The 121,176-nt window shown below is 50.1% G+C and overlaps 2 protein-coding genes across 2 annotated transcripts in view; one reads left to right on the top strand and one right to left on the bottom strand.

Moving 5' to 3' along the window:
* The first annotated feature begins 12,351 nt into the window (after positions 1 to 12,351).
* Positions 12,352 to 114,089, top strand: CDC42BPB (CDC42 binding protein kinase beta). The gene is made up of 37 exons (XM_036265010.1): positions 12,352 to 12,900; positions 56,737 to 56,828; positions 60,808 to 60,891; positions 65,770 to 65,865; positions 69,616 to 69,764; positions 71,735 to 71,828; positions 73,923 to 74,123; positions 75,474 to 75,722; positions 77,097 to 77,176; positions 79,346 to 79,512; positions 79,602 to 79,721; positions 80,557 to 80,690; positions 81,927 to 82,169; positions 85,273 to 85,383; positions 86,629 to 86,873; positions 86,984 to 87,089; positions 87,321 to 87,445; positions 87,935 to 88,040; positions 89,049 to 89,197; positions 89,869 to 89,963; positions 91,471 to 91,550; positions 95,898 to 95,987; positions 96,576 to 96,653; positions 97,965 to 98,070; positions 98,911 to 99,047; positions 99,547 to 99,686; positions 100,998 to 101,079; positions 102,016 to 102,232; positions 102,409 to 102,471; positions 103,431 to 104,027; positions 106,516 to 106,613; positions 106,691 to 106,775; positions 106,897 to 107,014; positions 107,110 to 107,227; positions 107,734 to 107,839; positions 107,921 to 107,991; positions 113,886 to 114,089. The coding sequence occupies exons 1-37, from the start codon at positions 12,726 to 12,728 to the stop codon at positions 114,015 to 114,017; spliced, it is 5,139 nt and encodes a 1,712-aa protein (XP_036120903.1). The 5' UTR covers positions 12,352 to 12,725; the 3' UTR covers positions 114,018 to 114,089.
* A 3,068-nt stretch (positions 114,090 to 117,157) lies between these two features.
* Positions 117,158 to 121,176, bottom strand: part of AMN (amnion associated transmembrane protein) — a 6,791-nt gene continuing 2,772 nt past the window's right edge. Inside the window, exons 4-12 of the mRNA XM_036247413.1 lie at positions 119,279 to 119,366; positions 118,792 to 119,009; positions 118,497 to 118,634; positions 118,259 to 118,367; positions 118,072 to 118,154; positions 117,690 to 117,867; positions 117,419 to 117,608; positions 117,206 to 117,312; positions 117,158 to 117,171 (exon numbers count right to left, since the gene is read on the bottom strand). Coding sequence (XP_036103306.1) covers positions 117,158 to 117,171; positions 117,206 to 117,312; positions 117,419 to 117,608; positions 117,690 to 117,867; positions 118,072 to 118,154; positions 118,259 to 118,367; positions 118,497 to 118,634; positions 118,792 to 119,009; positions 119,279 to 119,366 — 1,125 coding nt within the window. The remainder of the gene's footprint in view (positions 117,172 to 117,205; positions 117,313 to 117,418; positions 117,609 to 117,689; positions 117,868 to 118,071; positions 118,155 to 118,258; positions 118,368 to 118,496; positions 118,635 to 118,791; positions 119,010 to 119,278; positions 119,367 to 121,176) is intronic.

Raw genomic sequence — 121,176 nt, 5'->3', positions numbered from 1 at the left:
ACCCACCTAGAAAACATTCATTTATTTGCCATCTATTCCCCCGTGCCCCATCCAGCCACCATTTCCTTGTTCACCATTCATGATCTACCTGTCAGTTGTATATACAATTACATTTATCTACCACCTATCTATCCATTCTCTATGGATAGATCCATCACAATCATCCCCTTACTATTTGTCCACCATCCATCCACACTTCTATGATCCAGCCACCCACCAAGCATCCGCCATCCACCATCCGCCATCCGCCTACTATTACTTGCAATTAATCCACTATAGATTCTTTCAGTATCCATCAATTCATCAATTTGGTGTCCACATCCATCTACCCTCTATCAATCAATCTACAATCTACTCTCTATCACTTAACCAACTACCATTACATAGATGCATTCACCATCCCCAACTTCCATTCACCCACAATCTAGCACCTCCATCTATCATGCTTCAGAGTACCTATCCAATCACTATACGCTATCCACCCCACATACACCTTCTACCATTGCATCATTCATCCATTAATTCACCTCCCTTTCTAGTCATTCACCCCCACCAATCATTCATCCATCTAGTATCTCACCTGCCAATCAACCTGCATGCATTCTTCTATTACCCTTGTATTTTATTCTTATGCTATCCATACACATAAACATCAGTTAACCATTCTCACTTCCATCTCTCCACCACCCATCTTTATCACTCATTCATCCATCTATCCCTCCATCTCCTCACCATTCTTTTGCCTATTCATTCATAAACTAAACATTTATTGATTGATAAATATTAATATTTTTTTATCCTCACCCGAGGACATTTTCCCATTTTTTCTTCAGGTAGAGAGGGAGGGAGGGAGAGAGAGAGAAACATCGACGTGAAAGGGACACATCAAGTGGCTGCCACCGGAACAACCAACCAGGGCCGGGGACAAACTGCAACTGAGGTACATGCCCTTAGCGGGAACCGAACCCGGGTCTCTTGGGACCACGGGCCGATGCTCTAACTGCTGAGCCAAACTGGCCAGGGCAGGATCTTTTTCATCTTGATGATCCCAGAACCCAGCCCCAGAACTAGTAATAAATGGTTTAATATTAATATTTATCCCCCTGGCCGGTTTTGCTCAGTGGTTAGAGCATCGGTCTGTGGTCCCGAGAGACCCGGGTTCAGTTTCCACAAAGGGCACGTACCTCGGTTGCAGTTTGTCCCCGGCCCTGTTTAGTTGTGCGGGTGGCAGCCACTCAAAGTGTCCCTTTCAGGTCGATGTTTCTCTCTCTCTCTCTTCCTCTCTCTCCCTCCCGCTCTAACTGAACAAAAAATGGAAAAATGTCCTCGGGTGAGGATAAAAAAAAAAAAAAGATGAAAAAGATCCCATCCAAATTCGTGGTCTGGTGAATTCAGGGTATGATGGTCCAAAAAGGGAAATAGATCAGACAGAGGAGCATCAGTGTAAAAATGGATATTGTGTCCAAATCTTGGCACCTCCATCTGGCCGCGGATGGCTGGAACTCTGCACAAGTTCCTTGCCAGGAGACTGGAGTGGGGGCGTCCCAGCAGGATCAGCAGAGACCTGGTCTGGGCACAGTGTCTGTGGCGTGGGAGACCTGATGATGCGGGTGTAAAGAGAGGTGAGACTGAAAAAATAGGCTGGCATGGATCATGCGTGGCTGGGGCTACCTGGCTGACAGCTGGGTCCCTGATGATGGGGACCTGATGACAACAGGGAGCTCTGGGAGGTTTCAGGCAGGCAAGTACTCAGTCAGCACTCCCCCCCCCCACTCACATACCTACTCTTGTCCACTCGAAAGCCCCTGACCAGAACCAGAAAGCCCCTGACCTTGTGGTCACAAAGCCATGCTGGAGGGGTCACTGTGGCTGCTCAACACCCAGACACACTCATGTCAGGAAAGTCCGCGCTGGCATGTTCCCCCTCCCACTCCTCAACCCCCCCCAAAGGCCAACCCCACGAGGGCAGGAGTTGCTCTCGTACTTGTTAATGAGGGTGCTAGCTGTCACGTAAGGTGTTGGATGTCATCCAAGGTGTTAGCTGTTGGGTGTCACAGCTCCTGGGGACTGCTCCTAATCGGGCTCAAGGCCCTTTCGTCATAAAGCTCTGATGGTGGAGCAGTAAGCTGGGGACAGGAAGTCTCTTTACAGATGGGCTTGGGGCCCATAGCTGAGCCTGCAGAGTCAGCCTTGAAGCCCATCTTTCCCTCCAGCCTTCCATCTGCTTCTCCTCCTCCCTCCAGTGCCCCCTACCCTCCATGGACCTTCCCACAGGGACCCGGCAGATCTGGAGGCAAAGAGCTGTGTCCTGGCCATGCCCAGCCTTTGCTGAGTGTCCTTGGGAGGCCCTGCCCCTCTCTGGGCCTCCTTGTCCCCAGTGCAGTAGGAGGGTGGAGTGGATTAAATGAAGACTGAAGACCAACCATCTCTGATATTAAAATTGTCCCCTTCCCAGCCCCGTCTCCATCTACACATTCACCCTCCAAAGCATGAATGGACCGGAGGGCACCATCCCTGGGCCGGGGTGCTCAGGCGGTGGAATTCTGGCTCTAGTCATGAAGGTTTGCTCTCGGCCCTCTTGTGGCCATCCTTGGGTACAACACCCCAGACTCCTTCAGGAAGGTCACAACTGTGCAAAGCATAAAGCAGCATTTGGTGTAGATTTGAAACATTTGATATTTTGAAGTGTGGTATGTGCATGGTCGTCCTCTATGCTGTCCTCACGTGCTGACCCTCTGGGCTGGTGGGCAGAAGGTCCCAAGTAAATGACCCCAGGGGAGCCCTGGCCATTTTGGCTCAGCAATTAGAGCATCAGCCCGAAGACCGAAGAGTCTTGGGTTTGATTCCCGGTCAAGGGCACGTGCCTCTGCCGGTGTGATTCCTGCCCCTGCTGGAGTTGTGCAGGAGGCAACCAGTCGAAGTGTTCCTCACATCCATGGCCTTCTAGAAGGGAAGGCAGGAGGAGTTTCAGCTGTCTGGCTCCCACACGAAATCCCCAGCACCTAAATACTGGTCGACTGCACAAAGTTTCTGTACATTTCTTCCTAATGTAAATAGTCAGGTTTCATAGTTTTAAAAATGCCGTAATAAGAGGCAGCCCTCCGGGAACAGGGCGAGCGCCCTTCCCCAGCGTCTGTGGGAACCCAAGACCCGAGGGCACTGCATCAGCCATCAAGCACCACAGCATTCCTGGGGGCCTGTGACGTGCCCACCTATGCTGAGCCACTGGATAAGTTGGAGGACAGATCCTGGGGCGCCCACCCCTCCGCCCTACTCCCCTCGACCCAGAGGGAAAGGTAGATTGTGGGCTCCCAGCCTAGGGGCCTGGCTCCGCCCCACTTTCCCCACGGACCTGATGGCTCGGAGCCTGTCCCTCCATCTGTTTCTGGGAGTGCCTGAGCCCCTTTCACCACATGGCCGGGCGGGTATTCCGGGTTGCACACATCAGAGGAGGCGGCCCTGGTGACATTCCTTCCCCACTTAGCCTGCCGCCAGCTGCAGCTTCTGCCCACGGCACAGCTGGAGAAACTGAGGCCCAGAGAGAGTGTCCCAGAGTCCAAAGCAAAGCTGGACAGGATCCAGGGCCCAGCGCCCTGCCTGTACTGACACCCACTTGCTGGGGAGGAGGGGACTTGCTCTCCACTTTACAGGCCTCAGGTACCTGTTCACTACCCCCTTCCTGCTCGGGGAGCTGGACCCGGGCAGAGAGGGAAGGATTGGGGTCGGGTTCAGCTGGGCTGGGTCTGGGGGACCTGTGGACTGTCAGAGAATTGTAGCCCTGGGAGAAGGGGTGGTGCTTGATTTCCAGCTTGAAAGACAGGTGACCTGGCACAGGTGGGGATGGAAATGAGAGGGACAGCCCAGGTGTGGGACCACGCCAAGGGAGTGAGCTGGAGCTGCTGCTGGGACCCCAGGCAGTACCTCTGTGGAGCTGGCCAAGGTGGGTAAGGGGCGAGCTTCCAAGGCCCCTCCAGCTGAAGTCACCCAGGGCAGAGGTCATCGTCCTACCCACCCTAGCCGGCAGAGAGCTCTGCCCACCCCACCCTGGGCCCAATCATCATAGGGGACAGTGTTGTCGCCTGCCCTTCCCGCTGCCACCCCAGCCCATCCCGCTGTGCGCAGGAGACTGCACATGGGCAGGACCCATGGTCCTGGGGGTGGGGCAGGGTTTTAATCTAGAGCCTCCTGAGGACACGCCCACTGCCAGGAACAGAGGGCAGGACCCACCTGGCCAGCCTTGGAGAGACCCCAGGTCTTGCCACAGGTGACCACTCCCACCCCACTCCATTAAGCTGCAGCTCCTGGTCACAGAGGTGGTGACAGGTCCTTCTCCAGGAGGTGTTTGTGTGTGAGCAGTGACTGTCATGAGGCACTTTTGTGTAACAAATATAAAGTTGAAAATATGTGCCCCTTTACACAAACGTAGGTTTGTGCAGCATGTAAATGTTCTGGAAGGATTCTAGGTGAACTTGCCCACACTTCCTGCATCCTAGGCACTGTCCAGGGACTTTGCTTAGCTCCTTTAGTCATGGGGACCCTGTGAGGATGGAGGAGACCAGGCACAGAAAGGCTGAAGAAGCTGCCCAGGTCACAGGGCTGGTTTTGGGAGTGGGCACCTGGACTGGGCGGCCTTGGGTAGGGGACGAGAGGGGGCGAAGGGCCACACCTGCCACTCTTCCCCCAGCTGGGGCTTTGCCAATCCCTTGGTTTGGGGATAGGAGCCTTTGACCCCTGTTTCCGGTACAGGCTCAGAAGCTGAGGCTCAGAAGGAAGCGGCTTGTCTCAGGACTCACGGTGCAGAACTGGGGGTCCTCCTGGCTTCTCCTGCTTTCCAAGACCAGCTGCCCATATTGGAGCCCTGGGGACATCCCTGTCCCCCTAACGCAGGGGCGCCGAGTCCTTGCAGACAGCGGGAAGGGTGTTAGGCCTGCGGGTGACGCAGACACTGCCCACTCCCGGATAGCCTCCTGGCCTCTAAAAGCCCCCACTGAATGCCCTGGGCGCCTGGGGGCAAAGCCGTGAGGGTGGGCCGGGGGAGAGGCCTGAACAAAATGGGGGCGGCCGAGGGAGTGGGAGGAACAGCCGTTCTGGCCCCAGTGGAGGTCAAGGCTGGGAGGCTTGGTGGGGCAGTGGCCCCGCGAATCACACCTGAGAGGTGGGGTCCGGTGCCCAGGATCCTGCCCGGCCTCTGAGCCCAGGAGCAGCGTTGTAGGGCGGGGGGTGCGCCCACCCAGGCCCAGATACCCTGCCTATCTCCCCCTCCTCCCCCTGGTCCCAGCACCTGTCTCCCCACCCCGCCTCCTAACTCTGAACTCCGGCAGGTCATTCAGCCATGCGGGCCACCATGTCCTCCTATGTCCAGTCTCCAAACCTGCAGTGCCACACCCGCTCCAGGCGCCCCTCGCAAGTGGGAGCAGAGGCCCCCACCCTGCGCCCCAGGGTGTGCGCTCCAGGCCGCGGGCTAGGTGGGAGGATGGGGAAAGGCCGCAGGAAACAGTGGGAAGGGCAGCCCAGGCTGGGCCCTGCGGGGAGAGGCCAGGCTTCCAGACTCCCCAGCCGCAGTTGGAGGGGGTCCCTGCCACCAGGTTTTAAAGGCCACTTTCAGGAGATTATCCGCTGAGCTCTGCAAGGGCTGTTAGAATCGCCACAACAGCCATTCTGATGAAGTGTCCTGTGGAGTGCCCCCTACGCCCACCAGTGCCTTCTCTCAGCCCCCAGCCTGGCGGGGGACATCACATCCACTTAGCGAGGCGCAGTCCACCCCGTGTCCCAGCTATCCCCAAAGCCTGGGCTCCTTTCCTCCCTTGTCACCCAGGCGGGAGCAGACTGGAGGCGAGTGCCCGCCCTGGCCCAGAGCAGAGGCCCACAGGGCTGCCTTGAGCACAGCAGAATCACAAGGAGGCTCTACCCCTGTGGTTCTGGGTCAGTGGGTCTGAGGCGCATTTCTAACAAGTGCCCAGTGGCCGATGCTACTGGTTGGGGGACAGAGGGACCACACTGAGATCCACAAGGTGGAAAGGGGGGACCAGAGGAACAGGAATGTTCTCAGTCTGCCCCTCCCAGTCCTCCTCTGTCCACACTCCCAGGCAGAACATGTCAGCTTTGCAGCCTGGGGACATCTCTGTTGTTCAGGGACAATGCTGAGGCCTCTGCTGGCCACACAGGCTTAGACGAGTCCTGGCTCCTTTACAGACCCCCCTGGTGCCCTTGAGGAGGTGTCTCACCCACCGTGAGCCTCAGTTTCCTTATCTGCCCTGTAGGTTGGGGACAAGGCTGTGTGCAGATAAGGGAGAGACTGTAGAAAAGGCTGGGCAAATAGGGGTCGCTGGGGTTAGTACTCCTCATGGGATTATTCTCCTCGGGAAGAGGACCTCAGCCCGTTAGGAGTGGGCACCTGCGGCTTTGGGGAAGGGGGCACGGATGTGTGGGGGTCCTGGGCTCAGATGGGGCCCTGCCATTGGCCGGCAGTCATTCCACTGCTCCAAGCCTCTGTTTGCTGTTGTGAAGAAGGGGGTGAGTCCTGCCTCTACTTATGTGGTCCAGGGAGGGTTGATCTGCACAGTGCTGTGCCCAGGGCTTGCTGTTAAACCTCAGTGTCCTCCTCAAAGTCCCCTCCACTCTGGGCACCTCCTCCCTGGCTTCCTGGTCCAGCCTCCATACCCACCCCTTCCAGGCCGCAAGCGATTCTCTTTGGCAGTGCTGTAGGCCCTGGAAGGCAAATCCTGTGTCAGAGGCTCAGAAGGAACCCTTTGTCCCTCTGAGGCCGTGGGGAGCCATGGGAGGCTCTGTGCCAGCCTGTGGGAAGACGCCTCTGGGAGCTCGTGGAGGGACGGGGGTGGTGGGCCGTGGAGAGCAGCGGGGCAGGGACAGGGGTGCACAGGCTGTGCTCTTGGCCACCTCCTCTCCTTCCATCACCACCGTCATCACTTACTACCTATCAGTGGCACTGCAGGGCTACCTGCAGGTGATGTACCCTGTGCGACGGAAGTCTGTGCCCATGACTTCGCAGACGCCTCAGAGACTCTGCAATGGAGGGTCTCCGTCTCCCTTTCAGACGAGGAGCTGGGGGTCCCAGGGTCTGGCTCCTCTGGGCCAGTCATGTCACCCGGCCTGCAGAGCATTTCTCGTGGGCAGCTGCTGGGCACTGCTGGATTCGTGCTTTTGGATGTGGGGGACAGTCCTGGCGGCAGTGGGGTGGTCCCTACAAGGACACGCATGGGGATTAGGAGGGCAGGGCTTGTCCCACGTCTGCACCAGGGTGGCAAGGAAATGAGAGGCTGCACACTGGACAGAGGCCTGTCCGACGTGCCTTCCCTCCTCCCTGCCACCCTCGCACACACAACAAGTGGGCGCCTTTTGTGTCTGATCCTGGTGGGGTACTGGCTCCTGCTGCTGACCTTCAGTCCTCCGCATTATCAGCTTGGAGGTTGAGGAGGAAGAGAAACACCCTCAGGAAGAGCTGTGGCCCAGAGAGTCAGGAGGCAGGAAACCTCAGGAACCACGGCCAGGGTCACAGCAGCCACAGGCCCGGGTGGCGGTGACTGACAGGCAAGGCTGAGCCTCTGCATGAACTCGCACTGACCAAGGCGCCCGCAACCCTCTGCCTTCTGCACTGGTCCTTCTGTTCCCTGTCTGTGCCTGAGAGTTTCCCACCTTCTCGTCCACTTCTCCGCTACAGTGTCACCGCTTCAAGGGGCCACCCTGCGTTCTCCATCGAGGAGGCACGCACCCCTCCGTCGACACCACGTCACGTGTCCGCTTTCCTCGCAGCCCTCGCTTTTCTCCGAAGTTCTCTTTATCCTCCGGTGCACTGTCCTGTGGTCTGTCCCCGGACTAGAGTAGACACGCCGGTGTCTGTCTGGGCCGCCACTGTAGCCTTGGCACCTAGAGCAGTGCTGACACGTAGCAGGCGCCCAGCGGCTTTGGGCTGGTTGAATGAATTCATCTACATCATTTCTTTTTTTTTGTTTTTTATCCTCACCCGAGGACATTTTTGCATCTTTCTACAGATAGAGTGGGAGGGAGAGAGGAAGGGAGAGAAACATCGATGTGAGAGAGACACATGGAGTGGTTGCCACGCACACGTCCCCAACCAGGGCTGGGGACAAACTGCAACCGAGGTACGCGCCCTTAGTGGGAACCGAACCTGGGACTCTCTGGTCTGCAGGCCGACGCTCCAACCGCTGAGCCAAACCAGCCAGGGTTCTACATCATTTCTCAAAGACTACACAAAGTGCCATATTATGTATGTACAGTTATTTATTTGTATCCTGATGGACATTTAGGTTTTCATTATTTTAATTGCAAGTAATCCAGTAATGACTATTATTGCACATACGACTGTGTGCATGAGTCCCAGTGGGGACACACGGAGGTAGGGCAACTGAGAGCATAAAAAGTGGCCTATTTACCAAGGCAAGGGCAGGAGCTGGATTAGGGGAGAAATGGGGGTGCTCCCAAGGCTGGCAGGGCCAAGGAGCTGTGGCCACCTCTGGGTCCCCTGGGAGCAGCGGAAGGGCAGGGTGGCCAGAACCTGGGGACAGCTGCTTCATGAAGAGGGGTCCCAGACAGGCTGTGGCTGAGTGATGAGGAATAGATAGTGACTCACTCTTCCCAGACCCCTACCCACAGGTACAGCCCATTTGGGGCACAAAACAGGTGGAGCAGGGTGGGGAGTGGACCTGGAGGGGTAGAGGCACACTCTCCACCATCATAGCCTTTCACCTCATCCTTGTCCTGTAGGGGAAATGTGTCAACACCCAGGGCACATGATATCCCACCAGCCTCTGATGTTCGTGGGTGATGCCAACCACAGAGTGAGCCAACCTGAAACCTAAGACCTTGGACATCAGAAGTGCTCTTCAGCCCAGCTGGCCAGTGTGGCTCAGTGGATTGAGCATCATCCCGTGGACTGAGGTCCAGGTTTGATTCCTGGTCAGGGCACATGCCCAGGTTATGGGCTCGATCCCCATTAGTGGGTGCAGGAGGCAGCCAATCAATGTTTCTCTCTCATCAATGTTTTTTTCTCTCTCTCTTTCTAAAAAAATCAATTAAAAATTATTTTAAAAAAGTAAGAAGTGCTCTTCAACTCTGACTGGTTTGGCTCAGTGCCTAGAGCGTTGACCCAAGGGCTGAAGAGTTTTGGGTTCAACTCCCAGTCAGGGGCATGTACTTGGGTTGTACGTTCGATCCCTGATTGGACATGCGGGAGGCAACCAATCCATGTATCTCACAAAGATGTTTTTCCCTCCTTCCCTTCTACTCTCTGAAAACCAATGGGAAAATATCCTCAGATAAGGATTAACGACAACAACAAAAGAAATGCTCTTCATATTAGTTTGGGGGTGGAGACCCACAAGAAGGAAAGTCCCATGACAGCGCCCACTTCCCCACGTGGTCTTCACTCCATATCCCTCCTCCTCCGCTGGCTCCTCAGCAGCACTTTTCTTGCCTTGGTGGGAGGACCCAAACTTTTGTTCCTTCAGGACAGGGGTCCTTTATGGGCCTGTCATTAATGAGCTTCTCTTTTTCCAATAGTTAGAACCACTAAGCACCACAGGGAAGTCCCGGGGCTCCTCACACAGTCCACCTGGCCCCATGTGTAAAATAAGTTTACGTTCCCTCTGATGCCTGGGATCAGTGTCCCAGGCAGCACAGGGACCCCTTCTCTGCCTGCTGGCTTAGTGGCAGGAGGAAGGAGAACTAGCCTGTGGGGAGGGGCCGCCTCAGCTCTAATTCACCAGAAGCAAGTTTGTTTCCTGATGGAAGCACTCCTTTCTTGCAATCTAACCCTTTGCAGAAAAAGTTGACTTGCCTCTGGTCTAAAGGAAAAGACAAGAATTTCTCTCTCCTAGTTTTAGTATAAAACATCCTAAAGAAGTTCTCTGATTGGTCTGGCTTGAGTCACATGATGACCCCTGATCAAGGGGATGGAGAGCTGACCATCTGGCCCTGGGGGACATGTCCACCCCCCCATGGCAGCCCCTCTAGGATCCCATGATCAAAGTGGAGCTGGAGTGAAGACTCACAGGGTGCGGGGAGAGGGGGTGGTGGTGGGGTGCCAGGCAGACAAACACAAGGACTGCCCGGCAAAGGGACAATGACCTTTGTCCAGTGTGCATGTTGTAAAATGTATTGAAATTTCAAGAGACAACAGATGTGGATCTCAAATGAGGTTTCAGGTCACCATATGTAGACTGTCAAGGGTAATACTTGAAAACCTGTCCCAGACCCAGATTAAGAGATGGAGGGCCCTGGTCGGTTTGGCTCAGCGGTTAGAGCATCGGCCCACAGTCCAGAGAGCCCCGGGTTCGGTTCCCGCTAAGGGCACGTACATCGGTTGCAGTTTGTCCCTGGCCCCGGTTGGGGTTGTGTGGATGGCAGCCAGTCGATGTGTCTTTCTCTCATTGATCTCTCTCTCTCTCTCTTCCTCCCTCTCTCCCTCCCACTCTATCTGAAGATAAATGCAAAAAAAAAAAAAAGAGATGGAGGAAGAGAGGAGATCCAGTGATACGGTCCTGCCGGGCATGGAGCATGGGAGGACGCCTTTCTTTACCTGAAGCCTAGTGATGGTGGCTTTTAAGGGATTCCTCAGAGAGCTTAAGACATGGCCCTATTTGGAGGTACAGTGGACTACGGATGGACCCCAGCAGGGAAAGAAGGGCCCACGAGCTGCCATGAGGCAGAGCCAGGAGTGTGCTGCCCAGTTGGGACCTGACAGCTCCCAAACATTTGTTAGGGGGTACGAGAGTGTTTCCGGTGGATGCATGTGAGCTGTGTAGACAGACATAAGCCACATGGACAGGTCATCATAGGTCCTGTCCAATAGTCCCCATAGAAGGGCAGAGGGTCCCCCGAAGCCCACAGGTAAATACCCACTTAGAAAGGCAACATGTGCTCAAGAGAGGGAGCAGCAAGGAACTGCCCAGGAGCCCATGAATATCCCCAGGAGAGGGCTGGAGGTGAGACCACAGCTCTCCCGAACACCTTCTTCCACTCTGGCAGCTGGCAACAGCCCCAGGTGGGTGGAAGGAGGGCCAAGCTGGCTGAGAGGCTTGAGGAAGGAACATGGCAGAAGCCAAGCACAGCCCCTTTCCCACCTCACCTCAGCCCTAAAGGGCCCAAGTGGGCACCAGGGGAAGAGCAAAGGTTAAATCAAGTTCAGAGGTTTACCTCTGTAGACCCGGACGCTTTAACTTTTGAACTGAGACATTATTTGCAGCTTGAAGTTCCATGTGCACATTTCTGTGTGCTGGGGATGAGGTTAGGCTTGGTGCCACTTACTTGTTGCAAAGACGAGAAACCCACTGGAGCCAGCCCAAGTAGGAGTTTACTGTAAGGATGTTGTTAGGGACTGAGTATTTCTGTCCCCCTAAACTCCAAGTGCTGAAATCCTAACTCCTGATGTGATTAGGAGGTGGGGCCTTGGGGAGGTGATTAGGTCATGGGGGTGGAGCCCTCGTGAATGGGATTAGTGACCAAAGAGGACACAGCAAGACAGCCCTCTATAAAGGGGAAGAGGGCACTGACCCTGACCCTGACCACGCTGACACCCCCATCTCAGAAGTCTAACCTCCAAAACTGTAAGAAATAAATGTCTATTGTTTATAAGCCACTCAGTCTCTGGCTCTTTGTAAACAGTAGCTGCAGATGGCCAAGACAGAGGGCGGAACCCCATGGGTGCCTGAGGACACGGGCAGCGACTCGCTGGGCAAACCCAAGCTGGAGACCATCAACCCGCCGCTTCCTACCAAACTGCCACCCCCAGACATTTGTTTGCGGGGAGGGGTAGGCTGCACGGTGGAACTGGAAGTGGCCACTGCGTGGGCATCGCGAATTCACCGGGCGCTGGGCCGCCGCCTCTCCGCAGGCCCGCCCTGTCCCGACCTCAGTCAGAGGTGGGCCCGCGTTTCCACCAGCCGCTCCGAGCTCAGAAGAGTCCTGCTTCTAAGTCCCGCCGCCGAGGACACCAGGGCTGCGGCTGCGGGGCGGTCCCGAAGCCCCAGGCCGGCCGGGTCCGCTCCGAGCCTCGGGATCCCTCCGGGACGCCGAAGGTGGGTATGCGGAGCGCTCGCGCACGCGCCGATGCCGCAATCTCGGCAGCGCACCGGCTCCTCGCTTGCCCCGCCCCCTCGCGACCCCGCCCCCGCCTTCCCAGCATCCCGGCCTCCCTACGGCGAGCGGCGAGGCTCGATCCCGCCGGGAACCAGGAGCCGGGACGCAGGGGCGGGGCGGCGCGCTGAGGTCAGCGCGGCGACGGCCGGTCCCGCCGTGGTTGGCTGCGCCCGCGCTGGCCGCGCCCTGGTTGGCTGCGGGCCGCGGGGCTGGGCCGCCGGGTCGGGTCCGGGGTCGGGTCTGGGGCGCCGGCCGGGCTTGCGCAGCGCTCCGGTCAGCGTCGCTCCAGGGCGGCGGGCAGCGGGGAGGGCGCGGCTGCGGGCGGGGCTCAGGGGCGCAGGCGGGGCGGGACGCGCCGGGCGGAGAGGGCGGCGGCGCCGAGGGGAGGAGACCGGTCCATGGACCCGCGGGGCCCGGCGCCCCAGACGCTTCGCCGCCGGGACCGAGCCCAAGATGTCGGCCTAGGCCGGGGCACAACGACGCGGACGGGGCGGCGACGAGGTGCTGCCAGGGCTCACGGCCGCCGGGTCCCCGAGGGCTCGCCCTGACGGACTGGCCGAGAGGAGCGGACGGCGAGAGGCCGGCGCGTGGGGAGCGGGCCGCGCGGCACCATGTCGGCCAAGGTGCGGCTCAAGAAGCTGGAGCAGCTGCTCCTGGACGGGCCCTGGCGCAACGAGAGCGCCCTGAGCGTGGAGACGCTGCTCGACGTGCTCATCTGCCTGTACACCGAGTGCAGCCACTCGGCCCTGCGCCGCGACAAGTATGTGGCCGAGTTCCTCGAGTGGGGTAAGTGCGCGCGGCCCTGACCTCAGCCCCCCAGTCCCCGGACCGGCTCACCCTCCTCCCCACCCTGCCGCCTGCTCCGCACTGCCCTCGCGCTTCCGTCCCACCCGCCGTCCCGTTCCTCCGGCCGCTCCTGGCGCTCCGGTCTTTCTGCGGCTCTTGATCCCTCCCTGCGCTCTTGGGCCTTTGCACGTCCGCGCTCGGCCGTCCCGCCTCCTCATCCTGCCCTTAGGAGCCACATCTTCGTCCCTCCCCCATCCCCCCTCCGGACCATCGTCCCTGCCGCTTCCTAGATCCACCCTTCGAGTCTGGATATCATTTCCTGCAGTTCTGCCTGGGATATCCGCCCCCGCCCCCCGCTTTGGGGTCCAGGATCAGCGTCCAGCGTCCCCCCTCCCCCGCCACGCTCTGCTGATTTGTGGGGGCAGCAAAGTGTGCTTTTTACATCTGCTTCCACACCGCCCCGTGGGTCCCCCACCCCGTGTGCGTCTCCTAGGTGACAGCCGGTCTACATCCCCTTCACTGGAGCACCTCCAAGGGAGTTTTAAGGTTAAACGCCTTGTTTTGAATACACCATGCAAGAGCAACTTGATTTTCTATTTGTGATTGCGCCAGATCCTTGATATATTTTGGGGTAGTTTGAAGTGTCAGTATGTGGAAGTCATTTAAAAACTTTCTTCACCTGATCTTTGCATGCCGCCTTTTCTTTATTCAAGGATCTATATTGTAATCGTTGGTCAACCTGTTATGCTTTGTTAGGGTATAAATCGATTAATCCATTTAATGATCATTAGAATCCAGAAGACAGTGTAAAGTGAAACCCTTTGGCTTCACCTTCTCCTAACATGGGCATTCTGTCATGACCCTCAGATTCACCTAAAATGACTTAGTGGGAAGACGTGCTTATGTTCAGGCCACACCTATGAAAATCCTATAGTTGCGTCATTTGTGTCACTGGGCTAGGACTGCAGATTGAACCAGTCATTTCTAATCTCTCGGGCTGATCAAGCTGCTGTATACCTGAGGAAATAAACAAATGTGTTCTGTAGTAAGGCCTCCTGCTCTGCCAAGATGGTAACTGGAATTGGAATTTTGTTTACAAGTCAAAACTTAAGTTGCCATAGTCATTAGAGGGCTTCTGTTTTTTGCTTGTAAGTGAAATGTTGACATGAGGTCTTGTGAGAGCAGCAGTAGAGGGAGGCCCAGAACCTTAGACAGCCGGTTATTATTTCTATGGGTACCACTATTCTTGGTTATACTAAATGTAAGTAAAAGAGAGTATTCGCTTTCCTGGGGTCCTTTATCAGTGACCTGATTTCCAGCTGAATAATTTACTGACTTCACAGTTGATTTGAAAGTGAGGTCTTTGGTGCCTGTTACATCTGAGCCTTCTGAATATCGTGTTTGCCATTCCTCTCTGAGCTTTTGATCTTGAAGTCCAGGTTCACCTTGGGCACAGTCTATGAGTAAAAGTGTGATTGAAAGGAGGAAGCAGAGGGCAGGTTTTAGTTGGTAAGGTGTGGACCAGGTGCTCTGGCCTGGGAACCAAGCCATGCCTGGATGGAGGTTAGTCTGAGGGCTGGGCGCCCTGAGGACCAGTGGTCCCGGTGCAGCCCCCTTACCACCAGACAGGTCAGCCAGTCTGTGAACTGGTGGGTTTCACTGGAGGAGGCTCTTCCAGCATGTGTGGAAGTATCTTATTGGATTTGACCTTTCCAAATCTAAACAGGAGCTGTGGGCTATTCAGATAAAAATATTTTCAAAATTGTATTCTGGCTCTTTGGAAATTATAAATCAGTTACATTATCCTAAAAACTTAATTTGCACAGAAGTGTAATCTTTAAGTTACAGAGACAAAGAATGGACTTAAATTTGGGGTGGCATTTTAATGAAATATATTTGAGAAACAGTGTTTAACCTCCTGTATGTTAACATATGTGCCATTGTAACTGCAGTGGTGTGTTAGTAGTTGCCATATGTGTGCGGTTGTATTTGTTATTACTTGGAATGCCTGGTGATTGAGATTGGAAGGCAAAGAATGGTCTTTTCAAACAGGATTGTTTGTTGAGCATTATTAGGTACCCTAATTACTTCTGCTCAGGAAACATGTATATACGCTATCCGTCTGTGGATTGTTGACTTTTTGGAGTCACACTGTTATAGTGTCCGAAACCTTTGCTGTGTTGAGTCCTGTCATGCAGAGGGCTAATCCCTCCCCACCTTCCAAATTGTCTAATGACAATTATGTCTAGTGAATGTATGTGGAATTCTTGAAACTTAAAATAACTGATTCAGCTCAGATTTTGAGACTTACTGGGAAATCTTTGGGGAAATCTGGAAAGTATAGGTAATAAAGCTTTTACGTTTTAAAAGAAGACTGTTTCTGGCCCTTGCCAATTTGGCTCAGCTGTTAGAGTGTCGGCCTGTATACCGGAGGGTCTTAGGTTCGATTCCTGGGTTTCGGATTTGATCCCTGGCCCTGGGTGGGGGTGTTAGGGAGGCAACCAATCAATGTGTCTCTCCCTCTCTCTCCCTGTCCCTCTTTCTCTCCCTTCCCCTCTCCCCTCCCCTTCCACTCTATTTAAAAATCAATGGAAAAAATATCCTCAGGTGGGGATTAACAAAAAAGAAGAAGAAAAAGATTGTTTCCGGCCCTTGTTTTCTTATTTCCACAGTGGTTGCATGGGACAAGAGTCATTCTTCATTGTAGGTTTTTGTTTTTAATTTTCCCTTCATTGTGTTTATAGTTTGATTAGTTTTCTGTTAAATTCTGGGCCTTCATTAAAACTTGGAAATACTCTGCTTTGCATATGTATTTCTTTAAGCTGTTTTTTTTAATGCAGATTTGATGCTATTTTAAGCAGAGCACATGAAACACTGAAATTTCAACCAGTAAACAGCAACAAATATGGACAACTAAAATGAGGTTGTTATATAAAAATACTTTTACATGTGTTAAATATGTAATACCACTTAAGTATTATGGCTAGTGTTTCATTCGGATGGAGCTGCTGCTTGGCATTGGATGGACCACAGTGGCCCTCTGCATTGGTTCCCACCTGGCCTGCAGACAGGGTGGGAGGTCTAGGGCTCACTGCTGGTGTAGGCACACCTCCTGGAGGCCGCCTGGGCTTGCCCCCCCCCCCCCCCCCCCATTCCCAGTCCAGGGCATCTTCTCTCACTCTGACACACTCCCTCTGTCAGTTTTTAATTTTCTCCTGTGTGATTTTTCCTATTGTGATTGCAGCAGTGCCTTCTCCGAGTTCTTTTCTGTGAATTCCCGTCCGTCAGGGTGGGGATACTCAGTACTAGGTGTGAGTGGGATGACACTGCCAAATTAGTAAGTTCAGGCTTCACACTGGTGCCAAGCGTCTCAAGATACAATTTAATCTTAGTGGTTTCTCCAGCTGGGATGTTTGTATAACATGGGAACAATTTTTTTTTTTTTTTTACAACTTTTTGTTGTTGCTGTTAATCCTCACCCGAGGATATTTTTTCTACTGATTTTTTTTTTTTTTAATATAGAGTGGAAGGGAGGGAAGGAGAGAGAGAGAGAGAGAGAGAAACATCGATGTAAGAGAGACACATTGTTTGGTTGCCTCCCAAACAACCCTGACCAGGGCTGGGGATCGAACCTGCAAGCCAGATACATGCCCTTGACCGGGAATTGAACCCAGACCCTTTGGTCCCTGCTGAGCCCAACTGGCCAGGGCTCTTTTTTTTAATCCTCACCTGTGGATATACTTTTTATTGATTTTAGAGAGAGAGGAAGGAGAAGAGAGAGAAAAACACCAGTTGGTTGCCTCTCATACACACCCCGACCAGGATTGAACCCGAGACCTTTTGCATCCAACTGAGTCATACCAGGGTGGGAACACTTTTTTTAAATAGCAGATTTGAGAAACAGGTCTTTTGAATAATAAGATCTAAATTGTAGGGGAATGTTGGGATTGCATAATAAAAGATTAGGTTAACATAATTTAGATTTTATTAAAAGTTATTTGAAATGCATCAACATGGAGCACATGACATGAGATGGGACAGTTGAAACTACCTAACATTACCAAGCGGGCTTTCCCTGTTCTCTCTTAAAATCTCCTTCATTGACAGTCAGACTTTAAAGTGACCAGCTGTGCCCTGGCCGGTTTGGCTCAGCAGTTAGAGCGTCGGCCTGTGGTCCAGAGAGACCTGGATTCGGTTCCTGCTAAGGGCATGTACTCGGTTCCAGTTTATCCCCGGCTCTGGTTGGGTCGTGTGGGTGGCAGCCACTCGATGTGTACCTTTCACGTCTATGTTTCTCTCTCTCTCTTCCTCTCTCTCCCTCCTCTGTCTGAATGAAAAAATGTCCTCGGGTGAGGATTAAAAAAAAAAAAAAAAAGTGAACAGCTGTGTCTGTGTTAAACTCAGACCTTCAGGAAATAAAATTGGAGTTGGAGTGATTTGTTCTCACTTTAGGGCACCACCGTGGGAACAACCTGAAAAAGTTGATATGTGCACTGAATTGCTCTTCAGCAAAATACTTGAATGCATGAATGCATGTAGGTAAAAATCTCACCTCAGGCAGGTTGGCAGGCAGCTAGCTGCCTTGCCTTTGCCCTGCCTTCTGCTGTGCCCATGATGTGCTCAGAAATGCCTCCTGTCTGCTGATGTTGATGATGGTGAACACAAGCAAACGAGACTGTTGAGTAAGGCCAAACTGTTGAATGCTTTTCTTGGTAAAGAGGCAAAGAGTATCCTTTGAGACTAATAAATATGGATCTTGTTGAAATAGACCAAATATGGATTTTTTAGCCTTTCTTTTTAATTGATAGGGGATAAAGTAAAATTAAAGGAAATTTTGAAAGAGTTAAGAAAAACAATAACATCATCCTAATCCCCATGGCATAACAATGTCCCTGTCCCGAGTTTAAGTTTGAGTCTAAGATTCTTAGAATATTCCAAAATGATGGTATGTTAAAGTTATCCTAAATGTGTGTGAGATTCTGCCCTGGCTGGTTTGCTCAGCGGTTAGAGCATCAGTCCAAGCCCTCGGAACAGAAGTTCTCCGGTTCAATTCCCAGTCAAGGGCATGTACCTGGGTTGTAGATTTGATCCCTGACCCCTGGTCAGAGTTGTGCGGGAGGCAGCCAATCGATGTGTTTCTCTCTCTCTGTCTTCCACCTTTTCTCCTTCCCTTCCATTCTATCTGAAAAATCAATGGAAAATTATGTCATCGGGTGAGGATTAACAACAACAAAAAAAGTATGAGAATCTCACTGATGAAAGTGGATTGAGAGGAAAAGACACTTTCTTTAAATGTTAAATCACAAATGATTTGACAATGTGAGCTTACGCTCTTGCTCATGTGCACGCACACTCTCTCTCTCCCTCTTTATATATGTATACATATGGACTTAAAATCTACCAGAGAAGTAAATTTTTTTTTTAATCCCCACGTGAGGACATTGTTTCTATTTTTTGTTCAGATAGAGTGGGAGGGGGGGGGGGGAGAGAGAGAGAGAGAAAGAAACATCAATGTGAAAGGGACACATCGAGTGGTTGCCACCTGCATGACCCAATCAAGGCCGGGGACAAACTACAACTGAGGTACGTGCCCTTAGCGGGAACCAAACCCGGGCACTAAACCAACTGAACTACCCAGCCAGGGCTCATAAATTTCAGTTGAATTTATCCTGTTTTGGAGTTTCTTTGGAGACCTGTGGAACATATTCTTCTAAGATGGTCCTTTTTCTGCTGTTAATTCTCACCTGTATTTCTCCATTGACTTTTTTAAAAAATAGGGTGGAAGGGAGGGAGGAGGGGAGAGAGAGAAACATTGATGTGAGAGAGACACATTGATTGGCTTCCTCCCACACGATCAAACCTACAAGCTAGGTATGTGCCCTCGAGCGGGAATTAAACCAGAGATCTTCTGTCTGAGGGCCGATGCTTCAACTGCTGAGCCACACTGGCCAGGGCTTCTTTTTTTTTTTTTTTTTTTTATCCTCACTCGAGGATATTTTTCCATTTTTTGTACAGATAGAGTGGGAGGGAGAGAGAGAGAGAAACATCGACGTGAAGGGACACATCGAGTGGCTGCCACCCGCACGACCAACCAGGGCCGGGGACAAACTGCAACCGAAGTACGTGCCCTTAGCGGGAACCGAACCCGGGTCTCTCCGGACCGCAGGCCGACGCTCTAACCGCTGAGCCAAACTGGCCAGGGCTGGCCAGGGCTTCTTAACACTATTAGGATGGTGATGGCATGGCCTTCTAGCCTCCAACATTACAGAGGCAAGGGTTTGATTTTTTATTTTATTTTATTTTTTTCTTTATTATTATTATTATTATTATTTTTTTTTGAGGAAGGGAGAGGAAGAAAGAGATAGAAATATCTATGAGAGAGAACATCGATTGGCCACCTCCTGCATGCTCCCTCACTGGGGATCGGGCCCACAACCTGGGCATGTGCCCTGACTGGGAATTGAACTGGCGACTTCTTGGTGTATGGGTCGACCCTCAACCACTGAGCTACACCGGCCCGGCGAGGCAGGGGTTTGAAAACAGGAATTTGAATGGTGACATGAGCTGCCCTCTATCCGCATCCCCACTCTCCCTTGGGTAAAAGCAGACTCTGGACATGTTCCTGAATTGTTTCTAAGTAAGCTATTCTCTAGCCAGGGTTTCTTTTCTCCACTGGATCAGGGTCAACCCTGGCCTCTTTGCTGGCACCTGCTTTGAAATATCTCAATTTTATTTTAGCCTTTTCTTTCCAATTTTATTATCACTGGCCTAGGTGAAGCTCTTAAGACCCCAGACTTAAATGAATGCCTTTCTCACGTGAAGATTTAAATAACCTCTGCTAGGTCCGTCTTAAACACTGCTTTTTATTTCATCAACTCCCCCTTTTCAAAAACCTCCACAATGATTTCATATTCTGTTGCTTTGAAAAAGTCAGGTCTGAACTCCATGGCCCAATGTTACAATTCAAAATTGACCTAAAAAGACATCTAATCTTAGTTTGCAGTTGAAATTAACAGCACTTTGGACCATAACCTCTGGGGTGGTTTTCTTTCTTTCTTTTTTTTTTTTAATTATCACCCGAGGATATTTTTCCATTTATCTTCAGATAGAGTGGGAGGGAGGGAGAGAGAGAAAGAGAGACATGGATGTGAAAGAGACACATTGACTGGTTGCCTCCTGCACAACCCTGACCAGGGCCGATGAGGAACAGCAACCAAGGTACATGCCTTTGATTGGGATCGAACCCTCAACTCTTAGGTTCGCAGCCGACACTCAAACCGCTGAGCCATACTGACCAGGACTATGTTTCTTTTTTTAATCCTCACTAGAGGATAATTTTTTTCCCCATTTATCTTCAGGGAGAGAGAGAGAGAGAGAGGGAGAGATCATTATGAGAGAGACACATCGATTGGTTGCGTCCCGCACGACCTCGACCAGGGCCAGGACCAAACTGCAACTGAGGTATGTGCCCTTGACCAGAATCAAACTTGCAACTCTTTGGTCTGTGGACCAAATTGGCCAGGGCTCATTCATTTATCTTTCTGTTCTGATTTTTCTGGAAGAGGTGCTTAACTTTATCTTCTAGTTCTTAACATTGAATTTTTATTTCTGCCATCATGTTTCATTTCTAAGTGTTTTTGTTCTCAGTATTTCTTTTTATAACATCCTATTTTTGTTTCATGAAGACAATACATTTTTTGAACATTTCTTCTTGTTTATAAATTTTTATTGATTTATGCACACATTTATGTTTTATAGATGTTTTCCTTGTTTCCTGTGATGTCTTTGCTTTCTTCTGAGTCCTTTTTCTCCTGTTTTTCACTTTGGTTTTTGATGTCAGAAGGTTTTGTTCAAATATCTGATGATTATTGGCTTTCTTTTCCTAATGAGTGGGCTGACTGGAAAAACTGTGTACGGAGAAACTTCAGATGTTGCGCCTCACCTTTAGGAAATAGGATGAGGACCTTGCCAATTGAGGGGATACCGCCAGGAGTTGCTAAAGTAATTATTTGTCCTTGGCTTGTCAGTTTCCCCAGAGAGGTGTTTCTCCTGCCTGGGTGGTGAGGAATAGTGTACATGCTGGCTGCCAGCTTTCTGGGGAGGTGGGGTGAGTGATGTGGACGAGGTCTGATGGGGTGGGGGTGGCTGGCCGGGGGGTCGTGGTGTAGCTGCTGCTCCTGCAGGCTTGGAGCTGGTTGTGTGTTCTGTGCATTGTTGTTTAGGCCTTCGGAGATCCTAGTGCTGCTGATGCTTCCTGGACCTTCTTACCCTGACCTCGAGCACAGTTATGCTCAGTTTTCTAGCTTTGCTTTTCCCACTGTGCAAAATTAAGTTGACGTTTTTGGTCTGCTGTCATCTGTCATCCATTCATTCAAGTCTTTTTTTAAGGACTTAAGACATGGCAGGCACTGCAGTGGTGACATGGATTCTAGAAAGGAGAATTCAACAGAGGAAAGAAACAAAACAAAACTCCTTTCTCCCAGAGCTCAGGAATCAAATTCTGCATTTTCGTAGGGGTTTCAGATGGCGCAGAGATAAGCTGGCTGTTCTGTGCACTGTACTTAACTGGAGGGGACCCAGTTTTTATCTCTGTATGAAGTCAGAGTGTCTTTGATTTGGATGCAGTGCCATTTCTATTCTCATACTTATTTATTAGAAATATTCCCCCATCGGTAGAAGGCAGAAGTGGGAATAAGGGGGGGCAAGTTTTTCTCTAGTAACTGCTTGGCTTTGAAAGGGAGGGAGAAGGGGAAGAAGAGGGTGAAGGATGTGAAGAGGGGGAGTGACATGATGGCTGTTCTGAAGGCAAGTAAAAGGGTGTCTGGAAAGTGCTTCCGAGGGAGACTGCGGGGAGGGCTGGGAGCAGCATGCCTTGGGAACAGGGTGATGCAGGTGTGCTCGTGGGCACACATAATGTGGAGATGTCGTAATGGGTGTTTGCGACTCAGGGACTGCATGGAGGAACTTTATCTTCCTTTAAGTGAGGTGGAGCTGATCCCATAACTACAAAGCTTTTGGTATGTAGGAAGAACTCATTAATTAAAAATAAAGAGCAGAATAAGAAATGTTTTTGCCACTCATGATTTTCTAAAAACACAGGTAACAAATGAAATGCAAAGGTAAATAGGCCTCCCTTACCATGACACCCAAACTACATTTGAAGGCTGTTCTCAGCTGTACTTTACCCCCCGTCCTGTGAAAGAACTGAATTGAAATACTTGAATTTCTCTAATTTTGTTTAAAACTTTAAATAGGGGGCTGAGTTTATTTTTTTTAACCTGTACATTATTTTTAACCTGAAATAGCATTTGTGTTGATTCATTATTGAGAAAGATTTATGAAGTCATTATTGATTTAATAATTAATGGGTATGCAGCATACCTTAAAAGATCATTTTGCAGCTCTGTCACAAGTGGTTTTGTTTCTTATCTAATCCTAAGTATTTGAAATTAGGTTGTTGAAACTAAATATGTTAACAAACCACCTTTCCGATGTACCTTTCAGGTGAATCGGCAAATGTGGATGGAGCACTGCTTTCAAGTGCATAGGAAGTTATTGGGAATGTTCTGTTTTCAATTTCACCGGTTAGTTAGGGTGTCAAAGATGGCATTTATATTAGAGTGTTAGAACAAGAAATGTTTCTCTAACATCAAGCATTGTTACGTTTGTTTGTTTGTTTGTTTTTTTATCCTCACCTGAGGACATTTTGCATTTATCTTCAGATAGAGCGGAGGCAGAGAGGGGGGAAGAGAGAAACATCCATGTGAGAGAGACACATTGATTGGCTGCCACTCGCACGACCCCAACCGGGGCTGGGGACAAACTGAAACCGAAATACATGCCCTTAGTGGGAACTGAACCTGGAACTCTCTGGTCCGCAGGCCAACGCTCTAACTGCTGAGCCAAACTGGCCAGTGCAAGCATTGTTACGGTTTTACATAACCAAAATGATAATCCTAAGATATGTTTCCTTCTACAGATATTTCATTTTTTAAAAAAACAAAATTTGTGTTTATGAAGTTTTGATAATCCTTGTGAAATAATATATTAAGAGGATTGTTGAACAAAAACCAGTTGTCAGCCTGGCTGGTGTGGCTCAGTGGTTGAGCATCGACCTATGCACCAAGAGGTCGCTGGTTCAATTCCCAGTCAGGACACATGCCCGGGTTGTGGGCCTGATCCCTAGTGTGGGCACGTTTCTGTCTCTCCCTCTCCCTTCCTCTATCCCTAAAATCAATAAAGAAAAAAATAAAAATAAAAAACAAACAGTTGTCAGCAGTATGAGAGAAGTGTAAACTGAATTACACAGCTAACTGATTAAGTTTGTTTATTTTAGTGGAAAAGAAAGGTTTCTTTGCCGTTTTCAGTTACCAGGTGATTTCTTCTCTTTATTTACTTACAGTATTTTTTGGTAATGACTTTATTGGGACATAACCCATATATAATTTACCCGTTTAAATTGTGTAATTTGGTGGTTTTAGTGTATAGAGTTGTGCAACCATCTCCACTATTTAATTCCAGAATTATTTTTTTAATTAGTATTATTTTTTTATTCTCACCCAAGGACATTTTTGCATTTACCTTCAGATAGAGTAGAAAGGAGATAGGGAGGAAGAGAGAGAGAAACATCGATGTGAGAGAGACACATCGAGTGGCTGCCACCCACACGACCCCAACCTGGGCCGGGGACAAACTGCAATCGAGGCATGTGCCCTTAACGGGAACCAAACTCGGGACTCTGGTCCATGGGCCGACACTCTAACCGCCGAGCCAAACTGGCCAGGACCAGAACATTTTCATCACCTAAGAAAAACCCCTGTACCCTTTAGCTATCGCCCCCAAGTCCTTCCTTTCCCCAACCCTAAGCAGCCACTAATCTACTTTTATTATGTAGTTGCCTATTTTGGACATTTCCTGTAAATGGAATCATATAATATGTGGTCTGTTGTGCCTGGATTCTTTTCACTTAGCATGATGTTTTCAAAGATATATCTGTTTTTTATTCCTTTTTATTGCTGAATGATATTCTGTTGTATGGGTAGCCAACATTTTGTTCATCTGTTCATCAGTTGATGGACATTTGGGTTCTTTCTACCTTTTGGCTCTTATGACTAATGCTGCTATGAACATTCATGTGCAAGTTTTTTATGGACATGTTTTCATTTTTCTCGGGTATGTACCTGGGGGTTGCCAGGGTCATTCATGTCTAGCATTTTGAAGAACTGCCAGATTGTTTTCTGTAGCTGTTACAGCAGTTTACATCCCCAACAGCAGCATGTGAGGGTTCCAGTTTCTTCACATTCTCTTCAACACCTGTTGTTATTTGTCTTTTTAGTCTCGTCAGTGGGTGTGAAGATACTTGTTGTGGTTTTTATTTGCTTTTCCTTAAAAGCTAATGATGTTGAGCATCTTTTCTTGTGTTTATTGGTCATTTGTATATCATTGTAGAAATGTCTGTTCAATTCCTTTGTTCAGTTTTTTGGGGGGGTTAATCTTCACCCCAGGATATTTTTTCCATTGATTTTTAAGAGAGAGTGGAAGGGAGGGAGGGAGGGGAGGAGAGAGAGGGGGAGAGAAAGCGAGAAAGAAACAGAAACATTGATGTGAGACAGATACATCGATTGGTTGCTTCCTGCATAAGCTCTGACCTGTGCCTGGGATCACACCTGCAACCTAGGTATTTGCCTTTGACCGGGAATCAAATCCATGACCCATCCATGCTTTGGCCGATGCTCTAACCACTAAGCCACAGCGACCAGGGCTGTTCACTTGTCTTTTTCTTGTTGAGTTCTAAGAATTTTTATTTTATTTCATTTATTTAGTTTTCTTTCTTATTTTATTTTCGTCACAGATATTTCTTCTTTTTCTCCCATTGACACCCTCCTCCCAATCCCACCCCTACCCCTGAGCATTGTTGTCTATGTCCATGGTTACGCATACGTGCATATAAGTTCGTGGTTTATCTCTTCCCTCCCCCACCCCATCCCCCTCTTCTGAGGTTTGTCAGTGTGTACCCTACTTCTATGTCTCTGGCTCTCTTTTGTTCATCAGCTTGTTTTGTTCATTATATTCTAAGAGTTTTTAAAAAAATTGACATTGAGAGAGGGAGAGAGGGAGAGAGAGAGAAACATCAGAGTGAGAGAGACACACATCAGTTAGTTGCCTCCCACATGACCCCCAATCGGGGCTGGGGATGAACCACAACTGAGGTTTGTGCTCTTAGACGGAATCGAACCTGAGACTCTTTGGTTCTCGGGCCAACATTCTAACTGCTGAGCCAAACTGGCCTGGGCCATTTTGCTTTCTTGATGGTTTCCTTTGAAGCAAAAAAATTTAATTTTGATGAAGTCCAGTTAAATTTTTCTTTTGTCGTTGTATCTAAGAGTACATTGCTAAATCCACCGTCACAAAGATTTATACTATGATTTCTTCTAAGATTTTATAGTTTCTCTTTTACATTTAGGTCTGTGATCCACTTAAAAAATATGTTTTATTGATTTTCAGAGAGGAAGGGAGAGAGAGAGAGAGATAGAAACATCCATCAGCTGCCTCCTGCATGCACACCCCCCCGCCCCCCACTGGGAATCAAGCCTGCAACCCTGGCATGTGCCCTGACCAGGAATCGGACTGGTGACCTCTTGGTACATGGGGGGATACTCTACCAACTGAGCCACACTGGCCCTGCAGGTCTGTATTTACATATGATGTGAGATGGGGAGTCCACATTCATTCTTTTGCACGAGGATATTTTGTTGTCCCAGCACCATTTGTTGAAGAGACTGATCATTCCCCCATTGAATAGTCTTGGCATCCTTGTCGAAGTCAATTGACCGCATATGTATGTGGTTTATGTCTGGACTCTCGGTTCTTTTCTATTGTTGCCTGAGTCTGCCCTCATGCCCGTACCACACTGTCTTGGTTATTGTTGCTTTGTAGTAAATTTTGAATTCAGGTAGTGTGAGTCCTCCAACTTTGTTCTTTTTCAAGATTGTTTTGGTTATTTTGGGTTTCTGGAATATCCATATAAATTTTAGGATCAGCTTGTCAGTTTCTATAAAGAAGCCAGCTGGGATTCCGGTAGGATTGCATTGACTGTAGATTAATTTGGGGAGTATTGCCATCTTAATATTATTTTTCTGTCCATGAATACAATGTGTCTTTCCATTTATTTATATGTTTCAAATATTTGTTCAAAAAATGTTTTGTGGTTTTGCAGAGTATAACTCATTTGTTTTTACTTTGTTGTTGTAAAATTTGTATGACAAAGTTTGTCATTTCAACTTTAATTGTTCCATTCAGTTCCATTCATTATATTTACAATGCAGAGTAAAAAATATGCGTTTATTTTGTTAAATCATTCCCCAGGTTTTTTGTTTTTTTTTTTTAAATTTTTTAAAATAGAATTGTTTTCTTAATCTCATTTTTGGATTGTTCATTGCAAATGTACACAAATATAGTTGCTTTGTTATATTGATGCTGAACTCATTTATTCTGTTTTTTTAATGGATTCCTTAGGATTTTTATAGAGAAAATTATGTCACCTTTGAATATAGTTTTGCTCCTTCTTTTCCAACTTGGATACGGTTTGTTTCTTTCTGCTGCCTTATTGCCCTGGCTAGAAACTCCATTACTATGTGGAGTAGAGTGGGCATTCTTGTCTCATTCCTGACTTTGGGAGAAGGCTCTGTCTTTCACCATTAAGTATGCTGTTAGCTGTGGGTTTTCATAGATCCTGTTTACCAGGCTAAGGGAGTTCCCTCCTGTTCCTAGTTAACATGTTGAGCGTTTTCTTCAACAGGATGTTGGATTTTGTCAACAGGGTGTTGGATTTTGTCAACTGCTTTTTTGCATCCTTTGAGGTAATCATGTAATCATGTGGCTTTTGTTTCTTATTCTATTGATATGGTGTATTACATTAATTGATTTTTTGCTGTTAATCCACACCTGAGGATATTTTTTTTTTTTGTTGATCTTCAGAGTGGAAGGGAGGGAGGGAGGGGGAGAGAGAGAGGAAGAGAAACATAGATTTGAGACAGAGATATTGATTGGTTGTCCCCTCCCCCCCCCATACCCTAACCAGGGCCTGGATCGAACCTGCCCTTGACTGGGAATTGAACCCATGACCCTTTGGTGCGCAGGCTGATGCTCTGACCGTTCAGCTCCACTGGCCAGAGCAACATTGATTGATTTTTGTGTGCTGAACCGACTTTGCATTCTTGGGATAAAGCCCACTAAATCATGGTTTGCAATGAATTATTTTTCTATGTTGCTGGATTTGGTTTGCTAGTACTTGTTGAGGTTTTTATTTACATTTATGTTCATAAGAGATATAGGTCTGCAGTTTTTTTCTTTCCTTGGATGTTTTTGTCTGGTTTTGGTATCAGGGTACTACTGGCCTCAGAGAGTGAGTTAGGAAATGTTTTCTCTTCTATTTTTTATTTTTGAGGTTTGTAAATAATTAGTATTAACCCTTTAAGTGTCTGGTAAAATTCACCTATGTAGTCATCTAGGCTTTTTTGTGTGTGGTTAGTTTCTGATTACGAATTTAATCTCTTTACTTGCTGTAGATCTTTTCACATTTTCTGTGTTTTTCTTGAGTCAATTTTCAGTAGTTTTTGTCTTTGTAGGAATTTGTCTATTTCATCTAGTTATTTAATTTGTTGGTATACAATTATTCATAGTATTTCTTAGTGATCATGTTTACTTTATCAGTACGAATGTCTCCTCTTTCATTTCAGTTCTAGCAGTTTGAGTCTCCTTTTTTTGTTGGCTAACATTAAAAATGGTAAAATTGCAAATTAAAAAACTGCTTTATTGATGTTTTGGAGAGAGAGAAGGAGAGAGATAGAAACAGCAATGTGAGAAAGAAACATCCACCGCTACTTCCTGCTTGCCCCCTGCTGAGGATCCGGCCCACAACCTGGACATGTACCCTGACTGGGAATCAAACCCAGACCTCTCAGTCATGGGATGACCCTCCATCCGCTCAGCCACATCAGCCAGGCTAAAATTGCAAATTTTGTTATACATATTTTATCATAGTGAAAAAGGAATTGCAAGTAAAAGCAGTTGGATTCCTCCATGCTGTTGAGTTGATTGCACTTAGTTCTTTCTGGTTGCTGGGTGGTATTCCACTGTGTTTGTGTATCACAGTTTATCCACTCACTCCAGACGGGCATCTGGGCTGTCCACTTTTGAGCTATTAATGAAGAGTGCTGCTACCAGAATATGTTTTGATTTTTAAAATTCTCCAAAGAGAATTAATGATTTCTTTGCGTATTATTAATTTTTTCTTTAAAAATTCCTCTCCAGACATTTCTTGAGTTACTGTCCCTTAACTTTGAATCCTGGAATAGATTGTCGAGGGTGGTGATAGATGGTCCAAGTCACAGTTATTTGTGATTTAGGATTGCCCCTCACACCAGCTGTACATCAATAAATCTCAGACATGACGTAAGGCAAGTACTTTTTTGGTTTTAAATTGTTTTAAAAATTATAAAAATAATTTTTGCTTGTGATCAAATAAATTCTAGCAGTACAGAGGGTCTGTCATAGAAAGTAAAAGTCTTCTCTAAGTCTTACTATAAACTCTTTGACTTCTTTCTTTTTATTTTAGAGCATATTCTAGACATTAAAGTTGAATATGGAATATTGATTTGAATGATTTTTTTAATATCAAAAAAGTATATTTCCGCCTGGGCGGTTTGGCTCAGCAGTTGGAGCGTCGGCCTGCGGTACAAAGAGACCCGGGTTCGGTTCCCGCTAAGGGCACGTACCTCGGTTGCAGTTTGTCCCCGGCCCTGGTTGGTCGTGAGGGTGGCAGCCACTCGATGTGTCCCTTCACATCGATGTTTCTCTCTCTCTCTCTCTGTTCCTCTCTCTCTCTCCCGCTCTATCTGAACAAAAAATGGAAAAATGTCCTCGGGTGAGGATTAAAAAAAACAAGTATATTTCTATTCATAATCATTTCAAAATGTTATAAGTTAATTTTGAAATATTATTATATGTCAAGAGTGTTGTGATTTTTGCCTTAGATTATTACTTTTTATTGTTTATAGTAACATACATAATGCTGTTGAATCATGCATGTATTCCCAGAATAAATCACAATCATGGCACTTTCGTCTCTAACTGTACAGGTGAACCTCTTGTATTCGTGTTTTATTTATTTTTAATTTATTTTCCCAGTTGAGGAGTAGTCTGTAGTTAGTCTGTGATTTTAACTTTTGTGTATTATCTTTGGAATATTTTGGTATCAGAGTTAAAGAATTTTATGAAAAATTAGGAAGTTTCCAGTCTTGTGTTTAAGACTATTTTAGTCCTGGCCGGTTTGGCTCAGCGGTTAGTGTGTTGGCCTGAGGACCTAAGGGTCGAGGATTTGATTCCCAGTTAAGGGTCAATCCCCAGCCCCAGTTGGGGTTGTGTGGGAGGCAGCTAATCAGTGTGTCTCTCTCACATCGATGTCCCCCCCCCCCTTCTATTCTCTTTAAAAATCAGTGGAAAAATATCTTCAGGTGAGGATTAACCAAAGGAAAAAAAGTAAACTGTAATTGAAAAATAAAAACAAGCAGACAGAAAAGGTCTGGACCTGAAGAGAGGGTGCCTGTCCTGTGTGCAGGGGAGTCCTCGGTTTCCGTGCAGAAGGGCTCCCCCGACTTGCTTCCTAACTTCCCTCACTGCTCTGGGCCACACTCAGCTGCCACTGTTCCTGATGTTAACATCACTCTCAGATTCCTTTTTGATGATTTGCTCAAGTTTTTTCTTGGGAAGTTGCGGGTGGGAATATATAAATGTCTAGGTTATATATATATCATATGCACACATGTATGTATATGTAACATTTTGTCCATTAATAGGGATCAAAGATGGTAGTCTTTCCAATTTATTGAATATTTAAAAATGTCTCACTGTGCCTTCATTTTATTGGTGGTTTGATTGAGTATGGAATTTGAGGGTTGAAATACCTACCTCCCACTTGAAGAGGCTGCTTCTTGATCAAGAGGAGGTGGCTGGCCCTGGCTGGTGTGTGCTTGGTGGGTTGGAGCATTGTCCCATACACCAAAAGGTGCTGGGTTCGATTTCTGGTCAGGGCACATACCCAGATTTCAGGTTCAATTGCCAGTCATGGCTTGTATGTGAGGCAACTGATTGATGTTTCTCTCTCTCCCTCTCCCCTTTTCTCTCTCTAAAATCAATAAGAAAAAAATGATAATGTGGCCGGTGGTGGGGGTAGGTGTCTATTATTTGCTCTCTTTCTGAAGATGCTAATCAGAATTTTTCAGTTTTTGTTTTCCTGATTTATCTGTTTCTTCTGGGGTCAGTTCTTTGTTTACCTTGGAACTTTTCCTTCTTGTGACTTTCCTTTAAAGATGTAATCCTTGCCTTGGGTGGTTTGGCTCAGCGGTTAGAGTGTCGGCCTGCAGTCTGGAGAGACCTGGGTTTGGTTCCTGCTAAGGGCGCATACCTCAGTTGCAGTTTGTCCCCAGCCCTGGATGGGTCGTGTGGGTGGTGACCACTTGATGTGTCCCTTTCACATTGATGTTTCTCTCTCTCTCCCTCCCTCCCTCCTTCCCTCCCTCCCACTGTATCTGAACAAAAAATGGAAAATTGTCCTCGGGTGAGGATAAAAAAAATAAATAAATAAAATAAAGATGTAATCCTTGAGTGTCCATTTTGCTGTGGATTATTTAGAAAATTTACCTAAAAAGAATGTAGAATTACTCATTGTCCCTATTGAGTGGTGGTATTTTGAGTACTGCTTGATCAGATTTTATAGTTTTTCTTTTCAGTAGCATTTTCTTTTTTCTTTTTTAATCCTCACTGGAGGATATTTTTTCCCATTTATCTTCAGATAGTGTGGGAAGGGGGAGGGGGGGCAGAGAACGACATTGATGTGAGAGAGACACATCAACTGGATGCCTCCCGCATGACCCCCGACCAGGGCCTGAGACCAAATTGCAACCGAGGTACATGCCCTTGACTGGATTGAACCCTCCACTCTTTGGTCGGTGGGCCGATGCTCTAACCGCTGAGCCAAACAGGCCAGGGTCTTCAGTAGCATATTCTTAACAGTTGGTTTGTAATATAAATAAAACTTCATTTAATATTAAGGAAAATACTTTTTTTTTTCTTAATTTTTCTTTATTGATTTTTTTTGAGAGAGAGAGAGAGATAGAAACATTGATAAGAGAGAACATCATTTGGCCGCCTCCTGCATGCCCCCCACTGGGGATCGGGCCCACAACCTGGGCATGTGCCCTGACCGGGAATCGAACCAGCGACCTCTTCATGCATGGGTCGATGCTCAACCACTGAGCCACACCAGCCGGGCAAGGAAAAAACTTTAAAAGTCCTTGCAATTCTCAGTTATTATCCCTTTCACAGCCCTACCCACATTCCCTTTCTTAGGGTTTTCTTTTCCTACCTGTAATTCTTGTTGGTTATTTTGCAAGTTTAACAGCGCTTAAAATATTACATTTATTATCTGAGAAAAATAATTCTGCAGTAAATGAACTTTAAATGTTTTTAAAATAAACTCTGGTGTGGAGAAATGTAACTTGTTTTTCATTTCCCCTAAAGTGTTCTCCAGCACCACATTTGAAAGGGAGTCTTTAGGTAAACATTTAGTAATAAGAGTGTGAAGATAAACCTTGTTCAAGTAGAGTCCAAAGTTCTGCTGGAGCAGTATTTCTAATCAGATTCAGGATACATACCTGCTATGCCGAATGCTGAGATCATTAGTCATGTCAACCCTGCAGAGTTTGCACACCATTTTCACCAGCTCATAAAACTGTTTTATGGCCCAGAAGGAATGCCAGCCGTGAGACAGACAAACTCGTGACAGATGCCTGGGCGGGCAGCACATTCTCATGCCCAGGTCCGCTTCCAGTGAGAAAACTCCTGAGGGTTTGGGGCAAGAGCTTGTAGTGATTCGGAGTCAGTCTCCCTGGCTGGAGTATTTGTACGAGGGAACTCATTTTTAAAAATGTGTAGCCTAGTTTCCTTTGTCGTGCCTTCAGTTGTCCTCCATTGAGATGTTGTGAAGTAGTCGGTGATCCCGGTATGAAAATGTCAGTGTCCTTTTTTGGAGTGGCTTAAATTTTTCATATGTTGATAGTGTTTATTTTTGTAATCAGTCCCCTATAAAGTGATAACAGTTGGTAACATTTCTTACTACAAATTTTTAATGTTTTTGTTATAGGGTATTTCATATATGAAAAATAGAGAGTAGAATAATGAACCTCCTGTCAGTCACCTGCTTCAACAATTGTCAAATCTTGGTCAGTCTCACTTCATTTCTTGATCCCCCCTTTCTCCAGAAGGGACTATTTTGAGGCGGCTCCTCGATATCAGTCATCTCATTTGTCAATATTTCCATATGCACCACAAGAAAATAGGGCTATCTTTAAATAGCTGCAATAACAGTATGACATAAAAGAAAAGGAATAAGACCAGCCCTGGCTGGTTTGGCTCAGAGGTTAGCGTGTTGGCCTGTGGAGTCTTGGGTTCAATTCCAGTCAAGAGCACGTACCTCGGTTGTGGTTCAGTTCCCCACCCTGGTTGGGGTCGTGTAGGAGGCAACCAATCAATGTGCCCCTCTCACATAGATGTTTCTCTCTCTCTCTCCCTCCCTCCCTCTCATCCTCACTTTCTCCTTCCCTCCCACTCTATCTGAAGATAAATGGAAAAATATCCTTGGGTGAGGATTAAAAATAATAATAACAGCAATTTTTCAGTCATGGTTTAAATTTCCCCTTGTTTTAATCTATTTGTTCTTTGGGAGTCGAAACAGCCTGCAGATGGCATTGGATTGACTGTCTCCTCATTCTCTTAACCCACAGGCTCCTTCTTCCTTTTCTCCTTTCTGCAGTTTATTTGTTGAAGGAGCAGGCTATTTTCCTGTCCTGCCCGTAACCATTTTACCTTATTACTAGCGTTGTCCTAGCTGGACAAATTTAGCTTTTGACAAATATATACTATTGGCCTAGAATATTTTGTGGTAAATAGAGCTATTTGGGGATATAATAGTAAAAATTTAGGTATTTCTTATTTTATTTGAAATGCCATTTTTATACACTGTTAAATATGTTTTCTGTCAGCACATGACTTGCTTAAGATCCTGAGTGTGGGCTGGGTGCCTGTCTGCGGTGCCTGAGGTCAGTGGTTAATGTGCCAGGCGGTGGCACAGGGCTGGGGAGGTGGAGGGTCAGTCATCACCTCCCTTCCTCTCCCCAGCACAAGCACAGCAGTGGGGACCGCCCTTCCTCCTTCCTCCTGGAGCCCGTGTTTTCCCCATGGGGCGTATTAATGAACACTGAACATTTAAAGAGTTGATTAATGTTTAGCTAAAATCCTTTTCTTTTCCCCATACTTCACATTGGCTTGTTCAGACTTTTTCCTATTAATTTCTTAGAACCCTGTACTTAGGGGGGATTAGCCCCTCTTCTATATAGTTTTTCTTAGTTCGCCTTTTGCTGACACTTGCTGGTGCTTTGTTCTGAGTTTATTACTACAAGTTGAAGTGAATGGCTCTGGGGCCTGAGTCTTAAGTGTTGTCCCCCTTTCTCACTGGACGGTCCTGTTCTGAGCTGGATGGCCGCTGAACTAGTCCCTAACTTCTGATGGCCATTGTGTGCTGCCCACCACGGAGGTGGAGCTGCTGTGTGGCCCTCTGTGGGAAAATAAAAAGGCCTCCTTGAGGTGACATGGTGACATGATCTGGAACGGCGTGGGACAAAAGTTGGCCTGAAGGCCTGGAGGAAGGGAGCTGGGTGTGACTGAACAGTGGTCCGAAGTTTACCGGAGGGTAGGGGTCAGGGCCAGATTAGGGTGAGAGCCATCCTTGGAGGGGTTGAAGCCATCTGGGAAATGGAAGGAGGTGTTCACAGCTGTGTGGTTTGAAAGACACTGCTGTCTGTCTCCATGCTGTGTGTGTGACAGCCAAGCCACCCCCTCGTTTCACTCCCAACCAGGTCTGTTGTGAATGTTCTAGGCTGGTCACATTGACCTCCTGCACAGAACTTTGAAGCAGACCTCCCCACCAGCCAGTTGGCCTCAAAGACACGTTCCGGCTGCTTCTGCACATGTACACGCTGGCCTTCCTGGTCACCTGGTGCCTTCCTTTGCACCCACACCCTTCGTCAAGCCCACTTACCCAGCTGGGCCTCCCACAGTGGGTGTTCACCTAGGGACACCTGGGGCAGGCGCTCTGGTCTCCTGCTCTGCCAATGTCCTCTGAGAGCAGCCCCCGGAGCTCTGGGGCTGTCTGTGTGGGCGGAGGGCTGCACAAGCTCCCAGGTAGCAGGTGACGCCAGGAGCATGCTGGAAAGATGACAGCGGACAGGGCTTAGGGGTTTGTGATGGGGCTCCAGGTCAGACTGAACAGGCTGCTGTGCCTCCCCTGCACCCAACGCCCGAGCATCCTCTCTGGGTCAGTCATCTGATGGCTGTGGCTTCAGCCTTCCTGAGCCACTCGTCACTTCACTGACCTTTCACTACAAAGCCTGCAGAGGCTCAGAAACAGGCTGTGGTTTCAGTTCGTCTGGGTTTGTGAGAAGTATTCTAATAGGGAAGTCGCAGTCACTCTCCGTGTTCTTCTCAAACTGGGGTTGGCGTGTGTCAGGGCAGATGAGGCTGTGTGTGGCCTGTAATGGAGGAAGTGGGGGCTTCCAGGAGGACCTCAGGCAGCCTGCGACAGCAGAGGGGTCAAGAAGTGAAAGATGTGTGTCACCTCACCAGTCCTTCGTGACCACCACAGTCTGGCTGTCTGAGAGCCCAGGGAGCCATCCTGGACAACCAGAGGTGCTCCTGTGTCTGCACAGTGACCAGTGGTGGCTCAGGGGACATTAGGCTTTTGTAGCATTTCTCTTGGAAAACACATAATGTGAGATGGTCTCATCTGTGACCTCTTTGTTCACTGGAGACACTGGATTGACACTAATGAGGACTCTAAAATGTGATCTTAAAGTTTTGGTTTTTCAGTTGAAATTAAGAAAAATGAGGGCATGCTTGCGTGCATCAGGGCGCTGCTGCCTGCATCTCCGTGTGGCCAGCTCTCACCTTTCTTCCAGTCCAGCTCTGCAGAGGTCACCTGTGAAGGGCGCGGAGGCTAAGCGTGGGACGGGTTTGGAGGGCACCCCGGCAAGAATTAAGTGTGGGAGTGTGCAGAGATGTTCTGGAAAGATGTGATTTCTGCGATGCAATAATAATGGTAATGTAGTCTTTCATTGTTACTGAAAGACTGGGCTAAGGAGAATGCAGTTTTGACCGTGTTTTGGTCTGCAGATACAGACTTCACGAAGCCAGCGTCCTGCTTTGAAGTGGAAAACATTTGCCAGCCGGTCAATACAATACCATTGATTTATGGAGTGCTCTCCTGGTCAGTGGGTCTCATCTCTAGCCACCTAGTGAGAAGAGAAATCGCTCACTGAGCCATGTGAAACCAGAGGGACACTTAAAAGTCTTACTTAAAATCAACTTCATTCCTATTTATTAATTAATTTACTGTGTGGACTAGAGGTTAAAGATTCAGGAAGACTCGCACCTCTTCTCTTTGTGTCCGAGTTTTTTTCCTCTGTGCGGACACCTTTATGTCACTGAGAACACTGAGCACAGAGGGTTTGCTTTCTTATTTATTTATTTATTTTATCCTCACCCGGGGACACTTTTCCATTTTTTGTTCAGATAGAATGGGAGGGAGAGAGAGGAAGAGAGAGAGTAACATCGATGAGAAAGGGACACATCGAGTGGCTGCCACCCACACGACCAACCAGGGCCGGGGACAAACTGCAACCGAGGTACGTGCCCTTAGCGGGAACCGAACCCTGGTCTCTCTGGACTGCAGGCTGATGCTCCAACCGCTGAGCCAAACCGGCCAGGGCTGCTTTCTTATTTTAGAGAAATACCTCAGAAATGCATAGGTTGGTTCTGTTGGATAATGTGACATACCACTGAATGCAGATAGTGTGGCATCCAGTCTGGACATTTCATTGTTGATGTTCAAATAAATAACACTTAAAATGAGTGAAACCCTGCCCGGCCAGTGTGGCTCAATAGTTGAGTGTCGACCCATGGCATCAAGAGGTCGCCGGTTCGGTTCCTGGTCAGGGCACATGCCCACGTTGTGGGCCAGATCCCCAGTGGGGGGCATGCAGGAGGGGGCCAGTTGATACACTCTCTCACTGATGCTTCATTCTCTCCTTCTCCCTTCCTTTCTCTCTAAAATCAGTAAAGAAAAAAAATTTAAAATGAGTGAAGCTCTTTACCACTCCAAACCATTTCAGCTTCTCAAACTTTATGAGCCTCTTAAAAAACAACAAAAAACAAACAAAACAAAAGCAAAACTAGAGTCTTCTGTACATTCATGAGCATTTTAATGAGGTACTGTTTCCACCTTGGCCTTGGTGGCCAGTGTGAGGACCTTGAACATGTGCCCTGAGCACCCAGAAGCGCGGGCTGAATGAAGTGGGTGCCAGCTGGTCCCAGGTAGCTGGCCCTCCTGTCGGGTGAGGCTGGCAGAGTGGCCAGGCTGCTCCTTGTTTCTTCTTTGGGAGGGGAGTGAGTGTGTCACTTGCCTAGCCTGCTGGGTTCTTTTCTCTGGTTCAGGAGCCAAACCTTGACAGTCATTAAAGACTGGAATCGCTGACCGGTTCGTGGTTGTTGGTGTGTGTGAATCTTCTTTTCATTTTCATGTTCGTGTCTGGCCACTGGGGCTGCTGTCTAGCACTTCTTTGTAGCCCCAGGTGTCTGGCACAGGATTAGGTTCTAGAAGATTTATATAATTTTGGTAGAAACTTTTTTCTTCTTCTGGAGACATTTATTTCCTGTGCAAAAATATAGAGCTTGTCACTAACTACAGTAAAAGCTTGAAGGAATTTTTGATGAGAGAGGATAAATAGGTTTACCAGTGGTTGGACCTGGATCATTCCCTGTGTGGCTTGGGTGGTTTTTATGAATGTTGATGAACATGATTCATACATAGAAGGTTCAGGAGCTCTCAGATAGGAAGGACTCCTGGCCTTAGGAGGTATGCTAGAATTCTTTCTTTATTCCCTGACATAAACTTGGTTTTCTGGTGTTTTCCAGTTCAGTGTGTTTAGAAATAAATAATCCTGTTAAACAAGAATTCCACGTTCCTTGTGTTTAGATAGAGTGTATGCCACAGAAACAGGTCTTGAACACTGAATGTAATGAAGGGGGTAGGTGATTGACAGAGCCTCCTTGGAAGCAGTGGGGTTTGTTTTATTCAAATTGGGTCAGTGTCTGAGTGCTGTTAAGGGCAGACCTGTGAAGTCAGGGGCTTTAGAAGTGGGTAAGGAGTGGACCATGCTAAATGCCTAAGGTCCAGGGGAAGAAAGTGGTGAAAGAAGTGGCTGGAAGGACTAGAGCTTCAGGCAGGGCGGGAAGGCAGTGGCCCAGGAGAGTGCCAGAGGTGTGGGATGAGGAGACTTGCTGTCCTTGCTGCAGCTGAGCACCTGACACCAGGGGCTACCTGTTCTGTGGACGGTTGTGTGTCCTGTGGGAAAGGAATTGGGGTGGGGGAAAGCACAGTCCTCCCTTGATGAGTGTATGATTTCAGCATGGCTGTAATGGCTCTCTGTGTTGACACAGTGCACACTGTGCTCATGGCTTATGTCCACTGTCTCGTTTGATCCTCCCAGTGACCCTCAATCCTGGGTTTATCCCTGATCACTCATGAGGAAACTGGGGTTCAGAGTGAGCGTTTTGCAATACGAGCAGGGTGGCCAAGTCTGTCCAGTGCCTGCTCTCATCCAGTGTCTTCATTTCGATAATTTCTTTAAGTACCCTTAATACCTTTTGAATAAATTCATGAATGAATCATGCACCCAGCAGGCTCTGCTGTGACCTCCTCTTCTCCGCCATGTAGAACCCCTTCCTTGAGTAGCAAGCACTATTGTGACAGATTGGCTGTGCCTGTTTTAAGTTTATTATTACTTTTAAGTGTACAATTCAGTTATTTTTAGTATATTCAGAGTTGTACAACCATTACTGCTGTCTAATTCAAGAACATTTTACGGCCCCTAAAAGAAACCCTAAACCCTTCAGCAGTCACTCCCCATAATCCTTTCCCCCAGACCTGACAGGCACTAATCTGCTTTCCGTTCCAGTGGGTTTGCCTGTTCTGGACATTTCATAGAAATGGAATTATGATATGTAGTCTTTTGCGATTGACTTTTTTCACTTACAGTGTTTGTGAGATCCATGTTTGTAGCATTTTTATGGCTTAATAATCCCATTGTGTGGATAGACTACATTTTGCTCTCCATTCATCAGTTGATAGGCATTTGGGTTTCTGGTTTTTGGCTACCATGAATAATGCTGCTATGAATGTTTGTGTGCAAGTTTTTGTGTAGATGTATGTTTTCATTTCTGTTGGGTTTATACAACTAGGAGTGGAATTGCTGAGTCACACGGTAGTTCCATGTTAGCATTTTGAGGAACTGCTAGACTGTGTCCCACCATGCCTACCTCATTTTCTAATCCTACTAGGAATGTAAGAGGGCCGGTCCATGTTTCTCCAGCTCCTTGCCAGCACTTGTTATTTGTCTCTTTTGTTCTAGTCATCCTAGTGGGTGTGAAGTGCCATCTCATTGTGGTTCTAATTTGCATTTCTGTCATGGCAGATGATATTGACCATCTTTTCATGTGTTTATTAGCTACTTGTATATCTTCTTTGGAGAAATGTCTGTTCAGATCCTTTGCACATATTTTCATTGGGTTGTCTTTTTATTGGGTTGTCTTTTTATTAGTCGGTTGTAAGAGTTTTTGATATATTTTGGATACAATCCCCTTATCAGCTATATGAATAAGCACATTTTTTTCTTCATTCTGTGGCTTGTCATTTCATTTTCTTAGTGGTGTCCTTTGAAGCACACACATTTTTAGTTTTGTTGAAGTCCAATTTAAAAACATCTTTCTTGCCCGTCTGGTGTTGCTCAGTGGATTGAGTCTCGTTCATGGAATGAAAGGTCCTGGTTCGATTCCCAGCCCGGGCACATTTTAGGGTTCTGGGCTCAATCCCCAGTGCGGGGGTATGTAGGAGGCAACCAATCTGTGTTTCTGTCTCTCCAAAAAAAATCAATAAAAAAAAATTAAAAATAAATAACTAAGATTTTTCTTGCTTGTTTCTGCTTTCATATTTTAGTCTGTTGCCTAACCCAAGGTCACAAAGATTTATACCTGTGTTTTCTTCTAAGAGTTTTATCTCTTTGATTCATTACGAGTTAATTTTATATTTGGCATGAGGTAGGGTCCATATTTATTCTTTGGCAGGTGGGTGTCCAGTTGTGCCAGCACCATTTGTTGAAGAGACTGTTCATTCCCCGCTGAATTATTACGTGGCCTTGACCAGGAATTGAACCCATGACACTTCTGTGTGCAGGCCGATGTTCCAACCACTGAGCCACACTGGCTGCGGTTGTAATCGGTTTTTGATAATTCTGAATAAAACTGCCCTGAACATTCTTGTATCTTTTTGGTGGGCGTAACTGGGTCATAGGTACACGTATGTCAGCTTAAGAGCTACAAACAAATGGCACGGAAGCATGATAAATACTCTGTTTAGAGGAGAGTGGAAAAATTGTTTACTTGGATTACTAGCTTTCAAAGAATTTGAGTGATACAGTTCACCTGTAACTAAAATGACGCTGGCCACCGTTGAGTGTCAGCTCCTCAGATGTGCTCATTGTGAAGTTAGGAGCAGCTGCTATTTTGTTCGGCAGAAAGAAAACAACACAAGTTTGATAACATACTGTCTACTCAATGATTAAGTCAAGAACAACAAGAAAAATAAATGGAGTTAATTTTCTCTCTATTTAAAACTTTTTTTTATTCTTTATTGATTTTGGAGAAGGAGAGAGAGAGAGAAACATTGATGAGAGAGAATATCAATTAGCTACCTCCTGCATGCACCCCCCCCCCCCATTGGGCTCTCAACTTGGGCATGTGCCCTGACCTGGAATCGAACTGGCGACCTCTTGGTGCATGGGTCGATGCTCAACCACTGAGCTACACTGGCCAGGTTTTCCTTTGGTTTTTAAAATTGAAATAAAAACAATTTCTTGAATTTATTGGGGTAGCATTGGTTAATGAAATCATATAGATTTCAAATGTAAAATGGAAAAATTTTAATGTTATGAGAAATATGGCCCAGCTGGTGTGTCTCAGTAATTGAGCATAGACCAATGCACCAAGAGGTCGCCGGTTTGATTCCCAGTCAGGGCACATGCCCAAGTTGTGAGCCAAATCCCCAGAGTGGGGCATGCAGGAGGCAGCCATTCGATGTTCTTTCTCATCGATGTTTCTATTTCTCTCTTCCTCTCCCTTCCTTTCTCTCTAAAATCAATAAAGGAAAAAAAAAAGAAATATGAAGAATCACATGTGTGGGGAATAAAGATAGATAAGGGAATAAAAATAGCAAGCATTTATGTGAATTTGGACTTTGTTTTCTCAGTTTGCTTATTTATTAAAAAATTTTTTAATTGATATATTAGACAGAGAAGGGGAGAGGGAGAGAGAGAGAAACATTGATGAGAGAGAACATCGATTGGTCGCCTCCTGCATGCCCTCCACTGGGGATTAGGCTCACAACCTGGGCATGTGCCCTGGCTGGGAATTGAACTGGCGGCCTCTTGGTGCATAGGTCAGCGCTCAACTACTGAGCCACACCGGCTGGGCTGCTTATTTATTCATCCAAAGCAGATAGTACTGTCTATCCTGCAGGTTTTAGAGTTTGTCTTAAGACATCTTTGACACACATGTAGATATCCAGAAAGTAGCTATGGGATGGATTTAATATTTCATCAAATATTTGAGGTGGAAGAGAGTAAAAGAAATTTAAAGTACACTAAGTCCTAACTTAACATTGCTGATAGGTTCTGTGACTTTAAGAAAAACAACATGTAACAAAACCAATTTACCATAAGCTAATTTATATAATGAGTTAAGTCATCAACACTATAAAGGAACAGTATTCTTCAAGGACCTGCTGTATTGAATCAGTGCAAACTTACTTTCTTGTGTCTCTTAAATGGGACCATGTCATACATTGAAGCTAATCATAACAGAAAGTTGGTGGATATTAATTGGTTGCTAAAAATTCCCCCAAATTATTGATCCCTGAAATTAAGTTGCCTTGAACATATGAATTTGCTGATGCTTTGCAAACTTTTTATTTTCTTTGTTATTCTCCCCATCCCCTGCTTACTTGTGGTTTCCTTTCTAGATACCATTTTATCAGTGTCCTTTGTTATAAGCCTGTGATCAGTGTCTTCTAGAAATGTGCCAGTAAGGCTCAGACTCAAGAGTTGGGGACCGGGAAAGAGTAAGTTAGGACTTCCTCTAATAGGAGCTCCTTTCTGTTCTTCAGTCTCAAACAGGCTAAATATGAGGCATCCTGGGAGGAAGGGATGTCGATGTTCCCTTCCTTGTTGCTCACATCCTTCCTGCCCTGGCTGGTCATAGCCCAATTGTAAGCGTGGTGCTCCCCATGTCTATTTAGGATAGTCCTGGCTTTGTTCAGGGAAGGGGTGAGGGATTCTTCCTTGATGTCTCAACCTGCTGCAGGCTCGCCGCCGAGCTCATTTCCTGTGTTCTCTTCCTGGTGATGGGCCAGGGCATCCCATTCTCAATGCTGGTCATGCGGGGTCCTGCCCAGTTGACCCATGGGCATCATCCACAGCCATAGAGTACCCAGCGTTGTACTGCCTTTTTGTCTTTAAAGTAACTAAACAGAATGCTGAGGGTAAAATTGATCACTTACTAAGATTCTTAGATACATATCTAGTTAATAAAGTCAGATTTGGAATTTGAAAACCATCTCTAGAGTGGCCGTGATACTGCATTGCCGAACTTAGCAAAAAGCCACACTCCCTTATAATAGTTGGTCTCACTACCTTGGTTTGGCATGCCGTGAATCATTGATTTTTACTCCCCCAAAATAGAGCCACAAGAGCCCGCGTGGGTACGTGTGTGAGGAGCCTGATGCAGGAGACATCTCCGAGTTACTGGGCGGATCCATGCCCACAGGGAGTGCATTGCCCTTCATTTAAAGACATGGCTTGTGTGCTGTGGATGGCTCATTGAAGCTTGGGACATTTATTTTGTAATCTTAGAATTGGTTTATTGTTAGCATCTAAGTCAGTGAAAATGAACTTATTTTTGTTTGTTTGTTAACCCTCACCTGAGGAAATTCCTTCCATTGATTTTTTTTTTTTTTTTTTTTTTAAGGGAGAGTGGGTGGGGGGAAGAAACATCAATGTGAGAGAGACACATTGATTGATTGCCTCCTGCATGCGCCCCAACTGGGGCTGAGGATGGAACCTGCAACCCAGATATGTGCCCTTGACTGGGAATTGAACTCACGACCCTTTGGTGTGGGAGCCAATGCTCTAACCACTGAGCAACACCAGCCAGGACTGAACTTTTTTTTTATAACCTGTGATGTGAGTAGCATTTATGCCTGTCCCCGTCCTCGATTGGGTTAGTTGATCCATGAGGTGTGAGTTCAGGTTTGGAGTAGATCAGTTTTACCTCCATTTCTAGATGGGTGTTTTTTAACAAAACATTTGTTGAAAATAATTTCAAGCATCTAATCCATGCTTTTTTTTTTTTTAATAGCAGCAAAACTCTTCAGAGTTGTCTGTTCTTACTGTCTCTACTCCCCTCTTCTCCCTTTCTCAGACTCAATCTAATCAGACTTTTGTCCCCTACCACACCCTCAAAACTGCCGCTTTTGTCAAGGTCGTTGTGGTATCCACAGGGCAAAAACCAGTAGTCATTCTAAGTCCTCGCTGCTTTCAGGATGGAAAGCCCGGCTGCCTGTGCGTCAGAGCTGGGCGCTCCTCTAGGCTTCGCTGGTTCTCTGTCCCCTCTCAGCCTCGATGGTGGAGCTCCCAAGTTCAGCCTGTGGTCCCTCCTCTAGCCCTTCTAACTCCCCCGGGGATCGCATCCAGGCTGTGACTCTGATACCAGCTATGTACCCAGTGCCCCAAATCCACAGCTTAAGCCCATCTCCACTCTGGAATCCACACCTGCATATTCAACTGCCTCCTGAGGTCTGGTTCATCCCTACTTCCCATCTCACTAGTTGGCAACTCCATCCTCTGGTTGCTTGGGCCAGCGCTACCGTACTGTGGGTAATCTTACCCTGCACATCTAGTCCTGCAGGAAGTCCTGTCGGCTTCACCTTCTAAATAGAGTCAGAATCTGCCTGGCTGGGGTTGCTCAGTGGACTGAGCTTCATTCCATGGACTGAGAGGTCTCAGTTCGATTCCCGGTCAGGGCACATGCCCAGGTTGTAGGCTTGATCCCCAGTAGGGAACATGCAGGAGGCAGCCAATTGATGTTTTTCTCTCATCGATCTTTCTATCTCTCTCCCTCTCTCTACATAATCAATAAAAAATTCAACTGCTTAAGTTGATCTTTAAAAAATAGAGTCAGAATTTAACCGTTTCCACCCCCCCCCCCCCCGTGGCTTCTGTCCAGACCACTGGCACCCTGGAAAGTGTAACTGTCCTCCTGCCCCACCACACTCCCAGTTTCCCTGATTTTTTTTTTTTTTAATCCAAAGGGTTTATTATTTTCTAAATAATCTTCTTGCTCCATATATATTTTGTTTCTTTTCTGTCTTACTCCATTAGATTGTAAGTACCACAGACAGGGATTTTTATTTGTTCACAAATCTGTCTCTACTGACTAGAATAGTTCCTGGCAAAAAGTAGATGCTTAATAAATACTTAATTGATTTTGATGTATTGAAAACCTGTCAGTAAAGCCTCTTAGGTATTTTAGATTAGGTAGTAGTCATTGTAGGGGTGACAGCAGCATTTTTATACAGTATTGCAGTTTATGAAGTACTTTCACATATGATCTCATTTATTGCTTATTCAGCAACTCAGACTTAAATCAGCATATATCCCCTGCACAGAATCCCTGGGTCCCTGGCTGTGGCCTCCCGCACGAAGCCAAGGTGCTGTGTCTGTGCTGGCCTGCCTTGCTTTGCTCAGCTAGACCTTTCTCCACATCCCTACATTTAACTTAACACGGCGACCAAGCCAGACCTTTTGTCTTTGGGATGCTCTGTGGTTCCCTTCTCCATACTTTTCTGCAAGTTGCTCCTTTTGGAACCGCCCTGCTTTTGAATGTTTGTGCACATGTATGCCGTTACCTAGCACAGCAGCAGGGCGTCAAGGTTGGGTGAGCTCTTACTGTTGTTTTGCCTCTACCTCTCTCCTCCACATCCTCCTCCTTCAAAAGAAAAGTTCCCGCCTTTGTACCCTCACAGGTGGTTTTTCTCTCTTTAACAGCTTTGTTGGGATAAAATCCTACCCTTACAGCTTGTCTCTTTAAATTCTTTATAGTTCTTTCCTTGCTCGTCCATGTGCAATATTCAGTGTGTTTCTGTCCGTGCTCTCTGTTACACCAGGAGGCCCCTGAGTGGCAGGGAGAGGGTCCCTAGTGTAGGCTTTCCTCAATAAAGAGTGACTGAGTTGGATTGGGACTGCAGGCCTGTACTCACCCTGCAGGGCATGCTGGAGGAGGATCAGAAAGCAGGGCCGCCCCTCTCACGGGACTGAGAAATGACTAGGACAAAGCAGAGGATGCCCATGAGATGGCACTGCTTGTAGACGAAGGTGCATTCCAGCTACTGCCTGCAGCAGCAGTGGTCCAGGTGTGGGTCACAAAGGATCTGTGGGTAAGCAAAGGACTGGTGGCCAACCTCCGCTCCTGTCTGCTCACATAGTGGGCCCTCTCCTCTCATGGTGGATAAGTCCAGATGTTAAAGTGGAATTTCTTCAGAACTGTTGCATTCTAAGAGCGATGTAGGTAAAGAGGGCATGGAAGCCGTATAGCTCGAAGAAAAAGTACGGAGGATTGCAGTCCGACACTCTGTCACTGAGTACAGAGGATTGAAAGGCCCAGAACACAGCACTGTTGAAGGAACAGGCCGTAGTGGTGGCGCTGGGGAAGGAGGAGGAGTTTGCAGCTTCTCCCAGCTGCTGCTGCTTCGTAGTGAAACACGTGAAAGACGTGCACAAGACGCATGTTAAAGTGTGATTTTTCCGAGGTAAACTTTGCAACGGGGTACATTAGAGGGTAGCAAAACCTAAAACGTTTTGTTCTTCTGTCTTGGTGAGTGTAATCCCAGAAGCAAGAAGGTGACTTAGATGACCTCGCAGGGGAAGATTACTAGAAGTGGCCTTGCTGGCAAGGCCCTACAGCTTTCTAAACCGGTAGTCAGTGCCTCGTTTCTCCTCACTGTATTATCTAAGACCACAGAAAGGTGAGACCGCATACCTGACCTGTCCCCGGGAACCCGACCCCAGTGTCCTGAAAAGACACAGACCTTAGACATGGCATCATCCTTGGGGTCAAGAAGCTGTGTGATCAGGACATAGACCCATGGTTTTCTCACTCATAGAATGATAGAGCTACCTTAGCAGTTGGCTGGGGAGATGGCAAGCAGTCCCGGATGTTTGTGCAGACTTGGGCTGCCACTTGTGGCCACGCAGCTGCTGTGCTGGTTTCAGGAGCAGATGTGCTAGGAAATGCTCTAAATGATGGATTAGGCCTTCATGTTCCGTGGGGACCTTGTACCCCTCTTATTAAAATGAGGTCAAACAAAGTAGAGAACTAAAGCTTTTCTATTGAAAATTCTACTTACTAGAGAAAAAAATACGAATCTTTCAAAAGGTTTTTTTGTCCCATTTTTCCCAGAAGCAGTAAGGTGACATCTGTTGGGCCTTTCAAGTATACCTTCAGCTCACACATTGGGGCTCAGACAGCAGCTTCAAGGCCTGGCCTGGGGTGCCTGTCAGTCTCTGCCTGAGGCAGAACTCTCACTACAGTTGACCTTTTTGTTTTACATTAATAAGGAAATTCTACACTGGACGTCACGGAAGAAAAGTAGCTACATGCGTCAAAATGTGAAGGTCATTAGAAGGACCAGAGCACATTTCCACTCCTTCCACGGTCTCCGCCACTTTCTGATGCGTGATGGGGCATTGGTAGAAATGCTGGTTTAAGTCGGGGATCAGTGACGCTTGCTCCTGGGGTGTTGGGGGTGGTTTGGAGTTTGCTGGTAAATTTCCCTGCCTCCCCTCCCCTGGCAGGTGCAGGAGCCTTGGCTGGGTGGTGGCCCTGCTGTGTACCTGGGCTGTATTTGCCCTCCTCAAAAGAAACCGTCCACCAGGGCTGTGTGGGGCACTTAGTTTATGGGACCTCTCAGTCCATGGGACAATGCTCAGTCCACTGAGCCACACTGGCTGGGCCGCTTTGGTTGTTTAACTTGTACATATTTATATTCACACCAGCAGGGAGCTGGCTTTAGAAAAGAGGTGTATGTTGTGAAGGTCACTCACTGCACAGGCTCTTCGTTTTGACAAGGGGATCCCAAAAGACAGTGCCATGCAGAGACTCGTGAGCTGGGGCCACTGCCTCCCTGACTGGGGGCTTCAAGTGGGTTGTGCCGCCTTTGGGCAGGAAGACAGACACTTTGAAGTGGGCATGGGGTGTAATGACAGAGCAAGGTGGGCCAAATGGGAAGGAAGGAAGTGAGGAGATTGGTCAATGAACTAGAGCGAAGAAGCAGAGGTGGAGGAATGGGTGGCTGACCCGAGTCAGGCCCGAACTAGGTGGGAGCCAGGTTAGCCAAGGCGGGCAGATGGCCTTCCTGTGATAGCAGCCTGTTGGAATGAGGTCTTTCCTGTGCAGCCTTCCCCACCCTGGCTTCTCAGTTTTTCACCAGTGCAGTTTGACTTCCTTGTCCTCTGAGTCAGAGCATCTAATATTAAAGGACTGCCTTTCAGTCCTCCAGAATCTTCCATCACATTCGGAGAAATGTATATTTGTTCACTTGACACTGCGGTCCTGATTGTCAGCCTGTGTGGAGGAGCTCATATTTGGAGAACTTTATCTGGGAGTTCATGGGGCTTCTTAGAAAACTTGCGTTCTCACACAGGAGACCCTAACAAGGATTTGTGGCTGCCGCCCTCTGAAGGCTACCGTCTTGTCATTTAATAGAGGATCTTGGTTATAAAACAAAACCCAGATAGTGTAATTTAAGCACATTTTCCCAAAACTCTATGATAGGTGTTAATCTTCTGTAGGTGTATCAGCATTTAGAACTGTGAGAAGTTTCAAGCCATTTTGGGAACTATAAGCTCCTTGCAAGCTGGTACTTGTAGAAAAGTGGGTGCTTTCTCGGCCCATGCCAGACCTGAGCCTGGCTGTCAGCTGTTGTACAGTTCTCACAGTGCCATGTTGCCAGCGGGCATTGAACGTGTGCCCTGTCTGCTCGAGTGTTCTGCCTGAGGCCACACTGTACGGTCCTTGGGGTGCTACCCTGGCCCCTTCCCTCCCTGTGCAGAGATCAGATACGTAGCACCTGGGTGTGTTCTGGCCTCCTGCCACCAGCCTCAGGCCTTCCTGCACCACCTGTGGGTGCCTCCCAGCGCTGCCCCATGATTGCACCCTACCAGCCCTGGGCTAGTGCTCTGGGCAGCAGCACATCTTTGTATTGTCTTGTGACGGGGCCAGAGCAGTAGCTGGCAGTTGCCAGAGGAGGACTTCTGGGGAGTGGAGACCCACTCAGGGGGTGGAGTTGGCTGTTAACAGAGGACAGAGATCTGTCCCTTGTCTCCTCTGCGTGGCACTTGGCCTTTGCAATCTGTTTCTTCCTTAGTAAAGAAGTGTTTGATCTGGATCATTTGTAAGACCATTTCCAATTTATGACCAGAGTGGCTGAGCCTGAGACAGTGTAGACTGAGTGGTGGGGGTGAGCATTGCAGGTCAAGTCCAGAGGGGAGGCCAATGGCATACGCTGGTGGTGGTGGGGGGGCAAAGAGAGACTTCCCAGCTGCCTCTGGTGGCTGCTGCCCTGTGACACAGTTTCTTCATACTGTCCCTTTGTGGGCACTCCAGCTGGCTGATCTTATTTTCTCTCTCATTTTTAATCCTCACCTGAGGATATTTTTCCATTTATTTTCTTTAGATTGAGTGGGAGGGAGGGAAGGGAGAGAGAGAGAAACATAGATGTGAGAGAGACACTCGACCGATTGCTTCCCTGATGACCTTGACCAGGCTAGGGATCAAACACGAAACCCAGGTATGTGCCCTTGACTGGGAATCGAACCCGTGACTCTGGTTCAAAGGTCAACGCTCTAACTGCTGAGCAAAACCGGCCAGGGCCTTATTTACTCTCTTGCTAAACCAGAAGGGGGGCATCATGCCCAGCTAGTGTGGCTCAGTGGTTGAGTGTTGACCCGTGCACCAAGAGGTCGCTGGTTCGATTCCCGGTCAGGGCATGTGCCCAGGTTTTGGGCCCGATCCCTAGTAGGGGGCATGCAGGAGGCAGCCAGTCAGTGTTCTCTCTCATCGATGTTTCTATCTCTCCCTCTCCCTTCCTCTCTCTGACATCAATACAAAAAAAAAAAAAAAAAAAATTAAACGCAAGGGGGCATCAGGTTCTCATTTCACAATGGTTTTCTGTCCATCTCAGCCAAAGCCCTTCTCTGTCCTGGGTTCCCCTGGCAGAGCCCTTCCTGTTCAGAGGGAGTGCTGCGTCCCGCTCTCCTCGCAGTTGGGTCTTGTTTGCCAGGGCTGCCCTTGATTGGTGACTGACTCATTGCCTTTTGGGCATCAGGAGAAGTTCTATAGGAGACAGTCTTGCGTTGTGGAGGAAGGAAGAGATTAGGAGAAATTTCCCTTAATAAAAGTGTAGCTGTCTAAGAGCTAAGGTTTTATTCAGTCTTTTTGGGTGGAAAATACCCCAAGTTGTTGATTGTGCTCTTCCCTTAGGAAGGAATGCAAGACCCCCTCGCAGAGCAGCCCTTTTTTCCTGACGATGGCGTGGTCGCTGGGGCTGCATGTTTTCTGGGGTCCTATCTTTGCGTTGGGGTTGGGGGAGTGGTAGTTCCCTGGGTGGAGGTGGGCCCGGCCTTCTGGGCCTCTGTCCTGTGGAGAACATGGGGTGAGCAGGTAAAGTTCGAGTTAACTCCTGGAGGACCTGCAGGCCCCCTGACCCAGTCAGAGGGCCCCAGCTGGATCCCAGCACCGCCTGCCAGGGACCCCAGGATGAGGAAAAGCCAGAGGCAGAGGGGTCCCCAGCCAAGGGCTCTGCTCAGGAAGACCTGGGCTGAGCGAGGGCTGGGCAGCTGAAAGCCCAGCTAGGGCAGGAGCAAGGGGACATGGGGCGAAGTGGGGTGAGGTGGGGTGCAGGCGGACATGCAGCGAGCTCTGTGAGCAAGCGTTTAGGTTCTGTCTCAGCGCAGTGGAAAGCCCGAGAGACATCAAGCAGGGAAGGGATGGGATTGTGTTGCTTTGGATGATGACACCCTGGGGCTGAGGGTCAGAGGGTAGGAGTGTGGGTGCAGGAGCACAGCAGCAATGTCGGGCCTCGTGAGGGGACTGGGTGCTGGCTCTGACTGACAGGGTGTCTGCGGGGTTCCTGATGCAGAGACTTCGTAGCACATGGAGGGGCACTCTGCAGTCGGTGGGGCCCAGCCTCCTGGAAGCTGCCACCTAGCTGTGCTGGCTGGGCCCTTCCAGTGTTTGTTGTGGAGTAGGAAGGAGAGGGAACTTTCTGAAGTTACTTCACAGCCTCCACGGTCACGACTATGAGAATCAAACTTGATTTCAAGCTTCACAGCTGATCATTTCTTCAAGCTCTTAGCCGCCTGTCTTCCATGAGAGCCTAGTGTGACTAGTGTTTAAAGTGAGGTCTGCTCTGGCCAGAGGGTGCAGGTTCATCCCTGGCCCTGGTCAGGGTGCCTGCAGGAGACAGCCAAACCTTGTGTCTCTGTCTCTCTCCCTCCTCCTTTCCACTGTAAAAAAATCAATGGAAAAAATATCCTCAGGTGAGGATTAACAACAATCACCGCCAAAAAATAAAGTGAAGCCTAATGGTGGTGTGATTGTTGTGGTTTACGTTGCGTCCTGAATTTTCTGATTGTGTGACAAGCGGTGTGTCACCCCAGTGACTGCAATCCATACAGTTTGCCTGTACCACTGTGTATTCTGAAGGCATCCCGAGCTCTGGAAGGAGTCAGGGAAGGAGCTTTGGAGACTGAAAAGTGGGTGAGAAAGCACCTTGCTTCCTCGCAGCCTCACCTCTCCACCGCTGCCAGCAGGGTTGCCTTTTTGAAATATAAAACAGCAGTGGACTCTAGTGAGAAGAGGCAGTTTGGTCTCTTCACTTGGGGTCTGGAGCAGGACCCGCGGAGTGCTTTGCGTCCATATCTCCATCACTGCTCCCTCCCTCCTCCCTGGGTCTTTCCCGCCTAGGAAAGGGCACCCAGGCTAAACACCAGCCTCATCCTTGAGTCATTTCTTTGCTTCACCCCATGTTGCAGGCGACCCGACTTCCAAAGCATGAGTGACTGGGTCCGGCCCCTCCTGTCTCTAGGCCCTGTGGCGGTCATTCCCTAAGCCTCCGGGAGGCGGCCGGCTCCACACTGGCCCTCCACAGCCCGTTCCTCCGCGCCAGATCGTCTTTGAAAAATGTCTAAAATGTCACAGACTTAGAGAAATGTTGGGAATGACAATACAGAGAACTCCTCCCCCAGCTATTTGAGAGTCCATTGCTTACACCACACCCCTCACCCTTGAATTTTTAGTGTATTTCCTCAAAGGGTCCTCCGTAACCACCAGAATCAGGAGCTCACACTGATATGTTGCCTCCTGCTCCTCAGATTGCTCTGGAGAGTCACGGGCACTCGAACACCCTGCTTCCTCGCCTCTCGGCTTCCTGGCTCTGTGAGCAGGTCCTTCGTCTTCCTTGACTGGTGTGACCTTGAAACTTGAACAAAAGAACATGGCAGGCTGGCATTTTGTAGAATGTTCCTTCAGTTTAGGCTTACCTTCCGTTTCCGTGCCTGTCCAGGTTATGTAACTGGCGGGTGCCGTGCCTTTCCCTTGCCGTGCAGCGATGCTGTGCTCTGATCACTTGGTTTTAGGAGGTGTCTGTACTCAGGCTCTGGCCTCCCTGTGTGATCTGGAAGGCTTTGTCGGGTGTTCTTTTACTAATTCACTGACATAGCTGTGGACTCTGGTTCCCTGTTTTATGGAACGGGTGTAATCTGTGACTGTCAGTATTTATCTGGATTCACCGTTGTTCTTGGAGCACTTTCTTTCCTGACCCAGTTCTGGAGCTGACCAAGCAGTTCTGGTTTCTTTGCTGCAGATGGTATTTCGAAACCACGATCTGAGTAGATGTGCTTGTTGTTGGGATGTTGCTGCGTCTGGGCCCTCAGTGGGCAGAGCTGCACTCCACGCGTGAACGTACCACTGGTGTCTGGTGCTCCGTATCCCATATATTGAGAACCATGAGTTCACACCAATGCCCCCAGTTCTGATCTAGCACTCTGGAGTTTCTTCCCCTTACTCATAACTCCTCCTCTGACAGGAACCTGTGTGTTCACTGGATTAACCCTCCTGTCTGTGACAGACCTCCCACCCCACTCTCACCCTGGGCCCCAGCATGGATGTCCTCACCCCAGCATCACTCCTCCCCCTTGGGCTCTCACCCCTGCTCCATCTTGGGCTTCGCCTAAAGGGATATTGAGGGGAGACTGGAGGGGCCTAGAGGACGGAGAAGGGACTTGGAGCTTTCTGCCTGCTCCCTCTTCTTTTGAGTGACAGCAAAGCACTTTCTAGTGGTGGGTAGCTGATCCCAGTTTGGCAGTTTCCACACTGGTAGAGACCCTGCCTCCGCTGGCTAATGCCCCCTCTCAGTTCTTGGGGTCCAGCCCAAGGGGCCAGACTTTGAGCTTAGAAATCCCAGTACCAGCAGTGACACCAGACCCTCAGAGGTTGGAATTTCAGCAGCACAGAGCCCTTTGCAGGGTTATTAGAAATTCCAGCCCCTTCCCTTTGGTTCATCCTGATTCTGTGACTTCCTACATCTGCTGTCTTCATGATAATTCAGTGTTCACTTGTGGCTTTTTTAGTTGCCTAGTTAATAGTTCTTTATGTTACATTTTCTTTGTTCAAATAACTGGTTTGGTTTCTGTCTCTTGACCCTGTCCAGATGGCAGGGCCACCTGTTCTTGTGTCAATACTGATTGACACCCTCTTTGAAATGTCACTCTCCTTTTCACTGTTTAAGTCCTGCCCATCTTCCTCCGTCCCTTCCTGTCAGAGTGAGTCCATGGCTTCTCGGTACCTGTGTGGTCTGCACCGGGATTGGGTTTTCTTTTAGCTAATCAGTCTTAATAATTTTTATACACTAGTATAGTGTTTTATTGTGTCCTTAGAACTGTTTGAAAATATTTAGCATGTTTTAGAAAAAGTAATCTTTTCCTTAGACTTTTCCTTCTGGATCCTTTTCAGTACCCTCTATTTTTAAAAGATTAGCACTCATTAACATAGTTGACTTTCTGTTGCTTGATTCTCTTAGTTTCCTTTTCAAGCTTTCATTTTGGGTTTGTTTCTGTAGTCCTTCCCTGTTCATCAGACTGGCCCTGGTAGATCATGTTCATACACTCATGGACATTTTTACAGAACTGTGTAAAATGCATAAGCAACTCAGTGTTATCAAGAGAACAGGAGGGACACTGGATGAGGGAGGCCCAGGAGCTGTAGGGTGGTTGGTGTGGAAAGCGACGAAGAGGGGCATTGGGGCTGCAGCCTTGGCCCACTGTGCCTCTGCTCTCATCTGCCTCACAGCTGGTGGTCCCTGAGGTGGGCGGAGGGGCCTTTTACCCGTTTTTATGGATGAAGAAATTATGTCACAGAGGATCAAGTAATTTTCTAGACAGTGTGGCCACCAAGTGGCGTCCTCAGGACTTGATGCTCCCGGCTGGGAGGGAGCCAGGGCTTTCCCCCGGGTCCCACAGTGGGTGTGGCCTCTTCCTGCCAAGTGCAGGAGGAATCAACAGACTTGGGTAACGTATCATCAGACCACTTCAATATGCAGAAATGGTGAAAACTAGAAATTAAAATAAACACACCACACTCTAAAGTATTCTAAACAACAGATGAATAATGGGTTAACTATTTAAAAAGCCATTTAACAAAAACGGGAGTGAAATAGGATTTTTGTTTTTCTTCTGAGCTCAGATCAGGGAATATCAGATCTTTAAAGAGTTGACAGCTTTCTAAGTAAGCTTTAATAATAAAATGACAAAGGAAAAATGAGTTAATTCAGTTTTATTAAAAGTAATAACTTTTATAAAATAAATACAGCCTAAATAAGATGTAAAGCAGGAACAGAATGAATGATGTGCACCACTCTTAATGTAAAGCACTTACAACTCTATCTGAACAGATGCAGACATGGTCAGAGCAGAAGTCATGACTGGACAATTAGCACAATAGGGTGGACAGAGTCAGGGAGAGTCTCAGCCTCACGGGCATCAGAACCGCTCATGTCAGAGGAAGGGTCTCGTCAGTGGATGGCGCTGGGTATGGACACAGTACAGCAGGCAGGTTAGGAATCATAAAAAAGATTAGTGCCCTTTGGAGAGTCCTGGGATTGTATTTAAAAAATTATTATTATTGTTGATTTTAGAGAGAGGAAGGGAGAGGGAGAGAGACAGAAACATTGATGAGAGAGAGCATCTATTGGCCACCTCCCACATGCCCCCCACTGGGGATCAGGCCCACAACCTGGGCATGTGCCCCGACTGGGAATCGAACCAGCAACCTCTTGGTGCATGGGTCAACGCTCAGCCACTGAACCACACCAGCTGGGCTAAAAATTATTTTAAAGTAGTAAAAAAGCTGTGTGCCTGATCACGTTCATTGCAGATTTCTTCACCATAACTAATAATTTTGAAAATTAAATGTTCAATCAGTGTGTTCAATAGATACAGTACATGGTTTTAAAATAGTTGGTGTGCCAACTTAGTGAAATATTATACATTTGTTAAAATGATAGTTGAATGGGATGGAAGTGTGAAAATAGAAGAAGTAAAATAAAAGCAGAATACAAATTATATAAACATTGAGCATTTTTGAGCAAGAATGGAATGGGAACATGGACACAGTACAGTGGTTCATGGTTCAATTATGGAGGGAGTATTTTTTGATTTTATGAATATTGCTGTTTGCACATTTTGAACTGGCTTGAAAACTCTGTGAGCCGTTGGGGTTTTGTAGGAGTTTCCCCGAATGTTTGAATGTTTTGTTGGACCACTGCCAGAGTGGGTGTGTCTGCAGTGACAGTGGCTCATTGCTGGTTGGGTTCTTTCCCAGATGCTCTTCTTGTGGTGAAATGAACACATCAGATTAGTTGGGATTGTTTTCTTCACGGTAAAACACAAGGTATCATTTGGTTCCCCCATAAGATATCAAGAGAAATTGTGGTCTTCAGTGGCTGTTTAAAACACATAGTTCCACTAGGAATTCTGGAAGTGTTCATTTTTGGTGATATTTGAAAGAAAGAAAGATGAATCACAGATGACCTTTAAGTTCTAGCTCAAGGGTATTTTTACCCTGGCCTTTAAAAAAGAAATAACTCAGGGCCTGTGTGTTCTCTTTCCTAATCTCTGTGCCAGTGGGCATTCACAGTAATGGGGAGTAATTCACCATCAATGGGCACCAAGAACCTTCTGGGGCTCTGGCAGTTGTTGTCATGATCATTGAGCTGTGAGAATCAACCCTGAGTGGTCTTAGGCAACTATTTAAGGAGAAACAATATAGAGTTATATTGGTAATAAATATGGAGCTCAGTTAGAAGTCCAGAAAGTGTCAGGATGGCAGTGGTGTTTTTGGAGATAATGCAGATGTTGATGTAAGAAAGCAACATGGAAAGAGCTCTTGTACACTTCGCCCAGTTTCCCCAATGAGAACACTTTGCAAAACGGTAGTAGTGGAGGATTTGAAACGGAACTGTAAATGTTAGTGCAGAACGTAAGGATTTCGGCCTCAGGGTGGACATGAACAGGAGTAGGAGATGTGGGAACTAGTGCAAGCTAGATGAGGGTGGGTGGGTGTACCGGCAGGGCCAGTGCGCAGCCTCTGGTTCTGGCTCTGCCACTCGCTCTGTGTCCCTGTGAAGAAATGACACAAACTCTCTGGAGTAGTTTCCTGGGGCCACTGTAACAAATTAGCACAAACTGGGGCTTACCAGGACAGACATTTTCTTCTCACAGTTCTAGAGGCCAGAATTCTGAAGTCAAGGTGTGAGCAGGGCTGAGCTCCCTTTGGAAGCTTAGGGAAGTCTTTCTGGTCTCTTCCAGCTTCTGGGGGTAGTAGCAGTGAGGGGCACAAAAATAATTTTCCTCCCACATTCTAAGTTAGTGTAGCTGGGCTAATAATCAAATTCACATGAAATGGATTAACCAGAGAAAATGTCCAGAATTTATTATGGCATGTGGGTGTCAGAAGCCCCTGAGACCTGAAGTTGCATTGGGCAGTTGAGGTATTTTTCTTTCTTTCTTTCTTTTTTTTTTTTTTAAAGAATGTTTTTATTTTTTAGAGAGAGAGGAAGGGAGAGAGAGAAACATTGATCAGCTGCCTTCTGCACACCCCCTGCGGGGGATTGAGCCTGCAACCCGGGCATGTGCCTTGACCAGCAATCAAACCAGGACCTCTCAGTCCTTGGGACGACACTCAGTCCACTGAGCCACACCGCCGGGCAGGCAGTTGAGGTTTCTGTGCCGTTCTGGACTACGGAGCGGGAGCAGGGCTTTGGGATTTCAGAGGGAAATCAGGGCATTCACAGGGAGAGGAGAAAGAGCAAACTGGTAACCCAGTTCTGGCTGGGCTGTAGGGAAGTTCAACAGACAAGCTTGGCCAGATTTCTCCCTGTCCGCCACACTTGGTTCATGTCATAATACTCAGGTGACGTAAGCAGGTTTTTCTTTTTTTTTTTAATCCTCACCCGAGGACATTTTTCCATTTTTTGCACAGATAGAGTGGGAGGGGGAGAGAGGAAGAGAGAGAGAGAGAGAAACATCGACGTGAAAGAGACACATCCAGTGGCTGCCACCCGCACGACCAACCAGGGCCGGGGACAAACTGCAACCGAAGTACGTGCCCTTAGCGGGAACCGAACCCGGGTCTCTCCGGACCGCAGGCCGATGCTCTAACTGCTGAGCCAAACTGGCCAGGGCAAGCAGGTTTTTCTACTGAATTCCTCTAGGCAGGTAAGGGGGGAGGGCCAAGGGATCTCTCTGGGTCTTTTGTTTCCTAATAACCAAACTTAAAATCAATATCCCAAAAGGCAGCTTCAGGGTGGACATGATTGCGGGGGTGGGGTGGGGAGGGGTAGGGTGGCTGTTCAGCCTAGTATACTCTCCAAGGAACCTGGCTCCATTTTTCTACTCCCTGAAACGAGGGTAATAGTGGAATTAATCACAGAAAGCGGCGGTGCGGAGTGCACGAGTGCAGCGTGAAATGGGGTTGCCATGAGAGGCATCACGTGATTATCAAGCACGGCCCCTTACGTTTTCCAGGGGCACCTCCTGTGCTTTCCTTGAGACCATCTTGTGCTCCTCCAGCTGCCCTGGGGCCAACAAGGGAGCTCAGAGCTCACTTCCCTGGTGAGCACGGGCCATAGCTGCTACAGAATAGACAGGAATGTGCTGTCAGCTGCTTAGGTAGCAGTTGATAGGTGGGTCTTACCTTTCATGATTTTACTGGCGGGCCCTGTTGTAACATTATTTGTTATAACAGGTATTGACATGTAGGTGCTAATGACAAACATCCACATTAATTTAGCATAAATGCTCACTTTCCAGATGTTAAATATTTTTAAAGTATTTGTTTAAAAAGTAAAACGTATAACTTGCTGGAATACCCCAATCAATTAAATTTTTATGTAGTATCAGTTTATTAGAGTAAATTGTTCATTTTGCCTTTTTGAATTTATAGCTAAACCGTTCACACAGCTGGTGAAGGACATGCAGCTGCATCGAGACGACTTCGAGATAATTAAAGTGATTGGAAGGGGAGCGTTTGGTGAGGTAAGTGAGCTTTGTTTTGTTAGCTCTGCATAGATGGCCAAAAAGCGCATCTGCATTCCTGTGACCCGCAGGTTGAATTGGGATGACATAATTCTCAGTAGCATTTGGAGAGTGCTTGGACAAAATATGAAAGGTAGAACTGAGAAGAGAAAAGTAAAAACGAAAGCTTGTGACTCGTGAATTACTCTGAATATCGTTCTGGCCAAAATAGTTTCTTACAGACTAATAAGTTTGTTTTTTTTGTTTTTTTTTTAATCCTCACCCGAGGACATTTTTCCATTTTTTGCACAGACAGAGTGGGAGGGAGAGAGAGGAAGAGAGAGAGAGGGAAACATCGATGTGAAAGGGACACATCGAGTGGCTGCCACCCGCATGACCAACCAGGGCCGGGGACAAACTGCAACCAAGGTACGTGCCCTTAGCGGGAACCGAACCCGGGTCTCTCCGGACCACAGGCGGACGCTCTAACCGCTGAGCCAAACCGGCCAGGGCGACTAATAAGTTTTTTAAAAATCCATTTGTTAATTGAAAAATTTTTTTAAGATGTACAGAGGGTAAAACATGGTTATTCTCATTATTTGTGGCTGCTGCCGTCAGTCCGTGTGGGCCATGAGTCCCACTGCCTGGCCCCAGGGAAGAAGGCAGCTTGTCCAGCACCACTCAGTGTGGGTGCTTGTCCTTCCCCCCTGGTGGATGGCTGCGATGGCGCTGTGACCTCTGCAGGTGGCGCTCTCCTCCCAGGCCCTGTCCACTGGCAGAGGCATAGTTGCCCTTGGCAGACGAGAACAGGTGGTTTTACAGTTAGTCACCTTCAGAGCTTCTCCTCTCACACTTTGAACATATTCACAACTCGGGTTTCAGCTTCAGCTCTCCAAGGCTGGAGAACTGAGGCGCTGTGTAACTAGCACCCTGGTTGATACAGAGCATTTCTGTCCCCTAGGCAGTTCCCTCCTGTAAGCCCCTCTAGTCCCCGGCAGCAGCTCTCCTGATTGTCACCAACACGGAACTTAGTTTAAAGGAACCACAAGAAAAAAATTGAGTTTGGCATAAAAATAACAAATCTCTATTTGTTGTATAAGGTGTGGTGGTGACGGTGTTAATCCTGGGCCACAGGGAAGTTCAGCTGATAGTTTGGCCACACTTCTTGTCAGCAACACTTAGTCCACGTCATGATGCTCTGTGATGCCCCTTCCTTTTAGCAGGTTTTTCTACTGAATTCCTCTAGGCAGGTAAAGGGGAGAGGGCCAAGGGATCTTTCTGGGTCTTTTGTTTCTTGATAACCAGCTTAAAAATCAGTATTGCAGCCCTGGCCGGTTTGGCTCAGCGGTTAGAGCGTCGGCCTGCGGTCCTAAGAGACCTGGGTTCGGTTCCCGCTAAGGGCGCGTACCTCGGTTGCAGTTTGTCCCCAGCCCTGGTCGATTGTGCGGGTGGCGGCCACTCGATGTGTCCCTTCACATCGATGTTTCTCTCTCTCTCTCTGTTCCTCTCTCTCCCTCCCACTCTACCTGAACAAAAATGGAAAAATGTCCTCGAGTGAGGATAAAAAAAAAAAAAAATCAGTATTGCAAAAGGCATATTTTGGGAATGGCAAAACTTGGGTCCCCTTCAGCAGCCGTCCTTGGTGTTCCTTGGCTTATGCCAGAGCCACTCTGATCTATGCCTCCAGATTTTCTCTTTTTTTTTTGTTAGTCCTCACTTGATATTTTCCATCAATTTTTAGATAGAATGGGAGACAGAGAGAGAGAGAGACAGAGAGAGAGACACATCTATGTGTGAGAGAGAGCCATCGATTGGTTGCCTCCAACAGGAATCCAACCGGGGCCAGGGATCAAGCCTGCGGACCCTGTGGTCGTTGGGCTGATGCTCTAACTGCTGAGCCATGGCTGTGAGGTATGGTTTTTGTTGTTGTTTAGTGAGAAGGAAGAGAAAGCCTGTTGAAATTAAACCTGACTCAGCTCTGTGTGTACTTACACTCTCGTCCTTGTCCCAAGAGCCATGCCAGTTCCGGGCTGAGCAGTGAGCAAGGCCTGGGCCCCTGCAGAGCTCTGCAGCCATGGAATCCACTCGAGGGTCCAGGAGGGGCAGGGAGAGATGCTGGCGCCAGAGAGCAGCCCCCTTTGGGAGGGAACAGGAAAGAAGGAGAGAATGTCATTGTGCCCAGATTGTTTATAGTTATTTTTAATGCTCTTGTTTGCCAAAGAACGTGATGCAAAACTCAGTTTTCTGTTGTTCAAAGAAGGTAATAGTGATCACCTTCCACATTCCTCCAAATGAAGAGAAACGTCCTTGCTCGGGCCTGTGCGGAAGTCCTCAGATTCTCTCCTTTTCCTTTGCTCCCTAGCAGGGTTTACCACCTTCTCTGCACACCCCTCCCCCACTTCAGCAACCCCAGTCAACCCTCCCTGGGCCTGTCTTGTGCTCCGCACACCAATACTCCTCACCTGCTCCTTCGCGCCCCCCCCACCCCCCCCAGCATTCTGTGTTCAGTCTGGGGACCCTGAATGTGCTCATCAGTCCTCCCTGCCATAGCTAGAATCTTGGATTCTGTAGAGCAGTGGTTCTCAACCTGTGGGTCACGACCTCTTTGGGGGTCGAATGACCCTTTCACAGGGGTTGCCTAAGACATAACAGCAGCAAAATTACAGTTATGAAGTAGCAACGAAAATAATTTTGTGGTTGGGGGTCCCCACAACAGGAGGAAGTGTATCAAAGGGTCGCGGCATTGGGACGGTGGAGAACCACTGCTGTAGAGGCTGTTACTAGTTCACCGTTGCCTTCCTGGGATGTTCTCGTCATCACGCCTCTGAAATGGGCTCAGATTCCGCTTCCCTGTCTCTGGTGGTTCCAAGGGGGTCACAGAAAGGGGACACTCTATCACTCTTGGGACCAGAAGTACTCCTCACATATGGTTCTAATTGGGTTATTCTTTCCTGATGAGAAGCCAAGGGTCACATCAGGGCATGGTCATTGTGGACTCCCATCATCAGCCCCAGGGAAGCTTGTATTTGATTATGACCGTCATGTTAATAGTCTTTAAAAGCATGCCCTGAGGGTGAGACTGCACTTTTTAGGCATGTTATTGAACCATTCCAAACCTCACATTCCACATGTGTAAACTGTGGATGCTAAAAGTAACCACTATCAAGAATCGTAGTGAGGGTTAACTGAGAGCATGCGGATGAACTGCTTAGCGCAGCTCCTGGCACGGGGAGGTGCTCAGTGCTCTTGGCAATGGTACTATGTGGTGCAAGTTGTTTAGAAAGCAAGGAAGTAGGTAATTGAGGAACTCTGTTTTATACCTGCTGTGTGGCTACCTGCTGTTAGCAGCAAAAAGGTCTTACTCTCACAGAAGTTCTTGTCACTGTCAATACACAGCTTAGGGTTTTGTGATAGAGACTTAGGCCAATGAACAATCGATTTATGTGAGGTAGAAAGTGCCATAGGATGGTACAAACATCACATCTGGTGTTGGTGGCGATGGAAGAGCTCATTCGAGATTGGGCAGGGCCAGGAAGTCCAAGAGGAGTACGACTGACAGCCAACATGCTGAGTGCTCATCATGTGTCTAACACCATTCTGAGCATACTCAATGAGAGGTAAGTGAGAGGAGATGCCTGAGCATCAGGGACTGTGTGAGCATGGCTGTGGGGACAGCACCTGTGAATGCAGGGAGCACAGCTTGGGAGCCACTGATGAACCTTTAAAGTTTTATGATGAAACTCTCCAGACATCCCACAGTAGAGGACGGTGAACAGCTTCCTACAGCACCCAGTGTGCTCAGCGCTGAAGGTTTTTTTGTTTTTTTTTTTACCTGAGCAGGTGTGAGCGATCATTTAGTTGCTATGTGGCTAAAGTAAGTTTTGGTGCTCAAAAGGGCAAATCCTCATTTACATAATTTTTACTTCAGCCCGCAACAGCTCATTTCTCAGGCAATTAAGATTTCACTGTAGTTTTATGAAAATGCACATTTGTATTCCAGGTTGCTGTTGTCAAAATGAAGAACACTGAACGAATTTATGCCATGAAAATCCTCAACAAGTGGGAAATGCTTAAAAGAGCAGAGGTAAGTGTGGAATATATAAAGTTGAGTGTGAGTAAGAACGCCAGTCCTCACAAGCTCCGGCCTTCCCTCCTTGACAGGAGTGTGCTGTTTTTTGTCACCAGGTGTCAGCCTCCTCCTGGCGACTGCTCCTTTGCGTCCATGCTCTTGCAGGTCCCCCACGTCCCGCTTGAGAGTCCCCTCCAGTCTGTGGGCCAGAGTGTTGTTTCCTGTAAGGGAAAAGCAAAGCTTCATGGACATTTTAGGCATTTATCTCAGTTCTGCTCCATATGCAAAAGGAATGACAGAATTTGGAGCCTACTTAAATAGAGGGGATACGATTATAAATAAAGGTAGATGGCTTTCCCAGGCTGGTTTGGCTCAGCATTTAGAGCGCCGGCCTGAGGACTGAAGGCTCTTGGATTCGATTCCGGTCAAGGGCACGTACCTAGGTTGCAGGTTCCATCCCCAGCCCTGGTTGGGGTTGTGCAGGAGGCAACCAATCAATGTGTCTCTCTCACATCGATGTTTTCTCTCTCTCTCTCTCTCTCTCTCTCTCTCTCTCTCTCTCTCAAAATCACTGATAAAATATCCTCGGGTAAGGATTAACAAAACAAAGCAGACGACTACTGCTTTACAGTCTGAGCTTCTTTTCTTACCTCTGTGTGCAACCCTGTGGCTGCTACTCATGTCTGGTGCCCTCTCCCCAGCCCCTCACTCAGTTCCTGTTGAGACAGGTGAGGCCACCCAGAGCCAAGGCTTTTTCTCCAGCATCTCCAGCACCTCCACTCTGTCTCCATTCAATACCCCCATTCCTTCACCGCCTCCGAGCCAAAAGGCCTTCCTTTCCAAGGGCCATTACCAGATAACCACTGGTCTTTGACCTTTCTGACCCGCCCAGCACCTACCCTAGTCTTCTCATGTGACTCCTCCCGCCAGTGTGCCCTTAGCGTCTGGGCCCGCCAGGTCCTCTGTGTGGCTCGCACACGCTGCCCTTCACAGCACAGCTGCTAGGCAAGCCCTTTGTGGGCAGGCCCTCCGCTCTGGAGCCGGCCGCCCTGCTTATGGAATTGACTCCTCTCACCCGCTCACTCTAACTCTCCTGCAATTTTAGGTGGCCCTTCCCTCTTCTGTTCTAGAGTTCTCAAATGCCCACGGTAGCTGCCACCTTGGGCAGATACCAGTACAAGCCACTTACTTCAGTGGGATTGCCCTCCTGTGCTTCAGGTTGTCACAGCAGAAGTGATGGGTGGGCATTCTCACCTCAGCATCTACCAGGGTCTCACGTCCGTCCATCTGTCCGTATGTAAACCACTATGGCTGTTCTCCCTCCACACTACTCCCTTCCCTGCTGTGGCACCCTGCCTCAGGTCTCACACCCACTTGTCATTTGATAAGGGCATGTTGGTTGACTGGTAGTGACTGGTTCTGCAGTCACCTGGCTCAAGGGGTTGATGACCCATGACTCTGCCTCAGCCCCTCTCATTCCGCAGCCTCAGCTGCACCACAGCCCCCCTTGGTTCTTGCTCCACTGGTCTCTGAACCTCACCACCCCCTCCTACCACAGCGCAGCAGCCCTTCCTCGTGGCTCCACCGGCACTTGGGTGAGCGCAGGCACACCTGCGGGGATGCAGTTCTTCCATGCGAGAAGGTGTAGTTGCTGTTATGTGAACGTTTGGGGGGAGGGATAAGGTATTTGGGGGAAAGAAAGAGTAAGAGCACATTCTATTCAAGTTTATATTTTTACGGGAGTAATTGATTTATGAAAGAAGACATTTGAGCCTATTTAATAGGACTTGTATTAACCTCCAGAGTGTGTGTGTGTTTACATTTTGAAAGTTATAAAAGTCCCAAGGTTAGGGAAAGTGATTCTCTCTCTCGTGCTAGTTAGTATGTAAGAGGATGTGAGTATGGGAGAATCAGTATCACTTGTTTAAGTTAAACCTGGTGACACAAGGCAGGAAATCAGCGAGAGGTGCAGTGTGAGATCGTAACTTGTAGGCCAGGCTGGGTGCTAGTCCGGCTTTCTTGGTCATAAAAAAATCGTAAAAGCTGTTAAAACAAAACAGAACTACTAAAGAGTACATATATTTCTGGTGTGGGCTGCCATGCTGACAACCAGTTTAAGAATGGGCTTCACCATGAGTGTGGTAGGTAGATGCTGGGGAACCTGGAAACAGCATTCTGGGCCGAGCTGGCCCTTCTCCAGGCCCTGGGTCTGGGTGGCCACTGGCTAAGGGCAGGATGGTTCCAGAACACTGCACATGGGAGCTGACTATGGGCCATGTGCGTCCCCTTGTCTGCTTCTCATTCGTGGAATCAGGACCAGCTACCTCTGGCATTTCTTTTTGAAAGAAAAACTTTTTAAAGAAGTTCAGAATAGAAAAACTTATAGAAAAAGCAAGTTCTAAAAGTCCTGGTGAGACTCAAATAAAAACAGGTAACATGCTCTGTGCCCTGTCACCAGGCCTTCCTCAGGGCATTAGTATTTTTGTAAGTTTCAAATATAAAGAGTGAAAATCTAATGTTAAATACTCAATAAAAGAGGAAGTATTATTATTATTATGCCAAAGACCTGGTTACTTTTTTTTAAGCCCCCCTTTGCTCCCCTTCAGTTACTCCTGCTTCCTACAGTGACCACTCCTGACTTCTTTCTTTCTCCCCTGGTATCCTTTTCCCACCTCCCTCTGGCAACTGTCAGCTTGTTCTTTATGTCTGTGAGTGTGTTTGTTTTGTTTATTTATTCACTTACAAGTGAAATTATATAGTATTTACCCTTCTCTGTCTGACCTGTTTCATTGAGCATAACACTCTCTAGACCCATTAGGCTATTGCAGATGGCAAGATTTCATTCTTGTTCATGGCTGAGTAACAGTCCATTGTGCACCTCTACCACATCATTTTTTTAAAAACTTTTCCCTCCCTTTATTACTTTTTAGGGAGAGAGGAAGGGAGAAGGAGACAGGGATAGAAACATCGATGAGAGAACATAGACTGGCCGCCTCCTGCATGCCCCCCAATGGGGATCAGACCCACAGCCTGGGCATGTGTCCTGACTGGGAATCAAACCGGCAACCTCTTGGTGCCTTCCTGGGTTGATAGCCACTGAGCCACACCAGCTGGCCAGGCTACCACATCTTCATTATCTGCTTCTCTGTTAATGGGCACTTGGGCTGCTTCCGTATCTTCACTACTGTGAACAATGTTGCGGTGATTATATCTTCACTACTGTGAACAATGTTGCGGTGATTATATCTTCACTACTGTGAACAATGTTGCGGTGAATATAGGGGTACATACATTGTTCCAAATTAATGTTTTTGATTCTTTTTGGATAAATACTGAGAAGTGTAATTGCTGAGTCCTATGGCAGCTCTAGTTTTAATTTTTTGAGGAATCTCTATACTCTTTTTCCACAGTGGCTGCACCAATTTACAATCCCAACAATGGTATATGAGGGTTCTCTTTTCTCCACATTCTTTCCCGTGGTTACTTTTTTTTTTTTTTAATCCTCACCCCAGGATATTTTTTTGTTCATCTTCAGATAGAGTTGGAATGAGAGAAAGGGAGAGAGAGAGAAACATCGAGGAAAGAGGGACACATCAACTGGTTGCCTCCTGCACAACCCCGACCAGGGCCAGGGACAAACTGCAACCAAGGTACATGCCCTTGGCCAAAATCGAACCCACGACTCATCGGTCCACAGGCTGACACTCTACTGCTGAGCCAAACTGGCCAGGACCCCCCTGGTTACTTTTATTATTTATTTTATTTTTTTAATTCTCATCCAAGGACATTTTTACACTTTTGTTCAGATGGAGTGGGAGAGACAGAGAGAGAGAGAGAGAGAGAGAGAGAGAGAGAGAAGCATTGACGTGAAAGGGACACATCGAGTGGCTGCCTCCCACATGACCCCAACCAAGGCCGGGGATGAATCGCAACCGAGGTACGTGCCCTTGACCAGAATCGAACCTGTGACTCATTGGTTGGTGGGCTGATGCTCTAACCACTGAGCCCAACTGATCAGGGCTCCCATGGTTACTTTTAAATACACATACCACCCATGTATTAAAGATCTTTAAAGAAAAAACTGTAGCCCTGGCCAGTTTGGCTCAGCGATTAGAGCATCGGCCCATGGACCAGAGTCCTGGGTTCAGTTCCTGCTAAGGGCACGTACCTCAGTTGCAGTTTGTCCTCCACCCCAGTTGGGGTCGTGTGGGTGGCAACCACTCAATATGTTTCTCTCTCTTCCTCCCTCTTTCCCTCCTGCTCTATCTGAAGGTAAATGCAAAAAAAAGAAAGAAAGAAAAGCCTGTAGAGTCTAAAAAATAGTTTCCTACCCATTGCTCTAGGTCATCTGTCTTCATAGTAGATTCTGTTAGGATGTGTGCATCAATACTCTGCAAATAAACTATGTTCCTTAAAAGTGACCCACTCAGATCAGTTAGCAGGTATATGCCCATCCTGCCAGTCATGTGACTGCTGACCTGTGGGTCTATGACAAAGAGGCAGACACGTGGGGCAGTTGTGCCCCCAGTTACCCCAGGAGGCTGACCTGGTAAAGAAGAGTCAGGCGATGCTGGGTGTGAGGGCCCAGCCGGGAAGCTGTTGCTGACACCACCCCCATGAGCCGGTTGAATCTCTGGTGTGGGCCATAGAGATAGCAGGTGTGGAAGGGTGGGTGCAGATGCAAAAGCAGGAGGGAACAGGTGCACCTTTCAGCTGGTGCAGGTGTGACAGGTCTGGTTCTAGGTGAAGGCGAGAGGGAGGCCAGGCTGCCTGCAGCCTGGAGGGACAGTTGACGCTGTCTCCAGAGCTGGTAGTAGTAGGACCCCTCTGTTCAGGACTGTGCTCTGCAGGGTAGTTTTCAGGTGGACACATGACTCCCCTCATGCCTTGCAGACCGCTTGTTTCCGGGAAGAACGCGACGTGCTGGTGAATGGGGACTGCCAGTGGATCACCACCTTGCACTACGCCTTCCAAGATGAGAATTACCTGGTACGTGGTCATTTCATGTCTGCTTTGATTCTGTTGTGCTGACACTAAAAAGCAAGGAGACAGTGGGAACTGACATGGTTTAAATATATGTATCTGATCATATAAAACTAGTTTTTGTTTTATGTCATAATCATCAGGTGGGTTTTTTAAATACATTTGTGACATTCTATACTTGTTTTTCTCTAATCACTAGATAACCTGATTATTTTGTTCTCTGGATTTATTGCATTTAAATAAACGGGGTTTTAAACATTTTCTGTTTTGAAGAAGAATGAGAAACTGGCCCGGCTGGTGTGGCTTGTGGTTGAGCGTCGACCCATGCACCAAGAGGTCGCCGGTTCGATTCCTGGTCAGGGCACATGCCCAGTTTGTGGGCCTGATGCTCAGTGAGGGGTATGCAGGAGGCGGCCAGTTGATGTTCTCTCTCATTGATGTCTATATCTCTCTCCTTTCTTCTCTCAAATCAATAAAAAATTATTTAAAAAAAAAAAGAAAGAGAAATTGCTGCGGGATTCATTTTTGCAGCTCTGTCCGAGGAGTGGATGAGTCCATCTCCAAAATGGGTGTGGTCCTCCCCAGTATGATGCACTGGCCTCCTGACACAGATTTTTGGGTGACTCTTGGTTTCTGTGTTCTTGTCATCTATTTATTCTTCTGACTTGAGCTGGAGTTCACTTTCATTGTTGACTAATCAGCTTTGACACACAAGTGTGCAGAGTAGAGTGTGGATTTTAGTAAAATAGCACAAAGGAAACCAGGCCTTTGGCTCAGGCACTGAGTGAGTCACGAATGCTTTTTCACTCTTTAATTCTGGAGCTGACTTTCCAGGTTTGCCTCAACCTAAAAAAGTCCACATCAGGGAGCTCTGTGTAGACAGTGGTCTCAGCCTTGTTCCTCTGGCCAGTGGTGGCCACACGGGGTTTCAAGGGTCCCCACAGCCTCAGGGCAGGGACCTACACTGTGTTCTCTCCACAGCAGCTGATTGTGAGTGTGTTTTTGGTGGCATGTTTCTTTGCTCACAACACACAGTATAATGTAGGCTCTCTTCTATTCATTTTCAAATAATCATTCAAACATCCAAGAAATGCTTTTCTTTATTTTTAAGTTTGAGAAGGATAGGTAGCAAATCTTTAAAAAAAAAAAAAGTTTTTATTGGTTTTAGAGAGGGGAAGGGAGGGAGAGGGAGAGATGGAAACATCTATTGGCTGCCTCCCACACACCCCCTGCTGGGGATCGAGCCCACAACCCAGGCATGTGCCCTGATTGGGGATTGAACCACTGACCTTTTGGTGCACAGCTTGATGTTCAACCACTGAGCCATACCAGCCAGGCCCAAGAAGTGCATTAGATTCAAACATCTACAAATAGATAAAACTGTTTGTTTTACTTTTTATTTAAAATGGAAAACACTCATATTTGTTTTGACGGAGGGGCAGCTTGTGTTTATTGGGCACAGTCCTGTCCCAGTGAACAAGTGAGCTAGGCATTCACAATTTTCACCATTTTTTTAAGTGGGGTGTCTGGGGCAAGGAGAGAGAACATCAGCTGCCCAGGGTTATTGCAAGAGGCAGGGACTGTGCCAGGACCTGGCCCCGGCAGTCGGGCAGGCGGTGGTGCCCAGTGCCCTGGCTGTGCAGACAGCATGGTCCTGAACTGGGGCCATCTGCATGTGAACCTCACTTCCTCGAGCGGTGTTGCTTCTCTGAACTGGACTGTCTCCAGTTCATTTCCTGTTTTGATAGGAACTGAATGAGGTTTCTAAGGCGTACTAGGCAACATGGATCTTACAGAAGGAAAAAAAACATTTTTTGTCTATGATAGTTTTCCTGAAATCGGCATAGCATGTAGGTCTCTGAAACGTTAGGCACGACACACTCTACGTTGGGCCAGTCAGGAATTCCAGCCGAGAAGCCATCTTGCTGAGTTTTGGAGTGGCCCAAGTAGAAGTACAGTGAAGATTGTGGAGAGAAGGAAGGCAAAGATTCTGGCGCTGTCTAGTACGTGAACACGGACCTGCTAGTGCGGGTGGCAGGCGGGGCTAGACTGCTCTCCCTGCCGCCCACCAGCGGTGTATTTAGGCAAGTTCCTGCCCCTCTGGCCAGCGGCATGCGCTGTCCTGCAGGTTAATTAAGGGGAATGGGCAGACCTGGAAAGCTCATAGCCCGTTGCATAGCACATGGGCCGCTGTTAGGCTCCCTCAGGCCACCCTGCACAGCTGGTTCATGTCATGTCCAATGTGAATTTCTAATCTCAGTGTTTCATTAAAATTAAACCTGCTCTACCAGTGACTGAAAGGGTGTTGCCATATTGGCTTCCCTCAGAACCCTGTGTTATGTGACAGAGGAGATAACTGGTCTGGTTCTTAGAAAATGAGTGTACACTTGTCTGCCTTCTGTGTCCTTATAGTTAGTTCACTTTTCTTATACACTGTGCTCCAGGCACCCATTAGCCACATTGAGCACGGCTATAATATGTTTGTTGGTTTTCTTTTTAGATTTCTGGGTAGACATGGAAACTGTGAGGCTTGGTTGGACATGCTGCCTGGCCCCTTCCTGCTGCTATTTTTTTTTTTTTTTAATCCTTACCCAGTGATATTTTTTCCATTGATTTTTAGAGAGAGTAGAAGGGAGGGAGGGAGTGAGGAGAGAGAAACATCAATGTGAGAGAGAGAGAGAGACATTGATTGGTTGCCTCCCACATGCGCCCCTGCTGGGGCCGAGGATTGAGTCTGCAACCCAGGTATGTGCCCTTGACCAGGAAGCGAACCTGAGACCCTTCAGGTTAGAAATGGCTGGCACTCCAACCTCTTAACCACACTGGCCAGAGCCTGCTGCTTTCTTTAGGGGCCAGAACCCAGGCTGATCATTCACTTGCTCTCCCTGCATCCTGTCAGCAGGTGCTGTGATTGATCTCTTCCTTTGGGTGTTTGCAGTATCTGTCCACCCCCGCCCAGGGCCCATCACCCTCACCTCCTGCCTGGACCACATCATGGCTTCCCATCCCCTCTCCAGTTTGCTGTTGTCCCCCCTCCTCTGGTTGATTCTTCACAGGCCGTTGGAGGAAGCTTGCAGTGTGAATCATACTGTAGCTCCTCGCTCTGGCCTGCGGGGTCTGGCCTCATCCTCTCCGTGCATCCTGCTCCAGCCATCGGCACCATTTCCCATTTCTGCAACGCTTCATTCATTCTCTTCTTAGCCCCTTTGCACATGTCCTGGGGCACCTCTCCTCTCAGTCCCTCTGATTTCTACCCAAGCAGTAGATTTTCTGGTTCTTCCATAGGGGTGAACCCCGAAGTTCTTTTTAGTTTGTTCATGGCACTGTTTTTTCTAGTAAGAGCTGCTAATTTTGTGTGATATTAGCTGGGTTCCTTTTTTCTCTGGTCCAAGTTTCCTCTTTCTGTGACATGAGGGCCTGGGGAGTTATCTCAAGCCCGTAGAACTTGATGGACCAGTCATCGTGCTTCTACTTTTGGTCATTAGCTTTTAGAGTGCCACCTCCTCATCGAAGCCTTCGGTCACTTTCCATTGATTATATGTATTATTTATGGAAGCAGCTTCTCTGCCAGAGGCTTGACTTGAGGTTATAGCAGTTTTGTGATACACCGGGGTTTGTATTCTGAGGGTGGATCCTGGATGTCATCCATCCAGACTCGAGGGTCATGGCGCTTCTGTTGTGGAAGTTTAGCCTTTGGTTGTCAGGTACAGTGGTGACTAAATACTGTATTCTGTACTCTCTCTTCCCAATTTAAAGTACCTAGTCATGGATTACTATGTGGGTGGTGATTTACTGACCCTGCTCAGTAAATTTGAAGACAAGCTTCCAGAAGACATGGCAAGATTCTACATCGGTGAGATGGTGTTGGCCATCGATTCTATCCATCAGCTTCATTATGTGCACAGGTAACCACTTTATCTCATTTATGGAAACCACATTCAGTGACTTAAAATACCCCTTTCAGAGTCCCTGAGGCCTAGACCCCAGGCTCCACGCCGTTCAGACACGGAGCTCACTTTGTGCTGCCACCATGCAGAGCCACTCACCCAGGGGCTGCCTCTGGACCAGCGCTGGTGCCACGCACCTGGGGGATCCCAGCCTCATTGTGCCTGCTGTGAGATCTAATTGTCAGGAAGCCACCTTGTCTTGACACTTAGCTGACATTAGCTGACTCTCTTCCTGCACACCCCCCAGAGCTTGTGTGGGGTCCCCACCCCACTGTGTCTCCTCTTTCTCAGCTCTACTTCGTTGTTTCACGCCGACCCCACAGGGTTCATGGCCTTGAGCACCCCACAAAATAATTGCAAAAGATCACGGGGGGTTAAGGAGAGGTTTGGAGTACTGTGCTAGAGGTGTTTTTGCTTTGTGGATTTTTTTTTTTTGGAGTAGAGTCTTGTCTTTTGCTGCCATTTGTTTGTGATGGAGTTGTTGGTGCTATTTGTTCCCGTGATGTGAGAATAGCCCAGCTCGTTGTCCATTCTCCTGCAGTGGATGGCACATGGAATCCACTCTGGCTCTGAAGAGGTGTGCTACTGGGAACATCCCTGTGCTCCTTGTGGTGAACACTCTCCTTTGCTATTTTTTTTAATCCTCACCCGAGGATATTTTTCTATTTATTATTAGATAGAATGGGAGGGAGAGAGAGAAACATCCATGTGAGAGGGACACATCGACTGGTTACCTCCTGCACAACCTGACCAGGGCCGGGCATAAACCGCAACCAAGGTATGTGCCTTTGACCGGAATTGAACCCGTGACTCATTGGTCCACGGGCTAATGTTCTAACTGCTAGCCAAACCGGCCGGGGCTAAATATGTTTTTTTTCTCTTTTTTTATTCCTCACCCGAGGATACTTTTCTACTTATTATCAGATAGAGTGGGAGGGAGAGAGTGAGACAGAGAGAAACATTGATGTCATAGAGCCACACTGACTGGTTGCCTCCCGCACGACCCAACCACGGCCAGGGACAAACTGCAACTGAGGTATGTGCCCTTGACCAGAATCGAACCCACGACTCATTAGTCTGCGGGCCAGTGCTCTAACCGCTGAGCCAAACCAGCCAGGGCCTAAATATGTTTTTATTGATTTTCTTTTAGAGAGGAAGGGAGAAAGAGAAACATTGATGAGAGAGGAAAACATTGATCAGCTGCCTCCTGCATGCCCCCCACTGGGATTGAGCTGACAACCGGGCGTGTGCCCTGAGAATCTGACCGGGACTCTCAGTCTACTGAGCCACGCTGGCCGGGTCACTCCTTTGCTTTTAATACGTTCCCTTTTCTACTGTCCAGTCATAGAAGCTCATTTCAGAAAGGAGGGCAGTTGCTCTAAGTCCAGCCTGCCACCCTCTCCCCACCCAGTGTTTGCAAGCAAAGAACAGCAGGTGATGCATAACCAAGGGACATGGACAACAAAGCCGGGGACGGGGTGGGGCAGATGGGGGGGGGGTGCCAATGGGGTAAAAAAAGAGAAACATCTGTAACAACAACAACAAAAAGAACAGCAGGTGAGTCCCTGGCTAGGGAGGCACACTGGCTGCTCTGTACCTGGGCAGATCGCTCAGTTCTCGCTGGCTTTCTAAGTACAGTTTGGGTTCCTGGTGGTTGGTTAGCCTGCAGTGGCATTGCCCACACCTCCACCTAACTCCTCCACGTGCCACACACTGTCCCTTTACCTCGTTTGTTCTTCTTGGTGCTCACCTATGGGCTGTGCCCTGTGACATAAGCACAGGGTGAGTGGTGGTGGTGGCTTTGGTGCCCACCTGAGTTCAGGGAGAGGCTTGCTGAGGTGGTTCCAGCTCACCCACTGCTAGTGTGGCTTTGACCTGCCGAATGTGCTGCATGGGAATGCTTAATTATGTACTTATTTTACTAACAGAGACATTAAACCTGACAATGTCCTTTTGGATGTGAATGGTCACATTCGCCTGGCTGACTTTGGATCATGTTTGAAGATGAACGATGATGGAACTGTAGGTATTTTTTTTTTTATCCTCACCCGAAGATATGTTCACTGATTTTCTTTTCTTCAGAGAAAGAGGAAGGGAGAGAGAGAGAGAAACGGTGTGAGAGAGAAACATTGATCGATTTCCTTCTGAACATGTCCCAACTGAGAATCGAACCTGCAACCTTGTGATGTACAGGACGATGCTCCAGTAGCTGAACCAGCTGGCCAGGGCGGCACTTTAGGTGTTTTTGTTTTTTTTCCTTCCTCACCCGAGGATATTTTTCTATTTATCATTAGATAGAGTGTGAGGGAGGGGGAGAGAGAGAAAGAGACAGAGAGAAACATCGATGTGATAGAGTCACATCAACTGGTCGCTTCCTGCACGACTTGACCAGGGCCGGGGACGAACTGCAACCGAGGTACATGCCCTTAGCGGGAACCGAACCCGGGTCTTTCTGGTCTGTGGGCCAACGTTCTAACCGCTGAGCCAAACTGACCAGGGCAAGAAACTAAGTTTATTAATGTGAAGTTAAGACATACTCATTTAGGAGACAGTTGAAAATTTCTTTTTATATTTGAAACATCTTTATTGCATTTTATGTTTACAAAAGTTACACATGTACCTTCTGAAATGGGGGTTGTCAGGTTTGCTTGGGCCCTGAGCAGTGGGAAGTGCACTGAGGCAGCTCTGGGTCTTTGTTAGCATGACCTGTCTGGGTCAGCAAGGTGGACAGGTAGCCGGACATCCTCAAGTCTGGGGACAGAACTTCCTGTCAGTCTGGTTTTCTCTTCATGGCTGCTGTAGACCTAGAAACGGGGTCCTGATACCCATGTTCCGAGGGCCAGCTGACACCACTGCAGAGCAGATGGGGCCCCTGGCAGGCCATCACCGGCTTGGGCTGGGTCAGATCAGTGTCGGCTGGAGTGGCTTCAGTGGGGCTGTCCTGACTCAAGCGAGCTGCTTCAGTGCCTGGGGACTGCACACCTTCCTCTGGCCACTGCCGTGGTGTTGGTCCTAGATGTTTGGGAATCTGCACTTAGTGTCAAGTCTAAGGCGCCTGCGTTGCCAGAGAACAGCAGTCCCTTCCGTTCTTGCTGCGCATCTTCAGGCAGCAGTGAAAGAGCCCAAAACTGCCAGCAGGGACAGTGTTTTAAGAGAAGTGAAGAGGTTCCCTCACTTCCTCCCCACAAGGTCAGCCCCGCTTGTTCCTCACAGTCCTGGTCACGGGTGGACGACGAGAACAGCGGCCTCGGGAGCATGGGTTACCTTCCTTCCTTACACCACACTCCTGTCAGGTGTGGACACCACTCCAAGTAACCACCTGACACGTCTTCCCACTGTCCACTGTGGAGATCCTCAGCCGCGAGGTGGAGAAGTGACCCTGGCCTGTGACAGACATAACTCCCTACTGATTCATGCTGACTGCTCCGGTGCTGCTTGGACCCCGGGCTCTCTTCTCAGATGTGACCCAAGGGGCAGCTGGGCCCTTCCCCTGACAGGCCTTCCTCAGACTTGCAGGCCCCTGCTCTCCCCATGGTGACTGGTGCCCTCGCGGCCCACAGCGGTCTGCAGAGGCGTCACCATGTCCACACTTGTCCTGCTCATGGCCGAGGAGCTCTTCCTTCCTATTTAGGAGCCTCAGCGGCCCCGTTGCTTATCTAGGGAATGTCTAACCCCAGCTGGCGCCTGGACCTGCTTCCAGACGTTCCCGTTGGGAGACCAAAGGGTAGGCTGTGGGTGGTCAGCCTTCGCCCTACCCTGCAGCATGTTGGAAGTGCTGTGGCTCAGAGCCCTTAATTTACACGTGCCCAAGGGTCTCTCTGCACTGGAAGTCTGAGAAGGGTTGGCTTGGACACCCCTGGTCCCCAGCCATACTGAGTGGTGCGGAGCATGTGGGGAATGGCACCCCCTTGGGACTGCAGTGCCGTTGGGGCTGTGATGGGTTTGGCTGGAGAGATGGTGAGCAGGAGCTGCATGCATTCTGACACTGCCCAGTGTCAAGTGGAAGGGAACATCGATTTGCTTGGATTTTGAATTACTAGACTCTTTGATCATGATTGTGTGAGAAATGACATTAGCGATGTCCCAGTTTCCCTTCAACACGCCCTCTCCCCCCAGGTCCAGTCGTCTGTGGCTGTGGGCACACCTGACTACATCTCACCGGAGATCCTGCAGGCCATGGAGGACGGCATGGGAAAGTACGGCCCTGAGTGCGACTGGTGGTCGCTGGGCGTCTGCATGTACGAGATGCTTTATGGAGAAACGCCGTTCTATGCGGAGTCCCTGGTGGAGACCTACGGAAAGATCATGAACCACGAAGTAAGGCGGTGCATTTCCATGTCCCGTTTGTCCTGATTCCAGGGCCCAGAGCAGCCTCAAGGAGGGAGCTCAGTTTGGAAGCTAGTAGGGTTGTTCAGGAAGAGGTGATGGGGCGGGAGCAGGCTGGTGGTGGCAGATGGGAGTGGACAGATTTGGGAGAGATTAGGAGGTTGCCAACACAGTGGGTACGGGCAGGGGCTTCCAGGACGATCCTGTTTTCTGGTGGAGGGGGGTGGTATTGGTCAAGTCAGAATCCCTGCAGGGACTCGGGCTTCAGCGCGAAGTCGCCGTGGCTGTGGTGGCCATGATTGCCGTCTTGGGTGTGTCTCCTTGGGAAGATCAGTGGGGAGTACTGGTGGGGCAGTTTGACCCATGGTCTGGATTCATCACTTAGGCCTGTTCCTGTGTTCTCTGTTTCCCCAGAAATCAGCTGTCATAGCAGTCATTTCTCATCGTGGGGTATCTGGAGTCCCTTTCCAGTCCCACTTCTCTCCCTCTGACATTTCCTTTTCCCTTTCCCAGCCATTGCCTTCTCTCAGTTTCCTTCCTTTGCTTGTTCTTCATTATTTCCTCCTCTAATGTTTTTACCATCTGTTTCTTTTTTTTATAGTTCTTCAAACATTTTTTTCTAATGCTAACTTCACCCTCTGTTGTACCTGCTCGCGCGCTCTCACGCCCACACCCCTCAGAACTGGCTCCCGTGTGCTGGTCTGTGCTCAGCCCTGCTCCGGGAGAGCAGGCCAACAACCGATGTGGGGATGGTCTTCTGTTTCCTAAGAAACTTCAGACAGTGTAGAATGCACACAGTAGGTGGTGAAAGTCACCCCTCCCACTTCTCAGTGGTAAACGTAGTTACCACTACCAGCTCAGCAGGACTGAGCGCTGGCACCCGGGCCCTGGTCCCAGCTCTTCGTGCCTTCACAGCAGCCTGGGGACTGGTGCTCTTGCCCTTTTTGTGGATCAGAGAGTGAAGCTGAGACAGCTCAGCCCTCAGGCCCATTGTGAGAAGTGGCATGGCTGTAGGTGTTGGCACAGTGCCTTTGACAGGCCGTGCCAGTCTCTGTTACCACCCACACGTGTTGTCAGCATTCTTTGCCACTTGATAGGTGACCGTTTATCATTGTTTTAGTTGACGGGAAGGGTACTGACTAGTCTGCCGTGAACAAAACTAGCAAGGCTGATGAGTTTCCTTTCTGCCTCTGGAACTGTCCCTCTGTTAGTGTGGGTATGCACTTTGTTCCAGAAGCAGACAGCCCTGCTCTGCAGCTGGTCCTGCTCTGCCTGCTGTAGTGTCTACCTGCACTTTTCCTGAATGTGCTCATCACATGTCCACTGATGCCTCTTCCCCAGGAGCGATTTCAGTTCCCACCCCATGTCACAGACGTGTCTGAAGAGGCGAAGGACCTCATGCAGAGGCTCATCTGCAGCAGGGAGCGCCGACTTGGCCAGAACGGGGTAGAGGACTTCAAACAGCACCCATTTTTTCAAGGACTAAATTGGGAAAATATACGAAACATGGAAGCACCTTATATTCCTGATGTGAGCAGTCCTTCTGACACCTCCAACTTTGACGTGGATGATGACGTGCTGAGGAACATCGTAAGTGTGGCCTCTGCTCGGGTTGTCAAAGCAGGTCTGCGCGCGGCAGTTGGGCTGGGAGGGCTGCTTGTCAGGGTAGCAAGTTTCACGGCTGCTCTGGTCTCTGAAAAGCTAGGCAGCTGTCTCAAGAAAATGCACCTGTTAGCTCGGGCCTTAATGTCCTTTTTTAAATAATGGATTATAATTTGAGTAAAAGTGAGTTAAATACTTGTTTTGTCTTAGAATTTATATAAAATCCTTTTGTTTTTGTTTTTATGGAGTTTTGTACCTTTTCTACTACGTTATCATAGTAGAGCATCACTGCAGGCCTGTCACCCTTGTAGGTTTAATACCCCAGCAAGCACATACCTAGGTTGTGGGCCCAATCCCCAATGAGGGGCATGCAGGAGGTGGATAGTTGATGTTCTCTCTCATTGATGTTTCTATCCCCTCCCCCCTTTAAAAAAATAAAAGACAGCCCTAGCAGGGAGCTTCTCACTGGGCCTGAGCCTGTGAGCATGTGTCTCCAGCATCTGCGTGTCTGTCCTCACAGCAAGGGTTCAGGCCACACAGGGGATGAGCAGGTTTTCCAAGTTGGGTCCTGGCTCTGGAATCCATTTGGTGTCTGAGCTGGTCTGGCAAGCCTGGGTTCTGCCCACATGTTGTAGACTTGTTTTGGTCTCCTCAAACCCAGTCTTTCTACTTTTCAGTTCATACATGTGTCCTTGTGTGGGGACAGAGTACAGGGTTAGCAGAGGAAGGGAAGGTTTCACTGCTCCTTGATTCCCAAGTGTGAGCTGAACTCGAGACCTCGTGGAGGGAAGACGGGGAGAAGTGCCGTCATTGCCGCAAGGGTTTTCCTGGGCTCCAAAGAAACTCTCTCTACACTGCGATTCCCCAGATAACGATCACTTTGGTTTTATTTTTAATAAAGAAGGATTATCAAGTTGAAAAATAGAGTTATAACTAGTACTCATGTAAAACAGTCTGCCTTTGGGTCCAGGCCTCTGCTCTGCCCTGGCCTCTGTTTCAGGCCCAGGACTGCGGCCTCTGCCCCATGTCCCTGGAGGTGACACCATCCTCTCTGCTCAGGATCATGTTGAGCATGGATGCTGTGCCTTTAAAAAGTGAGTTACTGGCCTGGTACAAGATTGGCTTGTGCCATTATCACTATCAAAAGCAGTGTGTTTACCCTGTTAGCTGTATTGTTCATCAGATAGAGCCAGGAATGAGAAATAAATGAGCCAGTGCCTGGCTCGGTACAGTGGAGAGCATGGAGTCCACATTGTCAGGCCCCAAGGTTCTCCCTGTGCATCCTCGATCTCACTATTCCGTTCTCTCCTCAAACTCTCCTGTGTGAGTGCGGATCTCACTGTCATATGTGCTCTTACGCAGGAAATGCTACCTCCAGGTTCTCACACAGGCTTCTCCGGGCTACATTTGCCGTTCATCGGGTTCACGTTCACCACAGAAAGGTATGTCTGGTTTTGTAACTCCCCAGGCAGAACCTTCCCCAGGGAGGAAACAGTGTGAGGCTCTGCTTCTGTGCAGTGTGTGTGCAGCACTGGGTGGCTGCGCGTACAGAGGTGTGGTGGGCCCGTCCTTTAAAAATACATACCTGGTCACAGACTTCCTAAAGAGCCAGGCTTTGTGGTTCTTGTCATATATAGTTCTCTTCATTCTTTTTAAAAAATATTTTATTTTATTGATTTTAGAGAGAGAGAGAAAAAAAACATCGATGTGAGAGAGATCTGTCAGATGCCTCCCGCACGACCCCAACCAGTGCCAGGGATCAAACCTGCAACCTAGGTATGTGCCCTTGACCAGGAATCAAACCCACAACCCTTTGGTCCAAGGGCTGATGCTCTAATTTAGCCAAACCGGCCGGGGCTCTTTGTTCTTTTTAACAACCTTTTAAAAATGTGAAAACCGCCCAGCCAGTGTGGTTCAGTGAATTGAATGTTGTCCCAGTTAGATTCTGGGTCAGGGCACATGCCCCGGCTTGTGGGCTCCATGCCCAGTAGGGGATGTGCAGGAGGCAGCTGATCAATGTTTTTTTTTTCATATGGATGTTTCTATCTCTCTCTCTCGTGAAAAGTCAATGGAAAAAAATCATAATAAATAGCTTATAACAAAAAATAAAAAAAAATAAAAAATTTAAGAACCATTCTTGGCTCATGGAGTGTAGGGGTGACTGCAGGCTGCCAATTGCTGACCCTGAGCTGGAGGCCATCGACATTGATGCCAGGTGTTCTGATGGCACCTGGTGGGCCACAGCCATCGTGTTCAGCCAAGAGCTGTCTTTGTCAGGACACTGTTGGCTTTTGGGGGTTGTGGCCGCAGTTCTGGCCTCCATTCGTGGCACACGCCCTGCAGAGCCCAGAACATGAGCCCACGTGCGACTCCAGCCCTGCAGGCCAACGCCACTGTGTTTGTCTGTCGGCCTCTGTCTCGAATGGGCCTCTAGAAAAGTCACGTTCTCCCCCTCTAAAAAGGAGACTGGGGCGAAAGGAGAGGGTTAAGATAAGAGGCGGGTCAAGTAAGACAAGAGAAACAGCCACCGTGTTTGTGGGAAGGTCAAAGACTTGGCTCAAGATATCCTCTGGCAGCTGGGACCTGAGCTGATGTGGTGCCTTCAGGAGAGGCTGCTTGCAGAGATTTTTGGTGTGAGGTTCCAGTGTTAAGCAGCACCTGAGCCAGAGTGACGGCGAAGTCCACCCCAGAGGTGGTGGGCACACTGCCTTTCTGTCTACACACTGTGCAGAGGCTCTTGACCTTCCGGGTGCCTTCCAGCTCAGTAGGTGCTGCTCAGACCTGTGGGTCCCACGCTCAGAGGCTCCAGTTAGTTAGGTGGGTAGGGCCCAGAAAACTTTTCCTGGAACAGACCCTGCAGAACGGGACGCACAGCATCACAGGCCACCTTTGAGAAACCCTGCCATGCCCTTCTGTCAACCGTCTGTGTGCCAGTGCCCACTGCACCCAGTGTGGGACCCAAACCTTTCTCTGCCGTCACTGTCACACTGAAAGCAGGAGCTAAACAGTGTCTGAAACAGTCTAGGAAGGGAGCACTGAGTGAGAGCACCTTCTACCTCCATCTGTGCCAGGGTCCTGCTGGCTGCAGGCCTGTCATTGACTGGTAGAGGGTGACTGATTGAGTGGTACTGGTCAGATACTAGAATGGAAGGAGCCTTAGGTCGCAGAGATGAGCCCTAGAGGGTTGAAGGAACTGTCCCTAGTCAGAGCAGAACCAGGAAGCCCTGGCGGCTCATGTTGCTCTGGCCATGCCACGGCCTCCACTGCGGGCCCCTGCGAAGCCTAGTGAGGCCTTGCGGGCCCAGCTCTGCACACAATACCTTCTCTCTGCCCTGTTCCGCGTGAGCCATGATTTGAAATTGCATTTCCCCTATTTGCAGAGACGTTTCTTTGACTAGCTCAGAGGGCGTGTCCTCGGTGCCCATTGTCATCCAGTCACTGCTGTAAGGAAGACTCTTGTCTCATTTTGGCTCCATAAACAATAAAGTCTTTCACAAGTATTTTTGTTTGCCAATTTAAAGAGACTTATCTTTTACCCCAGGAAGTCTTTAAATGCTAATGAAATCAGTGTAAATGCTCAGTAGATTAGAAACCCTGTGCTTTATTTGCAGCTCTTTTTCTGACCGAGGCTCTCTGAAGAGCATCATGCAGTCCAACACATTAACCAAAGACGAGGGCGTGCAGCGGGACTTAGAGAATAGCCTGCAGGTCGAAGCCTATGAGAGGAGGATACGGAGGCTGGAGCAGGAGAAGCTGGAGCTCAGCAGGAAGCTGCAAGGTAAGTAGCAGCCACTCCTGCAGTGATTCCTGCAGCCTTGGTGTGCTTGCGCCGCAAGGGCCTGCACTCACACCTGTCTCCCACCCCAGAGTCCACCCAGACCGTCCAGTCCCTCCACGGCTCAGCTCGGGCCCTGGGCAGTTCAGCCCGAGATAAAGAAATAAAAAAGCTGAATGAGGAAATTGAGCGCTTGAAGAATAAAATAGCAGGTACGTTTTAAAGTCTGACTGCTTAGTCTGTGTTCTCAGAGGGCATTAATCTTTGCAAAGAAAATTTCAGTCCTTTTCACAGGTGCAGAAGCAGGAAAAAAGCTTCAGCTTTAGCAAACCCGATTAGAGTTCTGGCTTTTGTCAGTTTATTTGAAATCATCTCCCCAAATACTTAGCACTATACGGTTTTGTAGTTGCAGCCAGAATCTGTTCTCCTGTTTTATCCGTGAACTTGGCGCCTGTGCAGCTCTCTTTCTTGACCCCTCTCTGTGCTCTGAGCCAGAACTGCCTTGACGACTTCCTTCTAAAGCCCCCATCAGTGGTGCCTGCTTTCCAGTGTCTTATGTGCTAGAGCTACTGTCCCCGTCAGTCTCTGGTTCCTAGGTTATCAGTTTCCTAAGACTCCTGTCACTCAGGTTCTTGGCGTTGACATGGGTTGGCGCTGCATCGCCTCATCTCCAAGCAGACCTGAGGCAGCCAGTTCTCCCCATTTCTGTCTAGAACCCGCCATCCTGACCCAGAAAAGTCTCAGTGGAGTCTTGTTTTTCAGTAAAAGCTGTTCCCACCTTGGGTTGCATTGTGCCAACTGCACAGGTTAGGAAGGGTGAGGCAGAGGTGTGCACCACCCGAGGGCACAGTCACACAGGGTCAGATTGCAGTCTCATGGGTCTGTCCCTGAGGCAGGTGGCTGCCAGGACACTGCTCTGTGTGTGTAAGAAAGTCAGAGAGCCTCTACGTGAGAGAGAGTGGGAGGAGTCATTGGTATTCACCCCCCAGAAGTCACATAGCAAGGTTTTGCATGTAAGGGAACAGGGTTTATTTCTCCTTTGCTTAGATTCAAACAGGCTGGAGCGACAACTGGAGGACGCAGTGACGCTTCGCTCAGAGCACGAGGGTTCTGCGCTTCGGCTGAAAGGCCTGGAAAAGCAGTACCGTGTGGTGCGGCAGGAAAAGGAGGACTTCCACAAGGTAACGGCACGAGTCAGCGAGCAGAGGGTGTGAGGTTCAGTTCGCAGCTCATGGGAGCAGCCTTGGTTCCAGGGCCCTGCTGCAACTGTCAGCCCCCAAGGGGGCCAGCACACACTGCAGTCGTCACCTGTAGTCTCCACCAGCACCCAGCACCTGTGACAGCTGGGATATGGCAACTCAGGGCGCGAGGGTCCCACAGCCACTGACCCACTGCTGTGCACCCTTCCCACTGGTCCAGCCACCCTACAGCAGCCACCGCCCCTTCTTGTAGAGTGATGATTAGTTACAAGGCATTGTAGAAGAGACTGTTTGTTAAAATTGGGTGAGTTTCCCCAGACTCCTTTGTAAATTTTTTAGTAAGATATGTCAAATTAGGTGGTGCGTTCATGCATGATTGAGTTTTCTAAAACGTGTTCATTTAAACACTCAAGTCATTGAACTCGTGTTTGTGACCTGTTGTCTAAATGTGGGGGATTTCAAGCCCAGGTTGACTGTTGGGCTCACCATGGTGTCACAGCACCTTCAGTGCTCTGTCTAGACGTACACTGGGGGAGGCGCCGCTCTGCTCCCCTGTGTCCGAAAGTCCCTCTGAGCTGACCCGGGGCCTGCTGCAGACACCCCCCTCCCTTTGTGGGAGTCACCCCCAACCTCTTCAGGTCCCACTACTTCTAGCCTCGAGCCGGCAGGTGCCACAGGGACAAGCATCCTGATTGTTGAGGGTCCAGCTGCAGGGAGGCGAGGTCAGTGCGGCTAGTAGGACAGCAGCATCCAAACCTCCGACTCCAGTAAAGGGCCAGCTGCCCAGAAATTGTGTATATTTAGTTCTTTACTTTGATCAGAATCTTAAGCATTTTTGTATGTACTATGTTCTTTCTGATTCTACTGTGTCTACAGAATGGGATGACTGACCAAAGTCATGCCTTGTCCCCCTTTGTGATTATGTGGGTGGCATGGAGAGGTAGAAGTGGCGGAGACAGACTGGCTACCACAAGCAGGGATGTGAAGTTGCCATTCCATGTGCTGGGAGGGACTTTCTGGAGTGGGGTCAGGACTCGGCACCTGAGCCCAGGTACACTCTCAGGCTGTGTGTGGCTGTGCTGGGACAAACAGGGCTCTGTCCTAGCAGTGAGCTCTTGGACTGTGCTGTGGTCTGTAACCAGCACTCGTCACTGAGCTTCCAGCCTTCCAAAACCTTTGTTCCACTAACGTCAAACACCTATCATTCTTTTTGTTCAGCAATTGGTTGAAGCTTCAGAGCGCTTGAAGTCCCAGGCCAGAGAGCTCAAAGATGCCCACCAGCAGCGGAAGCTGGCTCTGCAGGAGTTCTCGGAGCTCAATGAGCGCATGGCAGAGCTCCGCTCTCAGAAGCAGAAGGTGTCCCGGCAGCTCCGTGACAAAGAAGAGGAGGTGGAGGTCGCCATGCAGAAAATTGACTCCATGCGGCAAGAGATCCGCAAGTCTGAGAAGCTCAGGAAAGAGGTAGCTTAGATGCTTCCGGGGCTGCACTGATTAGACTTTTGTATGATCTTAGGAGTTCTTTAAAAACGTGGCTGTATTGCATCAGTTACTTAGAATGGATCTTAAATTTTTTTATTTTTTATTTTTTTATCCTCACCTGAGGACATTTTTTTCTATTTTTTGTTCAGATAGAGTGGGAAGGAGAGAGGGAGGGAGGGAGGGAGGGAGGGAGGGAGAGAGAGAGAGAGAGAGAGAGAGAGAGAAAAACATCGACATGAAAGGGACACATAGAGTGTCTGCCATCCGCACAACCAACCAGGGCCGGGGAAAAACTGCAGCCGAGGCACGTGCCCCCAGCGGGAACCGAACCCAGGTCTCTCTGGACCGCGGCCGACGCTCTAACCACTGAGCCAAACCAGCCAGGGCAGAATGGATCTTAAATTTTATCTCAAGCCAAGTAAATTGATCTGCAAATGATTCTTCTGTAGTTCTCAGCTCTCTAAGTCCATTTGCGAAGTTATTAAAAGAGATTCCAGTAGTGCTGATTTTTAAAGTCTACCTTTTAAAGCAAATAGACGGTATTTATGCTCAGCAAATGTGACAGATTTGCTACGGTGGGAGGCAGTATGGCTCACGTGAGTATGAGCACCGTGCAGGCAGACGGGAGTGGGGGGCAGGTCTTGGCCCAGCAGCCTCACCTCAGCTCTTAGGCCAGCGGTCCTCATACTGACAGGTTATTAGGCCCTAAGGAGCTTGAGTCTGTGGGTTGTAGCTCTCAACACTTAACTATGTTAGTAATGAAAAATGAGACTTTTTTGTTATAATAATAAACCCCACTACAAGTTAGCATAAATAACATTTTTAATGAAAAGTAATATGTTCTTAAATAACTGGCTTAACAGGAAACACGTTGGTAGTCCCACCTGTTTCTGTGTTCAGTGTGCTCTGCTCACAGTTTGGGTAAGGTATTTGAAGAACCCAGTCCCTTCGGATGGTAATTAGAAAAGAAAGGGCCTTGCAGACCCTTGAAAAGACCCACTTTGAGAACTGTTGCCCTGGATATTCCAGATGTTCTGCTGTTAACAGGAGACACGTTTTAAGCAACCTTAGTGTTAACTTCTATTTAAGTTACTTGGTAGACTGTGAATGGGAAGTCTCAGGGAACATGGTCTTTCTTTCCCATTCAGGGCTCTTCGTCATTTGGCCTCAAAAAGCCCTTTTGCGCCCGGCCGGTGTAGCTCAGTGGTTGAGCATCGACCCATGCACCATGAGGTTGCTGGTTCGATTCTCAGTCAGGGCACATGCCCAGGTTGTGGGTAGATCCCCAGTGGGGGGCATGCAGAGGGCGGCCAATCGATGTTCCCTCTCATCAGTGTTTCTATCTATCTGTTCCTCTCCATTCCTCTCTTTAAACTCAGTTAAGAAAAAAATTAAAAAAAAAAAAAAAAACCCTTTTGCTTTTATTTTTTTATTTTTTTTAATTTTTTTTCCTCACCCGAGGACATTTTTCCATTTTTTGTACAGATAGAGATGGGAGGGAGAGAGAGTAAGAGAGAGAGTGAGAAACATCGACGTGAAGGGACACATCGAGTGGCTGCCACCCGCACGACCAATCAGGGCCGGGGACAAACTGCAACGAAGTACGTGCCCTTAGCGGGAACCGAACCCGGGTCTCTCCGGACCGCAGGCTGACGCTCTAACCGCTGAGCCAAACCGGCCAGGGCCCTTTTGCTTTTTTTTAAATTGTTGACACTGTTAATAGATGTCCCTCAGTTATCCCCCTCCACCCAGGCACCCCTAGGCCTTCCCCACATGGGCTCTGCATGTATGTTCTTGGTTAATCTCCTCTAGTCATCCTCCCACGTCCCCTCTGAGATCCATCAGTCTGTTCTGTGTGTCCATGTCTCTGGTCGTATTTTGTTCATCAGTTTACTTATTTTTATTTTTTAACCCTCACCTGAGGATGTTTTTGTATTTATCTTCAGATAGAGTAGGGGGCAGGGGAGAGGGACAGAGAGAAACATCAATGTGAGAGAGACACATTGACTGGTTGCTTTCCACATGACCCTGGCCGGAGTTGGGGATGAACCACAACCAAGGTATGTGCCCTTGACTGGAATCGAACCCGTGACTCATCTGTCCAAGGGCCAATGCTCTAACCACTGAGCTAAATTGGCCAAGACCATCAGTTTATTTTTGTTCATTATATTCCACATATAGGTGAGATCATGTGATATTTGTCTTTCTCTGACTGTCTTGTTTCACTTAGCATAATTATCTCTAGGTCCATTCATGTTATCTCAAAGGCTAAGCGATCCTTTTTTTTTTTTAAACAGCTGCATAGTATTCCATCATGTAAATGTACCACAGCTTTTTTATCCACTCATCCGCTGATGGGCACTTGGGCTGTTTCCAGACCTTAGCTATTGTAAATAATACTGTGATGAACATAGGGGTGCATATATTCTTTCTGATTGGTGTTTTGGGATTCTTAGGATGTATTCCCAGAAGTGGGATCACTGGTGTAATGGCAGTTCCATGTTTAAGTTTTTGAGCAAACTTCGTACTGTTTTCCACAGTGGCTGCACCAGTCTGCGTTCCCCTATTTGCTATTTTGCAGCCCAGGTGTGTCTGTAGTTGCAGCCATTGCAACTCAGGTGAGAGGAACTCCTGCGGGCACTGTCGTCCCCGATCTGGGTGAGATGACGTGCTGTCCGGGCCCTGCTGTACCGGCTGGGAGAGATGAGGGCATGGTGCACGTCCTCCCTGCACCGGCCGACGGGGTGCAGTCCCGTGAACTGCTCCCTCTCCTTTTGTGTGTGTCGAAATTTTCTGTTCAAGAAACCAATTCATGTCCTACAGACCTTGCTTTCAAACTTCAGTACCTTTCCTTGGAACTTCATGTCAAATTACTGATCTAAGTTAGAATGTAAACTGGTTTTTACTAACCAGCCATTCTAGTCAAGCTCTGAAGTGTATTTCTTAGTCTTTAACTTGTGATAAAGTCTGAGGAAGAGTGAAGGATTAGAGACCGTCAAGGTTTGCTGGCTTAGAGCCCTCTGGGGAAGACTGAAGTGGCCCAGGAGCTCGCTCCGCTCACCGAGCAGCACTGTTCTGTTTGCAGCTGGAAGCGCGGCTCGAGGACGCGGCGGCCGAGGCCTCCAAGGAGCGCAAGCTTCGCGAGCACAGCGAGAACTTCTCCAAGCAAATAGAAAGTGAGCTTGAGGCCCTCAAGGTAGAGCCTGGTTGGGGTCCTGATTCTTACTAACTGTGGTGGTGGGACTCGTTCTGAGTAATGTGTTTGTGGGAGCGGAAGGTCACCAGCAGCCCAGACACACCAGTGGAGCCTGCCTTTGTGACAGCTGTGATGTGTACAAACCATGTCCACTCATTGTCCTCGGGGAAGTTTCAGGCCGTTTGTAGTAAGCCCCAGTGAGCCAACACCTTAATGCCTCTACACCCGCGTTTCCGGGAAAGTTCTTTTCTTTCCCCTCACTCGAGGATGTTTTTCCATTGATTTTCAGATGGAGTGGGAGGGAAGGAGGTGGAGAGAGAGCATTGATGTGAGAGAGGCACATCGACTGGTTGCCCTCTACACGACCCCAAGCAGGACCAGGGATCGAACCTACAACCTAGGTACATGACCTTGACTGGGAATCGAGCTCGTGACCCTTTGGTCCATGGCTTGACACTCTAACCACTGAACCACACTGGCCAGGGCTCTGGAAAAGTTTTTAAAAGGTCGTGTCGTGTTGTTGACATGGAAGAGGCCCGCTGGTCATTCGTGGCCAGAGGACAGCAAGGGGGTCAGGGGAGAGGACTGTAGTGGAAAGAGGGTGGTGAGGAGGCTGGGCTCCTGGTTAACCTTGTGTGACCCCAGGTCCTTCACTTGCTGAGCCATGGTTCCCTGTTGGTGAATGGAGACAGTGGGGTTCCTCTCTCTCTTGCACCCCTACCCGATTCCTTGGTGAATCTACCACCTCCGCCCCTCCCCCCCCCCGACACATGTCCTCAAGGTGTCTGTTCTTCTCCATCATTCTTGCAGCCACCGTGTCCTGCCAGGTGCATCACACCACACGTCCCCCACCCCAGTTCTTTGTCCTGTTACCTTATGTTTACCGTCTTGTCACTTGTCGGCTGCATTGTCTTCAGTCTTGCCCCTCTGCTCCGAGAGCCACCACAGGGTGCCTGACACAGAGCCAGCCTCCGAAGAACATTGATGGGAATGGATGGCAGAATGAGGAGGCCAGGAAGACCATTCATGTCACAGTGTGACACAGCCTCTGGGGGCCCTCTTGGAGGGCAGATACTGTCACCCTCCGAAGTCTGCCTGGCCCTAGGATCACATGACCAAGCTCAGCCGTGTCACCTGGGAGGGCAAAGGAAGGGCGTCTCGAGCACCTGCACGTGGGAGGGCGGTGGGCAGCGCGACCCTGAGGGGGCACAGAGGTGTGTGACTTAGTCTAACCTTCATCTCCAGGTGAAGCAAGGAGGCCGGGGACCAGGTGCCTCCTTGGAACATCAGCAGGAGATTTCCAAAATAAAATCTGAGCTTGAGAAGAAAGTCTTGTTTTATGAAGAGGAATTGGTCAGACGTGAGGCCTCCCACGTGCTGGAAGTAAAAACTGTGAAAAAGGAGGTTCATGACTCCGAAAGCCACCAGCTGGCCCTGCAGAAAGAAATCTTAATGTTAAAGGATAAATTGGAAAAGTCAAAGCGAGAACGGTAAGTGCTCTCGAGCTCCTTCCTCAGTGTAGAAAAGGCAGGCGGTTCCCAGGCCCGACTGGAGTGTGGACACGCCAGGACTCCGGACTCTCCTCTGCTCTCCCCCTCAGGCACAGCGAGGTGGAGGAGGCAGTGGGCACGGTCAAAGACAAATACGAGCGAGAACGAGCAATGCTGTTTGAGGACAACAAGAAATTAACTGCTGAGAAGGAGAGGGTAATTCAGATCTCTGGGTGTCACCTCGGGGAGCTGTGATTTTTTTTTTTCACTCATGGGTGTTAGAAGTTTAGTATTTTAAATATTTTTATTTTAAATGAAGTAATATGTTAGTATTTGGTTAAAAGAAAACTTTCAAAATCTTCAAAAGAACTTGTAGTTTTAATAATGCTAATGTTCATTTGCAGGGTGCCAAATAACACACTGTGTGGTACGATTGTTTAATTTCAGCTTTGCTCCTTTGTGGATAAACTCACAGCTCAAAACAGACAACTGGAGGATGAGCTGCAAGACCTGGCAGCCAAGAAGGAGTCGGTGGCCCACTGGGAAGCTCAGATTGCAGAGATCATCCAGTGGTATGTTCCGCCTGGCCCAGTCCAAGGTGCAGCCCACCCAGAGGTGTGGCCAGGCCCAGGGTGCAGTTTCTCCAGCTCCCATCTCTGCTTCTGTGGCTCTGCCATTTATACCTCGTGCTGGTTTTCTGAGGCCTAGGTCCAGTTCTCTCACTGTGTCCCCAAATCGCTAATGTCTGGGGGCAGCAGTTCTGTCCAGTGACCATCACATTGAACTAGAGGTGGAGATACAGTGCCACCAGGTCACTGAGGGTGTGGGTCCGGCTGTGCAGGGACACACGCTCTTGTGACGTGGAGGCACAGCTTCCACAAAACGCTGCACAAGGGGAGGAACCCAGAGGAGCAGCGGGACCGGCCTCTACCTGAGGGGCGTTTTTCTGTCATGGTGACTGGTGTCTGGCGATAGGATGCGGGGTCCCTGTGTCCTGAGGGAGGCGGACACATTTGTGCTCTTTGGCTCTTGGCACTTACAGACCATGTTCCCTCCTGCAGGGTCAGCGATGAGAAAGATGCGCGGGGTTATCTTCAAGCTCTTGCTTCTAAGATGACCGAAGAGCTGGAGACCTTGAGGAGCTCCAGTCTGGGATCAAGAACACTGGTAGGTTTTGTCCTACAGCCCATGTTTTTATCACCAGGGAATTCATTAATAGCTTTAGCAGTTAATTACCGCGCGGTCACTTCCAGCTGAAAAAGCCAGCCCAGTTTAAGGGATACCCTCATTGTGTCTGTTTCCAGGAGCTCAGATTCTTTCGTGCTGTTCACTCGTTTAGCCATGATTGTTGAGCACCAGGCTCTGTGGTGAAATCTTCAGTTAGCAGACCTGGGTTCTGCCCTCAGGGAGATAGATGCCTTATTATTACTATTTTTGTGTTAATCTTCATCCAGTGAACCAGGGAAGGGTGCTGCAGTCAGGCTGCTTCACTTCACTGTGTCCTCGTCTTGGTCATTCATTCTCCTCCTTTTTTGTACTATTTTAGTCTTTCATCTCAGGTCGGGGGTCAGTGGTTAGAGCGTCGGCCTGCAGACCAAAGGGTAGCAGGTAGCTTCCGGTCAAGGGCACGTACATGGGTTGCAGGTTCAATCCTCAGCCCCAGTTGGGGATGAATGGGAGGTGGCCAGTCTATGCATCTTTCTCATATCGATGTTTCTCTCTCTCTCTTTCTTCTCCCTCCTTCCCTCCCACTCTCTCTAAAAATCAATGGGAAAATATCCTTGGGTGAGGATTAACAAAACAAAAAGAATGACAATTCCTGCAGTGATGAAATAGCTAGATGCTTCAAGGTAGAAGAAGATAACTGTAATCCCACAGTGCAGCTTAGGCTTGGAAGAGTCTAGTGGGCCCGAATAGAAGTGACACTACAGGGCCCATTTTATTCTTTTAAAACAATTTAGAAGTGAATTCTTTAGAAGATCTCTAAGAGAGAATAAAAGCCATAAAATGTCAAAAATAAAATTGGGTGTGATGATTTTGATAATATCTGAGAATTAGTCTTTATGATGATAAAAGTTTAAGGTTAGAAAAAGGTGAATTGCTTATTTGTTAGCGTCAATTTTTTTAAATTTGTAGCTTAAAATGTATTGTGTAATGTTCGAACCAATGTAACAGGATCCCCTTTGGAAAGTCCGCCGCAGTCAGAAGCTGGACATGTCTGCTCGGCTAGAACTGCAGTCTGCTCTTGAGGCCGAGATCCGGGCCAAACAGCTTGTTCAAGAGGAGCTGAGGAAAGTCAAAGACACGAACCTCTCCTTTGAAAGGTGCTTGTCCTGTGGTCTGGCTCTGGTAGAAGCGGGGCGCCCACGTGACCTCAGGCACACCGTGAGCTGTTTCTGCGGCCAGCACTCTTACTGTCCCCACTTACAGATGATGGGACTGAGGTGCTGGCAGGTGTCAGCCACTAAAAAAGTGCAGAGCCAGGATTTGATTGCAGACTCCCTCAGTACTGGACTGGCCTGCTTGCCTCCTCCCTGAAGTTAACTGCAGCAGCCTGGCTTTGCTCTGTGTCCCCACACGAAAGCCTAGGAACCACAAGACCCCCCGCTCAGGCAGGTGGTAGCCTGCCATCTTGCCCGTTATGGGAAAGACACAGACCTGAGATTTGAGTCACCTGGGCTGTGTGTCCTCAGAAGACAGAGGGCATGTCCACAAAGATCAGGAATGTCCAAAACTCCATTAGGGCTTGATGAGAGATTCTTTCTAAACTGTGATTTTAAAATCCACGTTTGTTTCTAATGCTGAAGTGTTTGCACTGTCCATAGCGTGCCGAATGGAGAGGCCGACCCGTGCAAGCAGGGCCGCGGAGGCTGCGGAGCGGGCCCTGTGCCGGCACCTGCCCTGGCATCAGCCCCTGCCCACGCGTCCATGCTCTGAAGCAGCACATAGATGCCCTGTTGTCTGTGTGTTTAAAGCCATGTATTTCTTATTTTAGTAAACTAAAGGATTCTGAAGCCAAAAATAGAGAATTGTTAGAAGAAATGGAAATTTTGAAGAAGAAGATGGAAGAAAAATTTAGAGCAGATACCGGTAAATTAAAATCATAAGCTTTTACATATTTTAAAAATATAAGCCTTTTTTAGTGAAATGGTTTTATTTCAGATTTAATTTCTTTTAGGTTTAATATTTTTTAGTTATATAAAGAAAGCAGTTAGCCACTCCAAAGCTAAGCAATCTGCTCTCCAAAGTTGCCCACAGTTTGTGGTCGGTTCTTGTGTTTTGTCTTGAAAGTATAGAGCAAATACATGTGAGTGCAATTAGATGTCACACCCCCATAACACAGGGACCGCTCTGTGCTGCCCGGCAGCTGGGTGTCTAGCCATTCCGTCCCCACCACCACGCGTAGCCACGTGTGTACAGCATTTCATATTTCTGTCAGTGTGTTTTGGGGATGGATGTCCAGAAATTGACTGCCGGGCTGAGGGTCAGCGTGCGTACCTTCTGCTAGGTGTTGCCGGCTTCTGCTGCAGACACTGGTGCGCTTGTGTCCCCACCACAGCAAATGCTGGGCTTCTGCCCATAGTCTCTCCCACAGAGTGTGCTCTCACACTCTGGGTTGATGAGAAGCAGCATCACAATGGAGACTTGGCTTTCATTTTTCTTATTATGAACAAGATTGAGTGTCTTTTCATACGTTTAAGGCAGCGGTTCTCAACCTATGGATCGCGACCCCTTTGGGGGTCGAACCACCCTTTCACAGGAGTCGCCTAAGACATAACAGTAGTGCCCTGGCCTGTTTGGCTCAGCGGTTGGAGCGTTGGCCTGAGGACCAGAGAGTCCTGGGTTCAGTTCCCCCTAGAAGCATGTACCCCCCCCCAAAAAAAAGACATAACAGTAGCAAAATTACAGTTATGAAGTAGCAATGAAAATAATTTTATAGTTGGGGGTCACCACAACATGAACTGTATTAAAGGGTTGCGGCATTAGGAAGGTTGAGAACCTCTGGTTTAAGGGGTATTCGTAGCTCATATTCCATGATTTATATATCCCATGTCCCCAGTTGTTCAGGTAATCCACTTGTGTTTTCTTAGACGGGTATGGTTTCAGTTTTAGAATTTAGATCACTGATCCTCTTGGAGTTTGCGGTGACGCACAGTTTGAGGAGTGAGCCCAGTTTTGTCTTTTCCCTGTGGCCCGTTAGTTGTTCAGTATCAGTTGTTAAAAAGTTCCTGTCCCTACTGATTTGACATTACTGTCATTGTGCATGATTGCCAGGGGCACCGGGGTCTGAGTCTGGATTTTCTACACTGTTCGTGGTTCATGGGCAAGAACCTCTCTTGGGTCTGTTTTAACGTCTGATAGATCACCTCCCCACCCCTTTTCTTTAGAGATTTCCAAGATGGTCTTGTTTACTCTCCCAGGTGAACTTTTATTTACTGTCCAGCTCTGAGGAAAGTCTGGGGGGCATTTTTAGTGGCACCACACCAGGTTTATCAGTTAACTGAGGGAGTCGGCATGTCGATGCTGTTCCGTCTTCCCATCTGAGCATAAGGCACAGTGTTGCATTATTACCATTGGCTCTGTTTCTTTCTTACAGGACTCAAACTTCCAGATTTTCAGGATTCTATTTTTGAATATTTCAACACTGCACCTCTTGCACATGATCTGACGTTCAGAGTAAGTAACTATTTTTAAAAAGGGAAAAGTGAATTTATGGTAAGTTAGAGATCGTGTAAAGTGATCTGACCACCTATGGGGCCCCGAGCCACACCAGTGAATTAATGTCTGACCTGTCATCTCAGTTGCACTGACCCTGTCGTTGACCAGGATGTTAAACGTGTAGGTGATAGACGTTTAAGGTATTTGAAATGTTTCCCGAGAAGCTCCTTTGAATTAAGTGAAGGTCGATTGAGCAAGTGCGCAGTATCTTCGGGAAGAACCTGCACGGGCCTCTGCCTGTGTGGTGGGTATTTCAGGTAGTTGGTAAAATACACATTCCCACACTGAAGCAAACGAAGGCTGTTAGTCATGTTCCCATTTTGGTGACTGTTTTCTGGCTCTACCCTTGGGTCTCAGTGATGGGTGCGGTGCCTTGGTGCAGTCCTGGAGTGGGAGCTCTGTGCGTAGCTGCTCGGGGCGGCCCCCACGGCAGTGGTCCGGCACCTGCCCAGCGGCGGGTGCTTTCTGCCGAGGAAGCCACTGTTGAGTTCGACGTGAACCCCGCTCCCCTGTTTATGCTGCATGTCCCCCACAGCCTTTGTGGGGGCGCTACAGTCTTTTCCTCTGTTTCCAAAACAGTAGGGATGGACTCTTAATAGCAACCCTTTGGAGCAAGCCAGAAAGTAAAAATAACGAAAGCAGATCTCATTAATGGGACTTCTGTGAGGTGTTTTGTTGGTTTTCCAGCCTTTTATTTAGAAAATTTTAAACCTGCAGCAAAGTTGAAAGAATAGTGCATTGAGCACACATATCACACCTGACGTTTTGCCACATGTGTGTTCTCTCTCCCCTCCTCCAAGGACACCCAGACTTTTCTCCCGAACTATTTGAGTGTGAGTTCTAGGTATCAGTGACCCTGGAATACTTCGGAGTTCATATCCTAAGATCAAGCCATCCTCCCATGTAACTGAGGTGTCATTGTCATATGGGCAGTGTGGTCCTGATGCCCTGGTTCTGGGTCCTGCCAGAGCATGGGAACTGCACTGAGTTGTCCTGTCTCTGCTGCCCATGCTCTGGAACAGTGCCCTCCCCTCTCCTCCTCCCTTTGTAACTTGGGGGCTTACCTCGTCCAGACCAGTTGTCTTGTGGAGTGTCCAGCTCGCTGGGTTTGTCTGACATTCCCTGTCAGATGCGGGTTGGTCACTTTGGCGGGAATTCTGAACGAGAGATGTGTTGAGCCTTGTAGAACGCTGTTTGCCCACCGTTGTCAGGGCTCAGTTTGCTCATTGGGTGGAGGTGGCATATGCCAAACCCCGCCCTTGGAAAGGGCCCCAGTGAGCAGCCAGCATGTGCCCTGTGGAGGTCTGCCCTTCAGCAGCCTTTGCCAGCTGGTTAGCATACATCACTGATCCTTGCCTAGATTGGTTTTTACAAAACCCATGCAGGCTTGCTCACGCCATTCTGTGCATACCTGTTACATTCACCTGTCAAAATGTCTTTTTGTCAGATTGGTGATGTTTGTCTTTTCCTGAAGTCGTCAGTATTTTTGTGTTTTTTAATCCTCACCTGAGGATTTTTATTCTTTTTATTATTATTTTTTTATTTTAGAGAAAGAAGGGGTGGGGGGGGAATGTTGATGTGAAAGGGAAACATCAGTTGGTTGCCTCTCGTACATGCCCCAACCAGTGATCGAACCCACAACCATTTTTTGGTGTATGAGATGACGCTCTAACCAACTGGGCCACTTTGCCAGGGCTTTTAAAAAATATTTATTGCCCAGCTGGTGTGGCTTAGTGGATGAGCGTCGACCCATGCACCAAGAGGTCGCCAGTTCAGTTCCCGGTCAGGGCACATGCCCAGGTTGTGGGCCTGATCCCCAGTGGGGGGCGATGCAGGAGGTGGCCAATCTATATTCTCTCTCATTGATGTTTCTATCTCTTTCCCTTTCCCTTCTTCTCTCTCTAAAATCAATAAAGAAAAAAACTTTTAAATTGATTAATTGATTTGAGAGAGAGAGAGAGAGAAACATCGATTTGGCGTATCAGAATGACTCCCCAACCGAGTTACCCGGCCAGGGCCTGCAGTCCTCCCTACTTATTTTTTTTTTTATTTAAAAAAATTTTTTTTTATTCTCATCTGAGGACATTTTTCCATTTGGTTGTTCAGATAGAGTAGAAGGGAGAGAAAGAGAGAGAAACATCAACGTGAAAGATACACATCGAGTGGCTGCCACTCGCACGACCCAACCAGGGCCGGGGACAAACTGCAACTGAGGTACATGCCCTTAGCGGGAACCGAACTCGGGTCTCTCTGGACCGCAGGCCGATGCTCTAACCGCTGAGCCAAACTGGCCAGGGCAGTCCTGAGTGTGCTCTGTGTGTGCCCTGTGTGTGCTCTGTGTGTATGCTGTGTGTGCCCTGTGTGTATGCTCTGTGTGTACTCTGTGTATGCCCTGTGTGTGCTCTGTGTATGCCCTGTGTGTATGCTCTGTGTGCCCTGTGTGTATGTTCTGTGTGCCCTGTGTGTATGCTCTGTGTGTATGCTCTGTGTGCTCTGTGTGCTCTGTGTATGCCCTGTGTGTGTGTGCTGGGTGTGCTCTGTGTGTGCTGGGTGTGTGCCCTGTGTGTATGCTCTGTGTGCTCTGTGTGTGTGCTGGGTGTGTGCCCTGTGTGTATGCTTTGTGTGCTCTGTGTGTGTGCTGGGTGTGCTCTGTGTGTGCTGTATATTGTGTGTGCTCTGTGTGTGTGCTGTGTGTTGTATGTGTTCTGTTTGCTCTGTGTATGCCCTATGTGTGCTGTGTGCTCTGTATGCTCTATGTGTGTGCTGTGTTCTCTGTGTATGTTGTGTGTGCTGTGTGTGTTCCATGGGTGTGCTGTATGCTCTGCGTGCATGCTGTGTGTGCTGTGTGTGCTTTTATGTGCTCTGTGTGTTGTGTGTGCATGCTGTGTGTGCTCTGTGAGCTGCGTGTGCTCTGTGTGGAGGGCCCCTCACACAGCAGTTTAGTTGACTACAACTGTAGCAAAGTGTTTCTCTGATTGGGTTCTGGGATTTCTATGTGGAACACCATCTGCAGCTGGGAGCGGCTCCTGTAGGTGCCTCCCCGGCTCACCTGTGTCCCAGTGTGCTATTTTCTTGTGCTAGCATTTATGATATTTTCATACACATGAGTGGTGTGTGGGCATCTGTGGACAGAAATAGCTTTTGATGAGTAAAGACTAGTTTCAGGAACACTCATTAAAATGAAGTCATTTTTAAGTGGTTTTAGAACTCAGCTTTAGCTTCAAATTAGCTTTAAAGCTTCAGCTCTACTTTCAAATTATGAAATTAATTTGGGAATCTTGAGTTGTTAGACTAAAACATTGCTTCCCTATGTACAAAACTTTCAGGGAGCCCTGGCCGGTTTGGCTCAGCGGTTAGTGCGTCGGCCTGCGGTCTAGAGAGACCCGGGTTTGGTTCCCGCTAAGGGCACGTACCTCGGTTGCAGTGTGTCCCCGGTCCTGGTTGGTCGTGTGGATAGCAGCCACTCGATGTGTCCCTTTCACATCGATGTTTCTCTCTCTCTCTCTCTCTTCCTCTCTCTCCCTCCCACTCTATCTGTACAAAAAATGGAAAAATGTCCTCGAGTGAGGATTAAAAAAAAAAAAAAAAAAAACTTTCAGGGAAATTCTTACTTCTGGTCGTAGGCACACAGACCTCTGTTGATGTTAAAAGTTCTTCTTGCGCCCGGCCGCTGTGGCTCGGACTGAGAATCATCCTATGAACTAAGAGGTCAGGTTCGATTCCCATCAGGGCACACGCCCAGGTGGCAGGCTCGATCCCCAGTAGGGGGCGTGGAGGAGGCAGCCAATCGATGGTTCTCACATCGATGTTTCTATCTCTCTCTCCCTTCTTCTTTAAAAAAATAAGTAAAAACCTATTTTTTAAAAATTTTCTTCTTGATCCCTGAAATGAGGTTAAGAAGCATTTGGCCATAAGGTACAGATAGAGTCACTTATGAATCACATCAGAGGGTTGGCACTTTCCAGTTCCTACCCTTTAGGTGGGCAGGGGTGAGGGCTGTAGTTGAAGGTGAGACCGTATGGCCTGTGTCTTTGCTAATGACTGTGCCTTTTCAGAGTCCACCTGGCCAGTTGGTCACCACTTCCACTGTGGAGTGCCAAGGGCAGAGGTCAGCAGGACCGCAGGCAGGGCAGCTGTGAGTGATGGGGGTGACGATGTAGTGCACAGGAGAGAGAGCCGTGCTGGCACCTCAGGTCCCCAGTGGGGTGCACGTTTTAAGTAAAGAACACAGAGTCTGAATTCTAGAGAATAAGTTTTTTCATTACCACTATTTCTTTGTTTTTTGTTTTTGTTTTTTTCCCACAGACCAGCTCAGCTAGTGAGCAAGAAACACAAGCTGCAAAGCTAGAAGTGTCTCCATCACCGTCCGTGGCTACAAGCACAGAACAGCAGGAAGTAAGACTATTGCCCCCTGACACACTGTGAGCCTCCCAGGTCTGCTCCCTACCCACTCCCGCGTGTCCATGTGCTACTCTGAGGCTGAGGCCTGCTCACTTGGTCCCACCTCGAAGCACCCAACTCTGAGCCCAACTTGCATGTAGAATTACTGTCGGTATGTCAGCTAGATGAGGGCTGCTTTGATAGGTGTGTCTCTACAGAGTCTTGAGTTAAAAATGAATTGTTCACTATTTTATTTTTATTATTTTTTTAATCATCACCCAAGGATGTTTTTCCATTGATTTTCAGATAGGGAGGGATGGAAAGAGAGAGAGAAGCATCAATGTGAGAGAGCCACATTGATTGGTTGCCTCCCACACAACCCCAACCAGGGCAGGGAATCACACCGCAACTGAGGTACATGCCCTTGACCAGAATTGAGCCCTTGGCTCTTTGATCTGAGGGCCGAAGCTATAATCACTGAGCCAACCGGCCAGGGCAGAACTGCTCACTGTGGATCAGTTCTAGAGAGGAGATCCCACAAAGGGTCTGCATGTAGAGCGGTGCTGAGGTAGGACTGCTCACCTGTCCCTGCTTGTTTCCCAGGACATGGCCCGTGCCCCTCAGAGGCCACCCGCCGGGCCGCAGCCCACCTCGCAGGCCCTCACTCTGGCTGGACCAAAGGTAGACTTTCCTTTTCACCCCGGCACCTTCTCGGTTTTGGAAGATAACCGTTTTGTAAATAAGACAGACATTTTTGTAAGTGCAGTGAACCTTTGTGTCTTGTTAGTGGTTCTAAACAGTGTGCTATTCAGGAGTATCAGGACCCTATGCTTTCCTAACGAAACCAGGGGTGCAGGGTGCATTCTCACTGAAAAGGGTCTGAGTTCAATCTCCCGGTCCCCTCTCCTCACTCTCCAGATCAACTTCTTTTCTAATGCAACTGCTCTGTTATGTGTCTAGTAAGTTCCTTCTCCAAATTTATTTCCTTTTATCTGTCTGCACATAGAACCTTAGAGAACCGTGTGGTCTGTGGGAGGGAAGTTTCCCCAGTGTGACTGGAATTGCACTTGAGTGTGCACTTCTAATTTATTTTTTTTGTAAGAGTGTGTTAGAGAGCCATGCATGCCAGTGTACACAGCTCAGCACAGGTCATGGCGTTCCAGGTGTGACAAGGTCCAAGTTTCGAGCTCAGTTGGCCTTTGGTCTTATGTACTTAGATGCTTTTTTTCCTTAATGTAGACATGGCCTCTCTAGGGTTTTAGCCATTGATGGCCATGCCAAGTAGAGATAAGAAACCTGATTTTGTTTGAGACTGATGAACGGTTCAGCTGTTGGACTTTGATTCTCGTGGAGTCAGGGAGCAGGAAGACCGCACCCCGGATTCTGTGTTGATCGCTGCTGCTGCTTGCAAAGGTCCCACCATATTTATGTCCCCTGAGTAAAGACGTTTTGACTCTGCGTGGTATCCTTGTGGGCACCCTGTCCGACGTAGCGCACAGCCTGCTTCTCCATTGGCCTGTCTCCTCCACTGTCGACTGCGCCACGCTGTCGCTTTCCACAAGGGCAGCATTCTCCCCGCTCTTGCTACTGGGAACAGGGCTGCTGTTTGTTTCCTGTGTGTGTGTTGGTCTCACATGGGGACTGCTCTGGGTGGGAGCCCAGCTCATTGGGGCTCCAGGTGCCCCCAAGAGCCTCTCAGAGATGCGGGGCTCACACCAGAACACAGGGCAGCCACGCACCTGCTGCGAGGCCAGGCAGCCTCGCTTTTTGGCCAGACTTCTTTCTGGAGGAAGCTTATGGTGGCATTTCTTTGGCTCATGGCCCCCGGGTGGGTGTTCAGCACTAGGCTTTGGTTAGCACTGCTCAGGACCATGCATATGTCAGAGTAAGATCACACATTGTCTACATTCAGGGTCTTGCCCAATGTGTTTATAAATTTGACCCACCTCTTCTCAAAATGTGTGCTTCACCTTCTTCGTGCTCTTCCTGCAGCCCAAAGCCCACCAGTTCAGCATCAAGTCCTTCTCCAGCCCCACTCAGTGCAGCCACTGTACCTCCCTGATGGTGGGGCTCATCCGCCAGGGCTATGCCTGTGAGGGTGAGTTGTCCACCTTTTGGCCACGTGAGGCCACCATCTCGGGAGGGTGTTACTGTAAAGGCAGATAAGGCTGAAACGAAGCCCAGTGGTGAATGAGTTGAGGGTGGCTTCACTTCCTTCTGTGAAATCTCCGTAAAGGTTGCAAGCTGAAAACCTGGATCTTTGCTGCAGTGGGAAACACACTGGCATGGAGTGACCCAGGTCATCTGTCAGTAACTGTTGATCACAGAGTGTACCGTGCACAGTCATTCCGAAGATGAGCCAAAGAGAGGAAAAGGGCTGGAAGACCTTCCACTGTCGAGTCCTCTGGAGAAAAGCACCACTGCTTTTCTCTCAATGTGGTCGCTGTCGGCATTTCAGGCCTGCGCTATGCCCTGGCCCCGTGCCACGCTGCTCACGTTTAAGTGCAGCTAGCCAAGGCCACAGATGCCAGTGACACCCGGGGCTGGAGCCGGCCCTGAGCACCCCATGCTGGTTAGAGCCTCATGCTCATTGTACGTGACAGCAGATACCTTTCCTACTGGTACTTAAACTCGGCCAGTCTTTTGATTGGCTGCCAGGACTCTTGTGTGTCACCAAACCTTCACCTGTCACAGACCATGTTGTGTCCTGTTGGGTGATGTTGAAACTTAAGTATGTGGGAAAACAAAAGACCCAGCTTTGTGACAGTCCTCTAGTGTCAAGGAATCCTGGTGGCCCTTCGTGCCGCTGTGGCACATTGAAAAGTCATCATCCTGAGTCCCCAAGCTGTGGTGGGAAGTGCTCAGAAACTGCCACGTGGGCGTTCCCTGGTGGCCTCCGGGCGCACGTTTCTGACACGCTGCTTTCTCGATGTTTCAGTGTGCTCCTTTGTGTGCCACGTGTCCTGCAGAGACAGCGCTCCCCAGGTGTGCCCCATTCCTCCCGAGCAGTTCAAGCGGCCCCTGGGTGTGGATGTGCAGAGGGGCATAGGGACCGCCTACAAGGGCTACGTGAAGGTAGGACCAGCTCAGCTCTCCTGTCTGGGTGTGATGATCCTCATGCCAGTCCTGGGGACCCATAGCAACACACTCAGAGTCAGGTCACTGTCCTGCCTCCTGGCCATGCGCTTAAAGACAGAATTCCAGAGCCAAGTGCTGTTGGAAGACCTCAGTGCCTGCATGCCTGAGTACCTGTCCAGCTGCAGCTCTGAGGTGCTCTGTGCTGTGAGCATACCTGCTTGCTGCGTTGTCCACCTCGTCTCTACGTAACCTTCTGTCAAGTGCAGAGCCTTCTGCAGCAGTGCCCGGACCTGGCCCAGAGAGCTCTGGCCGCAAGTCAGCCAGGGGCGAGAAGGAGCTGTCTGTGAGGAGTGGGCCAGCAGCAGTGGGAGGGAGACGGTGACCAGTGGCACCTCCAGGAAGTCCCACATGGCCTGCGGCCTCGCAGTGGCACTTCCCGGATGGTTTGTGACTGGCCTCACTGGCCCAGTGAAACATGGTCCCTGTTTATCTGTAGGTCCCAAAGCCTACCGGGGTGAAGAAAGGGTGGCAGCGGGCGTACGCTGTGGTCTGTGACTGTAAGCTCTTCCTGTACGACCTGCCGGAAGGAAAGTCCACCCAGCCCGGCGTCGTCGCCAGCCAGGTCCTGGATCTCAGGTCTGTGCCTGTTCTCTGGTCTTCGCTTGTTTGTGTTCCACCAAAGTGAGAGTTTGTTGCTTGATAACTATTAACTTTATTTATATCTCCACACCCTTAATCATTGTGCCATTCCAAAAACAGGTACGTAAAGTACGAGCCGGAAACTTCCTGTTCTAGATCTTTTTGCACTGAAAAATTTGCCCAATAAGCATTTAACATAAGAAAGCCACACGCCCCAAGGACATGTAGACAATATCCAGAGGTGTGTTGCATGTTCTAAGGGGTCTATGCTCTCCAGGGCCTGACAAGTAGACCCTTGTTTGTGACAGCAGTCTCAAGCCTGGGCTGTGTGACCCTAATGTTTGCTGCTTGGGGCACCTCTGACCTTTTCCGTTCTCGTCACGTGCCTTCCTGGCACCAGACACACAAAGGCAGCCTAGCATTCTCCTTCCTTTGTGGCTTCTCTTTTAGTTACATCTGACTCTCCGCTTCCCATTTGTCCAATAGCCATAGTAACGCTACGGAGGTCGGAGTATGGTTGTGAGGATTAACAGGTGGACGTGCTGGACACAGGGCCTAGCATGTACTCTCCCACCCTCTCACCCACCTCCAGTGCCGCACAGGATGGCAAGTAAACAGATGTTGTGAGTGTGCTGGCGTCTGCCTGGGGCTGGGCCCAGCCTCCAGCCTCAGTCCAGCATTGGTTCTGGGGGGAGGGGAGCTGTGGCAGGTGCCCTTGAGGGGACAGTGATGTGTCAGAACCGCCTCCACAGTGGTTCCTACTCTCTGTGTTCCCAGTGCATGGGCAGCATGAACAGCTGGGGGTCTGTGTTTTGGGAAGTCCCTGGAAATCCTGCTTGTCCCTAGCTGTGCACGGGTGTGCCCTGGCCTAGCAAAGAAGAGGCCGCAGGCGGACGTCTAGGGGCAGTGTGCTGGACGTCGAGCCCAGGGTTTAGCGTGTATTGGAAACGGGGCCGCCATGGTTATCAGCACATTGCAGCCAGGTGACTGCCTGATTGTAGCCACACCCAGGCCTGATCGATGAGGTGGGATTTGTCACAGGAGCAACTGACACAGACTAAAGCCCCTCGGGAGGGGCTTCTCTTCTCAAATGTCCCGAACAGCGAAACACACTCGGGGTCCCGAGTTGTGTATCAGCTTTGTCAGTGGAAGCGTTTTCTTACCCAGGTGGAAGTGAGGGGCCTCCCTCATATTCGCTGAACTAGCCACGGAAGTATCCTTACTTGTAAGATTTTGATACCAGAGTGTGGAGGACAGGGCCTCGTGTGTGTGTTTGTCCCCAATCCTCTGGATGTGCGTTTCTTGCAGAGATGAAGAGTTCTCAGTGAGCTCGGTTCTGGCTTCCGACGTCATCCATGCTTCACGCCGGGACGTTCCGTGCATATTCAGGGTAGGCTCTTTCTGTTGTTTAGAGATGTTTCATTAATCATTAAAAATCGTGGTTAAAATGAATTCATCTGAGCATGTCACGATGCCGTCGGAGAGGCCAGCACATGTTGGCCAGGCCCCCATTTCTCCACCCTCCTATCTAGCTCCACATTCTATCACCCACCTGTGTGTCCACTCCACTCAGCACGCAGCATTGCCCGCTGCCCAGGGCTATCCCCACGTTTCTGGCCCTCCCTCCCACCCTGCGTCTCAGTCACTCTAGTTACAGTGCACTTGAAGCTGGGTGTTTCCTTTTCCTCCTGGGGCTTGCTGGCCGTGATCTGGAGCAAAATGGTCAGCCGGCAGCCGCTGCTCCTGAGCACGCTCACTGGCTGAGGCAGTGTCCCGCTGAGTCGTTAGAGGTAGTGGCAGGAGGGAGCTTCCGGGACATTGGGAAAGATCACCTGGCCGCCCACTGGGAATGCTCATTAAGTTGCATCTCTGTGTAGAAAGCACCTCGTGTACCATACAGAGAACTGCCGTCCTCGGGCACTTCAGAGAGGGTCTTTCGGAGCAGCCGAAGCCGTGCGTGTGCCCTGTGTGGGGCTCACAGGACCCTGCTTCGTTTGAGAGCCTGTCGTCTGTGCACATGTCCGGAGGATCTTGTTCAGTTACATGGTCATTCAGGAGAGCAGCTTTAAAGTGGACATGTCCACAGTTACGGCAGAAGCAGAATGACTGAAACCTGATGGGGGGGACACAGGAGGCCTGTTCATAGCTGTCCCTGTGTACATCGCAGAGGGGCCACTCAGATCGAGGGCCAGTGGAGGTTTTAACCCGGCAGTCGCCTTTGACTGTGTCCTTCCTGCTCTTCTAGTGTCGTGGTGGCCAGGACGGGCGTCTGTGCTATGGTTTGGTCGTCTTATGGCTCCTCTCTGTTTTGTTTTCTGTCATGAAGGTGACAGCCTCTCTCTTAGGTACACCTTCTAAGACCAGCTCACTACTCATTCTGACAGAAAACGAGAATGAAAAGAGGAAGTGGGTTGGGATTCTGGAAGGACTGCAGTCCATCCTCCATAAGAACCGCCTGCGGAACCAGGTGGTGCACATCCCGCAGGAAGCCTACGACAGCACGCTGCCTCTCATTAAGGCCGTCCTGACGGCCGCCATCCTGGGTACGTGCTCGGCCCCTCGGAGGCTCCGTCTCCTCCAAGATGAGCAGAGTGTTCCCAGAGGATCTCGGCCCCGATTGTGCTGTCCATTTGAAGTTAGAATTTCCCGTGTTCTGAGAAGCAGATAGTCTATGCCAACAACTGATGTGCTTCGTGTTTCGCCCCTTCTGCCTCACCAGACGGAGATAGGATTGCAGTCGGCTTAGAAGAAGGACTCTATGTCATCGAGGTGACCCGAGATGGTGAGTGGGCTGGGCTGTGTCCGCCTGTGCTGTAACGTCCCGCCTGATTAGTGCAGACACAGCCTCTGGCAACCTGGAAGGGTTGAGGTGGTGGCACTGGGCACGTCAGTCGTCACCCCATCAGAGAACTTTGTAACGAAAGGGAAAGGCAACTGCCAAGAAAAATTATTTGTAACGAGACTAATGTTCAACAAATGCAGTGCCTTTGAGTGTCCCCTTGTGCCACTGACTGAGGCCAGCTTCTGCCCTCGGGCACGGTGGTGGGTGGGCTGAAGTGTGCCTTACATTCTTCAGGGAGGGGAGCGAGCAGGGAGCCGGCCCAGGGAGCTTCCCAGAGGAGAAGGCTACTTCGTCCCCATTGCTCTGGCATCTCACTGAGACTTTCCTTCCTTGGCTGCAGATTGTGACATTTTATTCTTCCAGTGAGAAAGGCTGAAGCACCCTCCTCTCCCCTCTTCACCCCCTGGGTCCAGGGACGGAGGGGTCGGCATTCTAGAAGGACTGAGGGACTAGGATCACTGGGCCCTGTGGCCTGGCTGTTCCATGGTGGACAGTGGCCCCTTCCCGATAGCTGGTGTCCCTGCACACCATGAAGACCAAGGGGCTCTAGCTCCAGTTAGGGCATCAAGAGTGTTGGGTGAATTTGGGGGTCCAGGGAGGGGCAAATGCTTTCAGAGTGTTTATCTTAAGGATCCAGTGACCTTGGAGATAGTCCTTTGTTCCCCAGATGCAACCCAGGGGTTCTTGGCCTCGGTGATGAGTGGGCAGGAGGCCCAGGGGCCGTGCGAGTGTGTGTGAGGTGGCAGGCAGACACGGGGTGGGCGAGGCAGCTGGGGCACGTGGCAGTGAGGCTGACCTGCGCTGGGAGAGGGTGGAGGGCGTTTGCCAGCTGGCGCCTGAGTGGGACTGGGACGCTGGTCCGTCCCTGCTCTCGGGCTCACACCTTGTCCTCCCTGCAGTGATCGTCCGTGTTGCGGACTACAAGAAAGTGTACCAGATTGAGCTCGCCCCCAAAGAGAAAGTCGCGGTGCTCCTCTGCGGCCGGAACCACCATGTCCATCTCTGCCCCTGGGCTGCCTTCGATGGCGCCGAGAGCAACGTTGACATCAAGCTTCCGGAAACAAAGGGTTGCCAGCTCATTGCGATGGCAGCGCTGAAGAGGAGCCCCGCCACCTGCCTGTTTGTGGCGGTGAAGCGGCTGGTCCTGTGCTACGAGGTCCAGAGAACTAAGCCCTTCCACAGGAAGGTCACTGAACTCGTGGCCCCTGGCAATGTGCAGTGCATGGCCGTGCTCAAGGACAAGCTCTGTGTTGGCTACCCCTCGGGGTTCTCTCTGTTGAGCATCCAGGGAGATGGGCAGGCTCTAACCCTGGTAAATCCCAGTGACCCCTCGCTCGCGTTCCTCTCACAACAGTCTTTCGATGCCCTCTGTGCGGTGGAGCTTGGAAGTGAGGAGTACCTGCTCTGCTTCAGCCACATGGGACTGTACGTGGACCCGCAAGGCCGGAGGGCGCGTGCGCAGGAGCTCATGTGGCCTGCGGTGCCTGTCGCCTGTAGTATGTATATGTTTTCTGTTGCCATACCCCTGTCGCTGCTCTTAGCCTGTCAGCATGCGTTCAGTTTTGCTTCAGTTCATCTCCGGTTCCCTCTGCCAAGGAGCTAGGGAGGTGCCAGGAGGGGTGGGCTCCAGGGTTCTGCCGTGGGAACTGGTCCTGGCACCGACCTCAGGCCGGCTGTGGGTGGGCTTACAGGGGCCACAGGCCCACTTCCCACTCACCAGCCTGGCTGCCCACCAGTGATCATCTATAAACAAAAACAAGCTAGAGGATTTTAGGGTGGCCAGAAGAAATTCTGCTCTCCTGTCTGGGTTGGGGGCCCTCTTGGACAGATACTGTCCTGAGGCAGGAGCCGGAAGAGAGCCGAGTTAGTCACGTAGCATAAATGCTTTCTGTGTGAATGGTGGCGCTGGCAAGTCACGGAGGCCCTGGAGTCTGGGCTCCGTGGGTCACTTCCTGCCTGGCCTGCTGTCTGATCACCTTGAAAAGACCCTGCCCTCAGCGCACACCACTGGAGAGGTGTGGTCAGTCTTCAGTGTCGAATCAGCAGGCCTGCAGAGTCCAGGGAGTGATTGGTCTCGGAGACAGCAGGGGTGGGACTATGGGGTGGGAAGTAGGTGTCGCATTTTCCCTTAATTACCTAAAAGTACAGCCTTTTGTCTGCCTCCTTGCTGGCTTTGCCAAGGTGGCAGAGAACCCAAGGGTGTTGGGCCCAGGAGCTCTTGGGGCTCAATGTGTGTGCTGACTCAGCCCTCAGCCCTCGGCCAGGGCTGGGGCAGTGCAGGCAGCCCCGAGCCCACCGCTATAACTCCCAGGCCGTCCCTCCATCCCTCCGCACCCGATGGTCTTTGTGGACAGCAGTACAGGAACAGCCTCAAAACCACATGGTTACTGCTCATCGGGGTCTTTTTTACTAGAAAAGAAAAAAAGTGACCAACCCATGGAGCCCAGACTCCAGGTGTCCATGTGTGCGCCGTGTGGACACCTGATGTTCTCGGTTCTGCCTCCACTTTGTGGCTCTCGTTTTCTCCCTCATGCACGATGCAGACATGAATCAGCCTTAAAGCTGCTGGACTAACCCTGTTCACAGCCTGAGCTGGGCACCCGTGTGCACTCAGCCTCCCCGTCACCTGGGGGAGCGTCACCAGCCCGTCTCCCTGACCCACGTAAGCACACAGCCGTTCGGGCAGACTCCACGCCCATGTTCTTCCCATTGATACCATCTTTGCAGTTTAAGCTTTTCTTTGGCCTGGACATCTGTTTATCACACACAGCCCTATCTCATCCTGGCTCCTTGCGGATGGCGCCCCACATGGTCACAAGGAAGGGACACTGCCTAGAAGCCCAATCAGGACAGGGTCCTCTGAGAGCTCGTTCAGGGTCCTCTGGCTACCTTTTTGCATGTGGCACTCAAAAAGACGGCCTCGTGGTGTCTGAGCTGTCACTTCTGAGACAGGCTGGTGACCTGCTCCAGCATCCTGTCTGCTTTCTAACCTTGTTTTATTTTTCTATCGTCTTCAAAAGAAAAGGCTGATCGTGCCGTCTGTTTGGAACGTAATAGCAACACAAGAGAAGCTTTTAAAAACTCACCTTCTGTTAGACTGACCTGAGGGAGACATAACTTTCAGGCAAGGAGGTAGAGGGATGGGAACCAGGTTGAGGAGGAGCCGCCTGCAGGCTGTTTCTGCAGGTGAGGCCGGGACACTGGTGACGGTGGGGTCAGTGTGACAGTCAGTGTGCCTCAGACTGTGAGGAGCACGGACACCCGCCACCGTTCCTCTGTTACATTTATCCTGCCATTTGTAGTGCGGGGAAGCCTGCAAACCTCAGGTGGCAGGTGGGTCAGCAGTCTCGGGCTCGTCTTTGGTGTGCTCGTTGGCTTTTCCGTCACCACCTGATGGTGTGCCATCACTTAGAGCGAGCAGGGAAACAGTTCCTGCCCTTCACGCGTGTCAGAACAGACTAGAGGGGTGCCTGACAACGCCCCGGAAGACGAGGCTTGTACAAGTCCGGGTGTTCAGTGGGGCATGGTTGGGCGAGGTGGTCACCCCAGAGCTAAGCAGTGGTTTCTGTGTGTTTAAAGATTTACCCAGAAAGTTGACTTCTTGGCATCTCTTATAGAAGGAATTTGCTTCACAAACAGGACACTCGGCCCCTCCCTGAATTACAAGTGTCGAGCCTAAAGCATAAGCTTCTGCAGTGACCTGGTGGGAAAGCCAAAGGCGAAAGCTGACCTAAAACCTCCAGCCCTCCTGCTGCAGGGTTGAAAGTGCTCCTTAAGTCCGGGAGTGACAGGGCGCACCAGTGTGTGGCTATGCGGGTCTGAACCCCTGGAAGGCGCACTCTAGAGGGGGTGTCTGCGGCTGCCCCCTAGTGGCCCTCTGCACCTTCTGGAGGCCCAGGTGGTGGCCTGGCCGCTGCCCTGGGGGTGGAAGGCCAGGCCCAGGCCGTGCTGTTCCTTCACCGTGCTTTGCTCCATCCGTGCCAGGTTGCAGCCCCTCGCATGTCACCGTGTACAGTGAGTACGGCGTGGACGTCTTCGATGTGCGCACCATGGAGTGGGTTCAGACCATCGGCCTGCGGAGGGTAAGGCCCGGGGTGGGCAGGCAGCTCCCTCCCGCTGTGGGCCAGCTGCATGTCTACCGCCCTCTGCTCCCCAACAGATAAGACCACTGAACTCGGAAGGCACTCTCCACCTCCTCAGCTGTGAGCCTCCCCGCTTGATCTACTTCAAGAGCAAGTTCTCAGGTGAGCCTCTCTGCAGGGGGGTGGGGAGCCGGCCTCTGGGGTGACCTCTGTCCCTCTCTGTCCTGCACGGCACAGTGTGAGGGCCACACCTGACTGCAGGTGCCACCCCTCATCCCTTCAGGAGCAGTTCTCAACGTGCCCGACACCTCTGACAACAGCAAGAAGCAGATGCTTCGGACCAGAAGCAAGAGACGGTTTGTGTTCAAGGTACCGGAGGAAGAGCGGCTGCAGCAGCGGCGGTAAGACAGGAGCCATGGCCTTGCTGTGGGCGGCGCGGTGTCGGGCCAAGAGGACTTCCCTAGATCACGAACCCCGAAATGTCTTCTTTCCCCAGGGAGATGCTTAGAGACCCGGAGTTGAGATCCAAAATGATATCCAACCCAACCAACTTCAATCACGTGGCCCACATGGGCCCTGGCGATGGGATGCAGGTTCTCATGGACCTGCCTCTGGTGAGCTCTGGGGCGCCCATCCCCACTGCCTTGTCCTCTGCGCACCTGCCGTCACACCTACCGTCACACCTGCCGCCAGGGCGGCTGTGCGGGCGCTGCCAGCCTCTCCCCACCCCTGCCAGACTTCCCTTGACCGTCTGGTGCTCTGAGCAGACCTGGAGTACCTGACACACGGCTCTTGGGTGGGACTTGGCGAGCGCTCCCCCACAGGGCGGTGTCCCAGTCTGCCAGGGGCACTTACATTTCATAACAGAACTACTGTCAAAAGTGACTTCCAAATAACATCTTAGTGTGAGCAGGTAACATTTTTTCCTCTTCACTCTAAAAGAAGGGTTTTCTGTCGGGGTCAAGCTGGTCTGCCATGACTGTCGACGACCCAGCAGGGCCTTCCAGCCCCTTTCGCTGGCTGAGGTCCCGGCCTCGGCTGTGGCCCCGCTGCAGCTTCACAGCTGGCCACCTGCTGGTCACCAGGGTGCCTGAGGGCTCACATGTGTTTCCTCTGCCAGAGCGCTGCTCCCCCACCCCAGGAGGACAGGCCCAGCCCCGTCCCCAGCAGCCTGGCACGGCAGCCTCCACTCAAGAACAAGCCCTATGTCTCGTGGCCGTCGTCAGGTACCAAGGGTGTCGAGGCCAGGGTCGGGGTGGGGGAGGCCGGGCTCCTTTCCCTGAGGTGACAGCATCCTTGTGCCCCAGGTGGGCCCGAGCCCGGCGTGGCAGTGCCTCTAAGGAGCATGTCCGACCCTGACCAGGACTTGGACAGAGAGGTAAGGCCTGCCCAGTGACAGACGCGCCCACAGGGAGGAAAGTCCAAGTGCTGGACTTGGAGACACACTTCAGCTCCCCTGGAGCAGCCGTCGGGCCCAGGGTCACTGGGGGATGTGGCCGAATCCCCACTCACAGCAGGAAGCGCAGCATGAGGACTGGGACCTGGACGGTCGTCACCGCCCCCCGGAGTCCTGCGCTCATGACTTTCCGGGCTATGCCAATGGGGGGTGGGGTGGATGATGTGAGCTCTGTGGCCCTCACTTGCGGGGGAAGGGTGGCTGTCCACCTCCGGTGATGCTGGGCAGCGGCCCCTCAGTCAGGCTGAGACCTCTGATGCCCGGGGCTGGCCCAGCGGGGAGAGTGCAGCCAGGAGCAGTGGGGGGCTGGGCTCTGGGGTGCTGGCGGGGCTGGCCCAGTTGGGAGAGTGCAGCCAGGAGCAGTGGGGGGCTGGGCTCTGGGGTGCTGGCGGGGCTGGCCCAGCGGGGAGAGTGCAGCCAGGAGCAGTGGGGGGCCGGGCTCTTGGGGGTTGGCGGGGGCACTGCAGCAGGGACAGTGCCTCCTGAGGGAGTCCAGCCAGCTCCCCGAGACCTGTGCAGATCAGCGGGTGGTGCCAGCACATCCCGGGGAGCCCCTGTTTCGAGGAGCCTTCCCTGGTGACCACTCAGGGTCAGAGTTCAGGGCTCCCAAGGGAACCACCTTGGCTAGGTTTTATTTCGGTGTTTCAGAACTGCTCTCGTGCATGATGAGGTGCACCTCTGGGCCTCAGTCCCCCAGGTGAGACGGGGTGCAAACACTCCTGCCCCTGGGGCTGAGGCGAGAAACGTCTGGCACTGGGGGCTTCGAGGACCGAGTGCAGGTCTTTCTGCCCTTGGGGATGCTCATGCAATAGGGGGCACGGAGCTGGATGGAGAGGCCAGCTGCACCCTTCCTCTCCCACCGTCCCTCCCGGGCCACCGTCCCTGCCAGCACGCCCTGCCCTCCTCCTCGAGGTGCCCGCTCCCTCCACGGCGCACTGCAGCCCCGTTCTCTCCCTGACTTGCAGAAGCTCCGGCAGTTGTGGCTGTTTGTTGCCAACACTTTTCCCAGTATCAGTTATCTTTTAATTTTGTCTTTCCCTTTTAAGGGTGTTTCATTGTACAAGAATGTTTTATTTTCACGCAGCTTAGTGTGTCTTTCTCAGTTAAGGTAGATTATAATTCTCGTGTCATCTCTGAGAACTTGGCAGCGTTTTTATTGTTCGCCGTTGCGTCGTGAAAACCTGCAGTGTGTGAGACACGTGTTTCAGATGCGGTGTGTGTGAGTGAGGTGTGGTATTGGGGATGGCGCGGTGTCCGCGGGAGTGTGGCGTCTCCACGTGCTGGCCAGGCTCCGTGGTGCGGGTCTGGGTCCCCGACACTGGGCACCGGGCTCCGTGCTCCGCGCTCCTGCCAGGTCGCCCACTGCCTGTGGTTCCGGCAGACACCTTCCACCTGGTGGGGAAGTGTCTGTCTTCCTGGCTTGGGCAGGGTTCTCAGCAGGAGGGGTGATGGGGGTTAACCCGATGCTCCCTGACGTTTTCCAAAGTGACTTCTTTCTTGTCTCCACCCTGCTGATGTCGCAGTTAGAGTGTGGATCTCCTTTGTCTGAAGTATGATCTTGTTTAGCACACTGATACACTCAGTTTGTGGGCATCTTGTTGGCAGCTTGTATCGACCAAGCTGGTCTGTACCTTCTGTGTTTCGTGCTGACCGTGGCCAGCTTTGACCTTGGGCTCTGCTCAGGGAGTTTGCATTTCTTGTTGCCATGCTGTGGGGTTCTTTCCTGGAGCGCGCGTGGCGTTGGATGACTTCAGAGGTGGGTCTTTTGTTGTTTTGTTTTTTCACTTTTTTTCCCTCAACTTTCTATTTTGAACATTTTCAAACATCCAAAGAAGTTGCAAGAATAGTGGACTGAACCACCCAGATAAGTGTTACCTCGCGCATCTTTCCCCGTGTGATTTTTGGGGGAAGAGTTGCAACATCCCAGGACCCCTGAGAGCGAGCCATCTCCTCCCCATCCCAGTGGCCACACTCAGCTCGCACAGCCCTCGTCGCCCCATGGGCCGTCCTGCCGGCACCCTGCTGCCCCAGGGCCGCAGGCACCACCGAGTCTCTCGGTCTTTAGTCTGCATCCAGCCTTCGTTCTCTTGTGGCTTTGAATTGGTTGTGAAAGTATCGTTCTCTTGGAAAATGTCCAATCAAGGCTTATCTGATTTTTTTTTTTTTTTTTTTTTGTGGTACGTGCCCCTAGCGGGAACCGATTCCGGACTCTGGTCCGCAGGCTGACGCTCAGCCGCTGAACCAAACTGGCCAGGGCTTGTCTGATTTTTGACTTGGGTAAAGTCCCCCCACCTCTCTCCCAGCCACCTGGTCCCCACAGGGACCGACAGTCCAGTGTGTGAGCATGTGTGTGCTCACTCGCACACTTTCTGAACGGCGTCCGCAGGCCACACAGCCCGAGCCCTTGCCCCGAGTCGGTCTGCACGGCCAGGCCTGCCCCCAGCGTCCTCCCCACACTGCCCGCTGCAGGACCCAGTCCAGGGTCACACATACATCTAGCTGCCCTCTGTCCGTAGTCTCTTATTCTGGAACAGTCTTCGGTCTTTTTTTGGCTCTTCGATGCCGTTATTTTCTAGACGCTCCTGAGTCAGGGTTTGTCTTGAGGTCCAGGCTGCGTGTCACAGGCAGCACCTCAGAGCACGTGGCGAGCTCAGGTGGGCACCGGAGGGCACCGTTGGTCCTGCACTGGCCTTGTTCGTTTTCCTTTAAATTTAAGTGAAATTCACATAAAGTAATAATTTTGAAGTGAATAACTTGTTTGTTTTTTTGGTTTTTTTTCATCCTCACCCAAGGACATTTTTCCATTTTTTTGTTCAGACAGAGCGGGAGGGAGAAAGAGGAAGAGAGAGAGAGAAACATCGACGTGAAGGGACACATCGAGTGGCTGCCACCCGCACAACCAACCAGGGCCGGGGACAAACTGCAACTGAGGTTCCCCTTAGCGGGAACCGAACCCGGGTCTCTCCGGACCACAGGCTGACACTCTAACCTCTGAACCAAACCTGCCAGGGCTGAAGTGAATAATTTGGTGGCTGTTTAGTACATTCATGATGCGGTACAACCACCAACTCTGACTAGTTCAAAACATCTCCATTACCCTAAAGTAAAGCCCCTCACCCATTCAGCAGTTCTCCTCATAGTCTCCCCTCCCCCTTCCCCAGCCTGGCAGCTGCCGCTCCCTGTGCCTGGGCTGCCGGCTCCGGGCGTCCACGGTGGCATCACAGCAGAGCCTGCTGGGCCTGGCTCCCTGACTCAGCCTCGTGCCTGCAGGGTCCTCCACGTAGCTCGAGGGTCCTCTCAATGCGACGATCCCGTGTGCGGTAGCACGTTTCCTGTGTTCATTGGTCTGTGGATGGGCTGACTCAGGGTGTCTCACCTCTTGCTATTATGAGTAGTGCTGCTCTGAACATGTGTGTACATGTATTTGTTTAAGTACCTGTTTTCACTTTTTTTTTGTTAATCCTCATTTGAGGATATTTTCCCATTGATTTCTGGAGAGAGAAGTGGGGGGTAGGAGAGAGAGAGAGAAACGTCTATGTGAGAGAGAGACATCAGTCATTTGCCTCCCACACGACCCCTACCAGGGCCGGGGACAAACTGCAGTTGAGGTACGTGCCCTTAACGGGAACCTAACCTAGGCCTCTCTGGTCCGCAGGCCGATGCTCTACCTGCTGAGCCAAACCAGCCAGGGCAGTTTCTAATTTTGAAGTCTAGTTTATTTTTCTTTTGTTGCTTATGCTTTTGATGGCATTTCTAAGAATCCATTGCCAAATCCAAGGTCATGAACATTTATTCCCATTTTCTTCTAATAGTTTTATGGGGTCAACTTGTATATTTAGATCATTGATCCATTTTGAGTTAATTTCAGTAGATGGGATGAGGTAGAGGTCCGTCTTCATTGTGTGTGGAGTTCTAGCACCATTGTAGAATAGCCTGTTCTTTCCCCCCATTGAATGGTCTTGGTGCCCTTGTCAAAATTTGATTGACCAGCCCTGGTCGGTTTTGCTCAGTGGTTACAGCGTTGGCCTGCAGTCCAGAGAGACCCGGGTTTGGTTCCCACTAAGTGCACGTACCTCGGCTGCAGTTTGTCCCCGACCCTGGTTTGGTCATGAGGGTGGCAACCACTCGATGTGTCCCTTTTACATCAATGTTTCTGTCTCTCTCTCTCTCTCTCCCTCTCACTCTATCTGAACAAAATATCGAAAAATGTCCTCGGGTGAGGATTAAAAAAAAAAATTTAATTGACCATTGCCCTGGCCAGTTTGGCTCAGCAGTTGGAGTGTTGGCCCGAGGACCAAAGAGTTACAGGTTCAATTCCGATCAAGGCACGTACCTTGGTTGTGGTTCATCCCCAGCCTTAGTCAGGGTTGTACAGGGGGCAACCAGTTGATGTTTCTCTCCCCCCCCCATCTGAAAATAAATGGAAAAATAACTTCAGGTGAGAATTAAAAAATTAATTGACTAGCCCTGGCCGGTTTGGCTCAGCGGTTAGAGCGTCGGCCTGCGGACCAGAGAGACCCGGATTTGGTTCCTACTAAGGGCACATAACCTCAGTTGCGGTTCGTTTCTGTCCCTGGTTGGGGTTGTGTGGGTGGCCCAGTCGATGTGTCTCTTTCTCCCTTCCTCTCTCCCTCCTACTCTGTCTGAAGATAAATGCAAAAATGTCCTTGGGTGAGGATAAAAAAAAATTGACCACGGGTTATAGATTTATATCTGGAGTCTCAATTCTATTCCTTTGGTCTTTATGTTAGTACATAGCACACTGTTTTGATTAGTTGCTGTGTAGTACCTTTTGAAGTAGTAAGATTGGAGTTAGTTTGGGAAGTGTGAGTTCTCAAAACTTTTCTTATTCAATATGGTTTCAACTGTTCTGGGCCCCTCATAATTTCATGTGAATTTGAGGATTGGCTTTTTCATTTCTGGAGGAAAAAAAGCCAATGCAATCTCAGCAGGGATGCATTGAATCTGTAAATTGTGAGGGAGCTGCTGTCCTGACAATATTGAGCCTTCAATCCATGGCCATGGGCTGTCTTCCCATTTAGTGTTTACATCTTTGTCTTTCAGCCATGTTTCCTGGTTTCAGGGAACAGACCTTTCGCCTTCTTGGTTAAGTTTACTACTAGCTATGTTTTGTTCTTTTGGATCCCATTGTAAATGGAATTGTTTTCTCCATTTCCTTTTCAGTGTGTTCATTGCTGTGTATAGAAACACAAGTGATTTTTGTGTGTTTAGTTTTTTTGTGAGATCTTGGGGTTTTCTGTATACAGAATCACATCTGTGAATAGAGGTGGTTGTACTTCTTCCTTTCCAGCTTAGATGAGTTTTCTTTTTCTTTCCTAATTGCTTTGGCTCGGACCTCTACAAGGTGGAATAGCAGCAGTGGAAGCGGGCAGCCTGGTTTTGTTCACAGTCTTAGGGGAAAGCTTTGCTCTTCACCATCGAGTGTGCAGTTAGCTCTGGATTTTTCCTGGACACCTTACATCCTGTTGAGAGTCTCTCTCTTCCTCTTGCATTTATCACGAGAGTGTTTTGTCTGTGCTTTGGGACCGCTTGGCTATGGTGCTGTCTGGTCTCTTCGCTGCACAGTTGCTCATTCCCCTTTGTAGTTGTAATTACTAAGTCACTTGTGGGCTGGGCTTGGTCTGTGATCTCACCAGCAAGCTTAAGGTCCAGCGTGTGCTCATACCAAGAAAGGGGAGAGCAGTTGCCACATCTGTTCCCAAAAACACCCACGTCGGGCTGGGTGGCGCCCCCCCCCCCTACTGCACATACCCAGGGTGATGGGTTCTCATGCTGTCCCCCCTCTGTGTTAACAGCCTGATTCGGATTCCACCAAACACTCGACTCCATCCAACAGCTCCAACCCCAGCGGCCCACCGAGCCCCAACTCCCCCCACAGGAGCCAGCTCCCCCTCGAAGGCCTGGAGCAGCCGGCCTATGACGCCTGAACCACCGGCCTGCCACCTCGCCGCCACGGGGCCCGGGAGCCGCGGCGGCTCCACCAGTGCCAAGGCTGCTGACCCCGCAGTGTTCTCGGAGGAGACGGAGGGTCGGCGTGCAGATGTGGAGACGAAGAGAATCTTTATTATAATATGATCAGTTTTACGCCGCGTTGTTCAGGGCAGCAGACCGATCCTTCGTCCGCCCGGCTGTGAGGCCACCTGAGTTCCCTTTGCACACGAAGGCCCAGCACAGCCTCCCGCAGAACCAGCGGGGACGCCGCCTGCTCAGCGACCTCGCGGCCTGGTGCGGCCCTGCTGGGGAGCCGGCGCTCCGCCCACCCACAGCCAGCCGTTCCCTCCCTGAAGCTTCCCTCGGACCTGGGAGAAGAGTAGGGAGTTTATGTCATTCCAGTGTCACTAGGATTTTGAAAACAGGAAAGTGGAGGTTAGTTTGTGGCCTTCTTATTCATTTAGCCATTACATAGTCCGCTGCAGAAGTCCTTCTGCCGACCTCGTAGCCATGGACACAGGCCCCTTACGAGTGACGCCCGCCTGCCCTTGGTCCCCTGTGTGTGTATGAGTCCCTTCCCGGTCACAACCACGAAGTGTCACCAGTATCTACTACTGTGAAGTCGGCTGTGCTGTTTCCCACTCGCTTCCACAACTCTGCCTCCTCCATAAAAGTAAGGGTGTCAGGGTGCAGCCAGGCCCCGGACACCCCGCCCGCCCGTCCCCTGCATGGAGCCCGTGATTAGTGTCCGTGTGGATCGTGTAGACTCGCGGACACTCCTGCACATCGTCCCTCCCACGCGCCTGTATCTAACGCTCGCCCTCCTCGTGTCACATGTCAGTCGTCAGGTCTGTGGCCTGTCCCAGAGAGGCTTGTGATCCCCCGGCCAGCACACAGCTTGTCCTCTGCCCAGGACGGCTGCTGTCTGCTGTCCCACTGGTCGCATCCTTGGGGATGCTGTTGAAGACGTGCACTTACCTTGAGTTGGCACTGAGTGACGTGGGCACCACCGGCCTGCCTGTGGGTGTCACACACCAGCACCTGCCTGCCCACCCGCCCCCTGGGCCTTCTGCTGGGGCTGGCACCTGCTGGGGGTTCTGGTTTTTACTTTTTTAATGTAAGTCTGAGTCTTTGTAATTATTGAATCGTGAGAACATTTTTGAACAATTTACTTGTCAATAAAGCAGAAGACGGCAGTTTTAAAGTTCTTGGTGGTTTGTCTGAATGGATAACCTGTCACCCTGAGTGTCTGGGCAGCACAACCCCAACAGTGCCCTGTGCTGGAAATGCTTCTGCACAGGCAGTGAGAGCCGTCTGGTCATGGCCGCTGGTCCTGCAAACGGCACCTGTGCCCATGGGGCACGGCTGGCCTCCAGAGCTGGGACCTCTCACCTGCCGGCAGTGTTGGGGGGCTTCCTGGCGGTAGCTGTGCAGAGGCAGCTCAACCCAGAACAGCAGAGAACCCCGTTGCCTGCAGGCACTGGCCCTGCAGCAGCCCGGGGACAAGCCAGGTCAGGCCAGTGTCGTGGGGCACTTGGGGGAAGCTGGCTGGGTGGAGACCACACTGGGGCTCTGGCCCTGGTGGCTCAGTTTCCCCAAGGGTAGGGAGCAGCCTGCGGTGGGCTGGGTTGTGTTTGCCTGCTGCGTCCCCAGTGAGTTCTTGGTAACATGAGGGCTGTGACAGGATCTGCTGGAGGGTGGTCCAGCGCCAGCGCCACAGCAGAGCTGCTGTCTGTCCCCCACAGCACTGGCCGCCTACTCATACGGTCACTTAGGACCCAGGCCTGTCTCATTGTGGGGTCTCCGTGGTCACAGTGGGAAAGAAAGGGGACAAATTGTAGGAGCCCTGGCTGTATCGTTCTGCCCAAAGGGGTTCATATCCCATCTGCTCCCACTGTCTTGGCAAGTCACACCAGTCCTGGCGTCCCAGGGGACAGACTGGTCCTCCAGCTGGGGCGTCGGAGCAGTGGAGCCCACAAGAGGTACAGGTGGGGCCTCTCAGAAATTCTCGAGTGGAATCCCAGCAGCTGGGGAAAGGAGAAAGGAGCGGCCAGGACGGGCAGTGTGCAGCCAGGTTAGCTCCTGGCCCTTGGTTTGATGTCTGCCACGTGAGGCCAGGGCACCTGCCACAGGTCTGAATCAGGCTCCAGGGTCAGCCATTTTAAAGTAAAATATTTGCTGTTGTAGCAGGAAGAACAGTGGCGTTCACACGTGGAACGCAGCACAGCACCAGGGGTGACCAGCCACACCCACGGAGTGCACCCCCGCTTCTAACCCCGTGTCCGCCGCCTGCGTGGCCAGGGCTGGGGGCTCTGTTTCCGGACCCAGGTGCTGGTTCCACTGCGGCACAATTTCACTCACACACAGCTGAGTGCTGGTTGGGTGTCCTCGGAGCCGCCCTCAGAACAGAGGGGGCAAGGCCTGGCCTTGCAGTGACAAGACTCCAACCCCCTCCCCAGCAGACAGCATCCCCGGGACCCTCACTCTGGGCAGCCCAGTCTGGTGGACGTCCACTTGCCTGGCCCCTCCCTGCCCAGCCTTGTGCTTGTCATGACACGGGCGGGGTCTCCGGCGCCCACGCCTCTTCACTCTCACCAGTGCCTCCACCACCTGCGCTCCTGTCCCCTCCCTCTTTCCCTCGCAGGTGGCTGGCTTCTTCCATGGGCTCCTCCAGCACCAGGGGCAGAACCTGCCTGGTTCTGGGTGCAATGAGCAGACAGGAAGCCGCTGGCCACCTACAGGTAGTGCTCAGGACTGCCCTTGGCAGGTGGCCAGGCAGCCTGTGGGGACAGGCTCTGAGGACCACCCTTCTCGTCCCTGAAGTCACCGCAGGCCCTTCCAGCTCCACCAGGCAGGGGCAAGAGGGTGGGGTCGCTGCAGGCGGTGTAGCCACAGGACGGCAGGTGCAGGAAACCCCTTTATTGGGTGAGGCCATCCTGTGCTTGGCTGGCAGGGGGCGGGTGGGGGGCGGGATCCCGCACGGCTGTGACCGCCACACTCAGGTCAGGTGATATCGGGCGGGGACCGGGGCGGGGAGGGTGCATCATGCGGCAGCTCAGACGTCGGTCTCCGAAAACAGCGGGTTAACGAAGTAACTCTGGCTACTGCTCTTGGCGTCCACCTCTGGTGCCGGGGCCTATGGGGACGGGGGGCAGAGTCAGGGGCGTCGGGCGCCCAGCCCGGCTGCGGGGGAGGTCCCCCCAGCCACTCACCTGCTCCACAGAGCCTGCCACGTTGAACACCGGGTTGTTGAAGCCCAAGGGCGTCTCTGCCGCCTCCTGGCGCCTCCATCTGGAGATGGGAACTCCCATGAGCCCCGTGGCCCCGCCCCGCGGACTTGAGCCCCCGCCCCCTCTCGTGTACCTGAGGCCCCGCCTTCTGCTTTTGCCCTGGGTACCTGAGCCTCCCCGTACGGTGCAGCAACAGCGCCACCGCCGGCAGCACCAGTAACAACAGGAACAGCGCGGCCGCCACGCCGCCCACTAGCCCCGCGCGCGACCCTGGCGGGTGTAAACCCGCCGCCGAGCCATCCCCGATGGGCGCGCCCGATTCCCGAACGGTCGCCGACAGAACCCCGAGGGCCTCTCCTGCAAGAGACCGGGCATCTCCGTCTCTCCCGGGCGATGCGCAGCGGGACAGGGCGGGGCCGGGCGGGCGCACGTGGTTACCGTGCTCGGCGATGTCCGCCAGGAGGGCCCGGGCCAGCCGCCCTGCGCCGCCCGTCTCGGGCCCGGTCTCCAGCAGCACCACCTGGATCTCCGTGTCAGCCTCCGCGCCCTTGGCCTCGTGGGGCCGGGGCGGGCGCTGCACCTTGGACACGGCCACCTGCAGCTCCTTGTACTGGGGCTGGGGGAGGAGGGCAGGGTTGGCCGGGGAACTCTGCCCCTGGGACCTACAGGGACGTCGTGGGTAGTGACAAACGGTGGACAGGTGGGCGGAGAGTGGACGCCTCCATGAGGAGGTGGAGTGGGGCCCCAGGGTCCCTGACGGGGAGGTCGCAGGCAGGGACTGCGGAGGCAGTGGGGTCCGGGTAAGGAGGCGCCCCATTACCAGGGTCAGGAAGTCATGCAGCAGCCGCGCTCGATACTGCTCCAGGTCAAAGGCAGGGCCGTGGGTCAGCGACACGATGGCTCCTGCGACAGGAGAGTAGGGGTCAGGGCCACGGGCCCGGGCCGGACAGGGAAACTGAGCCAGTGGCCAAGTCGTCCCAGTAAATGGGCTGAGCAGCGGCGCTCACCGCAGAGGTCGCAGCACTGCCCTTCGGGCCGGAGGGCGTCTTGGCAGGCGGCAGGGGGACAGTGGCCCCCCAAGGGCTGGAGCAGGGCCGCGCAGATCCATGGCTGCACCTGGAAGCGGGGTCGGCGCCGAGAGGGGCGAGGAGCAGACTTATGGGCGGGAGACAGGGGTCGCGGCGCCCCCGGCCAGCCGGCCTCACACCCGCCGGCACCACCGCCACCCGCTGCGGGCACGCTCACCTCAGCGTTGCCGCAGACGCAGCCAGACGGGTCGGCGCAGGCCTCGGGGCCCACGCTGAGCGCGCCGGGCCCGTGGAAGCGCAGGCGGCCGGCACGGGAGGCCAGGAAAGCAGCCAGATCCTCGTTGCGCGTGAAATTCTGCGGTGGCCAGGTCACCAGCGGAGCCATCCCGAGGAGGCGACAACATCTGAGCGCCCAGACGCATTTGTCCGGACTACGGGGTGGGAGGCGGCCCGGGGAGGGGCCCTGCCGGGGGCTGGAGTCCCGGAGACCCGAGTCCGCGCGGCCCGCTCACCTGGCCCAGGGCCCAGACGCTGCGCACGCGCAGGGGGCGGGCGCCCGGCCCGAAGCCCACCCTGAAGGCGGCGTCGGGCGGGAAGACGACGTCGTCGTGGCGGCAGGGCACGCGTTCGACGTCCACGGAGAAGAGGCCGCGTGCCGCGTCCCCGGGGCGCCACAAGCGCGGGTCGTGCCACGAGAATCGGTCGGGGTCGAGGAAGAGCACGGGGGCCCCTGGACGAGCAGGCCTGAGTCCCAGAGTTCCGGGGCGCAGGCCCTCCACCCAGGCCCCTCACCGACTCCCCAGCCAGACCCCGCCCCCAAGACACTCCCCAGATCAGAATACGGTCCCACTCTGGATGCGCCGGGGACTGCCCCTCGGGCCGACCCTTCCCCTAAACTCTCCCTCTGCCTGCGGGGCACTCCGTCCGGGCCCAACCCCCATCACAGTCCCACGGAAATAGCCCGGCCCTCCGGGCCCCCCCTCTGCCCGGCCTTCTCACCTGAGCCACAGTCCGGGTCCAAGCTGCTGTGTGGGGCGCTGAAGCCTGCTCCCGGGGCCAGGATGAGCTCCCCGTCCAGCGGCAGGAGCTGCAATAAGTGCAGACCGACGCAGCGCCGCCTGGTGGGCCCGGGCGCCAGAGGGCCCCCTCTGCCCCACCCCCGCCCCGTGTCCCCCGAGGGGAGAACCGAGACCGTGTCCAAGGGGGCGGGCAGGTGAGGTCAGGGCCTGGGGGCTCCGTGCCCTGGCTGAGTCGCAGAGGCCGGAGGGAGCAGGGCTGCAGGCTGAGGAGCAGGAGCTGCCCTGAGCCCTGAGTGCGTGGAGAGTTTGGGGCCTGGTGACACTTGCCAGGGCCATTGCCTCCCCGTCACCCCTAAGGAACTGTACAAGCCAAGGGCTCATGGATTCCAGGAACCCAAGCCGCTCGGAAGTCTACAGGCAGCCCTGAACCGTGTGAGGGAGGAGAAGGGGTGCCAGAGGTGGCCAGGAGCCTTGGAGTCCCCCGTCTAGGCTCCACCATGGCAGCCAGTTCACCACGGAAGTCAGGCCACAACCCTGGCTCAGGTGTAAGAGGAAATACAGCAGCGGAAAGGCCCGGAGAGGAAGGACAGACTGCCCCTCCCTCCAAGCCCCAAGGTTGCCCCTCCTCCTGTGGTCCCTCCTCAGGGCTGGAGGTGAGGGCTGAGCCAGGGGAGGTTTCTGTGCAGGAGTCATGAGGTTTCAGCCCCTTCATGGTGATGAGATGCTTTGGTGAAGCTTATTGTTGGCTCTTTATTTTATTAAAATTGTTTTTTCTTTGCTCTGGCCGGTTTGGCTCAGCGGTTGGAGCGTCGGCCTAGGGACTACAGAGTCACAGGTTCGGTTCCCGCTAGGGGCATTTACAAAAAAAAAAATCTTTATTGATTTTAGAGAGAGAAAGGGCGAGGGAGAGAGAGACAGAAACATCGATAAGAGAGAACATTGACTGGTCGCTTCCTGCATGCCCCCCACTGGGAATTGGACCCACAACCTGGGCATGTGTCCTGACCGGGAATCGAACCAGCGACCTCTTGGTACATGGGTCGACGCTCAACCACTGAGCCACACTGGCTGGACGCTTTTTAGAATTTTTAAAAATTAGGACTAAATGTGATGAGGAAGGAAGAGACAAAAGGACAGGGCATGCACTACAGAACTTGCTTATCAAAGGAAGAAACAGATATTGAAAAGTTTGAGAAATCAAAAGGATCACCAAACTTGAAAACCTAGGTGAAATACGTGTTTCTAGAAAAGTTTCAAACGTCAAAATTGACACAAGAAACAATAGAGAATTTGAAGAGACTGTCAAGCATTAAAGAAATTAAAATGTTAGTCAAAGACTTTCTGTTTTCAAAATCCCCAGTCTAAATGTGTTTACAGGTGAATTATACTAAACTCTCAATTTCTTCTTACAGAAATCGTTCTGGAAAACAGTAAAAAGGAGTGGAAATTGGCTAGTTCGTTCTATGAGGCCAGGGTGATCTTGATTCCAAAAGCAAATGAAGGACATTCTAAGTTAAGAAAAATTATAGACTCATATACTTATAACTGCATATGCACAAACCCTGCCCTGGCTAGTGTGGTTCAGTGGTTAGAGTGCTGGCCCATGTACGGAAGGGTCTTGGGTTCAATTCCTGGTCAATGGCATGTACTTAGATTGCAGGTTTGATCCCTGGCCCCCATCAGGGCACATGCGGGAGGCAACCAATCAATGGGTCTCTCTCTCTCTCACATCCACGTTTCCTCTCTCTCTCTCCCCTCCTCTCCTGTCCCCTCCCCTCCCCTCCCCTTCTCTCTCATTCTGTCCCTGCCTTCCTTGCACATTCTCTAAAAAAAAAAAAAAATCAATGGATAAAATATCCTCAAGTGAGGATTAACAAT

Source organism: Molossus molossus, unplaced genomic scaffold (assembly GCF_014108415.1).
Source record: "Molossus molossus isolate mMolMol1 unplaced genomic scaffold, mMolMol1.p scaffold_m16_p_1, whole genome shotgun sequence".
Taxonomy (NCBI): domain Eukaryota; kingdom Metazoa; phylum Chordata; class Mammalia; order Chiroptera; family Molossidae; genus Molossus; species Molossus molossus.
The sequence above is the reverse complement of the archived record's forward strand: the minus strand, read 5'-3'. Positions and strand labels throughout refer to the sequence as shown.

What these genes read in the sequence shown, in the direction of transcription:
- CDC42BPB (XM_036265010.1), top strand. Translation starts at nt 12,726, where the DNA reads ATGTCGGCCAAGGTGCGGCTCAAGAAGCTGGAGCAGCTGCTCCTGGAC. An exon ending in TAACTGCTGAGAAGGAGAGG is followed by an intron (nt 87,090 to 87,320) that starts GTAATTCAGATC and finishes GTTTAATTTCAG; the next exon opens with CTTTGCTCCTTTGTGGATAA. An exon ending in AAAATTTAGAGCAGATACCG is followed by an intron (nt 89,964 to 91,470) that starts GTAAATTAAAAT and finishes TCTTTCTTACAG; the next exon opens with GACTCAAACTTCCAGATTTT.